Source organism: Eurosta solidaginis, chromosome 2 (genome assembly GCF_040869045.1).
Source record: "Eurosta solidaginis isolate ZX-2024a chromosome 2, ASM4086904v1, whole genome shotgun sequence".
Taxonomy (NCBI): Eukaryota; Metazoa; Arthropoda; class Insecta; order Diptera; family Tephritidae; genus Eurosta; species Eurosta solidaginis.
The window spans coordinates 75,393,122-75,515,017 of record NC_090320.1 but is presented as its reverse complement, the minus strand read 5'-3'; the positions used below and the strand labels follow the sequence as shown (position 1 = coordinate 75,515,017).

The 121,896-nt window shown below is 38.9% G+C and overlaps 4 protein-coding genes and 2 long non-coding RNA genes across 11 annotated transcripts; 2 read left to right on the top strand and 4 right to left on the bottom strand.

Annotated features, from left to right (window-relative positions):
• The first annotated feature begins 2,264 nt into the window (after positions 1 to 2,264).
• Catsup (Catecholamines up) lies at positions 2,265 to 3,806 on the top strand. The gene is made up of 2 exons (XM_067765768.1): positions 2,265 to 2,686; positions 2,745 to 3,806. The coding sequence occupies exons 1-2, from the start codon at positions 2,350 to 2,352 to the stop codon at positions 3,671 to 3,673; spliced, it is 1,266 nt and encodes a 421-aa protein (XP_067621869.1). The 5' UTR covers positions 2,265 to 2,349; the 3' UTR covers positions 3,674 to 3,806.
• A 49-nt stretch (positions 3,807 to 3,855) lies between these two features.
• Ttc19 (tetratricopeptide repeat domain 19) lies at positions 3,856 to 7,475 on the bottom strand. Its single transcript, XM_067765769.1, has 4 exons — positions 6,663 to 7,475; positions 6,410 to 6,573; positions 6,173 to 6,320; positions 3,856 to 4,187 (listed from the first exon to the last, which is right to left on the bottom strand). The coding sequence occupies exons 1-4, from the start codon at positions 7,227 to 7,229 to the stop codon at positions 3,939 to 3,941; spliced, it is 1,128 nt and encodes a 375-aa protein (XP_067621870.1). The 5' UTR covers positions 7,230 to 7,475; the 3' UTR covers positions 3,856 to 3,938.
• A 16,973-nt stretch (positions 7,476 to 24,448) lies between these two features.
• On the bottom strand, positions 24,449 to 89,615 carry mib2 (mind bomb 2). The gene is made up of 9 exons (XM_067765767.1): positions 88,909 to 89,615; positions 78,822 to 78,950; positions 53,888 to 54,055; positions 46,268 to 46,439; positions 44,287 to 44,402; positions 42,418 to 42,603; positions 42,151 to 42,346; positions 41,928 to 42,090; positions 24,449 to 27,221 (listed from the first exon to the last, which is right to left on the bottom strand). Exons 2-9 carry the CDS (start codon positions 78,886 to 78,888, stop codon positions 25,032 to 25,034), a joined length of 3,258 nt encoding a protein of 1,085 aa, XP_067621868.1. The 5' UTR covers positions 78,889 to 78,950; positions 88,909 to 89,615; the 3' UTR covers positions 24,449 to 25,031.
• Positions 89,616 to 90,396: 781 nt separating this feature from the next.
• LOC137239953 (uncharacterized) lies at positions 90,397 to 98,588 on the bottom strand. Its single transcript, XR_010949564.1, has 5 exons — positions 98,266 to 98,588; positions 97,697 to 97,870; positions 97,394 to 97,624; positions 92,126 to 92,306; positions 90,397 to 92,055 (listed from the first exon to the last, which is right to left on the bottom strand). It is a non-coding gene; the product is annotated as an uncharacterized lncRNA (long non-coding RNA).
• A 598-nt stretch (positions 98,589 to 99,186) lies between these two features.
• On the bottom strand, positions 99,187 to 106,436 carry LOC137239951 (uncharacterized). 6 transcript variants are annotated; one of them, XM_067765763.1, is made up of 8 exons: positions 105,507 to 106,431; positions 105,011 to 105,450; positions 104,565 to 104,942; positions 104,335 to 104,494; positions 103,698 to 104,148; positions 102,851 to 103,302; positions 100,890 to 101,254; positions 99,187 to 100,830 (listed from the first exon to the last, which is right to left on the bottom strand). In XM_067765763.1, the coding sequence occupies exons 5-7, from the start codon at positions 103,898 to 103,900 to the stop codon at positions 101,124 to 101,126; spliced, it is 786 nt and encodes a 261-aa protein (XP_067621864.1). In that variant the 5' UTR covers positions 103,901 to 104,148; positions 104,335 to 104,494; positions 104,565 to 104,942; positions 105,011 to 105,450; positions 105,507 to 106,431; the 3' UTR covers positions 99,187 to 100,830; positions 100,890 to 101,123. The 6 variants fall into 6 exon arrangements, 5 of the variants coding, with proteins under 5 accessions (XP_067621864.1, XP_067621863.1, XP_067621865.1 ...); XM_067765764.1 differs by adding an exon at positions 102,580 to 102,781 and having other exon boundaries at positions 99,188 to 100,830; positions 103,698 to 104,494; positions 105,507 to 106,436; XR_010949563.1 differs by adding an exon at positions 102,580 to 102,781 and having other exon boundaries at positions 99,190 to 100,830; positions 104,034 to 104,494; positions 105,507 to 106,427.
• A 6,689-nt stretch (positions 106,437 to 113,125) lies between these two features.
• LOC137242209 (uncharacterized) lies at positions 113,126 to 114,422 on the top strand. The gene is made up of 3 exons (XR_010950126.1): positions 113,126 to 113,192; positions 113,263 to 113,439; positions 113,501 to 114,422. It is a non-coding gene; the product is annotated as an uncharacterized lncRNA (long non-coding RNA).
• The last annotated feature ends 7,474 nt before the right edge of the window (positions 114,423 to 121,896 follow it).

Here is a 121,896-nt window from a genome sequence, read left to right as displayed (position 1 = left end):
TTTGATTTTCAGCGTTAGTAACCGGCCATGTCCGGTTCGGTAATTTTTTTTGTTGCGTTAGACTTTTTTTTGAATATAAATTTTTGAATGTTTAACGGTCTGTCCGTGACATCCGGTTCGGCCGGATGTGGTTTTAGTTTGAATTTATAAGCGTTTTGAGTCGGTCTCTGCGCTTCTGTCAGGGTTTTTGATTTTGGCAGCTTTCAGTTTTGATAGGCATTATAGGAACTTTTTTTCTGTTTATGGCGCAGGAACAGTAAGGTTGGCAAGGACCCGCCCCAGCCGACAATGACTAGCCACTGTGCACCACCACATCATGCCGACCGCCTTCCTTACTGCTTCCACTGTAAATGCGATTCCATAACAAGATACATAATTCTCAACGGAATTTATGTATGCGAGAACAGATTATCCGAAAATGATTATCACGTTTGTTTTGTTATTTTTTAAATTCCGCCATTTTCAAAGCTCCATGCTAAAAGAAAAAAAAAATCGAAAATAATATTAAAAAATACCAAAAGCTGTCGGAATGTATGGGGCGCACTCAAAAAATTGATACGCGAAAAATAATAGTGGTTAGTGGTGATTCATTTTTAAATGTGTTTCCGCATGAGGAAAGCGCTCTTCTGTTGTTTTGTTATTTTCTGAATTTAAATTGAACATTTTGAACTCGAATTCTTATAAAACTATTTATTTTAAACAAATAAGAAACACGTATGCTTTTATCACGTACAAAATCAAAAACGTAATGAAATAAAGTAAATAAAAAGCAAAAAGCATTGTTTCATTTTTGGCGGAATATAACAATGGTCATTTATGATAGTATAACAGTCAAACCTGATATCTACAGTAAACTATCATTTATGACACTTTTTGATAGTTAGAGTGTCAGCACTGATCCAGGAAAAGGAATGAGAGTGAGCAGTACGGCTATATACTTAATAAGTAGGGCATGTTGGTGTATAAGAAGGAGACAAAAACTCACACGTACACAGTTGTTTACATCACATTTGCGCAAGTCCCCTTAAGTTTGTGATAGAAAGTTTGTATGAGGCGCTGATCGTTAGGTTGACATTGCTGACAATCAGATGATAGTCATATGATAGTCAGTGTTCTTGTAGGGTTGTTATAGGTGTTCATGTTCCCTACAAGAAACGCTGATAGTTTTACTAATACACTCACACTTGTAATTGACAATGCTGATCCTGCGATGACGTAAACATTGATACTCAAATCTATGTATGTTCCTTTGTTCGCTCACGCATGTCCGCATGTTCCCAACGACAGCCTATAATCATGAAAAAGGACTCAAACTGGGAAAGCTTCGGACACCTGGTACAGAACAAAAGAACGTACAGCAGATACCATTATGCATGTGAGACAGATACATAATTCTCAACGGAATTTTATGTATGCGAGAACAGTTTATCCGATTTAATCATGTTGTCACTACTGACTGTCATATGACAATCAAATGATTATCACGGTTGTTTTGTTTTTTTTTTTAAATTCCGCCATTTTCAACCTAAGAAAACCATATAAAAAATAAGTTTAAAAAATGCAAAAGAGAGCATTTCAAAGCTCCATGCTAAAAGAAAAAAATCGAAAATAATATTAAAAAACACCAAAAGCTGTCCGAATGTATGGGGCGTACTCGAAAATTTGATACCCGAAAAATAATAGTGGTTAGTGGTGATTCATTTTTAAATGTGTTTCCGCATGAATTTCTGAATTTAAATTGAACATTCTGAACTCGAATTCTTATAAAACTATTTATTTTCAACAAATAAAAAACACGTATGCTTTTATCACGTACAAAATTAAAAACGTAATGAAATAAAGTAAATAAAAAGCAAAAAGCATTGTTTCATTTTTGGCGGAATATAACAATGGTCAGCTATGATAGTATAACAGTCAAACCTGATATCTACAGTAAACTATGATTTATGACACTTTTTGATAGTTAGTGTTAGCACTGATCCAGGAAAAGGAATGAGAGTGAGCAGTACGGCTATATACTTAATCAGTAGGCCATGTTGGTGTACAAGAAGGAGACAAAAACTCACACGTGCACGGTTGTTTACATCACATTTTCGCAAGTCCCCTTAAGTTCGTGATAGAAAGTTTGTATGAGGCGCTGATCGTTAGGTTGACATTGCTGACAATCAGATGACAATCAGTATTCTTGTAGGGTTGGGAATTATACTACTTTTTACAGAAATGTGGCAGCACAATAATAAATGAAATTTGATCGCCCGGCAACTGTTTCAAATTTGTCTGTTTGGTATCGGACGATGTGACGTGGAGTAGAAATATTTTATAAACCAGTATATAGAAATAAATTTAAAGATGGCTACGAAACTCATTGAAAACAAATCGAGGGAAACTCTACAAAAAATTGCACTGTGCGTTTTTTTATTTGGCGTTATACTATCGCTTCCATCCTTATGTGAAAGTCACGGTGAACACCCAAGCTTCAAGTACTCAAGGGAAGCAAATGAAAATTTTGATGCCAAAAAGGTATCACCATCAGCGCACGACCACGGAGATCAACACCATTATCATGCGCATGCTCATGGAGACCATCATGAGCATCATCACGCCGATGGCGAACATCTTCATGATCACCATGACACTGGACCCAAGCACAATCAGCAGCAGCGTAATAAAAAAGCTCCACCCCAAGGCAAGTTATTTTACATTTTCTTGAATTATATGTAGTTTAGTAATGTATTTTATTTTAGATATGACAAGTATTTGGTTACACTCCATTGGGTCTACTCTGCTTATTAGCACAGCTCCATTCTTATTGTTGTACACAATTCGATTAGATAATACTGAAGCAATGAGACCGCGTCTTAAAGTGATCCTGGCATTTGCATCTGGCGGTTTATTAGGGGATGCTTTTTTGCATCTTATTCCACATTCTACTCATCCACATACTCACGATGACAATGGCCATCACATACATGCAGAATCACATAGTCATAGTCATGGCGGACATGAACATGGGCATGATATGAGAGTTGGTCTGTGGGTGTTAGGAGGTATTATAGCGTTTCTTGGCGTTGAAAAACTTGTACGATTATTGAAAGGTGGTGATGGTCATGGGCATAGTCATATTCAATCATCTACTAGTGGCGATAAGCCTAAAAAAGTTGAACAAAAAAAAGACAAAAAGCAAGACGTTAAATCAAGTAAAGTCGTAGAAAATGTAAACGAGGTAAAAATAACAGGTTACTTAAATTTGGCTGCAGATTTCGCTCACAATTTTACTGACGGTTTGGCTATTGGCGCTTCCTATCTAGCGGGAAATAGCATTGGTATTGTTACAACAATTACAATTTTATTACACGAAGTTCCTCATGAAATCGGTGACTATGCCATACTTATAAAATCTGGATGCACAAAGCGTCAAGCAATGATATTGCAATTAGTAACGGCATTCGGTGCAGTAGCTGGTACTGCTTTAGCTTTATTAGGAGCTAGTGGCGATGAAGGTTCAACTGCTTGGATCTTGCCATTTACAGCGGGAGGTTTTATATACATTGCTACTGTAAGTGTTTTGCCAGAATTATTAGAGGAATCCACTAAATTAGGTCAATCCATTAAAGAGATTTTAGCCATGCTTGTTGGCGTGGGTTTGATGATTTTTATTGCTAGGCTAGAATAAGAACAATATATTTAAATGTAAAATAGTAAATATTTACTTTGAAAGTTTGTATAATGAAATACTTTATTTTTAGAGTACAAATTAAAGTGTTTTAAAATTCGTATTAATAAAAAACTTTGTATTTTGCAATATATATATCCACAGTAGATGTTTATTAATCAAATATAAATTAAACAGGCTGATTAGATTATACGTTGTTACATTTATTCACCAAAAAAATATTTACATTGACTAAGTGGTTTTTGTACTACTTTACAGGTAACAGTCACTGCGCAAATGTTTTGATCTCGTTAAGACAATATTCGGCCTGCTCAATAGCGTCTAAATTTTTACTATTCTTACCAATACGCCAAGCGAGAGAACAGGCTTCCTTAGCTTTTACTATTAAACCTTCTCTCAAATATATTAATCCCAAATTGGCTTGCAGAATTCCTTCTTGCGTACTATCCTTCAGCTCCTGAACCAATTCCAAAGCAATCATTAAATATTTTTTTGCCAGCTCATATTCGTCTAACTGTGAAAGGTAAGTTTTTTAAAATAAATTATTTAATATTAGTATTGTTTTATTTATATTTCTGTTTTGTAGCTATAAGCTTTTTAACTAGAAACTATGTATATACTATTAGACTAAGTAAATTTTTAACGATCCCGATCAACCTAATTATTAGAAATACAAAAAAAAAAAAATATATAAACGTTTGATCCGACGGTGTTCAGATATACATACACCGCTAAACATGTTACTATCAGTGAATAGGTCAATTAGCGATCAGGATCCCCTCATTTTTGAATGAACTCTTACACATACCGAACACCCAGAATTATTGTCTCGCTTACGATAAGCCACCTGTTGTTGTATTAACGATAAAGATAAACCACCTCATGGTAGCAACCGCCTTTTCTATTGCTCCCAACAACCTACAACAATGACGACGACATGACCACAAATAGGTTCCGAAAAATTGTAAAAATAAGGCGATCTTTGAATATTTTTTGACTATTCCCAAAAAAATTTATGTTTCCCAAAATTTTGGTATATTAATTTATATTTTTCTCGCCCAAGTCGGAAAGTTAAGAAAATTTTACTTGGGCACACCATTATTAGAGACATACTATTCCCTGAATTTTAATATGTAGAAATCTGATCAATATAACAAAGATTCAACAAAGAATTCATGGGGATCGCATGGGTTGTACGTAATTTTTTTTTGGTGAGCCCTTCATACAATATCAAAGTTCGATTTTTAAAACCGAATAAACATTGAGTTGCGATAATTCGAATAATCTCAATAAATCAACTATTCGAATAGTGAAATTCGATTAATAAACGTACAAAAGTCTGAAATCGAATATTTGATTAATCGAGTTCCTGTTGTTGTTGTTGTATTAACGATAAAGACACTCCCCGAAGACCCCAGCAGATTAGGGGGCTTAGAATATACCGGCGGTAGGAATGCCTGTCGTAAGAGCCGACTTAAATAGCAAATTGATTCAAGGGGTTGACAGCGCAATATATAGCTTCTCCAACCCAATTATCAACCTCGCCTACCCGTGGCGAATCCTGTTTCATTAACAGCCGAGGCTGTAGCGACCCCGAACTCGTGCTGGATCTAGGGGGCGGGAGGGCGTTATGGCCTAGAAGGTTTCATGCGACCATACCAAATCGTTCCTGAGATGGTCGGGCTGGTACCTTCATGGTGATTGTTACCGGAACCTACCTGATCTGCATCCGGCAAAGGACCATCAACATCGATAACACTCCTCAAAGCATTCTGGGAGTGTCCTTATCGCTACAACAACAACCACTATCGATGTTGATGCCCTTTGCCGGATGTAGATCCGGCACGTTTCGGTAACAAGCACTATTATGGTACTAGCCACCCCAGCGGGTTAGGGGATCAGAATATACCCGCGGTAGGTATGCCTGTCGTAAGAGGCGACTAAAATACCAGATTCAAAGGGCTGTGTAGCGCAACCTTTTAGGTTGCCAGCGCAATATATAGCTTCTCCAAACCCAATTGTCAACCTCACCTGTCCGCGGCGAATCCTGTTTCACTAACAAACGAGGCTCTGGCGACCCCAAGCTCCTCATGGAACTTGGGGGTAGGGAGGGAGGGAATGGCCTGAAGGTTTAATGTGGCCACATAAATCGTTCCCGAGATGGTCGGGCTAGCACCTTAATGGTGCTGTGGTACCGGAGCGTACCGGATTTGTATCCGGCAAAGGACCATCACATCGATAACACTCCCCAAAGCCTTCGGGGAGCAACCTTATCGCTACAACAACAACAACAACAACAACATGGTACTAGCCCGACCATCTCGTGAACGATTAATGTGTCACATTTAACAATCTAGGCTTTACCTCCCCACCCGACAGGGGTCCCCTCGCATGATGGGGTCGCGGAAGCTTTAAAGCTATAATATCTAGCGTCAAAATGTTTACCTACGTATATGTGAATAAACAAGAAAACGGCGAACTTAAACTAACACAACTTACATTGACACACGCAACACTTAGATTATTTAGTATAGTTACAGCTTCTTCATTGACTCGCCCATAGACTTCAACAAGACAATCGTAAGCCTCCTGAAAAGACTTTTTAGCGTCAGCATACTTTCCCATCTTCATTTGCAACTGGCCGAACCTGATTATGCGAAGAAATATGTAAGTATGGCCAAAAAAATAAAAAATTATAATTACATAAATTTAAAAAAAAAAATTTGCATATCATACCAATTCTTTGTCAGTCCTAATAATTCTTGTATATCTTTATCATTTGGCATTTTTTTCACATGCTCTTCAATGCGTTTTAACGTCCAAGTAAATCCCTGCATTGCTTTATCTAAGTCACCTTGAAGCTGAGCAATATGGGCTAGTTTGGTGCTGATATGCATTACCTGTAAGGGTAATTTTAATAATTTTCATTAATGTGCTAAAAATACAGCTTAATTAAATATGCAACTCGAGGCGATATGTAGATTATTACCTTTGGACTGTCCTCTGTATAACCGTCACTGAACAGTCGGCTCATAACTTCAGCAAAAAGTTTCTCTGCCTTTTTGTACTGTTCTCTTTCCATTGCGAGATTCGCCATGACATCGTAGATATATGTAATGCCTTCTTTGCTTCGTAAATCTTGTGCCATTCGCAACGCCAAGTGCAACATTCGTTCTGCTTTATCGAATTCTTGCCGTTGTATGCATAATACTGATCTCTTTATGGTGGTAATTAGTTTATCTTCTGGCGATTCCTCTTCACTTTGAGATTTGCCGAAAAATCCGAACGAAAAGGCTCCACTAGTTAGAATTCCAATCTCTGCTGGCGCCAAATAGCCGTACCAGTTGTGTTCCTTGTGTTGTCCTTCATTCTCCTTTGATTCAGAGAATCTATCTATTATATTTTTAAATTTAATCGGATTTTCTTCATTGTCAACAGAACGGATTCGAAAATGAAGTCCATTCAATGTTTGTACTTTGTAGTTTTGATGCAATTTTAACAATTGAAAATTTCGAGCCAAAAATTGAGAAATACTAAAAAAACTTGCCGAATTCATATTAAATAATTTAAAAAGTTTTAATCAGCTGTTTTGAATGAGGTTATAAACGTAACAGCTGTGCAGTCAAACAATATATGACAACCCGGTTTACGTATCATTTTTAAAATACACTCCGAAAAATTTTTTCTTTTTTTGCTGTATGTTATAAATAAGGCCGCCGATGATTTGATCGGGGAAGATGTCAAGTTTCGCTTGGCGAGGAAGTCGCAGATTTGCGGTGAAATAGGGGAGCAGAACGACTTCGACTGTCTTTGCTCCTGGCGAAAGGAGTGATATCGGACGATATGACCACGGTTGCCACAGCCTGTATTCATTTGGGACCAAAATTCGTCGGAAAAAAGGACTAAAATTTGTTTTCATTTAGTGGTATACAAACAATTTAATAATCACCAACTTAAAAAGTACAAAACAACACGACGTTACAAACAAAAAGGGCTTCAATTAAAATTGGTGATAATTATTGATGATGATAATTAAATACATTTTATCACATATGGGCATATTTTTCAGTCTTATACACATATGTATGTATGTGTATATATTTAAAAACTTAAGGCATATATGTTTATAATATATTCTGGGCTACATCGAAAAAACGTACAATAAAAACAGTTTTATATAGTTCATTGTATAACTTTTCTAGGACCAGCCTATGTCTTTCACCGAACAAACGTAATGAGGACCTGGGTTTTGCGTACAAAGTTGTTTGGCTAACATTATGTGGTTGATTGAAATAAACTCCAATTTATTGCGTAATTTTGTTTTAATAAGAAACAATTCAAAAAGTTTTCGCTCTGCGGCCGCCGAACTATGTGGCAGACTCAGTAAATCATATACAAAACCAAGCAATTCTTCAAAGCATTTTTCGTTCATACCATTTCTATAAAAGCTTACCTTTTCCCAAAAAGCTAAAACGTCTATATCAGGCTTAAAATCACAATTTAACAGTCTTAAAAGCTTCCATTGTGTAACTATGGTATCTTGATCGCTCTTTATCAAGTACAAAAAGTTATTTATTAACGGTATTATAGAAGTTTCGGTTACTGCTAATACCTTGTTGGGAGTAATTGTACATACAAATTATACATACATATATCACATCTAGAAAAATTAAAGCGTTTTTGCATTTGCTTTAAGAGTTCAATATATATATATATATATATAATCTAAATTTTTTTTTTTACCGCGAGTCGTCGTACATCTGTAAAGTTATTGCTTTCAAGAAATACTTCAGCTTGACTTCCAACAAAAATATTTTATAATTTTTATTTTATCACTTAAATCAGAATTGCGCATTCCGTTCTTGTCTTTTCGCTCGAGTGGACGTGCAGTGTCATCCTCAACTCAACGTCAATTTTCGGGCTTTTTTGCGTTGAGTGGAAAATATAAAATAGGCCTCAAGGTTGGCTACTTTGTTTCCCTCGGGCGTTTTGGCGGTGTTAGGAGATGCAGTGCCTCCCTGACATGGAGTTAGGGTGGTTTTATGCACTCCTAATAGGAATCAGTGACATTAAAAAATGGCGTGGTGCCAATTAAAAACCTAACCTCAAAATTATACATACATACATACATAAACTAACGGAAAACCTGGCGTGACGCCATAAAAATCAAACGGTTTTATATACGAACGGGACTTTTACCCGAATCAGTGAGATTGGAAAAATGGCGTGGTGCCAAGAAAAAACCTAACCTTAATATTATACATACATACGTACATAAACTGATGGGAAAACCTGGCGTGACGCCATCAAAATCAAATGTGTTTTATATACGAACGGAACTTTTACCCATAACGGGATACTGGATTTATCACGAAAAAGGAGGGATAACCTGGCTGTGTTGGAGCACTGCTCCTTGCCATCTATTTCAAACTCAATAAAAAAAAAAAATCAAAATTGTTGAAGCATGCAATAGGGGAGTGTAGTAGTTTTACACAAAACGCCATAAAATTATACCGCTATGCATTTGCTACGTAATGGCAAATACGCAACATAAAAACACGTAGTTTATTTTTTCAATTTTGAATAGCAAATTAACAACCCTCAAAACAAAACAAAATATGCAAAAAAAATTTAATACGAAAAAAAGTTGTTCAGGATCCGTAGCTTTCATTTGAAATAGCGACGTTTCCAACACCAAATACACAAAATTCTGAACATTGTGAATCAAACTAATACCCCAATTACACGGCTCAAGTATCCTTGTGCCAATTACCAATTTGCACAAGGATTTGCCCGGTGTGTGTACTGCTTGCGCTATTTGTGCAGAGAACTGCGCTAAAATCAAAACGATTTTGATATTTACGCATAAGTGTGATATCTTATCTGTCAACTGCCTGATAGGATGTTCAATATGGCTACTTTTTAGTGTTTTGACAGGGTGTTCAATATGGCGGCGCATAGGGCCGGCTATCTCAGCGGGTGATAGAAAGAGATACAGAATGAGACATCAATAGTCAATTACAAATTAGGTGATCCAATGACTTTGGAATTTTGACGTCTATGCAGAAGATATCACACTTAGTTTGATTCACAATGATTCTGAACTCTCTTAATGTTTTTATGTACTATTATGCATGAAGTTGTTCAAGATAAGCTTGAAGTGTGCTTCAATTTGATGGTATAGGAATGTCAGACGAATCCTTTCTGATTGGAACTCTTTATTTAAGGTATATATAATTTTAAGAATATAGGCGAGAATCAGCATATACGCCTTTATTTCGGGATCTGACATTAAATTTGCTAATTGTATTGCGCTAACGCCACTTACTTCGAGACACGCACAATGTACACGACAAAGCGTTCTATGTAAAACCGGCCAATATTTATCGGCTCTGCTGGTGACAGTTACTGAAAATCGATTGCCATTCACAGGGTGTTCAAACAAGCAAATTTTTTATCAGCGTTGTGTATTGTTATGAAAGTAAAAAAATTCAAATCAAAGTACCAAAATCGTGACGACTCGCCCAAAAAGGACCAGCGGACCAAACGGGGTTGCAGCGGACCAAATTTGGTCCAAAAGGACCCAAAGTGTCAACCGTGGATATGACTGACCTACAACGCTTCCCAAGGCAGCCGGTTCTATGTACCGGAGCGACTCGTACTATGTACCCGACTAAGGGCTGCATTTCAGTGTAACCCCATTTGATTTGTTGCGTCCCTCCCACAAATTGTCACCCTGGGGTTACATAGAACCGGCTACCTTGGGAAGCGTTGTAGGTGAGTCATATCGTCCGATATTTCTTCTTTCGCTAGGAGCAAAGAAAATCGAAGCCGTTCTGCTCCGCTATTTCACCGCAAACCTGCGACCTTCTCGCCTAGCGAAACTTGACATCTTCACCGATCAAAACATCGGCGGCCTTATTTACAACATACGCAGGACAAATGTCGGCCATCTTCAATTGGTCAAAGGGAGCGTGCTTTCCTCAATATCATTGAATCCGCTTCGCCTCGTTTTATTCACGCCAGAAGAGTCCCGAAAAACTGGCCATATTTTCCAACGGAGGCCGCAACTCTAGCGAGAGAACGTGACCATATAAGACAGAATGACCCCGGCGACCCCTAAATAAGGGATATAAACCAACGCATCAGATTGCTTGTGGAAGAACACAAGCGGGCGAAATGGGAGGAGCACTTAAAGAATTTTAACCTCTCTGCCGGTGTAGGTAAGCTATAGTTCACTGTAAAGTCCCTATCGAACCCGACTAAGCGATTTGACAAAATTTCCATCGCCTTTGGCGATAAAGTGCTGTCGGATGCGAAAAAATGTGCGAACGCTTTCTACCGACAATAAGTAATGTATTCTACGGACACACAGACGCGCACACACATAAACACATCGCGTTCCCAATTACCATCACCGCCAAAGAGGTTGAAGATGCCATCGTTCATGCTAAACCATCTAACGCACTAGGCCCAGACGGCATAGCCATGCCGATACTTAAAAAACTAGGCAAAGAGGGATTTAATAATCTAGCGCATGTCCTCAACTTGTCCCTGTCCACCTTCGTCATCCCCGAAAAATGGCCAGGGTGGTTCCTCTATTAAATCCCAGGCTTTAATCAGCTAACATTGGAAAATCTTAGCGTCCAATATCTCTCCTATCGCCAGTAGCCAAGACACTTGAAGCCATTCTGCTTCCCTATTTCACTGCAAATTTGCATCTTGCCAATCATCTGCATGGCTTTCGAAAACTCCATAGCACCACCATCGCACTAAATGCCGTTAGCACTCAGTTAAATTATGGAATAAATCAAAAACCCCACCACAGGATAGTACTCGTTGCGCTGGACCTATCAAAAGCTTTTCATATGGTCAACCACGGCACGTTACTGAAAGTCTTGGAAGGGTCCTCCCTTCCTCCAAGACTCCGCAAATTATCTGTCTGGTCGGCAAGCATGAGCTTTGTAATAAAATAAACAGCTATATGCCTGATCTCTCCAGTTTTTCGCTTTATTTACAACATTGACACGATATTGGACATCAACGTCGATGGCATTACGCTACTGACTGTCTTACACCCAACAAGTTTGGGGGTGACGTTCGATCAGGATCTACATTTTGGAGAGCATGCAACCGCAATTGTACCTAAAATCCAGAGCCGTGATAAAATCCTCAAATCTCTTGCCAGCAGCACTTGGAGTAAAGAAAGAGAAACGCTCCACTTACAAAGCAATTGGCCGGCCAATTGCATGCTACGCGTCCCCGATATGGTCGCCAAGCCTAAAGGTTACTCACTGGAAGCAAATACAGGCCTGCCAAAAGACTGCCCTCAGAACCGCTGCGGGCTGTTTTCTTATGTCCCCAGAACACCACCTACACAATGAGACGAGATCACTCCCCATTAGGGAGTGAAATGAAATGCTGAACAAACAGTTTCTGTTGAATACCAAGAAACCTGGGCAAGACATCTGATTGATCAGGTCATGCTAAACCATCTAAAGCAGTGGGCCCAACCGGCATAGCCATGCCGACGCTTAAAAGCCAGTTTTTTCGCCTCGCGAAACCTGGCATTATCACCGACTAAATCCTCCGCGACCTTATTTACAACATGGACGTCCCAAATTTCGACCATTTTGAACATCCACGTCGATGGCACTACGCTACCGACTGTCATACACCCCAAAATCTTGGGTGTGACGTTTGATCAGGATCTACATTTTGGTGAGCACGCAGCCGCAAGTGTTCCGAAAATCCAGAGCCGTAATAAAATCCTCAAATCCCTTGCTGGCAGTACCTGGGGAAAAGAAAAAGAAACGCTCATTACCACATACGAAGCAATTGGCCAGCCGATTGCATGCTACGCGTCCCCTATATGGTCGTCAAGCCCAAAAACTACCCACTGGAAGAAGCTACAGGCCTGCCAAAATACTGCTCTCAGAATCGCCACAGGCTGTCTTCTTATGTCCCCAGAACACCATCTACATAATGAGGCGAGAATACTCCCCATCAGGGAGAGAAATGAGATGCCAACCAAACAGTTCCTGTTGAATACCCAGATACCTGGGCATCCCAACAGACATCTGATTGATGAGCCGCCTAGGGACTTAAGGAGTCATCTCCGTAAGAATTTTGAGTAATAACGGCACCTGAGAACTCAGCCGTGAGAAGCAAAAAACACAAGCAGGTCCTTGGTGAACTCCACAAGCAGGCGTCGGACCTTTATGCCAGGAAATGATCGGTGAATCCGGTACTCAAAGAACAGTACCCAAAACTTGCGGAAGAGGAACCCATACTCCCCAGGGAAACGCGAGTCACTCTAGCTCAACTTCGTGCTGGATACTGTAACAGGTTAAACTCGTACCTATCCAGAATAAACCCCGACATACAAAATGTATGCCCCGCTTGCAATGTGTCCCCTCATGACACCAACCATCTCTTTAATTGTAATGTGGAACCAACGCATCTAACACCTATTTCATTATGGTTCACCCCTGTTGAAACAGCAAGTTTCCTTGGACTCCCGTTAGAGGATATTGATGACAATTTGTGATCGGTCGCAGCTGTTAAGTGGGGCGAAGCACTGCTACAACAACAACAACAATATTAAGCCGCACCTTCCAGGGGTTTAAGAGGTCATCTCTATAATCATTATGAGGAAATTGGGCACCTGAGAACACAGCCATATGAAGCAAAAAAGCACAAGCAGGTCCTCAGCGATATCCACAAACAGGCGTCGGACCTCTATGCCAGGAATTTTTAAAGACAAATGCCCAGAACTCGCAGAAGAGGAACGCACTCTCCCTAGGAAAACGCGCGTCACTCTAGCTCAACTTTGATCTGGGTACTGTAACAGCTTAAACTCTTACCTATCCAGAATCAACTCCGACATAATAAATGTATGTCCTGCTTGCAATGTGTCCCCACATGACACCAACCATCTCTTCAATTGCAATGTGGAACCAACGCCTCTGTTTCCTCTGGTTGCAGTTGTTAACGCTATGATCTTTGCTACTCGTTCTAATTTTTGAGGTAGGTTGTTTTTTTTGTGTGGCTTTCCACAAAACAAGCACTCCATAGTAAAGAATAGGGTTTACAATCGCTGTAAAAACCAATGAGACAGTGTGATAAACCCCACGTACACCCCAGCATTCTTTTATATGCATAAAGTGTCGTTGAGGCATTTTTCACCCTCTCCTTCATGTTGAGCTTCGATGACAGCTTACTGTCTAGGTTGATTCCTAGATATTTTGTGTAAGCTTTCTCCTGTAGGGTCACTCCTCCTAACTTAGGTCCGGTCCAATTTGGGACCTTGTAATCTGCATGCGATGTGTCCCCACATGACACCAACCATCTTTTCAATTGTAATATGGAACCTATGCCTCTAACACCAATTTGCCTGTGGTCCGCCCCAGTTGAAACTGCCAGTTTTGTTGGACTTCCATTAGAGGACTTTGATGACAATTTCTGAGTGGTCGCGCCCATTGAATGGGGCGAAGCACGGTTAACACAACAACACAACAAATATCTCTAAATATCTCAATTCCTGCTTCATATAGATTCTTAGTTTTACGAACTAATGAAGATGAAGCTCCGTTCAAAGTTTCAGGTATCTGGGCTGTCGGGAAGTTCCGTAAACCTCGAAAGGAAACTTTGCAAATTCGGACGATTTTTTGAATTTTCACGATCCCTAAGCCACCTAGCGAATTTATATTCCGTTATGTTGCATTGTTCTGAAGTATGTTCTTCGTTTCATGAATCTAGCTCTACAGGAAGTTACTCAAATAGCGGACGCAAGATTTCTAAATATCTTGATCCCTGTCCCATCTAGAAAACTTTTTTATTCTGAATATTACAACCTAATAGAGCCCAAAGTTTTGTTCAAAGGTCCAGAGCTCAGGGTTATCGAGAAGTTTCTTAAACTCGAAGTCAAGTTTGCAAGCTCGGACAATTTTCTGTATTTTCACCATCCCTGAATTTCCTGGCGATTTTTTTCCCTTTTGGTAATTTTATCATGCAAGACTGTAGCATACCGTGAAGTCGGTGCCCCCATAAATTCAGAAATACATTTTTTCAGAAAACATTAGTCAGAACCCTTTTTTCAGAAAGACAAAATTCAGAGGTCAAAACTCAGAAGTCTAATTTCATAAGTAAAAATTCAGAAGCCAAATTTCAGAAGGCAAAATTCAGAAGTCAAAAATCAGAAAATAATCAGACGACAGAAAAAACGTTAAATTTTTCTCAAAATTCAGAAAAGTTTATTTATTTGGAAGGAATTATGTATAAAGAAAAAGTAGTACAATCTAAAATTTTAAATTGTGTGCAATAGCAAGCATGTATGTAATTAAATAAATCTCTTTTTGCGCGTTTATCATTTTCAAATGAATTTACAATATTAAAAATACGAAGTCCTTATATTTTATCTTGCGTTTCCGATATGGCTCGCCTCCAGCTGAAAATTGCTGCAGTTTTGTTTCTGTTATTGCCTGTTCGTTTTTAAATGGTTTTATTTAGCTTGACTTGACAGGCTGGCTGGCACGAATTTTGTAATTGAAATTTAAGTAACTTCCCGATAAGCTACAAGCTTGAAAATATATAATAAAAAAAAACTCCGATAGGTGGCGCATGGATCGAAATATTTCAAAAAATCGTAGTTGTGGTCCGACTTGGTTCATATTTGGAACACATAATACATACAAGGAGGGTGGAGCCGTGTGTGGAAGTCCATGAAAGTGGGGAAAGCTTCTGACCGCCATTCACCTGGGAATGGCCAGAGCGATTCTTTTGCATGCGGTTCAAGCAGCTCACTACTGCCGGTCGCTTGCGGCCAAGTATCCTCTGGGTAGCCGCTAAACATCCATTTAGCGGTGAACTAATTTGAGAAGGCGTCAACTTGGCTAGGCCACTCTAACATAATCGGTTTAAGGGCTAGCCGGGGGGAGATCTCATCGGCAGCGTCTGTACACCTCTAGGTGCGGCTGCAAGCGGGCGTCTGTGTTAGAGCAAGCGGCTCGCTATATAAACGTGCAAGTAATATTTTCACCCCCGCTGAGCGGGTTGTGCGCTGGGCTTGGGACCCGCCAAGTAAAGCCATACTCCAATGAAATATAACAACAAGCCTCGGATAAATACACTCTCTATTGATGAAGACCATGGCAAACGTTTGAAGGACAATGAATTCAGGGCATGCACCTGGAACGTCCGCTCCCTGAATGGGATTGGTGTAGATGCCCGGCTGGTTGATGTCCTCGTCAAAGCAAAATCTGACATCACCGCCATCCAAGAAATGCGTTGGACGAAGCAAGGAAGAAAGAAGATCAAAAATTGTGACATCTATTAGAGTGGCCATACGAATAAGCGCGGATTCGTGGTGGGAGAGAGACTTTGTCGCCAAGTTCTGGCGTTCACACCTGTGGACGAGCGTCTCGCCGCTATCCGAATAAAAGCAAAACTTTTTAATATATCATTCATCGGCGCTCATGCGCCGACAGAGGAGAAAGACGATGAGGTGAAAGACTCTTTTTATGAACAATTAGAACGCACATACGACCGCTGCCCCCGTCATGATATAAAAGTCGTGTTTGGCGACTTTAACGCCAGGGTGGGCAAAGAAGGTGTTTTTGGCCCTACAGTCGGAAAGTTCAGCCTACACAATGAAACTTCTCCTAACGGACTGAGGCTGATTGACTTTGCCGGTGCTCGAAACATGGTCATATCCAGCACGAGGTTCATGCATAAAAAGATACATGAAGCTACATGGCTGTCTCCTGATCGAAATACTTGCAATAAGATCGATCACGTTGTGATAGACGGACGGCATGCCTCCAGTGTTTTAGATGTGCGGACGATCCGAGGACCTATCATCGACTCGGACCATTATCTCGTTGCAGCCAAAATACGCACCCGCCTCAGCGCGGCTAAAGCCAAGGAACAAAAAACACAAGGAAAGCTAGACATCGAAAAGCTTCAATCACAGCAGACTGCCAATGATTTCGCAACTCGATTCTCACACCTGTTCTCTGAGAGCACAACTCATCCTGAAGGAATACAGGAGCAGTGGGAGCATATCTCCAAAGCACTTCGTACTGCCGCCGAGGAGAAAATTGGTTATCGGCGGCCACGAAGAAACAACTGGTACGATGAAGAATGCCGCGTTGCAACCGAAAGAAAAAACGCTGCCTACAGGGCTACGTTAAAAGCGAGCGCGACAAGAGGAGTGTGTGAACGCTATCGTGCGTTGAAAAGGCAAGCGGGACGCCTTTTCAGGAAGAAAAAAGCAGAAAGGCGTGAGTGCGAAGAGCTTGAACTGCTAGCCACCAGGAATAACGCACGAATAGTTTACCAAAAAATATGGTGACAGACGGAAGGTTTTAAGACCGGGGCAAACTCCTGTAGGAACGAAAACGGCGACCTTGTAACTGATGTCCACAGAGTGCTTAGATTATGGAGGGAACACTTCTCTGCCCTCCTAAATGGAGGCAGCAATTCACCTCGCAGAGATGAAGAACCCGATCCCGCAATCGATGATGATGGAATATATGTCCCCTCGCCCGATTATGATGAAGTTAGAATAGCAGTAACCAGATTGAAAAACAACAAGGCCGTTGGCGCTGATGGATTGCCTGCGGAGATATTCAAGTACGGCGGCGAGGAGTTGGTAAGGCGCATGCAGCAGCTTCTTAGCAAAATATGGGCGGACGAGTGCATGCCCGACGGTTGGAATCTAAGTGTTCTTTGCCCAGTCCACAAGAAGGGGGATACTGCAAAATGCACCAACTATCGTGGAATCAGCCTTCTTAATATCGCATATAAAGTCCTTCCAAGTGTATTATGCGAAAGATTGACGCCCACCGTGAACCGGCTGATTGGACCTTATCAGTGCGGCTTCAGACCTGGTAAATCTACCATCGATCAGATTTTCACAATGCACCAAATCTTGGGAAAAACCCGTGAAAAGAGAATCGACACACATCACCTCTTCGTCGACTTTAAAGCCGCCTTCGACAGCACGTAAAGGAGCTGCCTATATGCCGCTATGTCTGAATTTAGTTTCCCCGCAAAACTTATACGGCTGTGCAAAATGACGTTGAGCAACACCATCAGCTCAGTCATCAGAATTGGGAAGGACCTCTCCGAGCCGTTTGAAACTAAACGAGGTCTGAAGACAGGGTGACCCCCTATCGTGCTATTTTTTTAATTTGATACTGGAGAAAATTATACTAGCTGCAGAACTTAACCGCACTGGAACAATATTCTATAAAAGCGTGCAATTACTGGCATATGCTGATGACATTGATATCACCGGCTTAAACACCCGCGTTGTTGGTTCTGCTTACTCCAAACTGGAAAAAGAAGTGGTAAAGATGGGTTTGATGTTGAATGAGGACAAAACGAAGTACCTGCTGTCATCGAGCAAAGAGTCAGTGCATATTCGTCTTGGAAACCACGCTACTGTTGGCAGCCATAATTTCGAAATAGTAAAAGACTTCGTTTATTTGGGAACCAGCATCAACACTAGCAACAACATCAGCACTGAAATCCAGCGAAGAATCAATCTTGCCAATAAATGCTACTTTGGACTAGGTAGGCAATTGAAAAGTAAAGTCCTCTCTCGGCGAACGAAAATCATACTCTACAAGTCACTTATCGTACCCGTCCTGCTATATGGGGCAGAAGCATGGACCATGACAACAGCAGATGAAGCGGCTTTGGGAGTGTTCGAGAGAAAAGTTCTTCGAAAGATTTATGGACCTCTACGCGTTGGCGATGCCGAGTACCGAAGAAGATTTAATGATGAGCTGTACGAGCTATACGCAGACATCAACATAGTCCAGCGAATTAAAACGCAGCGGCTGCGCTGGCTAGGCCATGTTATGCGAATGAAAGATGATGCTCCGGCCAAGAAAGTGTTTCTATCGGAACCCGCCTATGGAAGCAGAGGTGGAGGGCGGCCCCCACTCCGTTGGAAGGACCAGGTGAAGAACGATTTAAACTCCCTTGGTGTGACCAATTGGCGCCGGTTGGCGGAGCGAAGGAGCGACTGGCTCGCCTTGTTGGACGGCCATAACCTTTTAGACGGTTAAGCGCCAATTAAGTAAGTAAGTAATACAAACAATAATAGAAAGAGACCTATGAAGAAAAATCGCCGCTAGGTGACACAAGGATCAAGGTATTCAAAAAAATCGTATTTGTGGTCCGATTTGACTCATATTTGGAACAAATATTACATACAGTCCGGTAGAAGTGACATCAACATATTTTGGAGTTCGAGGAGGGACAAGCATACGTGGCGCAGAGTCGGGTCAAGTCGTTGGAAGGATTATGTATTGAGGACTCAGATTGTACCAAATTGTCAGCAAGAATCCATGTAATAATGAGTCACTAAATGAACTAAAAAAATGAAAAATAAGTAATAGGCAACTAAATAAAGATTAAAAACTTGAAAAAAAAATAATTAAAAAAAAAGTTTAAGTTAAACGGTTTTATTTAAAACAATACTTACATTAAGTAATAATAATACTTAAAAAATAAAATAAAAAAAAATAACTTAAATACTTAAAGCTAGAAAATAATTAGGTAGGTCCTAAGTACTAGTCATCACACTCCTCTTCAATCAAGGGCGTTGATCAGAGAATTAAATAAAAGCGTTGGGCGCGTCAAATTTCTATTGATAGTCATAAGTAAGACCAACTGAACCTTAATCAGGTTATGCTACGCCTCACATTATTAGAAACTTCACACACCCAACACTTTTATTTAATTGTCTGATCAACGCCCTAGATTGAAGAGGAGTGTGGTGACTAGTACTTAGGACCTACCTCATTATTTTCTAGTTTTTAGTATTATTATGACTTCATGTAAGTATTGTTTTCAATAAATATGTTTAACTAAAAAATTGTTTTTAAATTATTTTATTTATGAAATTAAATATGTTAGGGTGTGTCCCAAATGCACTTCAAATGACGTTGTGCCACCTTTCTATAGAATTATTTGTACGGACTTCACCCAATTTGGTGATATTATACATATTCCATAATTCGATTGAATATAGCACCTTCTTTGACGTTACTGTGTTCCAGGCTGAAAAAAATTCAGAAGTCAAAATTCGGAAAGTAATCAGACAGCAAAAAAACATTAAATTTTGCGTGTTTGAGTGAGTAACTACTTCTGCTGACGACTACATGTGTGTGCGTGAGTAATCTCTTCGTCGTCCTCTATATATGTGTGTAATTGATTATTAATGTGTTTATGTACCTCTGCCGTGCATCCACTTAACAACAGCTTAGTGATGTTAAAATTCGCCACAATACACATCCAAGTGTTTTATTTAAGGAAACCCGGCCTTGAGCTCAACCAAAAATTTTAGTTATTCTAAATAAATAAAATGTAAGGCGCGATAACCTCCGATGAGGTCTAAGGCCGAGCTTCTCTTCCAATTTGCGTCGTGCTCCTCTTGATTTTCCCTACAAATTGGCCGGACGGGACCTACATGTTTTATGCCGACTCCGAACGGCATCTGCAAGAGAGATGAGTTTTCACTGAGAGCTTTTCATGGCAGAAATACACCCGGAGCGCTTGCCAAACACTGCCGAGGGACGACCCCGCTTAGAAAATTTTTCTTCTAATTGAAAAACCTTATTTCTAAAATTTTGATGTCGCTTTGCCCGGGGTGCGAACCCAGGGCATACGGTGTGATAGGCGGAGCACGCTACCATCACACCACGGTGGCCGCCAGTTATTCTAAATACTAACGGCCAATAACGAGACAAATAATGTAATTTATTGTAGAAAAAATGCGAATAAATATTTTTCTACAGAATTAAATTCTGGTGGATAAACAAATCTTCTAATGGCATTTAGTATCCTTTAGCATGTTTAGTACGTAAGCTAACATTTTCTACCAAATTGAAATTTATAAAGTTTTATTGCCCATAAAAACTAGGGAAACACGAATTTTTTGAGCCTTGAGGCGGGATTCGAAGTGCATATGTGGGGAGTTTGACACCTACAATTTCTCTCTCTGGCTGCTTGCAAAAAGTAAGTGGTATAAGGGCAAATCCCAAAAACTTTTACCGTTTTGGATACTCGGGTTTGTCACACGGGCAAAAAACTTAAGGCCAGAAAAAAGTACAAGGACATTAAGTTTGACCTTTTGACTATCCGATCTGATGATTTTAAAAATCAAGGAAGTTGATAGTAAGTTTTTGTAAAACTTCGAAACATAACAAACGTCGATTTTTACACTTTTTCAAGCGATACCCTTATTTTTTTTTTTGAATTTTTTCTATAAAATTTTGAAGGGTCGCTGAAACGCTATGGAATTTAAACTGAATGTTGTTTTTGAGACGGAGATTCTAAAAGTATGAGCAAAATAAGTGGTATATGGGTAAATCCCAAAAACTTTTACCGTTTTGGATACTCGGGTTTGCCACACGGGCAGAAAACTTAAGGCCAGAAAAAAGTACAAGGACATTAAGTTTGACCCTTTGACTATCCGATCTGATGATTTTAAAAATCAAGGAAGTTGATAGTAAGTTTTTGCAGAACTTCGAAACGTAACAAACGTCAATTTTTACACTTTTTCAAGCGATACCCTTGTTTTTTTTTTTTTGATTTTTTCTATAAAATTTTGAGGCATCGCTGAAACGCTATGGAATTTATACTGAATGTTGTTTTTGAGACGGAGATTCTAAAAGTATGAGCAAAATTAATGTGCCCCTCCAATACTCCAAACTATCATCAATCAAAGTAGCGATACTTTTTTTGTCATTTTCAATATTGACAGTTTTTTGCTTATAGTTTTTTGAGGCAACTGAGTATTGAAATTTGGATTATGCACGATAATAGCCTATCAGGGATGGATTTAAAATATCTGGGGCGTCAAATTCGATGTGCCCCTTTCAGTTTTGAAGGTAGAGGCAGAAAAGTGGAAGAACTTGGTTGCGTAAATTTTTTTCAGGAGCATGTTTTTTTGTGGGCACAGCTACAATTTTACTTTTATCACTTCATACCCGTTTGTTAATTTTTTCTCTACACCACATTAGTATACCATCAATTGCCTCATCTTGGAATATTCACGCAAGGAAAGTTATTGATGTTTGTACATGGGGCAAATATACGAAATTTCCGACAAAAATTGGCAATCGGCAAAAAGTGTAGAAACAATTTTTGGCGGTTATTCGGTTTTGTATTTTTACCGATATCTACAAAACCGGGTCTCGTGTATCAAAAAAATTTCGATATAATCGGTACAGAAGTGTTGAAATAAATGTAGATTTAACATTGGGACCTCAATTTATATATATTTTGCTCGATTTTTTGACTATATCTTTTTGAGGCATCATGTAGGACGAGTAACGGCGATGCACTATAGCTCCAATTTACCCCTCAATGTTCCTAACAAAAAGATATTTGCGTGATACCATATTTCAAAAAAAATTGTTTTCTCCAATAAACCCAAAGTTTGGCGCATTTCCCCATATAAAATATCATATTGTAACGAATTTTCTTGCAAATCCTCCTGCTAAGTTCGAATCACTAAACTGTTGAATAAATAACTCCAATTTGTAGTAATGCAAAATGTCATTTATTAAAGTACTTCACAATAACACTCAAACTGTGCAACGAATAGCTTGCTTAATAACCACACTGATTGATAGCTCAATGAAACTCTACTATTCAAAATAATACTGCTATTGCTCGCTAGATATCGTCTTAATTGCAACTGCTTGACAACTCAAATCAAACTGAATTACTTCTTACTCGCCTGTCCCGCTTTTATAGTTTACGCTGCATACATCTAGGCTCTTCTATTTCCAGAACTTACCAACTATTTCGAGTGTTTATAGTTCTCATATAGTTTCTACTTGTTTGCAATTTTCTACTTTTCAGCGTCTCTCAGATGTATGTGAGTTTGTAGTTTACAGTCTCTCGCACACACATAGGCGTATAAGTAAATGCATCTGTGTGTGAAATCTCTTTCGGCTGCCTTATATATGTGTATACATGATTTGATTATTGACGTAAATACTGCTTGGCATGGCCTTAGCGTCGCCTTAGTGATGTATAGCTTAGTGATGCTAATATCCGTGACAATATTGTAACGAATTTAGGGAAATTCCGCTTATTTTCAAACTTCTGCGTACGTTCGTATCTCTAAACTGTTGAATAATAAAACACTCCAATATTCTGTATTACAAAATGGTCTTTATTAGACTACTTTGAAAGTACTTCGCAATTAAACTTCACTTTGCAACTGATAGCGTGCTTAAATCAAACTGCGTAGCCATGCCTCAGCTTGTGCTGCTTTTATACTCTTCGGTTTCCTCGTTCCCCCATTTCTCCTAAGGTCTAGTAATTTCGTGAACTTGATGCTTGTTTACCAGCTATACACATGTATATTTGTAATTTGTATCCATGTGCGTGTGTATATGTGAGTACTACATCGCTAATAATGCCATGCGTTTGTATCTCGCTGTCGCCTTGTATGTATGTGTGTACATGATGATTGATTTGTTTATGTACATACTGCTTAGTATCGGCTTAGTGATGGTTGTTGTTATTGTTGTAGCAGTGCTTCGCCCCACCTAATAGTTGCGATCGATCACGAATTGTCATCAATATCCTCTAACGGGAGTCCAAGGAAACTTGCTGTTTCAACAGGGGTGGACCATAATGAAAGGGGTGTTAGAGGCGTTGGTTCCACATTACAATTAAAGAGATGGTTGGTGTCATGTTGGGACAAATTGCAAGCGGGGCATACATTTTGTATGTCGGGGTTGATTCTGGATAGGTAAGAGTTTAACCTGTTACAGTATCCAGAACGAAGTTGAGCTAGAGTGACTGGCGTTTCCCTGGGGAGTATGCGTTCCTCTTCCGCAAGTTTTGGGTTCTGACCTTGGGGTCGCCAGAGCCTCGTCTGTTAGTGAAACAGGATTCACCGCGGATAGGTGAGGTTGACAATTGGGTTTGTAGAAGCTATATATTGCGCTGGCAACCTGAAGGGTTGCGCTACACACCCCTTGAATCTGGTATTTTAGTTGGTTCTTATGACAGACATACCTACCGCGGGTAAATTCTGACCCCCTAAACCGCTGGGGTAGTGATAGTAGTATCGCTTAGTGATACTAATATTCGTCACAATATACATATGAAAATCAAGACTATAAGTAAACAAAAATTTTTTTTTTCGCTGCCTTTGAAGAAATAACCGCTCACGAAAAGTGTCTGGCAATATTAGTTTTCAATTTCTTATAATATTATCTACTATATATATATATATATATAAATCACAGAGACTATAAGTAAGTAAAGTTAGCGATATTTGTATGCACCTTCAGCAGCCTGTACCGATAAATTGGCCGATGGAGCAAACTAGCGGGGTGCATACCTGCATAGTACATGAAAGCACAAAGCTTTTCGACACATTTTGTTTGTCAGAAAATAAGTAACGTCTGGCGGCTCTGGGATCTTGGAGTATTCGTAAAAGCCGTTATAATTTAAGTCCCAACGCACCTACATCACATTTGGTATTACTCATTTAACAAACATAATACTCAATAGAAATAGTTTATATGGCAATGAACTTTTGCACAGTCAGTAAATGGTACTATAATTTTCCATTTCCATTTTCCAGGTACTTTTGGGAAAAAAATAATAATAATAAAATAATTTGATTAACACCAAGTCCACCATCCAAAAAAACAAGACTATAATCCAAATTATTGTTAATAAATTAATAAGTTGCGGGCGTTTTTATTCCTATTATTTTTTTTCAACTTTTTTTTTTTTTTTGTAATACATTTAATTTTGGTATGCGTAGACATTGATGTATGTATGTATGTTTGGAAGTAATATTTTTACAATTTTTTTTCTACTTTATAATTTTTTAACGGTTTCTTGGCCTTGCATGGATTTTTGAATGCGTTATTGAATTGTATGAATGAAATCTTTGTTTAAAATTATGCCGAATCGGTATAAGAATGCATCTAGAATCATAATGCAGTTTTATATATATATGTAAGTTAAATTATAATATGAACTAATAATATTAATGCATGTATGCTCTCTTACTTCATTTTTAAATTTATGTATATTAAATGTTCGAAATAATAAGTAATAATCACCAATATAGTTTTTTATAGACATGCAAATAATGGAAATCGTAGTTTTCTAAATTGTCATATTCGTGCAACTATTGGCATGTACCGTTTATTATCATTAACACAATGCTAGACGTTGTTCTCATATACATATTTATGTTCAGCTTTCAAATATTTACAAATAATTACATACAATCTTTCTCTTACTGCACGTATAGCCCCCAGTTTTAAGTGAAGATATTTGTTTCTACTAAATTCTTTTAATATAAATTAATTTTTCTAAGTATTGTTTTACGACACATGTGGCACGTGCGCAAAGTTTCCGCACATCGTGAACATGCCCCATGACCGCACAAAAAGGCAACATCTCGTGTACGCTCCATACATATACCACAATAATGGGATTCTTCATATTCTTGTATTTTATTTTCTAAATATCTTAAACGATCAGCAGAAGGAGCGCGCGTTTGATCTGAATTAACAATTATACGCCCATCAGTGCCTATACGCCGTTCAATTTGCACACCACACCGTAAGCACTTCTTCATACGTAAGCCACATTCTTCACAGGAAATTTGATGCTGACATGGTTCGAATTTGATTAATTGTAATTTTTCATCACAAACTATACATTCCTGAGGGCCATTGATGAAAGGAACAATAATAGATAATGATGATGAAGGTGGTGGTGGAGTCGTTTTTGGGCTTGGTTTAGATCCAGCTGCTATTTCAGGTGAACCACCATCACAACCGGTTACTGGTGGTTTAGGTGCTTTTTTACGAATTCCAGATGATTGCGTAAGACCAGAAGTGGAGGGTACAGGAGTCATATGTACATAATGCGTGTCCAGCACATTTTGTCTATCAGAATTAAGTTTTTTTAGACCAGCAGGTTCTTCAGTTGAACATTCAATATGAGTTGGTGTACTTCTATGAGTTGTAGCCAACTGTGTAAACGTATTTTGTTGCGTTGAATCAGCAGCTATGATATCAGTAGCATTGCTACTTGATGTCGCTACAGGGACTGCAGTTGCACCCACATCATTATCTGTTGTATTTAAATTAAGTGATTGTATGTTACGTTCCACTTCAACTGCGGTACTGAAATTTGTACCATCACTGATTGGTGATGCTGAATGTGGCGCTGCATTTGTTAATAATCTCGATGAACTTTGATATCCCAATATCAATCGTCTCATATCTAGATTTGTGATCCATTCAAATATGTCTGTTCCCTTATTGTTTTGCTCTACACGACAGCCACATGATGACAGATAGCAAAGAATTGTGTACATAAGACGATCATCGAGCATGTGAGAAAGATTATCATAGATTGCTCGTATATTTGGTGAATCTTCTCCGGACGGTTCAGCCGCTTGTTGTAAATTAGTTTTTTTAATTACGCACAAATGCATTGCATTATCCCCATCTTCATCGCGAGCCATAATATCGCAGCCTAATGTAACAAGACGTTCAATTACAGATGAATGCCCCTGCGAAACCGCTAAAAGGAAAGGAGTTTGACGGCGGTTATTTCTTATATCGATCTCAGCCAGCCCTTCCATTATTAGCGTTTCAACAACTCGTGCATGTCCATTTAATGCGGCTAAATGTAGAGCGGCAAACCCATCATCCTTTTTAACATTTACCAGTTGCCTAGCCAATTGCAAAATGCGTTTGGCCGCTACAACGTTACCCTTTAGCGAAGCATGATGCAAAACGTTAAAACCTCTATTATTTTTAATAAGAAAATCCAAATTTGGTGCACTACAGAACAGCTCAACAACTTCGGTGTTCTCTTTACCGATTGCATCATGCAACGCCGTATCACCATACGAATCTTGAATATTTACATCGGCACCATTCTGTAACAATTCGCGTACGCAATGTGGAGTTTTCTTGTGTGCGCAGATATGCAAAGCTGAACAATGACTTGAATTTAGAAAATTTATATCAGCTCCACTTTGCAATAGAACACGCATAGTTTCAGGTTGATTGCCGAAAGCAGCGTAATGAAGAGCAGAATCACCCTCCTTGTCCACCACATTTACATTGGCGCCTTTATTTATAAGATATTTTACTAATTCAACATAACCCTGATGAGCTGCTACTTGTATACATGCTTTTCCGCCACTCATCACATTGACTTGTTCTGGATGTGCATCCAAGTATTGTTTTACAAAGTCTAAATGACCTTGTGCTGCTTCGCGCACTAACTTATCGGCGACTGAAGTGCCAGATAAGCCCGACAATGGTGTCATTACATGATCAGTTCGCCTATGACTTAAGTCCATCATGCTGTTTGATCGCTCTGCTGCTGTTGCCAATGGTGACCGTTCCAAACGTACACATTTTGGATTTAATGTCCATTCGACTCCATCGTCTAGTTGTTGAATACGCAAATCTCCGTCTGAGTAAACTTTTATCACTTTGCAATGCTTTCCCAAAGCCTTAAAATATAAAGATTAAAAAAAGTTAGCACATACATATCATTTAACTTTAATTCACAAAGGCCCTATTCTACAATTTAAAAAGTTAAGAGCAAAAACATTTCACGGAATACAGATTTGGCTTTTTAAAGTGGCATAACTCCGTTGTAATTTAAAGTAACATTTTCAAATTTGTAGTCAAGAAGAAGAAGACTCGAAAGTTTATATTCAGTAGAAGTTTTTTTTTTCAGCTAAGCAAACCCTAAGCAGACCTTTGCTTTTCTAGGGTAGCGAGATTCTCTGGGCGGAAGCAGATATACATGAGTGGTGATTTAGGTTCTGAGGGTCACTGCCAATTGGGAAACCATGCGGTACTTTTCAATGCTAGTACAAAGGAAAATCCTGCTGCAGCTGCATGGAGGAACATTATTCTGATCTATTGTCACCACAAAATTGTCATCAAAGTCCTCTAATAGGAGTCCAAGGTAGCTAGCAGTTTCAACAGGAGTGAACCATACGGTGGTAGAGGCATACATATGTATGTTCCACATTACAATTGAAAAGATGGGTGGTGTCATGTGGACAAGTAAGAGTTTAATCTGTTATAGTATCCAGAACGAAGTTAGGCCATGGTGAATCGTGTTCCCTTGGCAGTGTGCTTTCTTCTTCTGCAAGAGTAGGACAGTGTATTTATATTGACAAGGGGGTTCACCGGGCGCCTCCTGGTATTCAATAATTTGACTTGTGGCGCTGACGAAAAGCAAAATCTAAAATTTTCAAGGCACGACAAACAAAGAATCGTCGCTTTTTTGTCGCTAAAGGCCATGTATGATACAACTCTGACGTGTCACTTGAAATTTAGAGCTTTGAAAGAAAAACGCAAAATGCAATACGGAAATCGTATGCCACAATCAACGCTTTATAATATGCACAATAACTGTATAATTAATCAAGTTAATTTGGTGACCTTTAATCATGTATCTGTGAGTTAAGCTGGCTCGAGGTCGGGTGCAATAAAACACAAGAAGTTCTTGTATAACCGATATATTACATCATGTTGTATTGTTAATAGTTGCCTTGAGGACGATTACCGAAGATAACCGAAATATATCGGTTATACAAGAACTTCTTGTGTTTTATTACACCTGACCTCGAGCCAGCTTAACTCACAGATGTATAATTTAATACAATAGTTTTTTTGAAAAAATGATTACTTTTCCTTTCTAACATCAAACTAGAACCACATAATTAAACCCGCCAGGATTTACAATTAAACATCGATTGCAAGATTTCCAATTTAAAATTAGTTTCCTCAATATCTCGATCCATGCGCCACCTAGCGGAATTTTTTTTGATAAAATATTGCATTGTCACCGGGTTCTGACTTACGGCTCAAGTTTTATATCTCCAGCTTATGGGGAAGTTACTCGAAAATCGATCGCAAGATTCCCCCATTATCTTGACCCAGCGGAACTTTGTTTTCTATTAATTGTATTGTCACCGGGTCTCGAAATATGTGCTAAGTTACAAGTCTCTAGGTAACCAGGAAGTTAGTTAAAAATTGATTGAAAGATTCCCAAATTAAAATTAATTTTCCTAATATCTCGATCCTGTGCCACCTAGCGGAATTTTTTTGATAAAATATTGCATTGTCCCCGGGTTCTGACCCACGGCTCAAATTTGAAGTCTCTAGCTCACCGGCAAGTTACTCAAAAAGCGATCTCAAGATTCCCCTCGTTTTTCAGGAATTTGTAGTTATCTCAATTAGCACGAGGAATTTTGTTTTCTGTAAATGGTATTGTCACCACCTTGAACTGTGTTCCAAGTTTCAAGTCTCTAGGTCACCGGGAAGTTAGTTAAAAATGGATTGAAAGATTCCCAAATCAAAACTAATTTTCTTTTCATGCGCCACCTAGCGAAATTTTTTTGATCAAATATTGCATTGTCACCGGGTTCTGACCCACGGCCCAAGTTTCAAGTCTCTAGCTCAGCGGGAAGTTACTTAAAAAACGGACTCAAGATTCCCTGTGTTTTTTCAGGGATTTTCGTTTATCTCGATTCCTCTGCCACCTGGCGGCATTTTGTTTTCCACGAATTGTAGTGCCATCAACTCGCAAACTATGTGCTTAGTTTCAAAGCTCTGGATCACCGAGAAGTTAGTTAAAAGTCGATCGCAAAATTTCCATTTTAAAATAAATTTTCTGTATATCTCAATCCGTGCGCCATATAGCAGATTTTTTCGCTTGCATTGTAATATCTCACTGATCTGAATGTTCTAAGTATCAAGTGTCTAGCTCAACGGAAAGTTACCGAAAAAGACTTTTCCGTGCGTCAAAAATTCGTATGGAAACGAGGGGACAAACATGAAAGCGACTTAATATAAAGGTAATAAAAACCTATATAATTATTGAACACCTGGAAACTTTGTTTGAGTGTTAGTTTTCGTCATCCACAAAACAAAATTGCTAGTTTTCGTCAGCCATAAAATGAAGTTGCTAGTTTTCGCCAGACACTAAACCTCCGGTGTAAGTTTGCGTATGGCGCGTTATTTAGCATTTTAGCGACATTTAATTCCGCGTAATCCATACAAATTTTGACAGTAAAATACGCCCTATGGGAACTCATTTTAGCATTAGCAATATAAATGTGGAAATCGGCCGAAAAAGTTCACGAAAACAGTGGCAATGCTGGTTATTGTTATTATTATACTCAGCTGAGCAGAGCTCAGAAAGCAACATCAAAGTTTTAGAAATAAGGTTTTTCAATTAGAAGAAAATTTTTCTAAGCGGGGTCGCCCCTCGGCAGTGTTTGGCAAGCGCTCCGGGTGTATTTCTGCCATGAAAAGCTCTCAGTGAAAACTCATCTGCCTTGCAGATGCCGTTCGGAGTCGGCCCCTCGGCAGTGTTTGGGAAGCGCTCCGGGTGTATTTCTGCCATGAAAAGCTCTCAGTGAAAACTCATCTGCCTTGCAGATGCCGTTCGGAGTCGGCATAAAACATGTAGGTACCGTCCGGCCAATTTGTAGGGAAAATCAAGAGGAGCACGACGCAAATTGGAAGAGAAGCTCGGCATTAGATCTCCTCGGAGGTTACCGCGCCTTACATTTTTTTTTTTTTAAAGACGGATAATGTCCAGAGAGTGCTTAGATTATGGAGGGAACACTTCTCTGTTCTCCTAAATGGAGGCAGCAATTCAGCGCGCAGAAATGAAGAACCCGATCCCGCAATCGATGATGATGAAATATATGTCCCCCCGCCCGATTATGACGAAGTTAGAATAGCAATAACCAGATTGAAAAACAACAAGGCCGTGGGCGCTGATGGATTGCCTGCGGAGCTATTCAAGTACGGCGGCGAGGAGTTGGTAAGGCGCATGCAGCAGCTTCTTAGCAAAATATGGGCGGAAGAGTGCATGCCCGACGGTTGGAATCTAAGTGTTCTTTGCCCAGTCCACAAGAAGGGGGATACTGCAAAATGCACCAACTATCGTGGAATCAGCCTTCTCAATATCGCATATAAGGTCCTTTCAAGTGTATTGTGCGAAAGATTGAAGCCCACCGTGATCCGGCTGATTGGACCTTATCAGTGCGGCTTCAGACCTGGTAAATCTACCATCGACCAGATTTTCACAATGTGCCAAATCTTGGAAAAAACCCGTGAAAAAAGAATCGACACACATCACCTCTTCGTCGACTTTAAAGCCGCCTTCGACAGCACGAAAAGGAGCTGCTTATATGCCGCTATGTCTGAATTTGGTTTCCCCGCAAAACTTATACGGCTGTGCAAAATGACGTTGAGCAACACCATCAGCTCAGTCAGAATTGGGAAGGACCTCTCCGAGCCGTTCGAAACTAAACGAGGCTTCAGACAGGGTGACCCCCTATCGTGCGATTTATTTAATTTGATGCTGGAGAAAATTATACTAGCTGCAGAACTTAACCGCACTGAAACAATATACTATAAAAGCGTGCAATTACTGGCATATGCTGATGACATTGATATCATCGGCCTAAACACCCGCGCTGTTAGCTCTGCTTACTCCAAACTGGAAAAAGAAGCGGCAAAGATGTGTTTGATGGTGAATGAGGACAAAACGAAGTACCTGCTGTCATCGAGCAAAGAGTCAGCGCATATGCGCCTTGGCAACCACGCTACTGTTGGCAGCCATAATTTCGAAATAGTAAAAGACTTCGTTTATTTGGGAACCAGCATCAACACTAGCACCAACATCAGAACTGAAATCCAGCGAAGAATCAATCTTGCCAATAAATGCTACTTTGGACTAGGTAGGCAATTGAAAAGTAAAGTCCTCTCTCGGCGAACGAAAATCATACTCTACAAGTCACTTATCGTACCCGTTCTGCTATATGGGGCAGAAGCATGGACCATGACAACAGCAGATGAAGCGGCTTTGGGAGTGTTCGAGAGAAAAGTTCTTCGAAAGATTTATGGACCTCTACGCGTTGGCGATGGCGAGTACCGAAGAAGATTTAATGATGAGCTGTACGAGCTATACGCAGACATCAACATAGTCCAGCGAATTAAAACGCAGCGGCTGCGCTGGCTAGGCCATGTTATGCGAATGAAAGATGATGCTCCGGCCAAGAAAGTGTTTCTATCGGAACCCGCCTATGGAAGCAGAGGTAGAGGGCGGCCCCCACTCCGTTGGAAGGGCCAGGTGGAAAACGATTTAAACTCCTTTGGTGTGACCAATTGGCGCCGGTTGGCGGAGCGAAGGAGCGACTGGCACGCCTTGTTAGAAGGCCATAACCGTTTAGACGGTTAAGCGCCAATTAAGTAAGTAAGTAAAGACGGATACTGCGATGAAACTTGGTAGGTGGGTTGATCTTATGACACAGAATAGAAAATTAGTAAAATTTTGGGTATGGCACCGCCCATTTTTAAAACAAGGTAATTTAAAAGTTTTGCAAGCTGTAATTTGGCAGCTGAGTATGTAATGTTTTCCCCTTCAATGTTGGTCGCCTTGTCGTGGAGAAGGGGCTTAAGTATCATGTTGGAATCTCCTCTGCGGAGGGGTCCCAACACGAGACGAACTAAGAGGAAAGCCCCATATGTCCTACAGCGCGATGGCGTGTTCAGAAGAACGCATCACTTGTCGCTGCAGGAGATGCCGCACCAACAACATCCAAGCCAATGTGTTGAGGTACCCGTGCCGATGGCTGTGTGGTCAGCGGGTGTATATTGAAAGGCTGATCGCGAACGGTCCCCTCCGATGGCCGATAAGGTCGGTTGTATAAGTGCCTTACCCCCGATATGCTGGCTCTGCCGGGGGCTGACTAACCATTCCATGCAAACTCGTGGGAACTGTATCAACAAAGCAAATAAAAATAATAAAAAGGAGGGGGAGAAAGGGAGCGTTCTGGGAACGCTCTCTGAAAACGATCTTCTGCCGATGCGAACAAACTCCTGGGGGAGCTCAACCTGACTGAGCTGGGTGAAGATGGGTCGTCAATCCTCTGTAGGCGAGTCTTAACCTAATGATCAGGGTGGCTCAAATTAACCTGCAGCACTCAAAAGTCGCCTCGGATAAAATGGTAGCACAAACAGTCAAGAAGGAGACGGTCGTGATGGGTTACGACGCCAGCGCAAGGCACGCGGTTTGGGGGAGCAGCGAGATAAATGAATGGGGTGAGTCTCTGTTTGAATTTATATTAGCTAACAACCTTTACGTATGTAACAAGGGCAGCTCTCCCACCTTTAGTTTTCCGAGTACGGCGAACTACCCGGGGTGGGAGGAAGTCCTTGATATAACACTATCATCTGACTCCCGGGAGCTTACGGTTAGAAACTGGGAGGTGTCGTAAAAACTTTCCCTTTTCAACATAGACTGGGAAACATAAATAAGTCAGCCGCACAGGAACCCTAAATGGACGTCCTGGAGCCTATTTGACAAGATAGTCAGACAGACAGTCTTGACGGCCGAGTCTGGTCTCTGGAGAAAAGTTTTCAGGTGGCCTTTAAAGTCGCATGTCCAATTTCGAGGAGCAAAAAGACCTTTCCACCGTGGTGGGACAAAAATCTCAGCGACCCGAGGTCAAAGCTGAGGAGGGTCTTCAACGAATGTCTTTTTAGGAACGATTTCCAGGAGTACAGGACGGCTCTGAGCGAGTATAAGAAAGCCATATGGACAGCAAAATCAAGCTCCTGGCGAGAACACTGCGAGTCGATTGAGTCCACGAAGGACTCAGCCAGGCTGGGAAAGATTCTTGCCTAGAGTCATTCAAACAAGACATTTGTCAAGCGCACCGATGGAACATGGGTAGGATCGGCGGCTGAGACTAAACATTCTTGTAGATGCTCACTTCCCGGATGGATCGGGGGAAAGAGTACGCGATACAGAGACGGCACATCAGAAAGTAGCTATTGGCCTCATAGACAACCTCTTAGCGGAGAAGAAAATTGCATGGGCAATGGGTGAACTTTTGGAGATGACAAAAAGGGGAATATTTACATAAACGCAAGCTTAACAGCATACAAAGCTTTGCTTGCAGCTGCGAAAAAGCACAAAAAAAAAAAACTATAAGTATGTTTGGGTTACTAATAATAAGATTCTTATTAAAAAGGACGATAATGACAGTGTTGTTGTTTTAAGAACTTTTGATGATTTGTTGAAAGTAACTTAATTCAACTTAACTTTTATTTATTATTATCTTATATATATTAATAATTATGAATGTTTATAATCTTCTTGAAACATACAACAACATCAATATTAGCCCCATTAACGATCTCGATATTTTATCTAAGCTTAACAACTCCTTCGTTATCGTACATCAAAATATCCGCAGTCTCCGGCAAAATTTTGATTTACTGCTTTGTAATATCGAATTATTTAAAAGTTATCTAGATATTATTTTTGCGTCTGAAATCTGGATATATGCACACGAAATACAAGATTTCAATATTCCCAATTATAAATTCTGCAGGTGGAGTAGGAGTATTCGTCCGTAGTACGTATGATTTAGAATATTTCTGCTATCACTTGACGAGCGCGGATGTATTGAAGCTGACGTTAAGTATCTCTGGTAAGGTCTTTAGTTTTATATGTGTCTACAGATTACATTCCGTTGCCATTCACTCCTTTATGGAAGAATTTTCACTTCTCCTGGAGAATGAAAGATCGGCTAATCTTGCTATTTTAGGTGATTTTAATTTAGATATTTTGGAGCAGAGCTCTGCAGCTGATAATTATAAAATTCTTTTGGCTAGTAATGGTTTTGTGTCGTACTTGAATGAGCCAACGCGTTATGTCTCTGTTACTTGTCTTGACCATGTATTTTGTCGATCCAATTCTAATACCCATTCATTTAATAGCCTTAACTTTGACCTCAATATTACGGATCACAAAATGAGTGGCTTGATTATTAACAAAGTTTCTGAGGAAGGTGTTTTAAACAAAAAGGCGATTACGAATAAAATTAGAATCAATTTCAGCCTTCTGAAGGAAAGCCTTTTATTTGAGTTCTGGAGAGAAGTTTATAATGATACTAATGTATCCATGGCGTACAGCAACTTTTCAAACATCTTACAAAATCATATCGTAGCCTCAACCTATACGCTTAAGCCCCGTAAATCGGCTACAAGTCTAAAACCGTGGATTAGCGCGTCACTCATTTCTAAGATAAGGCTAAAAAATAAACTTGCGAGAAAGTGTAGTAAGGATGCCCAAAATCACAAATTTCGTAGACGCTATGCTGTCTTGTGTAATACCGTGAAAAAAGAAGTTCGCTTGCAACGTGATAATTTTTATCGCAATAAGTTTATTGCTTCTCAGGGAAATTCAAAGAAAGAATGGGATGTTATTAACAGTATTTTAAACAGGAATAGTAGGACAAAAGACACGTCAATTGCCCTATCAAATTGTGATGAGGTAATTACTAACTCTATGGAAGTAGCAAATCTTTTCAACGAACACTTTTCTTCTATTGAGCAAACTTATGCAATGATATCTTCATGGAAATGCCTTGAGTTGAAGTTTATTGAGTCAAGTACGAACAGTAGTTTTTTCTTCGAACCCTTTACCGGATTAGAAATTTTGAAAACCATTAAGTGCTTGAATAACTCAAGAGCATGTGGCTATGATGATATATTAAACCACATTTTAAAAAATGTGGCTTTTATTTTGATTGATATCCTTGCACACCTTTTCAATTCTAGCGTGTTCTCTGGAACTTTTCCGTCCGACTTGAAATGTGCTATTGTCATTCCACTATTTAAGAAAGGCAACAAAAAAGGCAAAAACAATTATAGGCCTATCGCTTTGTTGTCCTCTATTTCAAAGGTTTTTGAGAAACTGATTCAAAATAGGATTCTTTCGTTCCTGGAAAATACAAACTTTTTTAGCTCAATGCAGTTCTGTTTTAGATCAGGAAGGTCTACTGAAGATGCTTTACTTAACTTTTGTTCATTTATAAATGCCGAATTAGATAACAGAAAGAATTGCGCTGGCCTATTTGTGGATATTTGTGGAACTGATTCAAAATAGGATTCTTTCGTTCCTGGAAAATACAAACTTTTTTAGCTCAATGCAGTTCTGTTTTAGATCAGGAAGGTCTACTGAAGATGCTTTACTTAACTTTTGTTCATTTATAAATGCCGAATTAGATAACAGAAAGAATTGCGCTGGCCTATTTGTGGATATTACCAAGGCTTTTGATATGGTAGATCACAAAATCTTGCTAGATAAATTGCATTGCGCCGGTTTTCGTGGGTTTATTCATAATTGGTTTAGTTCCTACTTAACAGGAACAGTTCAGAGGATAAGAGTCAATGATTATTTAAGTAATTAAGTCTCAATTAACATGGGAGTGCTACAAGGGTCTGTATTAGGCCCAATATTGTTTTTAGTTTACTTGAACTCAATTTTTTCATTACCTTTCTACGGAAAAGTAAATGCCTTCGCGGATGACTTCGCGATTGCATACCGTTCAACGAACTTTTTAGATTTGGTGGCAGGTATCAACCATGATGTGTATTTGCTAAGAGCGTGGTTTGCTAAGCATAAACTTGTTGTAAGTAAAAAAACGCAGATGATGTTTTTTAATCTACATGCGAGAGATATGCCTGACGGAGATATTGTTTTCCATTCTACTAATTGCACGTATTCTTCCCTACATGGCTTATCTTGTCCAATGAGTTCTTTCAATTGCAATGCTCATTGTAGCGATTCCTGCTTTACAATTGAAAAAGTTAAGGAGTTTCAGTATTTGGGTGTGTCTCTTGATCAAAGTCTTAACTGGTCTTCACACATTTCGCGTTTAAAAACCTATATGCGATGTACGATTCGACACTTTTATAATCTTAAGAGCCTATTACGGTATACAACTCAACTTAGTTGAGTTGTAATTAAAACAACTCAACTTTCAGACAACTCAACTCCTGTTTGGTATTACGAATTACAACTTATTTCAGTTGAAGTTGAGTTGGTGCTGCCAAGCTAAGAAAGTAATGATTTGACAGATAAATGAACAGCTGATCAATTTGTGGCAGAAATTTAAGCATTTTCAAATGTGATTTTTTTATTAATATTATATGAAATGTATTTTATAATGGCGAAAATGTTGGTGATTGACATGTCGCGAATACGGAGAACATTAGCGTGATCATTCCAATCCCTTGGAACTACCAAGCACCAAGTAAGAAAATGTTTAAGTGGCAAATAATGACCTTCATATGAAGTTATTTTGCAGATTTGAAAGGAAGCATTTTACTCAGTACTAAACAAAATTAAGGACCATTTCCGCATACGCGTTCGTATTTTAAAATTATGCGCCACACTCCGATTCCTTGCTGACGGCAGCTATCAAATATGCTGTGGAAATGATTTTGGTGTTGGACTGGTTTTAGATATTATTGAGGAGCGTATTTGTGCGAAGTAGATTAAAACCCAAACAGAAAAACTGTATTTTACTCAAATAGGATTCCCAGGAGTAGTGATTAGTATCAATGGGACTTGCATAATTTCACCTGATGCTGCATCCGAACTGCGACCAGCCTCGTACAACTATGGAATGTCGCTACATAAAGTCAAAAAGCTATTCAATGTAATTCGTTTAAACGTTGTTTTTTCTAGAAATGTGTACAAAATTGTTGATTATTGTTTGATTAAAAAGATTTAACTACCGGCTTTAAATTTTTTGTTTTTTTTTTTGGTAACGTTTTATAAGCCCGTGCACCATATAACTCTTATCAAAGGTGGTATCAAAAGACGGGTTTCCATCTCCGTTTTTAGGATTCGAAAGCGGAAATTTAAAATTTTATTTCTTTCGAAAGATATTTACAAAGACCCACAAAATGGCCTGAGAGGGTCCGAAATATGAGGCCCGTTCCACAGTTGTTTTGCATAGAACATCTTTCTGCGTTGGCGGCCTTTGGCCGCGATTCGTAAAAATAATCCTGGTTGGGTCCAACATCTTTCTGCATTGCTGTGTACAAAAAATCTGGCAAAATACAACAACCACATGAAATTAGATTTTATTAGAAATACAATTTTTAATTTTTGTGGTAATTCTTTACGACAGCATGACACTGCTAATACGTGTCCAAAAATATCGAGGGAAGTATTAAACGACGCGTCTTGACATCAGTATTAATAATCCGAAGGCGGAAAAAATTTTAACTCGTTCAAAAGATATTAAACAAAACCCGAAAAAAAAACAACAACATTACAACAACCACATGAAAATCGCCAACTTCAACTGAAAATATCTCCGGACAGAGATAAAATGTTTCTTTTCCGCCTTCGGATTATTGTTTTCGAGATTAATACACGTCTTTTGACACCTATATATACGCGACACCTATTTTTGGACGCGTATTAGCAGTGTCATGCTGTCGCAAAGAATTACAATTTTTGTTTTCGGATTCTTAAGTCGGAGGTCGAAAGGTGTCTTTTGATACCAACTTTGAAAATTTTTGTTAAAAATTAGGTGGTGAACCGTCTTCTAAAACGTAAAATTTTTTCAAAACAACTGCAAAATTGTATGAGACAACTGCTAGCAAGCAGTTGTAAGATTTTGACGTCTTTGACAACTACACCAACACAAGGTTGTAAACGGCAATGCCACAAAAAGTTGTAAGACTAGACAACTCAACCGAAATTTTTTTTGGCAGGTTGAGTTGTAATCTGTTATACCAAATTGCGAAATTTCAACCCAACCAGAGTTGAGTTGTAAACGGTAATAGGGGCATTAGAAACATTTGTACAAATGCAACCCTCAAGGTTCTGTATTATGCGCTAATCCCACTCCAAACTTCAGTATGGAATAAGCTGTTGGGGTGGGGCATCGTTTAATGAAATTCAGCCCCTTCTAGTTAGTCAGAAATTCGTTATCCGAAAAATCTGCAATGTTAACCGATTTCATCACTCCATGGAGCTGTTTACAAAACTTGGAATTCTGCCGATAAGACACATGTATTACTATAAGACATTAAAAATATTTTTCATTCGATGCGGTTATTTACATAGCCTAGCTTGGGATAATTATAATCTGGGGGCAAACACCCACGGCCTAGTTGTCATTCCTGAATATCGTACAACTCATTACAGTAACTTTTTCACAATCGTCTCTTGTAAGCTTTTCAATGCCCTGCCTGCCAATATACGTCTCATAAGAAATTTGCACAAGTTTTTAAAAAATGTAAAATCGTATCTACTCGTGCTATCACAATACGATATCAAAGTTTTGCTGGACCCTAGTATTTAATTTGACTTTGGATCTGTAAATAATATAATATTTATATTATAATCGCATATCTAAGTGCCATTTTCACCCCACACACTAGTTTTGTATTCTATTTATGTATAGCATTCCACACTATTATATTATATTTTACAGAATGCTTTACCTTTTTTTCTTACATATTAATCTAAATGATGTTAATTTTATGTTGAAATGTTACATTGTAAGAAAAGAATGAATGAATAAATCTAATCTAATCTATAGATAGCTTCTCTCCATATAAATCACCGGGGTGGATGGTATTCTACTTATTATGCTACTGAAGACTCAGAAATCTTTGGTTAAGGAACTAAAGGAGATCTTCGAGGCATACATTCGTCTCAATCACATTCCGGTCTTGTGGACGAAAACAAGGGTGGTTTTAATCCCTAAGGCCGGCAGAAGGGGGCATGAAGTAGCGAAAGACTTTCGGCCAATAAGTCCTACATCCTTTGTTCTGAAAACGTTTGAAAGGCTACTAGATATACATATACGGGAGCTTCTAGGCGAGACTCCACTTACCACGGCACAGCATGCGTACCTGAGAGGGAAATCCACAGAAACCGCGCTGCATGAGGTAGTTCGAACGGTGGAAAAGTCTCTTCATCACAAGCAATTCACTCTGGCTGCGTTTGTTGATGTGGAAGGCGCGTTTAACAATGTAAGAACCGAAGCGATTGAGGCTGCCCTAGGTAGGGCAGGGGTTGAAGAGCCACTACGGCTTTGGAATTGAACCCTGCTTCGCAACCGCGAAATAACAGCTGAGCTAGGCGGAGCTAGTGTTGGCGAGCAGGTATGCAGAGGCACACCACAGGGGGGTGGGGGGGGGGGGTGCTTTCACCTCTGCTTTGGTTGATCACCATAAATGAAACCCTAGGAAAACTTAACGCAGAGAGGTTAAGATTGTGGCGTATGCCGACGACGTAACGATCTTGGTCTCTGGTCCTTTCTCCTCCGTAATGAGCGAAATCATGGAAAGGGCCTTGGCTAAACTCAGCAGGTGGGCACAGGGATGTGGCCTTAGTTTGAATCCCGACAAGACGGACCTGCTTCTCTTCACGAGGAAGTACAAGCCACCTGGCTTCAGACTACGATTCTTAAACGGCCAGCAACTAAACCTGTCATCGAGTATCAAGTATCTGGGACTAACAATTGACTGCAAGTTGAATTGGAAAGTATACATCGAAGAGCGGGTACGGAAGGCCTGCATCGCCTTCTATGCCTGCAAATCAATGTTTGGTAAGAAATGGGGACTCAAGTCAAGCATGGTACTTTGGATGTACGAGGCGGTGGTGCGACCGGTGCTTACCTATGGTTCCATAGTCCGGTGGGAAGCTCTAAGTAAGAGATACAATCTCACCAGCCTGCAAAAAGTCCAGCACACTGCGTGCGTTGGTGCCATATGGGCCGGACGCACTTGCCCCACAGCTGCTTTAGACCCCATTTTTCACCTGCTTTCGATCGACTTGCATATACTTTGTACATCGTCACAAACCGCACTGAGACTCGGGGAGTCTGGGTGTTGGAAGGATACTCAGCAAGGGAATAGTAGTATCCTAAAGAAACTTCCGGATAGTACATTTAGCGGCTATGGTTCCTTGGAACCCCGTTTCTAGAAGACCTCAGAGGGTTATCTGTGATGGCAATCCCGAGAATATTCTTAATTTTATCAACTCTGGGTGGTTGTAACACATTGACTGTAGCATCCCGTAGGATTTTAGACGAGTTACATGGCATCAAAACGGCTTTAAATAGCTACTTGGGCGACCAGGGTCGCAGCCATTTCACCTACCTACCTAGCTATGTAATGTTCGGTTACACCCGAACTTAGCCTTCCTTACTTGTTTTCGTTTGTTTTCAGTTTTTCACCTATTGTTGTTTATTTACAAATTCATTGCATTTGCGGTAATTCTATACAAAAGCATGACACTGATAATACATGTCCAGGATCGCGAATCTGAAAGCGGAAGACAAAAATTTTAGGACTATCAAGAGATATTAACGAAAAGCCGAAAAATGACCCCGGAGTGCTCCGAAACCGGAGGTGGGATCCATAGTATTTTTGCACAGAACACCTTTCTGCATCGCAAGAAAAGCAAAGCACGATATACCTCCGAGGAGAATCTACGTCGAGCGTATTTTCCAATTTGCATCGTGCTCGTGCATCGTCCCACAAATTGGCGCGATGAGACCTACATGTTTTACGCCTACTCCGAACGGTATCTGCAAGGCAGATGAGTTTTCACTACGCGTCCCCGACAAGGTGGCCGAGCCTAAGGGTAATCACTGGACAAATTTACAGCCCTGTCAGAACACCGCTTTCAGAATTGCTAAGGGTTGTCTTCTTATGTCCCCAAGACACCATTTAGACAGTACTCCCCATAAGAGAGAGAAATGAAATGCTGAACAAACCCAGAAACCTAACATTTCAATAGGTATCTGATTGAAGAGGCCCCGCCTACTAGGGACTTAATAAGTCATCACCGCAAGCATTATGAGGAAATACGTCACCTGAGAACTCAGCCGCACCAAGAAAAAGAGCACAAAAAGGTCCTCAGAGAAATCCACCAAAACGCGTCGGACCTCTATGCCCGAAATCTCCCGGTAAACCCCTTTCTAAAAGTCAAATATCCTAAACTCGCAGTAGATGGAAGCAACCTCCCCGTCACTGTTGTAGTTGTTGTAGCGATAAGGACACTCCACGAAAGTTTTGGGGCGTTTTATCGACAATAACAACAACAATCGATCGATAAGTAGTATGATTAAAAAGGTAATTTTCCGCTTCTTTCAGCCCAAATATCGCGAATAATAGGACGAATAAAAAATTTCGAAGATCAGATTCGAACTCGACTCAAAAAAGCCTATTAAAATCCACTATATTAATTTGGCCAACAAACAGTTGCTCATATTTTGTTGCCCAGTGTAATTAATATGGTTTAAAGGCATCACTAAATGGCTGTTCTGTATGAAATAAAATGGTATTCTTACATAACGCATGAGGTCAATCCATTCACCATGCCCCTTTTGAAGTTGTTGAACTTTGTTTGCATCATTTATGATTGTTACCAGATCACCCACACGAAATGACATAACCTTCACAAGTGCAGCCGGATGAAAAGTCCAACGATTAGGGCAATTATCGTACTGTACACTATAAATATTTCAAATTTTGTTTACTTAGGCGATTAAGTCATACTGAATGAAAATTTACCGTATATCTCCCTTTTCGGTAATGCGATGAACTGTGCCCAATTTGGATAGCTGTTCGACCATTCGAGGATTCCATCCACCATGACCTTGCTGCAGTTTTATGAGTGATTCAAGCTCAAGACACACTTTAACCCGGTCACCGACTGAGAATGTTGGTTTCACAGTGGCCACAACAGGCTGTTGTTCCTCTGGCTGACCTATTTCATGGTAGAGAGAAATATTTTAGTAACACTTTTGAGTAGCGAAAATGTCTCTCATAGGAGTTTACCTAAGACAGGCATGTGATCTTTGTAATAATAACCTCCTATTGACGGAATAGTACACTTTAAATCGACGTTACCCTTATGACCTAAACGATAGACATTTGTTGAACCGGTGACCCAAGAAACGTTAGCTACGCTTCTACAAGATTCATTGTCCCATCCACGAATTTCCATAACACGTCCCGTTTTACCTAAAAATACATGCACATACATACATACATATACAAATGTAGTGGCAAAAAATATCTTGAATTTATAAGAATTTAATATCTTAAAATTGACTATAGGTAAACAGTTTTGGAGCGATTTCGTTCTGCTAAATGATCGAAAGAACAAGGTCAAAAGAAGTAAAGGTGTCTTAGTTCGGGAGTAGCCGAACATTATATACTCAGCGTGAGCTTCAGTTAACATTTCATTTCAGATAAATTACTTTTCTACATAACACGTAGCACCGCCCGTTTAAAAAAAAAATGTCTCCCCATTTCCTCTTATAATAAAACTTGATAAGTGAAATATTCATTGACTCAAAACTATTTTTTGCTAAGTTATAGCTTATTATTCTAGTATACGACCCTTTTAAACTTGTTTTATATGTAAGTTGCCGTGGTCTTTAACTGATCCCGTCCATTTTTACTAGAAATATTTTCTGCTATAAGGAAAATATATGTACCCAATTTCATTACGATATGTTAATTTTTCTTCGAGTTATGGCTCCCAAACATAGAAAATTGCTTAGTCATAAAAGGGGCGGTGCCACGCTCGTTTTTTTAAATTTGAAGTTTCTCTTTATTTTGTTATAAATCCGCTTGGGAAATGATATACCATTGATCCTTTTTTGCAAAAATATAGCTTATTTTTTTCGTGCACGACCCTTTTAAAAATCTTTTATATAAAAGTGAGCGTGGTCCTTAACCGATTTCGTAAATTTTTTTTTTCAAAGCACTCCTTATAGTAAAGGCAACCTCTCTGCCGAATTTTGTTACGATAGGTTTAACGATTTTGGTTTATGATTAATATATTTGTAAAATTTATTTTATCACAAGTGGCGGTGCCATGCCCATTTTAAATTGTTTTCCAAATTTTTATCAAAAGTCTAATATCAGTACACATGTCAAATTTCAACATTCTAGGTGTATTTTTTATTAAATTATCAGGTTTTTTGTGTATTCTAAAATTTTATATATATAAAAAGTGGGCGTGGTTATCATCCGATTTAGCAAATTTTCAATACCAATCTATTTTGGGTCCAGATAAGCTAGTGTACCAAATTTGGTGAAGATATCTTAATATTTACTCAAGTTATCGTGCTAACGGAGGGACGGACGGACATGGCTCCATGAATTTTTTTTTCGATACTGATGATTTTGATATATAGAAGTCCTTTATACCTGTACAACCAACCGTTATCGAATCAAAGTTAATATACTCTGTGTGCAAATCACGCTGAGTATTAAAAAAAATATTTTAGTATAATTAATTGGGTTTTAAAAGTAGTTAGGATTTTATAAAACGGGCATTGGAATTTAGAAAACGTGAATTAAAATTACTACTTATGCTTTCTTAAACCAATTTTTTGTTGTAAAACCCCATTGACTATTCATGCAAATCGTTTTATGTGAATTCGACTTATTTAACGTTTTATAAACTACAACTGACTTCTGCTAAACTTCAATTGTCCCTTTCTAAAATTCAGCTGGAAATGGCGTATTTGTTCATTTCTTTCGATCTGGTTTTTGCTGTTGCTTATTTTTGCAAGCCAAGAACATAAAAAACAAAGAAGATTCGCCGGCAGGTACAAACCGCTCAGTTCAGTCAAGAGAACTAGTTTTTTCGCGTACTACATAACTTTAATTCTTAAATACATATATATTTACCTTCGCCGCCGTCCTGCTGACCCCATTCCCAATCAGGACCACGAACTACCTTCGCCCCTACGAATATTCCTTTAAGTTGGATTCGTTTTGAATTTTTCCTTGGCGGTAAACGAACTCTAAAATTATTTGGTAAAATTTAATAAGAAAACAGTATAGTAAAATGCCATTTAAATACAGATAGCCCTATTACGACTGTTGATTGGCTCTCTAAGAACTAACAATATCTTTGTAAGTCGTCTTTAAACAGTACACTTGTCGAATTTTCAAAACATGCAATTTAAATAAAAATATGCTCACTGAAATTTCTAGATATCAAGTGAATAGTGGGCGTACTTCAAAGCCCATCTAAAACGTAAGCGGATCGAACCGTGCACATCAAAAGTTAATTTTAAAAAATTAAGTTCAACTCGATGTATTATTTCAATAAAAGACAACATAAACTTCTAATACAAATATGTATTCACGCATAAAGCTTTAATCACATTAAATAGCATTTTCTTTTAGGACAGATAAATGTGCATTTATTTCATATTTTAACTAATTGGTGCCATAAGTTTTGACTGAGTTATGCCAATTTCGCACAGAGGCTTAATGAAATAATTAGTCAAGTTTTTTACATTGAGGCACCCCGCAGGGTGGGGTGCTTTCTCCACTTCTATGGGTTGCCAAACTTAATGAGGTCTTGGTTCTTCTTGAGAAGGACGGATGCAGGTAATCGCATAGGCAGATGACCTCGCGTTGTTAGTTAGCGGGGAGTTTCCGCAGACACTATGCGATATAATGCAAACTAAGCTGAGATTGGTGGAGAACTGGACGAGGAGTAAAGGTCTCACGGTCCATTCAGCCAAAACTGAACTGGTTCTGTTCACTACGAAATATAAGATACCTACGTCGCAGCTGCCGGTGCTAGCGGGTATGACCCAAATACGTAGGAGTAATTTTGGATAGGAAATTATCCTGAAGGTAAAACGCTCAAGAGCGTGTGAGAAAAGCAACGGTGGCACTGTACGACTGTAGTGGAGCTGTTGCGCGAAGATGGGGACTATCACCGGATATTACCCTGTAGCTCTACACTGCTGCGGTTAGACCAGTCTTTCTATACGGGGCATTGGTCTGTTGGACGAGCTTAGATACTAAATCAAACCTAAGGTTATTCAAAAAGGCACAAAGAAGTGCTCTAGTATGTAGATATTGTAACGAATTTAGTGCAATTCCTATTATTTGCAACCTTCTACTAAGGTTCGAATCACTAAACTGTTGAATAATTAACTCCACTATTCAATAATGCAAAATGGCCTTTATTAAAGTATCTCACAATAATACTTCTACTGCTCGACAGATACCGTGCTTAAATCAAACCCATCCCTCGTGCCTCAGCTGCTGCTGCTTTTATACTTTTTGGTTTCCTCGTTGACATATTTCTAGGCGTTTCTGTTTCTAGAATTTGCTACCAGCTATAAAATTACCAGCTATAACATAACTACAGATGCACGTTATAGCTACTCATATGCGCATGTATATGTGAGTGATACTTCCTCAGATAATTGCCTACTTTTGGGAGCATCTCAGATAAGATATATGCATGTGTTTGTGCATCTCTCTCCGCTGCGTGTACATACATATGTGTAGACATAATGATTGATTCGTTTATGTAGATACAAGTGACAGCTTGTTTTATTGTTGTTGTGGCTTTATTTACTTAGTGTCAGATTAGTGATGTGAGTATCACTTAGTGTCACTAATATTCGTCACAACATGTTAAGAAAGAGGGATCTTAAAACCACGTTGTTAATATTTTTTGATAAACTGATATCCTATAGATATCCTATCCTATACGGATATCCTATACAATACTATACATAATGAGTTATGAACGGCATTCCTTGAAAAGAGGATAATCTTTTTCAGCGATTTTCCTTTATAGGAATATAATACAATTCAACAGAAAAGCTTAAAATACTTAATAGTTATTTAAACATACCCCAAAGATGTGGGCGTTGTGTATCGAACAAATGAATGTTCGGTATCATGTAGATCTGCTCCGTAACAATAAGCGCACAGATGGTAGTTGCCGCACTGAGCACATTTAAAAACAATACCAGCTATTCCAGGTTTAGAGCAGCCATCACAAACTACATTTGAATGCCGTACGCCTAAAAGTATAAACAAAACATATGAGAAATGCATTTCAGTCAGGTAAGTAATGATTAAATCAAGAAGGTGGAATATTTGGGTTAGAAACGGTTTTCCGACGGTTTTATCTCACTTTCCGATTAACGTTACCAGTATTCAGCTACACATTTAAAAGCTTTACTTAAATGTATTTCTGTTTATGTTTTATTCCAAGAAAAATCATAACGCGAAGCATAAATTAATTTCAACCAAATGAAAAACACGTCAAAAGAGATTAAATTTAAGTAATTACTATCGTTACATTATCTGTGTTCCAATTGACGGTGATGCAGATCCCGATATAAGCCGAACATGCAAATGCAACAACAATTTGATCATACGAATCATACTGTTGTACCGTTTTCATGTTAAATTTTTATTATGACTGGATCACTGTCCATTGGAACGCAGGGATTATCTACATACATTACCAATTATAAATAGTAAATAAAAAAATAAAAAAAATTTTAAGCATTACATGGATATAATTTAAAAGTTGACCTTGTATGAATTCGTCATTCCGGTAGTTGCAGATTTTTTCAATGAGCCTTTGAAAGAATCTTCCGAGAGCAGTGCGGAAAAAATAATTGGCTCTAAAAGCTCGTAAATCAAAATGTTAAAAGGAGCGAAGGCATCTACTAGGTACATTAAACGATATTATTTTCAGGAGAGCTGGACAGCCAAGAGAGCTAGCAATGATGTTATAAACAAGCATTAGCAACTGGACAACCCTCCTTGTTTCCAGTGATTTCAGATTGAAAACTTTACACCGTGCGAGGTATGAAGGAGTTGGATAACAAAATTGAGAGCGCCTACACCAAAACGGACAAACTTTTTTTGACCTCTTTCTATTCTGGCTGTGTGACAGTTTTATGAAGGATTCCCAATGATATAAACCTACTCTAATTTAGAGCGTACTAAAGAAATATATAAAACGACAATTTTTCTGTAAGTTTAGCAATAGGCCTGTAGTTAGCGACATAATTTTTGTGACCGGATTTGAAAATTTGAGTGATAGAAGATCAATTCCAGGCAAGGCTGATGCAGTTTCCCTGAGAAGCTTTTCATAGCAGAAGTACATTTGGAGTGTTTGTCAAACCACTGCCGAGGGTAGACACCGCTTAAAAAACTTTGATCTAATTGTACAAACTTGTTTCCAAATTTTTGATGTTGCTTTGCCCGGGACTTGAACCCAAGACATTTGGTTTGGTAGGCATAGCACGCTACCACGACACCACGTCTTTTGCGAACGACAAATAAATTAGTCGTACAATTATAATTAAAGTACCTAGGAAGTGATTGGGTCCCAGGGCATATGGGAATATATGGGAATAAAAAAGCAGATGAACTAGCTAAAAAGGGCGCATCCTATGAAGCTTGCTCCGTAGACGTCCCAATTCGATTGGGCGAAATTGAGAGAAGGCGAGACGCGCACATGATCGACCAAGCGGGAAAGGCGTGGATTCAAGCGCGGGGCTGTAAAGTGTCGAAGACTATGTGTAGGTCTTACAACCTAAGACTAACAAAGTTGCTTCTATCATTAAAAAAAGATGACTGTAGACTCATGACTGGTATTCTGACTGGACACAGCCTACTGGCGTCACATGCCTTTAAATTGGCCTTGGTCAGTGATTGCAGATGGATGAAGTGCGGGTTGGAGGAGGAAACGATCGAGCAGGCTCGTGCTCCAGCTATTAAGAGTGATACAGCTGTCAGATCTAGAAGCATCAAGTGGCATAAATCCTAGAAAGCTTGTACTATTTGCCAAAAAACGGAGCTATTTTATAACAGACATATAGTCGGGCGCTATGGAGTTCGGCTAAGCCATCATACAATCGATAAGGTTCCTACCGTAGCGAAAGACTTGAGTAAGCTACTAGTAACCACAGAAGAAGAAATCATGTTTTGACAAATCGAAGTCAACAATATGATGAAATTGTTTATACATTTTATATAGTGTGCACAAATGTATACTACCGGCTGAGAGATGGTGTTCGACCGATTTTATGCGCTAAATCGACTTAGGATAGAAAGCTACTAAAAATCTCGGGTCCTCGTTTTTTCGTACTGTTTATTTAATCTGACTTTTTTTTTCTTCAAATTTTCAACAAATGTAGACTATCCGGCACATAACGGTAAAGCATTGAATCATGTTGTAGTTGTTGTTGTTGTTGTAGCGATAAGAACACTCCCCGAAGGCCTTGGGGAGTGTTATCGATGTTGATAGTCCTTTGCCGTATGCAGATCGGTACGTTCCAGTAACAGGCAACATAAAGCTACTAGCCCGACCATCTCGCGAACGATTTGGCATGACCACATGCAACCTTCTAAGGCATACCGCCCTTCCATCCCCTAGATCCATCAGGAGTTCGGGGTCGCCAGAGCCTTGGCTGTTAATGAAACAGGGTAGGTGAGGTTGAGAATTGGGTTGGAGAAGCTATATATTGCGCTGGCAACCCATTGAGAGGGTTGCGCTACACAACTCCTTGAATCAATTTGGTATTTTAGTCGCCACTTACGACAGGCATACCTACCACGGGTATATTCTAAGCCCCCTAACCCGCTGGGTCAAGCATTGAATTATCACAGAATTATATTTTATTTTGAAATAATATTTAACATATAAAAAGTGGGAGTGACTGCATATCTTTTATTCACGTTTTTAGCAGGGGTCTTAGTCGCGGTCAGAATTTCAACACAATACATTTCTTTGAATGAAAGTTATAGCGAAAAGACATGTAAGAATGACTCCTTTGACGGATAGGCTGACGGAAGGTGATGGATGGATAGCAATACCAATTTTTTTTTACTTATGTAAATCCACTATCGGAAAAAAAAACGCTAGACGCTACCAGTGAGCTGCAATTATTCATGTTTTAAGGTTATTAATGGACTAACCAACAAATTAGTATAGTGCGTACACAAACAAAGAATATCATGCACTTATATCCACTAAAACACATTTACATAGTCATGCTTCGTAAAATGAATAACCGCTCATAAGCCACGAAGCAGTTCAGTACTCAATTGTCTTATTAGCAAGAAAGTCAACTGTGTTATACGAAAACACTAATTTGAATCAGTATGACTAACAGTACAATAAAATGAATACAGTCATATCAGTCTTCTGACGCTAGCAACACAACGATGTACACGAAACTAAACTGAATACAGCGCTAAAGAAAAACCTATAATAAACGAAGTATACAGTGTATAAAGCTGGAGTCATTGGTGCCGTATGTCGTATCGCTGTATCCGTATCCCTAACGTAATCAGCTGTTTATCGTTACGACGGTAAAGCAAAACCCAATTGGTTGGCTACGATACGGTTACGACCTTAGCGGCACCAATAATCGATTGCATTGATTCTCATAAGGTTGGTCGAATCAGCTGTTAAAAGGTTACCGATACGGTTACCGATAAATCACCAATGTCTCCAGCTTTACACACGAAACCTACATGCTACTGAGTTAACGCGACTATGATTTCAGTTTATACTCAACAATGTCATATATGTATGGGACATATGTGTTGCGGGGCACTCGTATGTATTTTCTATTTTATGTGGTAGTCACTCATAGTATTTGTCTGTACTTGACTAAGTACACATTTAGACACAATTTTTTGGCTCATGACTAAGTGCACTAATTTTATTAGTACTCAAAGCAGACCTCTGGACGCTACCACCAATCAAGTCGATAGAGGCTACCGAAAAATCGGACTTTTATCGTGAAGTTCCCCACCAAAATGTATCTTTGGATCCGCCCCTGGATGCTATTGTTAGGCCTAGTTGATGCATGAGCTTCTGCTCTATCAAGCTGCATCAAAATGTAAATTTTAAAATGTTGAGAATGAACAAAACAACCTTTGTATTTTTTTATACTTTTTACAATATTCATTGAAATAAATGTTCTTTCGTTCTAGATATCATAGTACAGGTTTACAAGTATGATATGTATGAGAAGGAAACAATTCCTTTCTCTTTCTAACACACTGCCGTTTGACACTTCGGTCAGTGTCAAACTATTGTGGAACTCAGTGGAAGCTGCGTGGAACATGCGTTTGACACTGAACGAAGTGCTAAAATTACCGGGGTTGCTGTTGTGGAAAGCGACGCAGGGAAACAAAAAAAGGAGCGGAATATCAGATATAGGTTGCTTTGATGGTACATTTTTTTGAACGAATTTAGTATGAAAATGAGGTGCACCTATATGGGTCCTACAGAAAATTATACAAAAGTCTTGAATTGGGGTATCTGAGGACGCGCAGTTATTCCAGTATTAAGAATACAAACACGGCTGCAAAAGTTTTCCGCGAAAAGCAGTTTGAAGCCGAGGTCGACTGCAATAATCCGTTCAAAAATGTGGAAAGAGAAATGAAAATACGCGTTTTGTCCTGTTATCAATAGTTCAAAGGCGAAAAAGTATTCCAATTATTGGAGCGAGGCAAAAACGCGTCTATTAATACCTCCCCCGATAGTCGTGTTTTAGCAATCGTCCCCGGTAATAAAGTATCACAGTTTATTAATTAAAATTGTCCAAAACATATGGATTTTAAAGAGAGATGTAATTAAGTGCTCGTTTGAAAGTAAATAAGGATATTTCTTTCTAATTTTACAATAAAAATTTTACCCAGTTTTCGTTAGCAGCTACTAAACTTTTCTTGGACCTAAGAAATACAACAGTGTCAAATAACATCCACAAAAAAAAAAACGAACAAGAACAAGCATTTTATCAGGTGAGCGTAGCTGTGTATGTGCGTGCTGCTACATATCCTACTTGTAGACCTGTACTATGCTAGATATTTTAATCGACACGTTTCTTATTTACAATAGGTTATGAGCATGATTCAATTACTAGAGCTTTGTTCTTCAATGATGACAGAGCTTTGACACTCCCAAATTTAAAAAATTGGGGGGGTTGCTTTTACTGTGTAAGGAAAAGGGAGAATAGTTATATTCCCTTCAGCGAAAATTGTAGTAGAAAAGTACCTTTAGTAGTATATTCGTAGTGATAATAAATTTGTAAATGCCAAATTGATAGAGTTATGTTGGTTTGTTCATTCATTCGGAATTTGTTTGAAGAATGCCGTACGTCAGAATTTTATTCAAAAATACACTATCTCAAAAATTGCTTCAAAAACTCCATATCTGAGCATAAGTTCAATGCATTTTGACATAAGAGATAGTTAATGAAAATGATATAGGTCGGTTTTGTGACAAGTCCTGAAATAGGAAATTTTTAAAAAATATTTTCTGGCAGCCAACATGGGGTCATGCTCTTCTCAGCAGCTGTAATGAACTGACAAAAGAAAAGAATATGGCGTATTGGCTTAGAACTTTAAGTTCCGGCCTTGACTTTGACAGAAGAGTTAAGCTTTTGTGCGGTCCTGCTACACAAGGAGTGTTCACCTTGTTATTCTTAAATTTCGGAAAGCTCTTTTCCGTTAAGAATTCGTGGAAGTGTTCCGGATAAACAGTTAATTTAGAATGTTCGGAACACGTTAGTTTGATACCACCTCACGAGGTCCGAATATTCCAGATAAGTATATACATAATGGTTCAAATATAAACCGATTCCACAAATTCTTAAATGGAGATGAATGTTCCGAACATACGGAATGAATAAATTAACACACTCAATGAGTACATTTCGTTATAGCATCTCTTTACTTATTTCATTTTTATGTGAATGATTTACTAGTAGAGTTTTTGATGTTGAACGATGAATTTCGAATCGGTTTAGGGTTCGTATGTAAATAGCTTTACGAAAGTGTATGATTCCTTGGTGTCCGTACTTTTCATAAATTAACCTATGTTCGGCCAGTTCATGGCATAGTTATAAATTCATCATGAAATTAAAAAAAATTGTTCTAAGGAATTAGCAGTTCAGTATTAATCGGGTATTTGTACACTACTTACTTCCTATTTCTACTACTAATATTTTTCGAAAAATCGCAAAGAAACAACACAGTAAACGGACGTCAACTCGACTTGGGAGCAAAATGGCTGCAATTGTCAAAAAATGTGTCAGCCGAGGAAGCCTCTTGTGATTGAGTCATGGGTTATGGGCACCTAAGCTTAGTTTTTTTTGTTTTGAAATTGAAGACAAATGTATTTGAACACAGTTTTTTTGTTGCTGCTTTACTAAAAATATTTGAAGATGGCTCCTATTCACCAAATAGAGAACCTTAATGATTCCAACTACGATTCGTGGAATGGACAAATGAAAAGCGTTCCAGTACAATTCGAGCTATGAAAAATTGTAAACGGGAGCTGTATCAAATGAGAATGTACAACCACGGAGGCTATTACGAAATGGGAATCTCAGGACGAAAAAGCTCTAGCGTCAATTCTATTAAGTGTAAATGCATTGCAAATCAACCATATCAAACTTGCGAATTCAGGGGATATAGCGTGGAACGTTTTGAAGGAAATTCATCAGCCACATGAACCAGCCAGAAAAGTGGCATTGTTTAAGGATTTGTTGAATCTCAAAATTATTGGTGATAACATTATCTTACATTCACGGATATTGTGGAAAAACTTAATGAAGTTAATGTCAATATACAAGAAGAGCTTTTAGCAATCATTATGTTATCAAATCTGCCGAAGTCGTATGAATCATTTACAGTCGCGATAGAGACGCCAGAGTTGCTGCCAACTTTGAACACACTGAAGGTGAAGGTGATGGAAGAAAGCAATAGGAAAAGCGGGCTGGAACGTAATGCAGATGATTGCAGTGATCCAGCTTACCTTGTGCGTGGCAAGCGTGATAAAAATACTAGAAAACAAGAAGGTTTTAAAGAATCGGAACGTGAAGTGTTTTAACTGTGGGAAAATTGGCCATTTTTCTGCAAGCTGCAAAGATTCACGAAGAAAAAAATCCAAAAAAACAGAACCGAGAAATGATGAGAGGGCATTTTCTATTTTGGCATCAGCGCAGGATCAAACACTTGGAAAAGGTAATTGGTGTAGCAATAGCGGAGCTACATCGCATATGTATTGCGATCGTAGCATGTTCGTAACATTTGAGGAACATCACGAAAGAATTGCGTTAGGTACTTAGCAGGTTTGCGCTCTGGCCGACGATATATTATGTTAATTTCCAAAACTGTTTTAATTAAAATCAGATTTCTATTATATCTACTTTGTATATCCATAAAGGACCAGAATGGTTTTGACACCTTTTACGCTTTTCACTTTCACTTTATTACAATTGTTTACCGCCTGCGCTGCTTTATAAAACCAAAAAACTTTTGCAACATTTTAAATTCAATAAATTTAAAACATAAAAATGAATTCAAGTTGCGTCTCTTAATTCTAATAAGCCAGCAAAAAACTTAAACAAAAAATACTTAAAAATCATTTCTAAGCAATTCACTTTTACTCTATGAATATGTTCACACATTTTACTACTTCACAACTTACCAACTTGTGCGTTATCAACAATAATTAAATCGTATTGATTTTGGTAGCCAACACGATAATTTGTTCTGTGGCCAGAATCCCAATTAACAACTACAGTATTTTCAGGCGAATGTGTAGATCCAGAGCGTCCAATCTCACATACGGTACCAACGTGACCTTCTCCGTCGTCTATTGAAAGAGAACAGAGTTTTTGTTTGAATTGTTTCGAAATTTCGTGTATGAATAGGTTGCGGGATAAACATGCATATGTGTAGAATTGTATACACATAAATGTATATATATACTCGGAAGGTATTATATACAAGATACTTAATTTGTACATTTGTATATACATACTTCACATACAACGTATTTTTAATTACACGCATTAACTATTTTTAAATATCGCGGTTCTAGCAGATGTTTTGCATCAATGGCGTGTGCTCATAAATAAATATGTATGTGTGTATGGTACACCCAAACAAATATAACTATGTGTAAAACTACATTCTAAAACTGTGGTGGTGTCCCTTAAGTGTTATAAAGGGATTTTCAAGGACAAAATATTAAATTAATTGTCTGATCAACGCCCTAGATTGATGAGGAGTGTGATGACTAGTACCTAGGACCTACCTAATTATTTTCTAGCTTTTAGTATTATTATTACTTCATGTAAGTATTGTTTTCAATAAAACCGTTTAACTTAAACAATTTTTTTTTTAAATTATTTTATTTTCCAGTTTTTAGTCTTTATTTAATTGCCTATTATTTCTCATTCTATTTAGTTCAGTTAGTGACTCATTAGTACACGGACTCTTTCCTAAAAAATTGTTACAATCTATGTCCTTAATACATAATTTTTCCAAAGACTTTACTCGACTATGCGCCAAGTATGCTTGTCCCTCCTAGAGGTTTACGCCGATCACTTTACCGGCGGCGGGGGCGTATGCTCTATTCTATACCGGCGGCGGCGGCGTTGGTGGCGCGCTGGCATACGCCGGTGTTCTTACTTTAAAAAGCTGGATTTTTCTATTTAAAAAAATAGTATTTAGAAAACGGTTTTATTTCTATGTATGTATTTGAGGAAATTAAAGCTTTAGCCATTTCGGAAAGATCCGGAGTTTTTGCCTCAAGAACTCGCAGATCGTTCAAAAATTCTCAGGAGTAGCTCTTTGCGGAGGGATTGTCCCTCGTTCACTTACTCCAGGGAGGCTTCGAACCTAACCCCGGTCTTTGGAATTGGTACTGCTGCGTTTGCTGAAAAGAAATAGAGATACATAAAATGGTCACACTTTTGTCTGTATAACTCGTGCAAAGCGTAGTTTCACCTGGGGTTAACTCCTAATAATTGTCGCGAACACAATTTCTTTAAATCATTTGTGGCTCCTTGGCGGTCACGCACAAAGGCGACTTACGGTTGCTATTAATGGTCTATTAATACTCATGACTCTCGTGGTATAGGACGCATCCAGTTTTTTCGACCTACAATTCCCGATGTGCGAACAGTAGCAATCCCGACCACCAGTCGCTACCACGCCTCCTGACCCTCACACCATATGCCAGCACAGAAGCTACAGGACTGCGACTTCGAACTCATATGTACCTTCGACGACGTCACTTTCCTAGAAGCTCTAGGTGTAGTTCCGAAGCCTTTCTAACGTATGTTTTTGTCGCGCTATGCTGCCGAGCTACACCAGAGAAACACCTTGAAACGTTAGGGAATAACTATTCGGCCAAGGATGCCGCCCTCGAAATCATAAGCAGTCTAAGTGGATATAATTGCGTAAGACATGGATGAAATTCATATAATCCTTGGCGCATCTACATAATTTAAACTTTACAAGGACCCTGGATACAATTTTTAAAATGTAGACCAAAATTTGCAGGTGTTTGTGTTTCAAACATGGATTTGAAGTGATTTTTCAAACACTTCTCATACGTATATATATCCTCAACTTAAGTATGAGGTAAGAATCATTTCAAAGGAGTGTTTATGCCCCTCGAACCTACTAAAGGATTTTGCATCACTGATTTCGCTTATTCTTTCAGCCAATCGCAATTTAAATTTTTTTTTTAAATCGGCACCTTTTTTGGGTAATTTGCTTTTTTTTTAACAACTTCAGGACAATTTGAAAACATGTTCGTCTTGGATCATTTTATTTGAATTCATTGTTCATTATACATTTTTTGAAAAAAATAAGCAAAGTGAACACATAAATTTATTATAAAACTTTTCTTTAAAACTTTAAAAACATTACAAAATTGCCTGATGATGATTACGTTGGCAGTTTTCGAAATGGTTCCATCGCAATATGCCAGTAAATGTTTCTTTCTTTTCAGTTTCTCTTAGAAAACATAATAATTGAAATTCAATTATTATAAGCCGGTGTTAAGCTCATGAATTATTAAATATAAGTATACAATTTTTCTTTTAGTGTTTAGTTTTAATAACTTGGTGAAATGGGTGATGCAAAGTCCGTGTTAAGCTGACATCCAAAGCGCCTGTTTTTTTTTTAATAACTTATGAACAGTTAGAAAGAGTTAAATTTCGCAATTAGTTTCTTATAACTGGTAGTGATGCGCATCCGTTGATACCACTTCCGACAATATCCGATCAGTTTTCGACATGAACAATAAATGGCCTAAACAGTCTTAAATGAGTAGAAAATATAGTCCCTCCTCCAACTCCAAAATATTTTGATGTCACTTCTAATATTTGTTCCAAATATGAGCCAAATCGGACATCATAGGTCGCTTTCTATTCATGTATGTATTATGTGTGCAAATATGAGCCACATCGCACCACAAATACGATTTTTTTTTGAATATCTTGATCCTTGCGTCACCTAGTGGCGATTTCTTATAGGTCGCTTTCTATTCATGTATGTATTATATGTTCCAAATATGAGCCAAATGGGACCACAAATACGATTTTTTTGAATATCTCGATCCTTGCGCCACCTAGCGGCAATTTTTTCACAGGCCGTTTGCTATTAATGTATGTATTATGTGTTCCAAATATGAAAAAAATCGGATCACAAATACGATTTTTTTTTAATATCTCGATCCTTGCGCCACCTATCGGAGTTTTTTTCTTATTATTGCTTTGTCATCGGGTTCTGAAGTGTCAAGCTTGTAGCTTATCGGGAAGTTACTTAAATTTCAATTACAAAATTCGTGCCAGCCAGCCAGCCTGTCAAGTAGAGATATACGCCGCCGATAAACGCCGCCGCCGATTTTCGTCGTTTTTTGCACGCCGCCGCCGAATGTTAAAAATATCGGCGCGTCGGCGGCGTCCGGCGCGGTAATATATTTTCTACTCATTTAAGACTGTCTAGGCCATTTATTGTTCATGTCGAAAATTGGACGGATATGGTCGAAAGGGGTATCAACGTAATTACGTACCCGTTCAAAAGTAATTTAAAACAAGTAAGGAAGGCTAAGTTCGGGTGGAACCGAACATTACATACTCAGTTGAGAGCTATGGAGACAAAATAAGGAAAATCACCATGTAGGAAAATGAACCTAGGGTAACCCTGGAATGTGGTTGTATGACATGTGTATCAAATGGAAGGTATTAAAGAGTATTTTAAGAGAGAGTAGGCCATAGTTCTATGGATGGACGCCATTTAGGGATATCGCCATAAAGGTGGACCAGGGCTGACTCTAGAATTTGTTTGTACGATATGGGTATCAAATGAAAGGTGTTACTGAGCATTTTAAGAGGGAGTGGGCCTTAGGTCTATCGGTGGACGCCTTTTCGAGATATCGCCATTAAGGTGGACCAGGGGTGACTCTAGAATGTGTTTGTACGATATCGGTATCAAATGAAAGATGTTAATGAGTATTTTAAAAGGGAGTAATCCTTAGTTCTATAGGTGGACGCCTTTTCGATATATCGCCATAAAGGTGGACCAAGGGTGACTCTAGAATGTTTGTACGATATGGGTATCAAACGAAAGGTGTTACTGAGCATTTTAAGAGGGAGTGGGCATTAGGTCTATAGGTGGACGCCTTTTCGAGATATCGCCATTAGGGTGGGCCAGGGGTGACTCTAGAATGTTTGTACGATATGGGTATCAAACGAAAGGTGTTACTGAGCATTTTAAGAGGGAGTGGGCATTAGGTCTATAGGTCGACGCCTTTTCGAGATATCGCCATTAGGGTGGGCCAGGGGTGACTCTAGAATGTTTGTACCATATGGGTATCAAACGAAAGGTGTTACTCAGCATTTTAAGAGGGAGTGGACATTAGGTCTATAGGTGGACGCCTTTTCGAGATATCGCCATTAGGGTGGGCCAGGGGTGACTCTAGAATGTTTGTACGATATGGGTATCAAACGAAAGGTGTTACTGAGCATTTTAAGAGGGAGTGGGCATTAGGTTTATAGGTGGACGCCTTTTCGAGATATCGCCATTAGGGTGGGCCAGGGGTGACTCTAGAATGTGTTTGTACGATATGGATATCAAATTAAAGGTATTAATGAGAGTTTTAAAAGCGAGTGGCCCTTAGATGTATATGTGAAGGCGTTCTCGCGATATCGACCCAAATGTGGACCAGGTGATCCAGAAAATCATCTGTCGGGTACTGCTAATTTATTTATATATGTAAAACCACTAACAGTATTCCTGCCAAGATTCCAAGGGCTGTTGATTTCGCCTTGTAGAACTTTTTCATTTTCTTCTACTTAATATGGCAGGTGTCACACCCATTTTACAAAGTTTTTTCCAAAGTTATATTTTGCGTCAATAAACAAATCCAGTTACCATGTTTCATCCCTTTTTTCGTATTTGGTATAGGATAATGGCATTTTTTTTCATTTTTCGTAATTTTCGATATCGATAAAGTGGGCGTGGTTATGGTCACATGTCGGCCATTTTTTATAACAAGATAAAGTGAGTTCAGATAAGTACGTGGGCTAAGTTTAGTAAAGATATATCGGTTTTTTCTCAAGTTATTGTGTTAACGGCCGAGCCGAAGGACAGACGGTGGACTGTGTATAAAAACTGGGCATGGCTTCCACCGATTTCGCCCGTTTTCACAGAGAACAGTTACCGTCATAGAGTCTATGCCCCTACCAAATTTGAGAAGGATTGGTAAATTTTTGTTCGACTTATGGCATTAAAAGTATTCTAGACAAACTAAATGAAAATGGGCGGAGCCACTCCCATTTTGAAATTTTCTTTTATTTTTGTATTTTGTTGCATCATATCATTACTGGAGTTGAATTTTGACTTAATTTACTTATATACAGTAAAGATATTAAATTTTTTGTTAAAATTTGAATTTAAAAAAAATTTTTTTTAAAAAGTGGGCGTGTTCTTCATCCAATTTTGCTAATTTTTATTTAGCACATATATAGTAATAGTAGTAACGTTCCTGCCAAATTTCATCATGATATCTTCAACGACTGCCAAATTACAGCTTGCAAAACTTTTAAATTACCTTCTTGTAAAAGTGGGCGGTGCCACGCCCATTGTCCAAAATCTTACTAATTTTCTATTCTGCGTCATAACGTCAACACATCTACCAAGTTTCATCGCTTTAACCGCCTTTGGCAATGAATTATCGCATTTTTTCGGTTTTTCAAAATTTTCGATATCGAAAAAGTGGGCGTGGTTATAGTCCGATATCGTTCATTTTAAATAGCGATCTGAGATGAGTGCCCAGGAATCTACATACCAAATTATCGTGTTAACGGACAGACGGACGGACGGACGGACGGACGGACGTGGCTCAATCAAATTTTTTTTCGATACTGATGATTTTGATATATGGAAGTCTATATCTATCTCGATTCCTTTATACCTGTACAACCAACCGTTATCCAATCAAAGTTAATATACTCTGTGAGCTCTGCTCAACTGAGTATAAGAACAAGCGCTTTCAATGGCATCTTAACACGGATTTTGCATCACCCAATTCACCAAGTTATTAAAACAAAACACTAAAAGAAAAGTTTTATACTTATACTAATGTATATGCTCACTGCATAATTTAAAAAAAAAATTAAGAAGGGACAATGAATTCAAATAAAATGACCCATGTCGAACATGTTTTCAAATTGTCCTTATGTTGTTAAAAAAGCAAGTTACCCGAAAAAAATGCGATTTTTTCATAAATTCTATATTCCGATTGGCGTAAATAATAAGTGAAATCAGTTATGCAAAATCCTTAAGTAGGTCCCAAGGGTTTAAACTCTCCTTTGAAATGATTCTCACCTCATACTTAAGTTGAAGATAGAAGGGTTTAAAAAATCACTTGGCCTTATATTCAAACATCTGTTGTTTATTTGCGAAACTTTAAAATAGCGTCTGATGTTTGATTTTCACACTTCATCATTCAACACCCAAATATCCCGCTTTGACATTTCCTAAAGTTGGCGGGCCTATCCAAAACTAGTCCCTTGGAGTGAATCACATTGATTATAGCCTATCAACCAAGTTTAAATATCACCTACACGTTTCGGCCGTGTTACATATGTGAATACGTAGGCACGTATATTTACCAGGTGAGGCTTTGTCCTTCGCAAAAACACTAAAAGTGGTGAAGCAAAAGTTTTCACCAGACAGTCGAACAAAAGACCGGGTGTGCTACTACTCTAACGTAGTGGACAGTCGAACTAGTTTGAAAACTGAAGCTACGCGGTTATTCATAATGAATTGTTGTATCAAAAGGTCGGAAAACAACGGTTTGAACTGAGCGTATAACCTTAACATCTTTCAACTTAAAATCGGTCGACTTTCATTCTAAAATATCGTTTTGGTTTAGCGAAGACTATTGAAATCAATGTTTCGAACGTCTGCAAATTTTGGTCTACATTAAAAAAAAAGGTATCCAGGGTCCTTGTAAAATTTAAATTATGTAGTATTATACTATTTTCACCCATGGGTTACGCAATAATATTCACTTGCACTGCTTATGATTTCGAGGGCGGCATCCTTGGCCGAATAGTTACTCCCTAACGTTTCAAGGTGTTTCTCTGGTAGTGCTTGGCAGTATAGCACAACAAAAAAATCCGTTAGAAAGTCTTCGGAGCAATTCCTAGAGCTTCTAGTGACATTCACGAAGGTATGAGTTCAAAGTCGCAGTTCTATACAATCTGTGCTGGCATGTTGTATGAGGGCAGGAGGCGTGGTAGAGACTGGTTGGACAGGATTGCTACTGTTCGCACTTCGGGAATTATAGCTCTTAAAACTAGATGCCCCCTTTGGCGCGATTAACAATAGGCCAGCGTTGGTGCTCATCGTTAAAACTGTGCCATGAGAGTCATGAGTATTAAAAGACCATTAATAGCAACCGTAAGTCGCCTTTGTGCGTGACCAGTAAGGGGTCACAAATAATTTAAAGAAATCGTGTCGATAACGAGTATTAGATGTTAGTCCAGAACATCTCTTCGGTGAAACTACGCTTTGTACGAGACATACAGACAAAAGTGTGACCATTTTAAGTACTTCAATTTTTTGGGCTAGGTTCGAAGCCACCCTGGAGTAAGTGAATGACGGACAGTCCCTCTTCAAGGAGCTGCTCTTAACATTTTTTGAACGATCCGCGAGACTTTGAGGCAAAAACCCCGGATCTTTCCGAAATCGCCAATACGTTGATATATTTACATACAAACAAAACCTTTCCTAAATATTATGTTTTTAAATAGAAAAAAGCTTCTTAAAGCAAGAACACCGGCGTACACCGGCGCGCCGCCCACGCCGCCGCCGCCGGTATATAATAGTGCCTACGCTGCCGCTACCGATATAGTGATCGGAGTAAACCTCTGATGTCAGGTCAAGCTAAATAAAACCGTTTAAAAATCGACCAACTTCTACCACTATTTTAATTTTTCGTCTACCAACATTGTATTTTTAAAAGTCCGCGCACTGCTGGTAACCAAGCATGAGGTACAACTGTTCGCGAAACGACTAGATCTTCGGAGAAATGGGCGAAGGACAAAACCGAGAGTATGAAAGCAGCGCAAGCTGATGAATCAGTAATCAGTTTGATTTAAACAATTTTGTGAAGTATGTTATATTGAAGTATAATTGCACTCCCAAAGTAGACTAAATAAAGACCATATTGCAATAGTAAATATTGGAGTTATTTATTCGACAGTTCAGCGATATGAACGTTAGCAGAAGGTGCATAATAACCAAGATTTCCCTAAATTCGTTACAATTGGTGTCAGAAGAAGAATTGTTGAATAAATTCCAGAGGACAACAAGGACATGACCAAGTTGAATGAATTGAAGATTCAGCAACTAAAAAAGGAGTTGGAAGCCCGTGGACTGAATACTACTGGCAATAAATCCGAACTACAAACACGACTAAGGGGAACTATGGAATTGGAAGGAATCGACGTTGATGAACACACTTTTTATCCTGATGTTGAAGATGCAACGACAAAAATGGAAGAGAACAAGTAAGGAAGGTTAAGTTCGGGTGTAACCGAACATTACATACTCAGTTGAGAGCTATGGTGACAACATAAGGGAAAATAACCATGTAGGAAAATGAACCGGGGGTAATCCTGGAATGTGTTTGTATGGCATGTGTATCAAATGAAAGGTATTAAAGAGTATTTTATGAGGGAGTGGGCCATAGTTCTATAGGTGGACACCATTTAGGAATATCGCCATAAAGGTGGATCAGGGTTGACTCTAGAATTTGTTTGTACGATATGGGTATCAAATGAAAGGTGTTAATGAGTATTTCAAAAGGGCGTGGGGTTTAGTTCTATAGGTGGACGCCTTTTCGAGATATCGCCATTAAGGCGGACCAGGGGTGACTCTAGAATGTGTTTGTACAATATGGGTATCAAATTAAAGGTATTAATGAGGGTTTAAAAGGGGGTGGTGGTAGTTGTATAGGTGGTCGCCTTTTCGAGATATCGCCATTAAGGCGGACCATGGGTGACTCTAGAATGTGTTTGTACGATATGGGTATCAAATTAAAGGTATTAATGGGGGTTTAAAAGGGGGTGGTGGTAGTTGTATAGGTGGTCGCCTTTTCGAGATATCGCCATTAAGGCGGACCAGGGGTGACTCTAGAATGTGTTTGTACGATATGGATATCAAATTAAAGGTATTAATGAGGGTTTTAAAAGGGAGTGGTGGTAGTTGTTTAGGTGGTCGCCTTTTCGAGATATCGGCATAAAGGTGGACCAAGGATTACTCTAAAATTTGTTTGTACGATATGGGTATAAAATGAAAGGTGTTAATGAGTATTTTAAAAGGGAGTGATCCTTAGTTCCATAGATGGACGCCGTTTCAAGATTTCGCCATAAAGGTGGACCAGGGGTGACCCTAGAATTTGTTTGTACGATATGGGTATCAAATGAAAGGGGTTAATGAGCATTTTAAAAGGGAGTGGGCCTTAGTTCTATAGGTGGTCGCCTTTTCGAGATATCGCCATAAAGGTGGACCAGGGGTGACTCTAGACTTTGTTTGTACGACATGGGTATCAAATGAAAGGTGTTAATGAGTCTTTTTAAAAGGGAGTGGGCCCTAGTTCTATAGGTGGACGCCTTTTCGAGATATCGCCATAAAGGTGGACCAGGGGTGACTCTAGAATATGTTTGTACGATATGGGTATCAAATGAAAGGTGTTAATGAGTACTTTTTCATTTCATTCTACTTAATATGGTAAGTGTCACACCCATTTTACAAAGTTTTTTTCTAAAGTTATATTTTTCGTCAATAAACCAATCCAAATACCATATTTCATCCCTTTTTTCGTATTTGATATAGAATTATGGCATTTTTTTCGTTTTTGGTAATTTTCGATATCGAAAAAGTGGGCGTGGTCATAGTCGGATTTCGGCCATTTTTTATACCAATAAAAAGTGAGTTCAGATAAGTACGTGAACTGAGTTTAGGAAAGATATATCGATTTTTGCTCAAGTTGTCGTGTTAACGGGGAGCGGAAGGACAGACGGTCGACTATGTATAAAAACTGGGCGTGGCTTCAACCGATTTCGCCCTTTTTCACAGAAATAATCTAAGCCCCTACAAAATTTCACAAGGATTGGTAAATTTTTGTTCGACGTATGGCATTAAAAGTATCCTAGACAAATTAAATGAAAAAGGGCGGAGCCACGCCCATTTTGAACTTTTCTTTTATTTTTGCATTTTGTTGCACCATATTATTACTGGAGTTGAATGTTGACATAATTTACTTATATACTGTAAAGATATAAAATTTTTTGTTAAAATTTGACTTTAAAAAAAATTTTTTTTTTAAAGTGGGCGTGGTCGTTCTCCGATTTTGCAAATTTTTATTAAGCATACATATAGTAATAGGAGTAACGTTCCTGCCAAATTTCATCATGATATCTTCAACGACTGCCAAATTACAGCTTGCAAGTTTTAAATTACCTTCTTTTAAAAGTGGGCGGTGCCACGCCCATTGTCCAAAATTTTACTAATTTTCTATTCAGCGTCATCAGTTCAACTCATTTACCAAGTTTCATCGCTTTATCCGTCTTTGGTAATGAATTATCGCACTTTTTCAATTTTTCGAAATTTTCGATATCGAAAAAGTCGATGTGATTATAGTCCGATATTGTTCATTTTAAATAGCGATCTGAGATGAGTGCTCAGGACCTATATACCAAATTTCATCAAGATACCTCAAAATTTACTCAAGTTATCGTTTTAACGGACAGACGGACGGACGGACATGGCTCAATCAAATTTTTTTTCGATCCTGATGATTTTGATATATGGAAGTCTATATCTATCTCGATTCTTTTATACCTGTACAACCAACCGTTATCCAATCAAAGTTAATATACTCTGTGAGCTCTGCTCAACTGAGTATAAAAAGGAAACATCGCAGACAGTTACGAGCACAGACTTCAAGATCATATTGGCTGCGATATCTGCACAAACATCGAAGTAACATCCAAGATGGAAGCACAGCAGGTACGCATTTCAGAAATGTCGTCGCAAATGTCATCTCAACTGGAAGAACAAAAGACAAATATAACATCTCAACTGAAGGGACAGAATGCATATATGGCATCAAAATTGGAAGCACAGCAGGAGCGCTTATCATTGCAGGTGGCACAAATGTCTTCGCAGTTAGAAGCACATAAAGCAAGGGTATAATCAAAACTGGAAGCACAGGATGCAAAAATGGCTCAATTTCATACAGAAGTCGATGATTTAAAAGGTCGTATGGAGCAGTTACAACTAAATCGCCCCGCAGTTTCAGCGAGTAATCCAAAGGTAAAAACACCATCCTTTGACGGTTCTGTTCCTTGCCAGGTATTTAAGCTCCATTTTGAGAAGACCACAACAGTGAACTGGAATGCTGAAAATAAAGTTGCTGCACTGTTCGTGGCATTGAAAAGGCCCGCAGCTGAAATCTTACAGACTACTCCAGAGTAGGAACGGAACAGTTATGAAGCATTGATGGACGCTGTCGAGAAACGTTACGCAAGCGAGCGTAGGAAACAGATATACAAAATTGAGTTGCAAAACCGCTACCAAAAATAGCATGATACTTTGCAGGGTTTTGCGTTGGTTGTCGAAAGGGTGGCCCATCTAGCAAATGCGGACGCACCCGTGGTATACACCGAGAGGGAAAAATCCAGAGCTTTATAAATGGCATACGGGACGTGGAAACGAAGCGAGCCACATACGCAAACCCAAAGCCAACATTTGCAGGAACGGTATCACATGCACTGATTCAGAAAACAGCATCGCTTCTGCGTAAGCAAGCTTTCAAAGCACGCCGTGTGGAGGTAGAAAGGCCAAACTGGGTGAACACAATATTGAAGGCACTGAAAGGATTGCAAAAGCGGAGTGATAGAGCAATCAAATGCTTCAAATGCGGGAAGCCAGGTCACATTGCACGTCATAGTGGTCTTGATCAAACAGCATGGGTGGTGTTAAGTACAAAGTTGGAGGAGATGAGCAAGAGCGAGCCAGATGTAAAGATTTGATTTGGTCAACAGGAGAGCAAAGCCATTACCTGGAGCAAGATAGCGTACGGTCGCTGGCGAGTATAACCAAGGAGAAGTGGTATGTGAAGTCTTAAGTGGGAAAGTCTTGGTTCTAAACAAATTCGTTGTGGCAGAGATCGTTGATGAAGTCATATTGGAAGTGGATTTCTTAGTTCACCATGACATCGGGATCGATACGCAGAGAAGGATTATGCAATATAAGAACAAGGATGTACCACTTAACTACAGTTTGGAGAAAGGGTTCAGCAGTAAGCGAGTGCTGGTGGAGGAGAATCGACAAACCACGCAAGTCAAGGGCAATATATCGTGCAAGGATTGATGGAACGAATGGGACAAACAGATCAGAACTGAAGGTACCTGCGAGAAAAACACTGGCATTGACAAAACCAAATGGACGCACTAAAACGAAGGGAAGAATTTCCCGGAAAGAATGAAAGGATGGCTTCAAGCCAGGCGCACTACTGTTGTGAAACGTCAGAACGATACTGATTATCCAAAGCCAATCCGTCAAGCTCAACCTCTTCGAAGTAATCCAGTGGCCAAACAACAGAGTGTAAGGCAACGAAACAGGTTAATGAGCAGTACGATAAACACAGGTACGACGAGAACAACAATTCGGAAGGTTTCTTGGAGGAAGATTTGGTACTGTTATACAATCCTCACCGGCTGAAAGGTGTTCCATCAGTGCAGTTGGAAAGGTTCGTACAAAGTTTTGAGACATACAAACAATTGGGAAACCAGTAAGTGAAGAGATATTTCAGAGACGCACATGTAGTCATCAGCTAAGAGCAGAAGTTTATACTCACACATACACATGCATATGGCTAGTAGAAAAGCACAAGCTACAAATATACATGTATATAGCTGGTAACCAATCATGAGATACAACTGTTCGCGAAACGACTAGATCTTAGGAGAAATGGGCGAACGAGAAAACCGAAGGTATAAAAGCAGCGCAAGCTGAGGAATCAGTAATCAGTTTGATTTAAACACGCTTTTGGGAAGTACGTTATATTGTACTCCCAAAGCAGACTAAATAAAGACAATATTGCAATACTGAATATTGGATATATTTATTCGACAGTTCAGCGATACGAACGTTAGCAGAAGGTGCAGAATAACCAGGATTTCCCTGAATTCGTTACAGTATCTCCTTCGAAAGTTCAGAAAAGGTAATGCAGCGGAGGCAATTTCGACCGCATAGATAGAGGGCGAACTATTAGTGGTTTCGAAGCCACTAGAAGCGCGCCCGTTTTGAGCTAGAGATTTTTCATACACGGTACATACGTTCATAAACTCATGGAAATCACCATCCACAACTATTGGTACTGAATCAATTAAAATTCATAAAGCCGTATCCATACAAAATTTGACGTGGATAAATACATCATTCTTAAAAAATAAATTCTAAAACGTTTTCTTTGGCCGAAGCTGAGTGCGAACTGTGTTTGCCTATCTTGTAAGCACAGCGCCTTACCAATCGGCTAAATCATAGAGTAAAATTTTTGGAAATAATGTCAATTATATGGCGTTCTACAATTATGACAAGATGAATTTTGTGACCTTTTTGTATCCGCTTATAAAAAAGACGCTATCAATAAAAAAAATACATAATTATACTTTTTTATTAAATAAAGGGATTGGCGATGACCGAGTTGACTTTTTATAGGGTACAAATAAAATTTGACAGTATTCTTATTTCGAAAGGATATTGAATGAAATATGTCGGTATCAATAGCGCAGCAGCCAAAGCGTTTATCTCAGTGTATACAATACAGATAAACTAAGTAAGCGCAGACATTTTTTAAATAATTCCAACCAACACCAACAACAATTCTGCTTCAAAGTTTGCATTCTGTTTTATATAGGGTCACTGTATTCCCCCAATTTTAAAAATGTTCCCTAGCTATAAAGAATAAGTTTCACTCTGCATTTCTTATCGCATTGGCACCTTCATAGCACAAGAGAATGTGGTTGCTGCCAACCAAACGTTAAAAATAGAAATGGGCGAGTGTTATAATACAAGCACATTGTTTTTTCAATTTCGATTCGAGGATTCGTTCCTATTGTGAGATTATACAAGTACTAATGTTCATTAGGGTGGCGAAAAAGAAACATGTACGCTAGGGTGGAGTGATACCCGAGCAATGAAAAGTTGTCGTTATAAGAGTTAACCAAAACCACCAAATACTATTTTAGTAGGATGGCGTTTTGAGGTGCCCCCAGCCCCAAGAAGTTGATCGCGACTTTACAAAGCTCATTATTTACATATTTATTTTATTTCTTTTTTAATATACATAACTTTACTAAAATTACATATTATAACTAAAAACGACAAATTTTAAATGGTGTTTTACAATTTTTGTTGATAATAGTATGTTTCTAATCAAGTGTATAAGTAAAAGATTTCCACATCCCAGTTCCGAAAATTGTCATCGTTCTAAATAAGTGTTGCCAATGTGCCATATAACAGGCTTACATGAAAAGGTAATATTCTACATTTGAACGTCCTCAATTGTTGATTAAACAATTGAAAGTTATATAGTATAAAAGTTTAAATATTCTTCCTAGCGGTTTATGGTCAAAAACTGTATCTATACTGGTTTGTGAGTTTGCAAATTGCAATAGCAATATACTATTTTTCTCTATTTTCTAAGAAAAATATTCTTCCAAACAAAATAGTTTGTAACTACAGTCATTTAAAGTAGGTTCTATAGGTAGTTGTAGCTTTTTTGATAGCAAAGAAAATTAACTTTGAATACAAATCTTCTCAAGTAAGATAAGTAGAATCAACCTACAAATGCCATGCAAATAGGCAAAGAGACTAACGGTCCTTCGCAACCACTCGGGTCCTATACTTATATTCCGTCAAACACTGTCAAAACATCAGCTGTAAAAACCTGTAGTCCGATGGAGCCAGTCAATCTCTTTGTGGGGAGGGAAATTAATAACCTCTGAAGAATTTCTCCCAATGAAACATTTTTTTTTTGTGGCACATATGAAGGAAAACTGGGAGGGTGACTCAGGTGAATAGAAAAATCCTGAATCGCTGTAGGACGAAGCCATGCAATTAGATATATATTTATCGCAATTCTCGGAATTATGAAGCTCTAACGAAATCGCCGATAAACCTATGTACTTTGATGTGTTTTAATTTAAATGACTTAAACTCAAGTATCTGTTTTTGTTATATTATCGACAAAAAATAGCCACAATTTACTCTATTTGGTCGATGCACAATGTGTTCATTTACAAAATCCATTTTACTACAATAGCAAAATAAGTAGGACATATAGAACCTTTTTGGCATATAACAAGAAAGCAATAGATTGTCTTTGCGAAGTTTAAGAGAAACTGAAAAGAAAGAAATATTTGCTTGCATATTGCGATGATTTAAGGCAACTGCAGTTTCACCGTGTGATTCGCGGTTCGAATTTCGGTGAAACCTCTGATAACATTCGAAATTGACTGATGATGATTATGTGGCGGTTTTCGACATGTTAAACACGCATGCCAGTAAATGTTTCTTTCTTTTCAAAAATAATGATTGAATATTCAATTATTATAAGCCGTTGTTAAGCTCATGAATTCTTAAATATTAGACTACTTGAATAATTAGAAGGAGCTATTATTTCTATTGATAAATTTTACACCTTTTTTGCACCCAACTCCTAAATTATTTTAACATATCTGATGGCAATGAAAGTATACCAAAAAATAACCTTGGGGAAAAAGTATTTAGTACTGAATGGAAAAAAAGTGTGCATTCATTTCAAGTTTACATTCATTAAAGAATGGTTCCTACATTCACACTCTATATTGAATTATATTTTACCATTCAATAACACACACACTTTAGCTTTGAGTTAAAGTATTTTGAGATTTATAATATTCAACCAAAAAATCACAATTTTTTAAAAGAATGCTGAGAGAATGCACACTCAATTGATTCAATTTTTTTACAGCTCTGGGGTGTTGGCACACTGCAAGTGAAATTATTTTTCCCACTGGCTGGTAAATTTTCTAACATTTTTCGCAATTAAAAACTGCAATATAACAATCGAATACGACACAAAATATGTACCCCAGCGGGTTAGGGGTCAGAATATACCCGCGGTAGGTATGCCTGTCGTAAGAGGCGACTAAAATACCAGATTCAAGGGGCTGTGTAGCGCAACCCTGCAGGTTGCCAGCGCAATATATAGCTTCTCCAAACCCAATTGTCAACCTCAGCTATCCGCGGCGAATCCTGTTTCACTAACAGACGAGGCTCTGGTGACGCTAAGCTCCTTATGGAACTTGGGGTTGGGGAGGGAGGGGATGGCCTGAAGGTTTAATGTGGCCACATAAATCGTTCCCGAGATGGTCGGGCCAGCACCTTAATGGTGCTGTGGTACCGGAGCGTACCGGATCTATATCCGGCAAAGGACCATCAGCAACTACTTATGTCGTTGATGAAAAGAACAAATAGTAGAGGGCCTAGAACGCTTCCTTGCGGGACACCCGGATGAAGCAATGAAAGGTTCTGACGAAGCACCATCGATAGTAACAACACAGCGTCTATTAGAGAGGTATGATTGTATCCATTTCAAAAAGCAGGAATGGAAACCCATATGAGCAAGCTTTCCAAGTAGTACTCTGTGACAAACTTTGTCAAAGGCCTTCGAGAAGTCTGTATATACGCAATCAACCTGGAAACCAGCTGAGAAAGCAGTATGACAGTAATCTACAAATACAGCTAAATTCGTGGCTGTGGATCGCCCAGACACAAACCCATGTTGATTTTGGCAAATAAGAGATTTGGTTGCAAAATACAGTTTGTCTTTTACAATGCACTCAAAAAGCTTAGAAATGGTAGAGAGTTTTGAGATAGGTCTATAATTCCGAACATCGTTTTTCTTACCTGATTTTAAGATTGGGATTATGTGAGCAACTTTCCAATCATTAATGAAGGTTCCTGAAGCAAGAGATTTATTGAAAATAATTTTCAATGGTGCAATTAGAGCAGGGCATTTTTTTAAAAGGAGTGCCGACAGGCCATCAACATCGGTTTGAGAAGACGACATAAGTGTGGCAAGCCCTTTGGCAATGTCTTCTGAAGATAGGGTAAGAGACCCAAAATTAAGGTGTGAGAGATTTGAGGAAAAGCTTGATGAGGGGACATCATTTTCAGTAGTAAAATTAGACTTAAAAAAGTTAGCAAACAGATTAGCTACATCATTGGGCCCATCAGCGAACTGATCATCAAGAAACACTGACTTTGGAATAAAAGAACGTGATCTTTTTGATTTGATAAACGTCCAAAAATATTTCGGATTACTTTTAATACTCCACTCGGCGCCGCGAATGAATTTATTGTACAGATATTTATCTAGGCGATTGAACTCGACAGCAAAGTTTTTATATTTATAATAAAAATATATATTATTAGTGAGCAGAAAACGTTTGTGAAATTTGTTTCTTAGGTTTTTAAGCTTTTTTAATTCTTTTGTGTACCATGGAATACTATGTGGTCGCTTCTTTTTAATGGATATATTATTCATACAGAACTCATGCATAAATGCTGAGAAGCTGGAAAAGCACTCATCGATACTTGAATTTGCTATTAGAGCAGTCCAGTTAACATCCAATAATAAACTATTGAGATTCACAAAATCACAGGTATCATATTTGTAAATGATTTTATCATTAGTATTTAGAAAAGTCGGAAGGTATTCATAAGACTCAACGCTTAGAGTAATGGCCTTATGATGTTTATCACATTGACTCATGGGCGACATGCACTCAGAAATAACGTAGTTAATATTATCAGTCACAAATATGAGATCTAAGATTTTGCCTAGCTCGTTAAAAAATAAATTGATTTGCTTCAAATTAACACTTAAAATACAATCTATAAGATAAGTCTCGTGAGAGGCTGTTACATTAGATGGCATGAGACAAGAGTTACAAGCACTATCAGTCCAGCGGACGTTACTCAAGTTAAAATCACCTAATATACATAAGTTATCATCTAATACATTGTTTTCGATCAGCGATGTGATATTGTCAGCATGCATTTTATAAAGTTCAAAATCGCTACTAGGAGGAATGTATGAAGCTACGATATAGAGCGATCCGGATCTGGAAGAGCCTTTTAGGCAGACACATAGCTGGTCAATCAAAGACTCGTCATTTAATAGAGTTATTAAGCAGGCACGGTACCTGCGTTTCACAGCGATAAGAACGCCTCCACCTCTGCGAGAGCCAGTCTTGGCAGGATCTCGGTCTTTACGGAAGACATCGTAGGCGTTTAAATCGAAGAATTCACCATCGAAAAAATTAGAGTTTAACCACGTCTCGACTATGACAATAATATCAAAGTCCATTTGGGCGCTGAATGAGTTAACAATGTGGGATTTAGTTCTTCAACCGGAAATATTTTGAAAATAGATCTCAAGACCAGAAGAAGCGATAGAGGACGTAGGACGTTGTAAATTAGTAAAATCTCTACCAGCTAAGTTTTCTCTGCTCCCCGCCCTGGCTTTTGGAAAAAAGGCTTGCTCCTGACATGTTTAGGCCATAGTGACTCATTAAGGACCATAGCGACATAATCTGTTGGTACGCCAAGTTTAAAATTGAAAAACTTTCGCTCAGTATTTTCGTGTTCACCTTTTCTAAGAAGTTTGAAACACATTAGCTCCTCCACACTAATGTCAGTTTTCTGAGAGACGTATTTAATAATATCATCCTTAGTAACAGAAGATGCGAAAGAAGATAAATGAAGCCAAGATTTGCGAACAGCAACATTAAGATCATTGTTGTTGTTCGAATCAAATACAACACCTGACTTATTTTGCTTTCGGTTATTCACTGTCTTCTCCTAGAGTACGTTGGTTTGTTGTTGTTGGACCCATCACTTACATTATTCACATTTTCATTAGATATTGAGTTTTTGTTATTTAGCGAGGTAGCGAGTGCAGTATCAATACTTTGTTGATTACGAATAGGAGTAGGCAAAATAGGCGATAAGCCATCAGCAGAGGCTTGATGCTCAGTAGCTTCAGCTAAAGCGACGCCAGCAGTAGCAGAATGATTCTCACTGTCTGTAACAACAAGCATAGGTGCTGCCGCGCTATTGTCAACTGTTTGTAGTTGGTCCGGCTGAGCGCGCTTAGGCTGAGATGATGTGGGAGAGGGTTCATTACCCTTTTTTTGCGAGCGCGTGACGATTGTGTTAGCACACTTTTCAACAATAGAGGGAGTGAGATTTGCACTAACACTATTAACACCCACCAAAACTTTTTTGATTTCTCTTAAAGATGAAAAGAGTTCGTCAAGTTTGGATATGTAGAAAGGTAGAGTTTTGTTAACACAAACGTCACAACTGTACAAAATGTTTGCATTTGATTTTAAAAGTTTTACACAGTTCGAGTTTAATTTTGCACATTTTAAATGCACTTGTTGGCAACAAATATTACAGGAGATACCGGTATCCTCCAAGAGTTTATTGTCACAAATTATGCACTTAGCCATAGCAAAATAATAAGAAAATAAAAAGAGTTCTGCGAGCGAATTGAAACACGTCTGTACGCAACGATGTTTATTTTAACAAAAATATTTTATTATATAATTATTTCTTCAAACTGGCTCTAGGTCAATAAATTAAACAAGTTGTTGTTGTTTTTGTTCCAATATATTTCGATCTCCAACGGAGATCGTCATCAGGGAATGAGTTCAGATGTTAGGTGGGTAGCGTCTGTTCGAGATGCTGTTGTTGAACTGATTTTCGCGAGTCAAGTAAGTGGCGGTAGATGTGTGCACACATTTCAGAGTCTTTCTTGTAGTTCAATCTTTTTTTCTCGTCCGTGTCTATTATGTGGAGCATCTCCAAAGTAAAGCGTTTGTTGTAATGCTGTTCTTGCTGTAGTATGCTCACAGCGTCAAAGTCTGGTTTATGTCCGCTCTCCGCACAGTGGGCCGCAAGTGCTGTTTTATGTGTATTGCTTGATTGTAAACATTTGATGTCAGATCGGTGCCCTGCTATTCTTGTTTTTAACTTATTTTTCGTTGTGCCAACATATTCTATTGTATACAATATTGTATACAAGATACCATGTGCAGGAGACGGAGATAACATTTGTGCGAAAGAATATGTTGGCACAACGAAAAATAAGTTAAAAACAAGAATAGCAGGGCACCGATCTGACATCAAATGTTTACAATCAAGCAATACACATAAAACAGCACTTGCGGCCCACTGTGCGGAGAGCGGACATAAACCAGACTTTGACGCTGTGAGCATACTACAGCAAGAACAGCATTACAACAAACGCTTTATTTTGGAGATGCTCCACATAATAGACACGGACGAGAAAAAAAGATTGAACTACAAGAAAGACTCTGAAATGTGTGCACACATCTACCGCCACTTACTTGACTCGCGAAAATCAGTTCAACAACAGCATCTCGAACAGACGCTGCCCACCTAACATCTGAACTCATTCCCCGATGACGATCTCCGTTGGAGATCGAAATATATTGGAACAAAAACAACAACAACTTGTTTAATTTATTGACCTAGAGCCAGTTTGAAGAAATAATTGTTAAATTTAAAGGTCGCCAAAAATCAAAATTTGTTAATTTATTATATATTATTGGAATTATTATTATATATTATTGGAATGCATAAGCTTGTGTTAAAAGCATCTATATGAAAAATGTCATTGTACCGCGGTCTTTTAACGCATCTATATGAAAAATGTCATTGTGCCGCGGCTTTAACATCGCCATAATCAACCAAGATGTTGCGTTTGTAAATATGAAGGAATTTCAGACTTGGCAATTTAAGTTTATTTCGCCTTGTCCATTTACATACAAAATTTCGCGAAGCACTGGTATAAACATTCTCCCTATACAAGAAAAATACTTGCTAACATATTTTGTGTCGTATTCATTTGTTATATTGCAGTTTTTAATTGCGAAAAATGTTATAAAATTTACCAACGAGTGGGAAAAATTATTTCACTTGCAAAGTGTCCCAAAAGCAAATTTCAAATTCTTCTTATGCCTTCCTTGTAACAAAATTTGGGAGATGGCTACTTTTCAATACCAGATGGCGCCAGTGTCGCTCATTCTACCATTCTCCATAAAAATGCGTGCAATGTACTCATAATGCTTAAGCTTGTGTTAAACAATCTATATGAAAAACTGTATATGTGTCGGGCTTTGCGTCATTTCGGGAATTTGATTTGTATGAGGAAATGCGTTGCGTTTGGAATTTTTCGCTCGAAACGACGCATTTATTGCAGTATAAATGGGATATAAACAGCAGTTAATATATTGTTACGAATATTAGCAAAACTAAGGCGTGCTGGTATCTCTAAGCCGATGCTAAGCAGTGACGTGAATTCACATCAATAATTCAATCATTATATATCTACATAAACGAAACAATAATTGCGTCTGCACATATGTACCATGTACGTATACAAGCAGCGGAGAATCAATGCACAAACACATGCATACATCTGAGATACTCCTGAAAGTATGCAATGAGAGAAGCTATAAAATCGTGGAATTGTAGTTACAGCTGAGAAGTTTGAGAGCTGAGAGAATTTACTAGTTCTGGAAGCGCCTAGAAGATGCGAACGTTGAAATCAGAGAGTATAAAAGGCAGCAATTGTAGCGGCGCTGGAATTCAGTTTGAGTTGAGCTATCAAGCAGTTATTGATTAAGCACGCAATCTGGCGGGCAATAGTAGAGTTTCATTTGAACTATCAATCAGTTTGGTTGTTAAGCAAGCTAGTTGCAAAGTATAAGTGTTATTGTGAAGTACTTTAAAAAGGCCATTTTTCCATTATTCAATATTGGAGTTATTTATTCTACAGTTTAGTGATTTGAACTTTGCAGAAGGGCAAATAAGAGGATTTACAAGTAAAAATCGTTACAATTGGTGTCAGAAGAGGAATTGTTGAATAAATTCTGAAGATTGGGAATACAACTTGACATGGCAAAGTTGAGTGAATTGACGATCCAGCAACTGAAGGAGGAGTTTGAAGTCCGTGGATTGGCTACTTCTGGCGATAAATCCCAGCTACAAAAACAACTAAGTGTAGCTATGGTATTTGAAGGAATCTACAATGCTGAGGAGTATGTCTTTCATTATGATAACGACAAAACAACAACAAGAATTGAAGAAAAAAACGAAACACCGCAGACAGTGACGAGCACAATATCCCCCCAGCGGGTTAGGGGGTCAGAATATACCCGCGGTAGGTATGCCTGTCGTAAGAGGCGACTAAAATACCAGATTCAAGGGGCTGTGTAGAGCAACCCTTCAGGTTGCCAGCGCAATATATAGCTTCTCCAAACCCAATTGTCAACCTCACCTATCCGCGGCGAATCCTGTTTCACTAGCAGACGAGGCTCTGGCGACCCCAAGCTTCTCAAGGAACTTGGGGATGGGGAGGGAGGGATGGCCTGAAGGTTTAACGTGGCCACATAAATCGTTCCCAAGATGGTCGGGCTAGCACTTTAATGATGCTGTGTTACCGGAGCGTACCGGATCTGTATCCGGCAAAGGACCATCACATCGATAACACTCCCCAAAGCCTTCGGGGAGCAACCTTATCGCTACAACAACAACAACAACGAGCACAATATCTGTACAAACATCGACAATGGCATCTCAGATGGAGTCACAGGAGGTACGCATTTCAGAAATGGCGTCGCAAATGTCATCTCAATTGGAAGAACATTACAGGAGTTTGCTTCGGATGTTGAAAGATTGGCTCATCTTGCAAATGCGGACGCACACGTGGAATACACCGAAAGGGTAAAGATTCAGAGCTTTATTAACGGCATACGGGACGTCGAAATGAAGCGAGCCACATACGCGAACCCAAAGCCAACATTTGCTGAAACGGTATCCCATGCACTGACCCAGGAAACAGCGTCACTTTTGAGTAAGCCCGCATACAAAGCTCATCGCGTGGAAGTGGAAAGACCAGATTGGGTAGACACAATTTTGGAAGCACTGAAGGGATTACAACAAAACAATACCGGAGCTGTGAAGTGTTTCAAGTGCGGTAACCCAAGTCACATTGCACGCCATTGCAGCACCGGTCATGGTAGTTCCAACTTGGCTGGTCGTAAACGCAAAGCTGGAGGAGCTAAACAAGAGCGAGTCAAATGTAAAGATCGAGAACTTGCCCCAGCTATTGAATGTCGTGTGATACCTATCTCGCAAACTGGAAGGAAATCGAGCAGTCTTACCGTCAAAGGAAATGTGGATGGCAAGGAGCGTGTACTGACTGTAGATACGGGCGCATCTCATTCCTTGATCCGATCTGATTTGGTCAACAGGAAAGTAAAGCCATTACCTGGAGCAAGATTGCGTACGATTACTGGCGAGTATAACCAAGTCCAGGGAGAAGTGGTATGTGAAGTCTTAATTGGGGAGGTCATGGTTCTACACAAACTTGTTGTGGCAGAGATCGTTGATGAAGTCATATTGGGAGTGGATTTCTTAGTTGACTATGACATCAGAATCGATATGCAGAGAAGGATTATGCAGTATAAGAACCAGGATATACCGCTTAACTTCAAGTTGGAGAAAGGCTTCAGTAGTAATCGAGTAATGGTGGAAAAGACTCGACAAAGGCCACGAAAGTCAAAAGAAAAGGTTGATAGGTCGAATGGGCCAAATGAAGCAAAATCAAAAGTACCTGCGAGAGAAACACTGGCATTGACAAAATCTAAAAGACGCAGGAAAACGGAACAACGAATTTCCGAGAAAGAATGCGAGGGTAGTTTCAAGCCAGTGCGCACTACTGTTGTGAAACGTCCAGACGATAATGATGATGCAAAGTCAATCCGTCAAGTGCAAGCTCTGCGAAGAAGTTCATTGGCCAAACAACAGAGTGCGAGGGAACGATCAAGAATAATGAGTAGTAAGATGAAACGCAGGTACAATGAGAACAAAAATTCGGAAGGTTTCTTGGAGGGAGATTTGGTACTGTTAAACAACCCTCACCGGCGGAAAGATCTTCCAGCCAAATTTCGGTGCAGTTGGGAAGGCCCGTACAAAGTTGTGAAGAAGATCAGTGATACCATCTACCGCGTACAAACCACTGGGAAACCACGGATTTGAAGAGTGGTACATTTGGCGATGCTAGCAGCGTTTAGATCGGGAGATCTGTCTAATCGGGACGATCAGACTTAGGTGGAGGGAAGTGTTACGAATATTAGCAAAACTAAGGGGTGCTGCTATCTCTAAGCCGATGCTAAGCAGTGACGTGAATTCACATCAATAATTCAATCATTATGTATCTACATAAACGAAACAATAATTGCGCCTGCACATATGTACCATGTACGTATACGAGCAGCGGAGAATCAATGCACAAACACATGCATACAACTGAGATACTTCTGAAAGTATGCAATGAGAGAAGCTATAAAATCGTGGAATTGTAGTTACAGCTGAGAAGTTTGAGAGCTGATGTCAACTAGTAGATTCTGGAAGCGCCTAGAAGATGCGAACGTTGAAATCAGAGAGTATAAAAGGCAGCAAATGTAGAGGCGCTGGAATTCAGTTTGAGTTGAGCTATCAAGCAGTTATTGATTAAGCACGCAATCTGGCGGACAATAGTAGAGTTTCATTTGAACTATCAATCAGTTTGGTTGTTAAGCAAGCTAGTTGCAAAGTATGTGTTATTGTGAAGTAATTTAATAAAGGCCATTTTTCCATTATTCAATATTGGAGTTATTTATTCAACAGTTTAGTGATTCGAACTTAGCAGAAGGGCAAATAAGAGGATTTACAAGTAAAAATCGTTACAATATTATAACATACGGGCATGTGCTGAAATTCACTTTCGAGTGAAATTCATTGTAGAGCCTATTTAAATTTGTCGAGTACAGCAAGCGAATTAGAGTGAAAATTAAATGTAGCACATGGCTGGTAATAAGACTTTTTTCAACAATAAAATTTTACTTTTTTTAAATTACCTTGACTTTGCCATATCCAGTTAGGTCCACGTACTACACGAATGCCAGGCTGGATAGCTGGGCGCATTTCAATCCAACGTACTAATTTAAAGATATGAAAATTCTGGTTTCTCTATCGCTTTAATCGAACTAAAAATAGAATGAAGTTATATGATGCTATTAGATTTTATTTCTCTGTTATTGACTACTTCGCATGGTTTTTAAGTGGAAATTTCTCGAAAAATTTCTTTTTTAGCTAATGAAATTATATCACTAGTTAACCGTAGGCATGGTATTCATGCACCACCCAGTTAAACCTAACCTACCCGTAGACGTTGAAAACAAAAAGTACATTTTTGGTGTTTTTTTAATTCCATTATATAAGTCTCGTCTGATGTTTTTCCGCCAATTGGATATTCTTCCAATCCATTTTTGATTAAGTCCACGGAGAGCTAGAGTCATGAATCCTGCAACACACATTGGAACCCGATGAAAATTTAACATGAGGGAAAAGAACTTTGACAAGTCAAGGGATCGTGAAAACTCTAAAAAAACGTCCGGGCTTGGAAATTTTGCATTCGAGTTTTAAACAACGTCCCGATAACCCAGAGTCCTGAAACTTTGAACGAAACTCAGAATTGTTCAGTCCTGCGATCGATTTTTAAGTTACTACTTTTTGAACTAGGAACATGAAAAACTCACACATAGTTCATGTCACCTTGACAATGCAGCAAAAGGAGAGAATAAAAAGAAGGTAAAAAGTGTTTAAGTACTTCCTTTATATGAATGGGCCAGAAGAAACAAAAAAAAAACCTATTTAAGCAAAGACATAATCTTGTTGAAATTCCATATTTCGATTTTAGACAAATGTTAACATGACCACTGTAAACGTTTTTATGAGGAACAAAAAAATAAAGGTGGAGTTCAATAAATAGACTTTTGATATAATCCTTACCTAAATACGGCAAGTAGGGAAATGTCTTTATCGCAACATATACAACAACAGAAAAACACTAGACGAGATAAGGCATATCGTAATGGATGGAGTACAATTGGAGCCTGTCGACAACACCATATCAAATGTCACAAGAGCAATAATGTACAGGCGCATTGCAGGAACACCCTGGGGATGCTGCCCAAGATTCTGAGATGGATGCACACGATGATAGTGAGACCCATAATAGTGTTGTTGTTGTTGTTGTAGCAGTGCTTCGCCCCACCTAATAGTTGCGACCCATCACAAATTGTCATCAATATCCTCTAACGGGAGTCCAAGGAAACTTGCTGCTTCAATAGGGGTAGACCATAATGAAAGGGGTGTTAGAGGCGTTGGTTCCACATTACAATTAAAGAGATGGTTGGTGTCATGTGGGGACACATTGCAAGCGGGGCATACATTTTGTATGTCGGGGTTGATTCTGGATAGGTAAGAGTTTAACCTGTTACAGTATCCAGAACGAAGTTGAGCAAGAGTGACACGCGTTTCCCTGGGGAGTATGCGTTCCTCTTCTGCGAGTTCTGGATATTTTTCTTCAAGTACTGGATTCACCGGGCAATTCCCGACATAAAGGTCCGACGCCTGTCTATGGAGTTCACCAAGGACCTGCTTGTGTTTTTCCGCTTCATACGGCTGGGTTCTCAGGTGCCGTATTTCCTCAAAATGCTCACGGAGATGACTCCTTAGGCCCCTAGGCGGTGCTGGTTCGTCAATCAGATGTCTGTTGGGATGCCCAGGTTTCTGGGTATTCAACAGAAACTGTTTGGTCAGCATCTCATTTCTCTCCCTGATGGGGAGTATTCTTGCCTCATTATGCAGATGGTGTTCTGGGGACATAAGAAGACAGCCCGTGGCGATTCTGAGAGCAGTATTTTGGCAGGCCTGTAGTTTCTTCCAGTGGGTGGTTTTTAGGCTTGGCGACCATATGGGTGACGCGTAGCACGTAATCGGCTGGCTAATTGCTTTGTATGTGGTCAAGAGCGTTTTTTTATCTTTTCCCCAGGTACTGCCAGCAAGGTATTTGAGGATTTTATTACGGCTCTGAATTCTTGGAACAATTGCGGTTGCGTGCGCACCAAAATGTAGATCCTGATCAAACGTCACACCCAAGATTTTGGGGTGTAGGACAGTCGGTAGCGTAGTGCCATCGACGTGGATGTTCAATATGGTCGACATTTGGGGCGTCCATGTTGTAAATAAGGTCGCGGAAGATTTAGTCGGTGACAATGCCAGGTTTCGCGAGGCGAAAAAACTGGAGAGATCAGGGAGATAGTCGTTTATTTTATTGCATAGCTCATCGATCTCTGGGCCTGGGCCTGTGGCCATTATTGTGCAGTCATCGGCGTAGGAAACGATTGTGACTCCTTCCGGTGGTGAAGGTAGCTTAGATATGTAGAAATTAAACAAAAGCGGGGATAGGACACCACCCTGTGGCACCCCTTGTTTAATTCTCCTTTGTTTTGATGTTCGTTTCTGAATTGCACCGATGCCTGCCGACCACCCAGATAATTTGCGGTCCACCTTTTAAGACATGGGGAAGGGTAGACCCTTCCAGGTCTTGCAGTAACGAGCCATGGTTGACCGTATCAAAAGCTTTTGATAGGTCTAACGCTACGAGTACTGTTCTATGGTGGGGATATTGATTCAAACCGCAATTTATCTGGATGCTAATGACATTTAGCGCGGAGGTAGTGCTATGGAGTTTTCTGAAGCCATGCTGATGAGGGGCTAGCTGCAAATGTGCTTGGAAATAAGGGAGCAAAATGGCTTTAAGCGTCTTTGCCACTGGCGATAGGAGAGATATCGGACGATATGACTCACCTACGTTAGCTGGTTTCCCAGGCTTTAGTAGCGGGACCACCTTGGCCATTTTCCATTTCTCGGGTATGACAAAGGTGGAAAGAGACAGGTTGAAGACATGCGCTAAATATTTGAAACCCTCTTTCCCTAGGTTTTTAAGCATCGGCATGGCTATGCCGTCTGGGCCCACTGCTTTGGATGGTTTAGCGCGACCAATGGCGTACTCAACCTCTCTAGCGGTGATGGCAATTGGTGACGCGCTGAGTTTGTGTTTATGTGCGTGTCTATTGGCTCTCCGTCTATCTTTGTCGACCGTAGGATGCATTATATATTGTCGGCAGAAAGCGGTCGCGCATTTTTTCGCATCCGACAGTATGTAGGTGGTGTTCCGGGGTCATAAAGAGACATCCGGTGGCAGTTCTGAATGCAGCACTTTGACAGGTCTGCAGCTTTTTCCAGTGTGTCTTTTTAAGACCAGGCGAACAAACTGGTGACGCGTAGCCCATGAGCGGCCGACCAATTGCTTTGTACGTGATTAGCAACGTTTCTTTATCTTTTCCCCATGTCCTGCCTGTAAGCGATTAGAGGATTTTGTTGCGGCTTTGTACTTTAGAAACAATCTCGGTGGCATGAGCCTTGAAGGTTAGTGTATTATCGAACGTTACCCCTAATATCTTTGGGTCTGTTGTTATTGTTGTTGTAAGGTTTCTCCCCGAAGGCTTTGGGGAGTGTTATCGATGTGATGGTCCTTTGCCGGAGACAGATCCGGTACGCTCCGGTAACACAGCGCCATATAGGTGCTAGTCCGACCATCTCGGGAACGATTTATATGGTCAAATTAAACCTTCAGGCCATCCCTCCTTCCCCACTCCCCAACGTCTCGGGAACGATTTAGTATGACCACATTAAATCATTTAGGACATCCCGCCCTCTCACCTCCTGGATCCTTGAGGAACTTAGGGTTGCCAGAGCATCAGCTGCTAAAGAAACAGGATTCGCCACCGGTAGGTGAGCAACCTCACAATTGGGTAAAAGATGTGATTTGCGCTGGTAACCCCCTGAAAGGATTGCGCTACAAAAACCCTTGATTCAATTTGGTATTTTAGTTGTTGTTGTTGTTGTTGTTGTAGCAGTGAGTATTGCTATTTTAGTCGCCTCTTACGACAGGCATACCTGCCGCGGGTGTATTGTAAACCAACCCCAAGGGGCTGTTGTTGTTGTAGCGATAAGGTTGCTCCCCGAAGGCTTTGGGGAGTGTTATCGATTTGATGGTCCTTTGCCGGATATACATAGATCCCGTACGCTCCGGTACCATAACACCATTAAGGCGCTAGACCGACCATCTCGGGAACGATTTATGTGGCCACATTGAACCTTCAGGCCATTCCCTCCCTCCACACCACCAAGTTCCATGAGGAGCTTGGGGTCGCCAGAGCCTCGTCTGTTAGTGAAACAGGATTCGCCGCGGATAGGTGAGGTTGACAATTGGGTTTGGAGAAGCTATATATTGCGCTGGCAACCTGAAGGGTTGCGCTACACATCCCCTTGAATCTGGTATTTTAGTCGCCCCTTACGACAGGCATACCCAAGGGGTCGTTGTTGTTGTTGTACCAGTGCTTCGCCCCACCTAACAGCTGCGACCGATCACAAATTGTCATCAATATCCTCTAACGGGAGCCCAAGGAAACTTGCTGTTTCAACAGGGGTGGACCATAATGAAAGGGGTGCTAGAGGCGTTAGTTCCACATTACAGTTAAAGAGATGGTTGGTGTCATGTGGGGACACATTGCAAGCGGGGCATGCATTTTGTATGTCGGGGTTAATTCTGGATAGGTAAGAGTTTAACCTGTTACAACGCCTCTAACACCCCTTTCATTATGGTCCACCCCTGTTGAAACAGCAAATTTCCTTGGACTCCCGTTGGAGGATATTGATGACAATTTGTGATCGGTCGCAGCTATTAGGTGGGGCGAAGTATTGCTACAACAACAACAACAACATGGAAGGAGTAGTCTGCGGTGTACTGCCCAGATCCGGAAATACAAAAAGGTTTACATGCTGCCAGATCACGGCAGTTTTTCACACGGAATATGAGCCGTGACTAAAGCTGTAGAAGCACTGGAGAAAAACTGTTAACACAACAACAGGAAAAGAACTTAAGCTGCACGCTTCCCAAGGCAGTCGGTTCTATGTACCGGAGCGACTCGGGATTTTTCCCGACCAAGGACTGTCATTTCAGTGTAACCCCATTTAATTTGTTTCGTCCCTCCCACAAATTGTCATCCTCCCAGCAGCTCCTTGCAGCAGGACTGCTCCATATTCTCTTGCTCCGGGAAGGTATCGAATCCAATCCGGGTCCGTCTCCTGACCTCGGTCCTGAGAAATCGTTTTGCTGCATCTGCCGGAAAAGAATCTTTTTAGGACGGTCATACTCTGTTCAGTGTGTCTCGTGTAAGGGATGGTTGCATCGGACAGGTTGTTCTGGGCTTGATCCCAAAACCCGACGTCCACGTAACTTTTATAAATCTTTTGTGGCTCCTTGCTGTTCACGCCCAAGGGCGTCCCGTAGTCTACGTCTAAGCGCCCCCCCATTACCTTCCAGCAGCCCCGCTGCTCAGCAAGCCACAACAAGTACCCGCTGCTGCTCGCGCCTTACGGCGCCAACAACTCAAACAGCTGCTACCACTCATAACTACAATCTTCGTAGTAGAGTCGGAAGCAATGCTAAGCAACAGCCCCTGCCCCCGTCTTCTCCCCCCCTCTTTTCCGGCAGCAATCGTGTAGGTCAGGGAAACAGACTCTTAGTCCCTACCTCCGTTTGCACCGTTTGCCAGCACAGAATATATATGTTTGCGACATCCGCCCAATGCAGCTCCTGCCTCGGGTGGTGCCACTTTCCTAGATGTTCTGGTCTACGCGACGGCAACCCCTCGGCGGGTTTCATCGCGCCATGTTGCCAGGTCGCAAACCCAAATCATCCGGGTACCCCAATGCTTGCCCAAGGACGCCCAGTCCCAGGGCCACAACAGCAATTGCGTCCTGGCCTTCCTGAACCCAGGCGTAGTCACCCGTCACTTACCCCCAGAGTGGCGACGTCTCCCCTCATGCACTTCAGAATTCTGCAGTTAAACTGTAATGGACTAACTGGGAAGATTACGGAGATAGTCAATTTCATGAAGCGGCACAACATCCGCATTGCTGCGATTCAAGAGACTAAACTCACAGCACGATCTGCATTGCAGTCCTGCTCTGGGTATAATGTCCACAGAAAAGATCGCGAGAGCGGAAATGGAGGCGGCCTCGCGTTTATAATACACCACTCTGTGCAATATCACATATTTGATCCTGGCATCGACCGCAGGGACAACGTCTTAGAACGTCAAGGCCTATCTGTCCGGTCAGGCGATGCAAACCTAGAAATCATCAACATCTACATCCCCCCTGCCACCTGTTGCCCCGGTGGATACCACCCTAATATTAGAGCCTTACTCACTGGAAACAATCGCATTATTTTAGGCGACTTCAATGCCCATCATGATCTATGGCATTCAAATTTGCGGGCGGACAGTAGGGGCGAGATGTTGGCGGATCAAATAGAAGAAACGACGTTCTGCACAATAAACGGAGACGCCCCCACACGTATGGTAGGAAGCTGTCACAGTTCGCCAGATATCTCAATCGTGAGCGCAGAACTCGTAAACTGCGTCAACTGGCAGCCGATGGTATCATTGGCATCCGACCACCTGCCTATACTTGTTTCGCTCGAGCGTACCGCCGACTTCATCGTCACCGAAAAACGCACTTTCATAAACTTTAAAAAAGGAAAGTGGGGAGAATATAAATCCTTTACAGACAACCTCTTTGCTGCCCTCCCTATCCCGACTGATGCCCGCCAAGGGGAGCGTGCCTTTCGCAAGGTCATTGAATCCGCCTCGGCACGTTTCATTCCCGCCGGGAGAATTCCCGAAATCCGGCCCCACTTCCCGGCGGAGGCCGCAAACTTAGCGAGAGAACGTGACCTTATAAGGCAGCTTGATCCAGGCGACCCCCAAATAAGGGATATAAACCAACGCATCAGATTGCTTGTGGATGAACACAAGCGGGCGAAATGGGAGGAGCACCTAAGAGGTTGTAACCTCTCTACCGGTGTGGGTAAACTTTGGTCCACCGTAAAGTCCCTATCGAATCCGACTAAGCACAAAGACAAAGTTTCCATCGCCTGTGGCGACAAAGTGCTGTCGGATGCGAAAAAATGCGCGAGCGCTTTCTGCCGACAATATATAATGCATTCTACGGTCGACAAAGTTAGACGGAGGGCCAACAGACACGCGCATAAACACAAATTCAGCGCGTCACCAATCACCATCACCGCTAAAGAGGTTGAGGACGCCATTGGTCGCGCTAAACCATCCAAAGCAGTGGGCCCAGACGGCATAGCCATGCCGATGCTTAAAAGCCTAGGGAAAGAGGGTTTCAAATATTTAGCGCAGGTCTTCAACCTGTCTCTTTCCACCTTTGTCATACCCGAGAAATGGAGAATGGCCAAGGTGGTCCCGCTACTAAAGCCTGGTAAACCAGCTAACATAGGAGAGTCGTATCGTCCGATATCTCTCCTATCGCCAGTAGCAAAGACGCTCGAAGCCATTTTGCTCCCTTATTTCCAAGCAAATTTGCAACTAGCCTCCCATCAGCATGGCTTCAGAAAACTCCATAGCACTACCTCCGCGCTAAATGCCATTAGTACCCAGATAAATTGCGGTTTAAATCAAAACCCCCACCAAAGAACAGTACTCGTAGCGCTAGACCTATCAAAAGCTTTTGATACGGTCAACCACGGCTCGTTACTGCAAGACCTGGAAGGGTCTACCCTTCCCCCATGTCTTAAAAGGTGGACCGCAAATTATCTGGGTGGTCGGCAGGCATCGGTGCTATTTAGAAACGAAACATCAAAGCCAAGGAGAATTAAACAAGGGGTGCCACAGGGTGGTGTCCTATCCCCACTTTTGTTTAATTTCTACATATCTAAACTACCTTCACCACCGGAAGGAGTCACAATCGTTTCCTACGCCGATGACTGCACAGTAATGGCCACAGGCCCAGGCCCACAGATCGATGAGCTATGCAATAAAATAAACGGCTACCTCCCTGATCTCTCCAGTTTTTTCGCCTCGCGAAACCTGGCATTATCACCGACTAAATCTTCCGCGACCTTATTTACAACATGGACGTCCCAAATGTCGACCATTTTGAACATCCACGTCGATGGCTCTACGCTACCGACTGTCCTACACCCCAAAATCTTGGGTGTGACGTTTGATCAGGATCTACATTTTGGTGAGCACGCAGCCGCAATTGTTCCGAGAATTCAGAGCCGTAACAAAATCCTCAAATCCCTTGCTGGCAGTACCTGGGGAAAAGATAAAGAAACGCTCATGACTACATACAAAGCAATTAGCCAGCCGATTACGTGCTACGCGTCACCCATATGGTCGCCAAGCCTAAAAATTACCCACTGGAAGAAGCTACAGGCCTGCCAAAATACTGCTCTCAGAATTGCCACGGGCTGTCTTCTTATGTCCCCAGAACACCATCTACATAATGAGGCGAGAATACTCCCCATCAGGGAAAGAAACGAGATGCTGACCAAACAGTTCCTGTTGAATACCCAGAAACCTGGGCATCCCAAAAGACATCTGATTGACGAGCCAGCACCGCCTAGGGTCTTAAGGAGTCATCTCCGTAAGCATTTTGAGGAAATACGGCATCTGAAAACACAGCCGTATGAAGCGAAAAAACACAAGCAGGTCCTTGGTGAACTCCACAAACAGGCGTCGGACCTTTATGCCGGGAATTGCCCGGTGAACCCAGTACTCAAAGTAAAGTATCCAAAACTTGCGGAAGAGGAACGCATACTCCCCAGGGAAACGCGTGTCACTCTGGCTCAACTTCGTTCTGGATACTGTAACAGGTTAAACTCTTACCTATCCAGAATCAACCCCGACATACAAAATGTATGCCCCGCTTGCAATGTGTCCCCACATGACACCAACCATCTCTTTAATTGTAATGTGGAACCAACGCCTCTAACACCCCTTTCCCTATGGTCCACCCCTGTTGAAACAGCAAGTTTCCTTGGACTCCCGTTAGAGGATATTGATGACAGTTTGTGATCGGTCGCGTCTGTTAGGTGGGGCGAAGCACTGCTACAACAACAACAACTTAAGCTGCAGATGCATCAATTTTACATTGACAGCCAAGAAGCAATTAACGCAATAATCCCCCCTATTGCGAGTGTCGATTGCAGTAGATAGTCGACCGCTGAGCGATAATCGATTATCTTTATAATGTATACAAATTATGTTATATACATCGAAAAGTTGAAAAAATAGCAAAATCTCTCTTGTATAAAATAATTGTTTATAATGGTCCAAAGATTTGGCGATTAATTTGTATAGTAATAATATTAAATGCAAAAAATGGAATCGACAAATTGTCGATTCTATTCCGATCGACACTCGCAATAGGGGGGAATGTCTCATAGCACATCTCTCAAAGGCAGTGTAAGTAATCCATTTGAAAGAATCGGGATAGATAGATATATACCTGTATATTGGGTCCTTTGGCATATGGGAATATGTATATAGAAATGAAAAAGCGGTTGAGCTAGCTCCAAGCTTGTACTGTAGATGTTCCAATCAGATTGGGCTATATTAAAGAAGGTGAGAGCTGTACATGATCGATCAAGCGCGAAAGACGCGGAACCAAGCGCGGGGCTATAAAGTGTCAAAGATCATGTACATTATCATTGGAAAGAGTGTACTGGTATTTTGACTGGCACTGCCTTCTGGCGTCACATTCCCTTAAATTAGGCTTGGTCAGTGATAGCAGATATAAGAAGTGTGGGTTGGATGAGGACACTATCGAGCCCGTTTTGTGCTCATGGCCTGCGTTAGCCAGGCTGACTCCAGCTGTTAGGAGTAATACAGCTGTCAGTTATAGAAGCAGCAAGTTGCAAAAATCATAGAAAACTTCTAGTATTTGCAAGGAAGAAGTAGTTCTTTTATAACAAAGATCTTGATTTTTTATAGGTTTTTTAGTTTGTTCGTTAAACAAACTTCTGGTTACCTTGCAAGTATAAGGAGTTAGGAACGATATTTTTGGACACGTATTAGCAGTCGATCGCTGTTCCAGATTTTTTAGCTAGCCATGTCTACAAATCATAGAAAAACTGATACTTATTTAGCAACAAAAAATATGCTGAATGTATTAAAACATTAAGTTCAGTAAAAGAAAAAAGGCGCTATTACTTACATTTTTAGGAGATGTGTAGGTCCACACGTGCCACACAGGTACTGTCGTAGGTTAAGAAGATATACCAATTTAGTGTACTTGAGAGGAAAATGCATGTATCTACATATATGTATGTAGCTATTTTTTGTGTATAATTTCAATTAAAACCTTCCTTCAGCATTTAACTATTCCAATTACAATTTTCAGATGTTGCGTGAATGCAGCCACATTTATGTTAAGTATACGAATGTGTAAAAGTATAACTTCGCTTTTTTTTATTTATGGTCAATTTCGGTATAATTTTGTTCGTTTCTTCTTCTTCTGTGGGTGAATCAGATATTGCGTGAATATAGAAAACCCTTAGGCCTGTTTCCGCCTGTATTCTTTTTAATATAATTATTACAATATTATTTAATGGAAATCGTTTTAATTCCCGTTAAAAATGTTTCGAAGTCTAATCACGCACTACAACTTTGTAGAATCCACTACCAATTTTGTTGCATTTATTTATTTATTTTTCGCTTAACAAGTACCAACCACTAATAACTATAATATCGGGTCCAAAAATACATTGTACAATTTTTTTTTAAGTTGTTTTATATTTTGGCTTGTCAAAATTAGTTGATTTATCGCAAATATAAATGAAAGCAAATAGGTCTGCGAAAATCGTTGGAAACTGGAAACATCAAAGTGAAAAAAAATGCATTGTACATGTACACTTTGGGTGGCAACGTGAAAATGTCAGATTGGTGTCAAAGTGACAATTCATATATCAAAACTGTCCTCTAAGACTTGCGTCCATAGTGTACCTATACCAAGTGTGTTCACTAAGCGATAAACGTCAAAACTACAAACAGCCTCGCTCACCTGATGGAAATCTCAGGTCTAGAGTCGCATTTTTAGTCTCAACGACAACATTTTTGACTACCAATCGTATGGACTTTTTCAATTTTTCAATCATTCGGAGCATTCGGTAATGGTATCCATTTTGAATTCGCTGTCATTCCGAATCCAGCGAGTGCCTGTCAGAATGCTTGACAGATAAGTCAACACACTTGTTCTTGTACACTATGCTTGCGTCTCATGCCTCATTCAAATGGTATTGTACGGAAACTAGCACTATTAAGGGAGAATTATTGTTGACTTATAACAATAAAGCCATAACCACCCTACAAGTACACCGTTCCCTAATCGATTACTTAATCGTCATCAATAACTTGTTCACCAATTATCGTCTTAATGACTTTTACATTGCTGTCGTGAAAAAGGTAACGCATGTGCTCTCTCAAAATAGTGTACGTGTGACTCTCTTTCTCGCTCTTACCTATTGTGTTTTCGACATTCCTTCTCGCTCGATGTTATTTACATTTTTAAGTTACTTCATCAGTTATGTTTTCGTTATCGCTAACCAAAACATATGCAACAACAACAATACGGGTAACTGGTCTATCGGTTACCCGTATCGGTTACCTTCTGTCAAATCGCTTTTTCTATGAATGAAACGCGTCCTTTATGTTCAGATAATATTTAATTATAAATTATTCATATATACAATGTTTTTTTAGAATTTAAATTATTGCCTTATTACTCTAGCGAACTTTACATATGTGAATTTTTATATTTATAAACTATATAAATACATTAACGTCTATTCATAGTCGTGCCCTTTCCGAAACCTTGTTTTGAAGTTCTTATTTTTCCTGCGCTGGTAGTGTTGCTCATCAGTTTGCAGTCATATTAGTTTGGTAGGTATAGTAACATCAGACGTAGGGAAATTAGGAAGCATGTCAGGAGTATCACCAGAATCCAAAGAAGCATGGTGATTCGTCACCTCCGTTTTCTTCCATATCCGGATTCATTCCATACTAGTAATTATAAATATTTTGTAGATGCCACATAGGTGTAACCATACCCTCAAGATATTTCCGTTCAAATCTTGTGGTGTACACGTAAACTTGTATTTGTTCTAAATTATTCACCACATTCTAAACATAGAAAAGATGTATTAAGTGTTTGCGTAAATACCATTGTGATTACAATATGGACAAACATTCAATTCTAAACTTTTCGTTGTTACATCAATTGTTTCAGCGTGTTGTACACGTAAATAAAAATTCATACTTGAATGTATTTTCGTCTTCCAATCGCATAATTTACATTTTAAATAATGACTATTAGGCATATGAGAAATCTCATGGTACAATAATTTGTTGAAGCTTGGTGTAGCTGCTTGAATAACACAAAATTTACATTTTGCACCACGTTCGTTATATTTAAATTGTAAATGTTCTGGTTTCTCTACACGATGCATAAAGTTTAGATGCTTTTTCCAACAATGTGCTGAATTTAATTGAAATACATACATTGGGCATTGTCTCATGATAAATTTTCCATAAATATACTGAGCCTCTTTATGTAGGCTCTTTTCTTAACATCTAATTCTGGCCGTACAGGATATGACAGTTTTGCTTCAGGTTATAATCCACACTCATACTATTTTCAGATTCTGTTTCATAATTTTCATCATTTTCAACATTGGACTTTGCATCAACATCATTATCATCATCGTCATTTTTTGATAACTCTGTTTTAAGCTTCATATTTATCAAAGGTTCATCTTCCTTAGTATTAGAATTAGAAACATTGTCATCTTCGGTTAAGTTTTTATCAAGTTTAGCTTTTTTCCTAGGTTTAAATTCTTTACTATCCGTACTAGAATTAATACCATCATCAACATTTTTCGTGGTCTGTTTGAGTTTTTAAATTTGCCAATGGTTCGCCTTTATCAGTATTAGAATCAGAATGGCCTTGGCCATCTTCACCGTGTTGCAAAGTAGGCGACACATGTTGGTGTTGATGTTTGCGCATATTGCGGATATGTTGGTGGTTCACTAGTCATTAATTGTTTAGAAGTTTCAACTTGTTGCGTTTGTTGTTGTTGTTGCTGGCTGATGATGTGGTGTTAACGTTTGTTGTACAATTTATTCGGGTGATTGCACATATTGTTGGTGTGTTATAGTGCTGGAAATCCTTCCGATATTGAAAGTCCTTGATTAGTGTAATCCCCACGTAGTGAACTACTCCTGTGACCGCGTCCGCGGTAACTATTACATCTGAAGGCGCTTAAGTTACAGGCATAGCTGACATCGCTTATATAACAGGTTGACTCTAAAGTAAAAACCAAAACAAAATATTAGAATCAGTGTTTATGAATAACATATTTAAAATAAGCTCTTACAACAACGTGATCGGTGGCTACATCCCCGTGAAAGTAGTGTGGTGTTCCTCCTTGTATAAACGTAGATACTGGATGTGCTCAACCGTGCAGTTTTCTTCTAATTTGAGCAAATGTATGTTCTTACAGCCACAGCTGGAATATTTGCGATATTTCTATCCTCACATCGTCAAAATCAAATTACCTAGAATGAAAAAGAAACTCATATCAGTAAGAATAGATTAAAAGTTTTTAATATAAGCCGAAAAGTGTTCCATAAATAGGGCTCCACACATAGCTCTTTTCCAAAGGCACAAGAGAAATTTCAGATAACTAGAATCAGGACCTGGTAAAGTAACTTCAAAGGCGATTTAGTCGCCACTACTTCGTATGCGGATTTCTCTACACTCCCTTTCGGCATGCATCATCAATTTCGTCATTACTATAAAGGCCATCTTGCTCACAGCAATCCAACAATCTATTTGTCCGCAAATTCGTGGAACTAAATTCCTAATGGAAGGTTCCTCTCCAAAAACTCTGTTTACAGACAGTCTTTCGCCGTGAAAACGAGGGCAGTGAAATATTACATGTTCTGCGCCTTCCAATTCGGACGGACAGCTTGGACAGAAAGGATCCTCCTCTATCCCACGCTTATGTAGATATTCCTTCAAGCCACCGTGCCCGCTCAATATCTGTGTGAGATGGTAATTTAGTTTGCCGTGTTTTCGCTCGTACCATTCCGCTATATTCCGGACTAGCATGAAGGTTCAGCGCTCTTTTCTCGAATCTTCCCGCCGTTCTTGCCACCTAACTATTGTTCGTGACCTTGCGGTTTTCTTAGCATCTTCAGATGGTCGGCTGAATCCAATGCCATACAGATCGGCCATTTCACCTGAGAGTAGATCTACTGGGATTTTCCTGGATAAAACATGGATCGCGTCGTCGGAACAGCACATGCTATTCGTATAGCAGTAATGCGGTAGGCTGCTAGTATATCTTTTTGGTGGACCATTTTAGATCTGTGCCATACTGGTGCTGCATATAATATTATAGAGCTGGTTACGTTGGATAATCGCTGACGGGTAGCTTCGCTTGGGCCGCCGATGTTGGGCATTATTCGCGTTAGGGTTCCACTAACTCTAGAAACTTTGTCCCCCACCGCCCTGAAGTGCTCCCTAAAAGTTAGTTTTGAGTCAATGATTACTCCTAGATATTTCAAGGAGGGCTTTGAATTTATTTGAAAATCTCCTATGGTTAGGACCAACTCATCCACAGTCCGCTTTGAGCTCATCAGAACCACTTCTGTCTTATTGCTAGCCATCTCAAGCCCCGTGTTCGTCAACCATTCCTCTATTCTTCCCATGGCGTCATTACATAATGCTTGGAGCAGATCAAGTTTCTTGGCCACTGCTACTACGACAATATCATCTGCATAGCCGACAATTTCCGTGCCTCCGGGAAGGTGGTTTTGTAGCACCCCGCCATACACCGCATTCCAAAGAGTTGGACCTAGAACAGATCCCTATCTAATCTATCTATCTATCAAATTATTCGGAGCAGGTACGGAACTTGTCTTGGGACACCCATAGTGCACCCACGCTTCTCATGGCTCCAGCGGGATAGCGGCTTCCTAGAACTTAAGCCACTTGCTGCTTCTAGATCTGACATCTGTCAGCTGGAGTCTTAGCCCGGCAAGCGCAGGGCACGAGCACAGAATGAAATCGATCGTTTCCTCCTCCAACTCGCACTTCCTACATCTGCTATCACTGACCAAGCCTAATTTAAAGGCATGTGACGCCAGAAGGCAGTATCCAGTAAGAATACCCGTCATGAGTCTAGTCTACAGTTTAATGATAATAAAAATATAAGAATCAGTGTTTATGAATAACATATTTAAATTAATCTCTTACAACAACCTGATCGGTGGCTACATCGCCATGTAGGTAGTGTGGTGTTCCACCTTGTATAAACGTAGGTACTGTATGTGCTCAACCGTGCAAATTGACATTAGCAGTAACATTATTTACATAAACATAGCTTGGTATTTGTGAAGGCCTCAATATAGCATACATTGGTCCAGTTCGGTGTGCACCAGCCACTGGCACAAACACTTTTGAATGCATAGCTTTCATATAGGATGGATGTCCAGCAGTGCTCCGGTTGTGCCAATATGTAATGGGCTGCTCCGTCTCTTGGTACGGCTGTATAGGTATAGGCGGGTGCAATGTATTACTAGGCTCAAGATCGGAAGGTACATAGATGGCTCGAAGACGCCAGAGGGGATTGGAGCCAGAGTTTTCGGACCCAGAACCAAAATATCAGTAACTCTAAAAGCACATCCGAGCATTTTCGAGCGGAAGTATTCGCCATAAGTTAGTGCGCTAAGCTGAACCTTCAGCGCTGATACCCCAAAGAAACAATTGCCATACTCAGTCAGGCAGTCAGGTTCCACTAAAGGCACTTGCGGCGTTCGAAATAAAGTCAGCACTTGTCCTTCAGTGCGTAGAAAAGCTGAATCAATTAAGAGCACACAACGTAGTACTGTTGGCCTGGGTCCTAGGCCACAGGGGAGTGGAGGGCAATGAGCAGGCGGACTCCATGTTTAATTTGTTGCGTCTCTCCCACAAATTGTCAACCCCCCAGCAGATCCTTGCAGCGGGTCTGCGCCATACTCTCCTCTTCCGGGAAGGTATCGACCCCAATCCGGGTCCTTCTCATGACCCCAGTACTGAGAAATGGGTTTGCTGCGTTTGCCGGAAAAGAATCTTTTTAGGACGGTCATATATATAAGGGCCTGAAATATTTCAATGAACTTCCTAATCACATAAAAAGTAGTAATAACTTCAATACTTTTAAAAAAAAGTTTATTGGAGCATTGTAAAACCCTTCCAATAAGATAGTTTTTTTTCTTTTATTTTTTTACATGATATACCGATACTGGAGCGCGAAAAGGGAATGGTAATAATGGTAGCAGCAAAATACAATGCATCAGGCCCTAAGGAAAAGAAAATCGGTCGCCACCTGTAACTCCAGACAGTTCCAACAACTAATTTCGCTGGAATTCGGTATTTCCAGCTGGTATTTACTGTTGCTGATCGGAATCATTCGCATTCCGACAGCATAAATATAACAATAAAATTATATAATGTGTAACAAAAATAACGAAAATAAGGCCAAATAAAAGTTGGAGCAAGGGGGATTGGAAACACGTCCTTTTCAACCTTCCTTTAATGAGTGGCTCCCAGACTCGTCCCTCTGTCACGCTAGTAAATATGCTGATCGGAATGGATACACTTATTTTCAATTTCCAACATCCAAAGACATGTTTAGCTTCATTGATCGGAGACTAATACATTCCGAAAGCTTAAAATACACATATAATTGAAAAATATAAGTTCCAAATTTTGTTGCCTTAAGTTGGGAGCACTGGAGGATTGGAAACGCGTCCTTTCCAACCTTCCTTTAATGAGTGGCTCCCAGACTCGTCCCTCTGTCACGCTAGTAAATATGCTGATCGGAATCACATGGCATTCCAACAGCATATTCAATAGAAATAAGTGATTATAACAATGAATTGTACTTAGTAGTTTAAGTTTTGGGCCTAAACAGCCGTAATAATAAATAAATTAAATTAAAAAAATAAATACTATTGTCAGTGTTTCACGTGCAAGGGATGGTTGCATCGGACAGGTTGCTCTGGGCAAGATTCCAAAATCCAGCGTCCTCGTAACTTTTATAAATCTTTTGTGGCTCTTGTTGTTCACGGCCTCATTACATTATGAGGAAATACGGCACCTGAGAACACAGCCGTTTGAAGCTAAAAAACACAAGCATGTCTTCAGTGATTTCCACAAACAGGCGTCGGACCTCTATGCCGGTGATTCCTGTACTCAAAGAACAAAACTAGCAGAGGAGGAACGCACTCTCCCTAGGGAAACGAGAGTAGTCACTCTAGCCCAACTTCGAGCTGGATAACGTAACAGGTTAAACTCTTACCTATCCACAATCAACCCCGACATACAAAACATTGTCCTGCTTGTAATGTGTCCCCACATGTCACCAACCATCTCTTTAACTGTATTGTGCAACCAACGCCTCTAACACTCCTCTCATTATGGCCCACCCCTGTTGAAACAGAAAGTTTCTTTGGACTCCCGTTAGAGGACATTGATGACAATTTGTGATCGGTCGCACCTATTGGATGGGGCGAAGCACTGCTACTACAACAACAACAGGCGGACAACACGGTAAGAGAGGCAGCAACTGCATGACCCATCGATCCCGAGCCGTTCCTGCCAGTTGGCCCACAGGGGCATCTATTAGTAGAAGAAAGGGAAATAGGGAAGAACACTGGCGCAATATGCCAGGCCTGAGTCAATCTAAGTTACTGTTAGGGGGTTACAGGACAACTCGATATAGGGCATTAATAGGCCTCTCAAAAAGATAACCTAAGAACCCCAACGGCTATTCTTACAAGACACTGTAGACTGAACAGTCACATGCAAAAGCTGGGTATAGTATCGAACAACACATACCGATTTTGTGATGGATCAGCAGACGGTGGACCATATCCTTCTAGATTGCGGCGCAATTTCAAGACGTAGGGCTAAGTTTATGGGCTCACCATGGCCAGAGCATTCCCACATTTAATCCCTCAAGCAAAGAACACTGCTGGGGTTCATCAAGGAAGTCGGCTAGGATGAGGTGCTGTGAAGGAGATGTGCAAGTCACTGTGCAATCCTCAATAAATGATCTATCTATCTACGTTCGGGTAACAAGCACCATTGTGGTACTAGCCCCACCATCTCGGGAACTATTGATATGACTACATTAAACCTTCTAGGGATTGAATATTAATAATGCCGGCAATGCGAAAGTCTGCTAAAATGCACCATTCTCCATGGAATGCTCGATATATAACTTTCCACGTTTTGAAACAGTGATGAAAAGAGCAAAATTTACAATAATTTTAACTGGCTGTGGGTAGTAAGGTGTTGATGTCCTCTCTTAACGCAATGTAATGACAACTGCGATGCAGGGGAAATGACAAAAATCTTGCAAATCTACTGATAATAATTCATTTTTCCTCCCCTTCTATGCAGTTCTATGCATACATACATATGTATTTTTCTCTCCAAATGCTAATTAAAAAAATTAATTGGTTTTCACATGAACTTCGAACTCTGTCGTATTTGCATTCTTCAGTTGATTATCAACAAAAGCATGACAAATTATCACTAAAAAATTCATACATGTTGCTTATATATTTAATATGGTAGCCAATTTACTTACCCTTTCTGGTGCGATGATTCCTGGACAATCGGGCCTGACTAGACGCGATTTTTTTTGCCTTAAGAGAGCGTGCTTAACGCGAACCCTATCATGTTATGGCACAACTTTGGTGATGCAAAAAATCAAAGACATTTCTGCTTCTAATGCTTCTAGGATAGCAGCAGCAGCTCCCGGTGGCACCACATAAATAACAGTTGCAGGCCGATCAGTTGCCTTTTTTGCTCCGGCTACCTATTCAATTTTAATTCACATTACATTATCTACTATTGCAATTTTTAATCACTACAAATCAATATAAATTACCGAAGCAAATACTGGCAAACCAAGATGCGTAGTTCCAGCCTTTTTTAGGGAAATACATCCAACCAGTTTGGTACCGTATTCCAAAGCATGTTGCTTGTAAAGTACCTTGTTTTTGTAGATTTCCTTTGATTTTGGCATATTCTGAGCTGAATCGCAACCCGGCGGAGATGCTATCTATTAGAATAATATAACATTTTTTTTATTATTTAAAAATGCACATACGTATGAATGAAAATGAGAAAGTAAATAATGTTGTTGTTGTTGTAGCTATAAGGACACTCCCCGTTATGGACTTTGGTGGTCCTTTGCCGGATGCAGATCGGGTACGTTCCGGGAACCATTAAGGTACTAGCCCGACCATATCGGGAGCGATTTAGTTGACATAAAACCTTGTAGGCCATCCCGTCGATTCTATACAACTTAATATGGTAACGATTTAAAAGACGGTGCACCACCCAATTTTTATCAAAAATTATCAAACGTGGAATCAAAAGGCGCGCTTCGAGCTCCGTTTTTATTATTATTTGATATTTTTAAATTAGGTGCTGTACCGTCTTGTAAAACTTTACCCTTAATATTATTTTGGGCGAAGGCCGCCAACGCAAAAAGATGGTCTCTGCAGCAATATTCTTAATTTCCGTCACATGTCACAACTCAAATTAACTTAATGTTATTTTGGGCGAAGGTCGCCAACGCAAAAAGGTGTTCTCTGCAACAAAATTTTTAATTTCCGTCACATGTCACAACTAAAAGCACAAGATATTTTTCGTTGTAAACAATTTATATTTTTTTTGCGTTTCAATTTTTCCGGAATAATTAATGAACTGTCATTTCGATGACAGCATGAAACGTCGATGTGTTAGTGGAGAGCGAAAAAAGCTTTGAATGTGTGGGTGAACTGGTTACCTCCGTCTTGTAGGGCAGATAAAACAGCTGATCGAACCTACCTTATGGAAATCAATGTAATCGATTAATGGTGCCATACCATAACGCTAACTCGATTACATTGATTTGCATTAGGTAGGTGTGATCAGCTGTTTTATCTGGTTATGGCTTTATGGTTATAAGTCACCCTTAATTCCATTCTTATGCTTGGTTATTTCGTACGAGTTCAGGGACAATTACCCTGCAAAAACGCTCCACGTCATTTTACTAGTCATTTTACGGTCATTGTGACTTTCTGCAGCGGTTATATTCATAGTCACGTTTGCATGGGCGTGATGAACTTTTGTGACCAAATTTTCCGTTTCGTTCCTATTAATGTGATCGTGCATTCCGCTCCCACTTATAGGATGTGAGCATAGCACTGTGCTGCTCACACACGTCACAATGCTCGTCAAATGGCGGTCATTTTTCCGTCATTTCACTCTACATTTTCGAGCCATTTGACAATCAATTTTACTGCGGTTTTACCATTTATATAACCGCCATATAACGTGAATTTTACCTGCAGATTTACTTTACCTGGAGCAGCCATATGAATAAAATATGAACCAAAAAAATTGAATTTTCAATATTTATTATTTTCAATATTATTATATATGTACATACATGAAATTGGAACTTATATTAATCCAGTTCATATAAAACAGAAGAACTTTAATAATAAATAAACTCGCTTAATTGGTTTTTGTTTTCCAATCTCTTCTAAGCGAGCAAAAAAATAATATTAAACTTTAGAAAAAACTTCAATTATTTGAATAATCTACAACTTAAAGCTTAGTAGAAATTCAGATCAAGAATATTCAAAGGTGTCGTGGATCCTATTGCTGTCGTAATTGAAGAACTTAAAAATGTACGACTATTAATTGAGTCAGACTTATTATTGTTCTAAATCTAATCATTCAAGCAATAATTCTGCAAACCTTAGCAGGAGTATTGATTGGTTTCAAATCTAATTCCAACAGCAATCGTATCACGACATCCCTTATTATATATGAACATGAAATTTTAACTTAAATTAATACCGTTCATATAAAGAAAAGTAAGTATTTTAATAATAAATAAACTCGCTTAATTGGTTTTCGTTTTCCAATTGAAATCTTTTCCAAGCGAACAGAAAATAATTTTAAGCTTTAGAAAAAACTCCAATTATTTGAATCAATTTAAATCTACAACTTAAAGCTAATTAGAAATTCAGATTAGATTTACTCTTTTTTTTCAGATAAAGAATATTCAAAGGTGTCGTGGAATCCGATTGCTGTCGTAATTGATGAACTTAAAAATGTACGACTAGTAATTGAGTCAGACTCGTTATTGTTCTAAATCTAATCATTCAAGCAATAATTCTGCAAACCTTAGCAGGAGTATTGATTGGTTTCAAATCTAATTCCAACAGCAATCGTATCACGGCATCCCTTATTATATATGAACATGAAATTTTAACTTAAATTAATACAGTTCATTTAAAGAAAAGTAAGTATTTTAATAATAAATAAACTCGCTTAATTGGTTTTCGTTTTCCAATTGAAATCTTTTCCAAGCGAACAGAAAATAATTTTAAGCTTTAGAAAAAACTCCAATTATTTGAATCAATTTAAATCTACAACTTAAAGCTAATTAGAAATTCAGATTAGATTTACTCTTTTTTTTCAGATAAAGAATATTCAAAGGTGTCGTGGAATCCGATTGCTGTCGTAATTGATGAACTTAAAAATGTACGACTAGTAATTGAGTCAGACTCGTTATTGTTCTAAATCTAATCATTCAAGCAATAATTCTGCAAACCTTAGCAGGAGTATTGATTGGTTTCAAATCTAATTCCGACAGCAATCGTATCACATCCCTTATTATATATGTACGTGATATTGCAACTTAAATTAATACTGTTGATATAAAGAAAAGTAAATACTTTAATAATAAATAAAGTCTCTTAATTGGTTTTTGTTTTCCAATTGAAATCTTTTCCTGTGCAAGCACATCGCTAACCTGTGTTGGCAAAACATATGATTATACTGTCTTCGATAGATAGTCGGACGAGGCGTTACTCGGCGAAGTAGAGATGACCGTTGTGTCGGTGGCAGCTGTTACAACAGCAGTTTCTAACTTTGCACCATCCGTACAGTGTGATGAATGCTTCACTGCCTTTTCCAATTGCTTGGCGCCAGCAATTTTTGCTGTTTGTAAAGCTTTAGCTGTAATGCAAATATATAGATGGGTTAAAGTGGTTTTCGTATGTTATTCAGCAACTCACCCTATACCATCATCACAGCCCCCTCATCGATTTTGAATATGTGTACTGTTTCAGTATTCAGACCCAGTTCGTTTGATGCAATATTTTCGATTTGATGAATATGTATACTATCCGTTAGGCAGACAATTAGGTGCGTTCGATTCATTCATATACTGTGGCTATTTGAGCCGTAGACGCAATTGATATATTGTAACATTTGTAAACAGTTGGGTTTCTCTGCTGTCACCATCACCACTAGAGAGCTATTGAAGAAACGCTCGACCAAGATATGTTGCGATTTACGCGCATAGATTTTTTCCACCTTGTCACAGTTATTGATGGAGAAAATGCGAAAGCCATATTTACCATCCAATACGGAAATGGAACTGTGGAGGAAGAAACATTTTATAAAATTTAATAAAATCAATAAATGATAGTTGTGTTAAAATGGGGTAAAGTATCGTATGTTAAAGTATAGCGAAGTTTGAATAGGTCTCATTCTTCATTCTTAGAAACATGTACGAAGGTACCTCGTAAGATATTAAAAATCCTCAACGCTTTTTTGCAATAACTTAAAAAAAACTCATATTCATCAAATTTCTGTTTAACTTCTACATATCAATAGCTACCTTTACCACCAGAATGAGTCACTATTGCTTCTACACCTATGCTTTTGTTTCCTACACCGATGAGCTTTGTAATAAAATAAACAGCTATCTCCCCAATCTCTCCAGTTTTGTCGCCTCGCGAAACCTGATATTGTAACCAACCAAATCAGCGGTGATCTTATTTAAAACATGGCCGCGCCAAATGTCGATCATATGACATTACCCTACCGACTGTCTTACACCTTAAAATTTTGGGTGTGACTTTCATCAGGATCTAAATTTTGGTGAGCACGCAGCCGCAATTGTTCCGAGAATTCAGAGCCGTACCAAAATCCTTAAATCCCTCGCTGGCAGTACCTGGGGAAAGGATGAAGAAACGCTCATGACTACACACAAAGCAATTAGCCAGCCGATTAAGTGCTATGCGTCACCCATAGGTCGCCAAGTCTAAAAATTACCTACTGGAAGAAGCTACAGGCCTGCCAAAATACTGCTCTCAGAATTGCCACGGGCTGTCTTCTTACGTCCCCAGAACACCATCTGCATAATGAGGCGAGAATACTCCCCATTAGGGAGAGAAATGAGATGCTGACCAAACAGTTCCTGTTGAATACCCAGAAACCTGAGCATCCCAACAGACATCTGATTGGTCAACCAGCACCGCCTAGGGGCCTAAGGAGTCATCTCCGTAAGCATTTTGAGGAAATACGGCTCCTGAGAACTCAGCCGTATGAAGCGAAAAAACACAAGCAGGTCCTTGGTGAACTCCATAAACAAGCGTCGGACCTTTATGCTAGGAATTGCCCGGTGAATCCAGTACTCAAAGAAAAGTATCCAAACCTCACGGAAGAGGAACGCATACTCCCCAGAGAAAAGCGAGTCACTCTAGCTCAACTTCGTTCTGGATACTGTAACAGGTTAAACTCTTACCTATCCAGAATCAACCCCGACATACAAAATGTATGCCCCTCTTGCAATGTGTCCCCACATGACACCAACTTTTGAAAGCTTGTGTGTGATGATGCATCATCACCACCCAAAGAACTATTAGACTGATCTTCGCAATTTTCCTCTAGTATAGTAGATGGTCTGAAAAGTCTCACCATTTTCAAAGGTGAAGTTTGTAAAGTGGTATCGCCCACTATTGTGGAGTCCCACATTTTAGATGGCGCTTCAATATCTTCTAGGAGTGTTACTCAATACTTTTTAAAGGAGTTTCATTATCCAATTGATGCTGCTCCTGTACGCATAAGTCATGCAATAGACGTTGCAGTGATTGTGCTTCTTCATCTATTTCTTGTAGTTCTAAGATTATATTATTAAATTTATACCACGCAATCTTATCAATTTTCAATATGTTGTATATTCACTTACCTTGTTTACAAGGGATTTTAAAATAGTTTCCATCGGCGCTGCGCTTTTTAGCATCTTCTTTAACCATATCCTTGTTCTCGCTATGTATGTACTTAAATAGTGTGCTGTCAGGATCGGATGCTGTTTTATCACAAATTTTTTCCAAAGCCATAAAACTTTCATCAGACGTACGTTGCTGTTGGCATTCGAATATAGTTTCGTTACAAGATGCCTTAGTTGAAAAATTATAAGGAATCCTCTTTTTAGTGTTTGCATTGTTGGATTTATTTTCATCCTCCATTTCAAATATTTTGTTCATTGCATTTCCGCTAACAGCAACGTTACTTTCGTGTTGATCCACATTCGCTACACGAGGAGCTGCGCGTGCTTCTAGCAAAGTTTGTAGATCCTCCTCTAAATCCAAGCTAAAGCGTTGGCAAGATACCGGCTCTTTAGCAGGCGTTGTAGCCTTTCTAAATGTGTTCGTGAATCGAGAAAAAAATGTTGAAGATATTGTTTGTATTAATTTTTAATAATAGGTATATATTACCATGCTAAAGTGATTTATCTTTTTAAAAGTAAAGTAATAAAGTTCTACAAGCTAGTAGCTACTTTTGAGTCAAAGATTTGGAAAAATTTCAAATTCTTATATAGTAAGCCAATTTACTCTACAGTATTTAAAACATCCATCTCCATGCTCACTCGAATGGCTCATCATAAACAAGCATACAATTTTAATGATATATTTATAAGCATTTACCGTTGCATGACAAGTAATTTCTTGACTTTTGCACGCCAAGCTTTATTTGCTTGAAATTTTTCCAATCCAGACATTTGTATTCAGGAAAATTGGAAAAGAGCAACAAACATCCAAGTTATATTTTGTTGAACCACAGCAGACAAGGCGCGGTAATCTTCCAGGGTTTTCGTCACGAAATATCTTTTCCAGATAAGCTTATACCACTTGAGCACGCTACGTTGTGTTATTATTTTATCCAATAGTTTATTAATGGTTGCCCCATCATTTGAAATTGTGGCCTTACCACTGGAATCAACAATATGCTTGTCCATATTACGTGAACCCAATGTAGTGCGTACAGTGTCCACAATTGAATGCGAGGTATTGATGTTGGATATGATGAATATTTTTTACATAAAAACTCATGTACCCAATACAAGTTCAGGCATACCGCCGATAACACACCTTTTAAACGACGTTGTGTGTCCAAATCACTTAGCGGTTTTTCTTCTATGATTTGTAGCAATTCTTCAACAAACGTTGGGTCATGTATGGGATGCGACCAAAGTGGACCGCCCATCTATATTTGGGAATATAAGAAACAATTTGGTGTGAACAATTGGTGCCAGTTAACCCTCTGAAAAAGCGACTGACGCGCCTTTTTGAACGGACATAACCGTTTAAACGGTTAAGCACCAATTAAGTAAGAAGGAAATAATTTGATTTATTCGAGTTTAAATACTTAAGTGGGATAGTTGAAACTTACATGATGTTTATCACCGCAATGCGCACAATTTGTATTAACAGTTGGTATACCGAATTATACTTCCCCATTGCCTTTATCTGAGATCTTGCTTTTTACAATACCCATAGGCTGTAGCGTATAGGTATCACAACCAGTGCATTGAAATACCATTCATTGTTTGCTGTGTTCATAATATAAAGATATGGTAAGTAATTGGATTGTGGTAAAAGGCCAAAATGCTGTATACCAACCTCATGCTATATTTACACTTCGCTTGACTACTATGCATACGCACAAATACGCGTATATAAAAATTGGCAGAAATGCTCAAAAGTGGCTCAATATATTTTCCATAACGATTAGAGTGCGTTTCAATGCAATGCAATAGTATACGCAATCCCATATCATGGCAGCATTTCATACGCAAAGGCACAGAACTATTTTTGGCATTGCAGGCTTCAGGCGTATTGCCTGCCAGCACAGCCATACCATTCGCAGTTACAAGTAATGAACCCCCACTCGTCAGTGATTGTATAGCGCCATCCAGAAAGCGATTCGGACAACCATAAGGATTTAGGTCTATAACATCGAAACGCTTCTCATATGAAGTTGAAAGGTACATGAGAGTCCTATTGCGAATTTTTTTATTGATTATTACAGTTAAATCACTAGCTATTGATTCGTATATCAAACCTACATTGCATCCCCTTCCTTGGCACAATTAAATGTTCCACTCCATTGTGTCGCATATTTACGCTAATGGAATCTACTGCCACCTTAGATAGATCATTTGCAACAATTTCACGCACGCCTGCTACTTATTTTGCATAACTTATGCTACGTAAACCTGTTGCAGCAAGCGCTTCCAATATTCGCAGTCCATCGTCGTATTTTACACCACCAGCCGTGTATGGTTTCTTGTCATTAGCATTGCTTGCTTTCCTTTGTATTTTGTGGATTTTTATGCGCCGCCGCTTCCCGCTCTCTTATCAACCGCTTTGAGTATACATTAAGTACTGAAATACTTAAATCACGATTAAATTCTTGTACTGGATTGTAGGATACGGCCCTGCCGGCAATAATTTCTGTAGTGCTTTCTTTGATCACACGTTCGGGTGCTTTGTCGTTCGTAGCGATCTGTTAATTCATAAAATTTAGGGCGATTTTGTTAATAACGCGAAACATATATTTACCTTATTTTCAGATATTTCCTCAACTTCCATTTTAGCTTTAAACTGCTGTGCATCCAAGTTTTTGTTATCAGCTGTTCGGTGGTGGCATACGCTGGCTGCTGCTTTCGTTGAACAGTGAAACGTGGAAACTGTTTCAACAGAGGAAATATTTAAGCATTAAAGATGCACAACACTGTTTTTTTATAAATCAACGATGATAGCCAGCCTTGGGAGGTTGTTGGTGCTGCTATCGTGGCCTTGCATTACCCGGTTGCTCTTGTGGTATATACCTTGGTATAACTGGATGTGGCGTCATTGAATCACCTGGTCCAGTTGATGCGGACCACGAACAACAACCACCACGACCTACACTGTTTGGGTTCACTTTGCTGCTGCAAACACACCTCCGTCACAATAATTAATGGAGACCATGGATGGGTATCTCAACAAGAGAGGCTATTTTATTGCACACATAGCCATTTTTTACACCGTATTTTCTAATCTTTTTTTTTCAATTTTGGATAATAAATCTTAATGGTAACAAGAATTTTTTTCTTGTATGTATGTGGAAATCAAAATTTATTATTCTGCATTAGAATTGCTCACGATTATTTATACTATGCAATTACATATTTCACTTTCTTTCTTTATAAACATGCACACATTGATATGAGTTTTTTTGCTAAAACACACTTTAGTAGACCAAAAAATATTAAAGATTGCGTATATTAATTTCTGCAAAATGTAAATCACACAAATTGAAAAAATTTTCAACTTTTCTGCAGAATTAGAAATGGCGATTTTTTTTGCACGCAAAAATGACGTATTTTGCTATCCCTATGAAAATAATAGGTGCGAGAGAGCACGATACATTGTGGGAAAGCAAAATTTGTCAGCATGCTATTTCATTTGCACAATTTTTCATTCCAAATCGTCACCCCTGTCAAAAATTCGTGTGGCTGTGTGCGTTTTTGGTCACACGATTTTTGCAGGGTAATGGTTACTTATAACCATTGTGAATGATGACTAAGTGTGATATCTTCTGCATAAACGTCAAAATTCCAAAGTGATTCGATCACCTGATTTGTATTTGACTATCGCTGTCTCATTCTGTCTCACTTTCTATCACCCGCTGAAGATAGGCGCCGCCATAATGAACATCTGTCAAAACGCTGAAAAGTAGCCATATTGAACAGCCTGCCAGGTAGTTCACAGATAAGATAACACACTTAGTCATCATTCACAATGCTTATAACCATAAAGCCATAACCAGATAAAACAGCTGATCCAACCTACCTTATGGAAATCAATGTAATCGATTAATGGTACCATACCATAACGCTAACGCCATAACCATACCATAGCCAACCAATTGGTTTTTGGTTTCTTGCCATATCCATAACCTAAAAATATTTGAGTTGGTAAATTTAATAATTTTGCGCAGAAGGTTGTACTACGCAGAAGGACATCACCGTGGCGGGATTCAAGGGGTTGTGTAGCGCACTATATAGCTTCTCCAACCCAATTGTCAACCTCACCTTCGAGCGGCGAATCCCGTTTCACTAACAGACGAGGCTCTGGCGACCCCAAGCTCCTCATGGAACTTGGGGGTGGGGAGGGAGGGATGGCCTGAAGGTTCAATGTGGCCATATAAATCGTTCCCGAGATGGTCGGGCCAGCACCTTAATGGTGCTGTGTTACCGGAGCGTATCGGATCTGTATCCGACAAAGGACCATCACATCGATAACACTCCCCAAAGCCTTCGGGGAGTAACCTAATCGCTACAACAACAACAACAACAACAACATCACCGTGGCGGTAGCCACGGTTATACCACATACCCGGATTTGGCATGGCGTAGCCCACCCTGCAAAAATTGTTGGACTACGTGTTCCACTTTATTCATGTTGGAGTACTCTAACAATACTCCTTTGCAATGCGTTTGCGGTCCACCATCAGCCGATAATTGCTCGTTTTTTAACGACAGTGATCACGACACGATGACGATCGAACAGAGTTGCCAAAAGTAAAATATTGCATGCAAATAACTAATAATAAAATTTTACTTTGGCATCTCTGATACAATGCAAGAGCGCACTGGTTTTATGTATACATATTATATTGGTTTCTTTATTCACGTGTGCGTATGCGTATTATATTAGTTTCGTTATTCAGGCAAATGCCAAATAACATAAGAATATTCGTAGTATAAAATATAGAAGTTGTATTGCCCCTCTTCATTTACTTTCATTTTAAATTAAATTCACTTCGATAATTCTTTCCGAAACAATTCCTCTTTAGTACTTTGGCATATGATCCTCTGTGGGTGCTCCATGGAGTACTACAGTGAAAGTACTTTGGAATACTCATAAACAAAGCGAGCGTGGGATCACCTACTCCTCTCCTAGGACATCGCAATGTTAATTGGAGCACATTTTTTGTATTAATACAGATTAGATTTGGAGCAGTCCTATACTCCCAAAGGAGTATTCCTTACATTATTTATAGAATACTCGCGTTTTTTGGAGGGCAGGGTTATTTTTTATAAGCGCGGCCGAAGGCCGCCTATGCAGAAAGGTGTTCCACGCAGAATTTCTGTGCATGGCGCAGCCGGTGTTGGATCGGCTAAGGCAAGGTGCACACGAGGCTACGCGTCATAGACACTGCAGGCGAAATTTGTACGCTTTGATGCCGAACACATGTATTTGAATGGAGAGCTGCATACGAGGCGTCAGCTGCATGAAAGCGACAAAGCATGAAATTTTCGTGTAGCTAAGCGTACAGCAATGTTGGTCGCTGAGCGTACGTACGCTTGAAAAAAAGGAAGAACAAGATGTTTGTTTACATTTTTTTGTATGCAAATTTGTGTAATTAGTTAAAAAATGTTACTTTAGTTAATAAAAGTGCGTGAAAGGTACATTACCAAAGCGAAAAAGACTATTAAACACCACAACAGCTTGGTTAGACATTGCTGAAGCGTTTAAAAGGCTAAAAAGTGTTGGAAACTAGAAATCACCTTTTCTCTAGTCCGCGGTGGTTTAAAATTGCCTTTCATAATTTACAAAGGCACGGGGATGCAAACAACGTTGAATACCTATATTCCTTTGGTTTCGGGGACGGATATAGCTGAAGAAATTAAATTTTTTATTTTTTTCAATGATTGTTTGCTTTTTGTAGCGACGCTCGTGTGCAGATCTTGAGGCGTAGAGAAGTTGTAGCTATATGAAATATCTTGTACGCGTCTATGACGCGTAGCCTCGTGTGCACCTTGCCTAACATAACAATAAACATAAGAGGTATAAGGTAATATCAGCTCGCTCACAATGCAAAATTCTAAATAGTTTACCTTTGACGTATATTTTAGCAATAAAAAATTAGCTATGTTATACAATATGTATTTTTGCAATTAATTAATACAATGCACAAACCCATACATATATAAATAACATCATATATATACCTACATCGATAAAAATTATTTGACTCATATGACACCTTCTTTGTTTTTCGCCTCTAAATAATCAAGTTATACCTTCTAATATAAAGATATATATACCAAATTAAAGCTAATGAAATTATCTTCAACACGATAGTATTAAAGTATTTTGTCAATAACACATTTTTTCGACTTGTTATTCGATTTATTATAAGTTAGCAATCATTTTCCCATATAAACATAATTTTATTATAGAAATTTCTTCTAAGTATAGATGTTGTATGTATCAAACAAAACCTTGTTTTATTACCTATCTAAAGACATTACAATTTTCAAGATTGACTCAATAGTTTTAAAGATATTTTGTTTAAAAAAAATATAAAATTTACCTTTTGACGCGGAATTACCCCTATAGTTATTATTTGCACCAAAAAAATTATACGGTTGAACTCACCATAAACACCACTGCCGATTCTGTATTTTGTATTTGCCGATACTCATATCATTTTTTTTAATTTGACAAATGTATGTATTCTGCACTTAAGCCAACATTTTTTTTATTATTTAAATATGCACATACGTATGAATGAAAAGCAGAAAGTAAATATTGTTGTTGTTGTTCTACCGATGACACTCCCCGTTATGGACTTTGTTGGTCCTTTGCCTGATGTAGATCGGGTACGTTCCGGGAACAAGCACCATTAAAGTACTAGCCCGACCATCTCGGGAGCGATTTAGTATGACCACATGAAACCTTATAGGCCATCCCGTTGATTCTACGCAACTTAATATTATTTTGGGCGAAAGCCGCCAACGCAGAAAGGTGTTCTGTGGAACAAAATTTTTAATTTCCGCTTTCGGATTCTAAAAACGGCGCTCGACACGCGTCTTTTGATACCACCTTTGTTTAGTTTAGGTACCTTTTTTTGGTTTTGGACATCGAATCTTCCAATTCCAATTGGTGGCAAGAGGAGTTGGTTGCCTCTAGTTAAAGCGCCAGGTTAACATATAAGGGTAATATACTTACAACATTTAGAAGTGCCTAAACAGCTAACACATGTCACAACTAAAAGCACAAGAATTTTTCCTTTTTACATACCAGGTTAAGCGAGAGGCTGTAAGAGTTTTATTAACATCTCAACAATTATATTTTTTCTTCGTTTTAATGTTTTCCGGAATAATTAATGAACTGTCATTTCGATGACAGCATGAAACGTCGATGTGTTAGTGGAGAGCGGAAAAAGCTTTGAATGTGTGGGTGAAGTGGTGACTACTGGCTTGTAGGGATTGTGGATAAGACAAGTGTGATAATTTCTGCATAGACGTCAAAAGGTAACGTTTTATAAGACGGTGCACCACCTAATCAAAAGACCGTCTCGACCTCCGTTTTTAGAATCCGAAATTTTTATTTCTGTCAAAAGATATAAGCAAAAAATCGTTTGAAATTTTCATGTGGTTGTTGTTTTTTGGCAGATTTGTTGTACACACATACGCAACCTAATGCATAAAGGTGCTCTGCGCGCATTTAGTTTTGACCCACCCAAGGTAATTTTTTATAAGCGCGGCCAAAGGCCGCCAATGCATAAAGGTGTTCTATGCAAAAAAAAAACTATGGATCGGGCCCCATATTTCGGACCCTCTAGGGGAATTTTACGGTTTTTTGTAAATTTTGATTTCCGCTTTCGGATTCTTAAAATGGAGGTCAAGACGCGTCTTTTGATACCACCTTTGATAATTTTCGATAAAAATTAGGTGGTGCACCGTCTTATAAAACGTTAAGCCGGAGTCATTGTTGCCGTATGTCGTATCGCTGTATCCGTATCCATAACGTAATCATCTGTTTATCGTTACGACGGTAAAGGGCGAATTAATGGTGACTTATAACCATAAAGCTATAACCAGATAAATCAGCTGATCGAACCTACCTTATGGAAAGGAATGTAATCGATTAATGGTGCCATACCATAACGCTAACGCCATATCCAATCAATTGGTTTTTGGTTTCTCGCCATATCCATAACCTAAATATATTTGAGTTGGTGAATTTAATGACTTTTTTTTAGTTTTTCTTCATTGTTTTGGATACGGTATGACTAAGAGACTTATTTTTTGTGGATTATGTTTGTAATTTCTTGCGTTTTCTTCATTTTTATGAAATTTTCACGATTGTTAGGTTAAGGCACCATTAATCGATCACATTGAGATGGTTATGGATATGGGTATGGTTACGACTATGGCGTTAGGGTTAAGGAAGTTTAATTTGGCTTTAAACCAAACTCCAATTGGTTGGCTACGATACGGTTACGACCTTAGCGGCACCAATAATCGATTGCATTGATTCTCATAAGATTGGTCGAATCAGCTGTTATAAGGTTACCGATACGGTTACCGATAAAGCACCAATGTCTCCAGCTTTATCCGTCCAAATTACAAATATAATGGATCACCTGATTTTCAGAATGACTATCGTGCTCTCATCCTGTATGTCTTTCTATCACTCGCTGAAGATAGGCCACCGTATGCGCTGCCATATTAAAAATCCTGTGAAAACGCTGCCAAAATGCCAAAAGGAAGCCATCTACAATCCAGTCAGGCAGTTGTTGGATAAGATATCACACTTGTTTTATTCACAATGTATTAAATTGCTACCAGCGCAATGATTTCACTCTTACTAACACAGCCACAGTTTCAGTTTTGGTGACCACTGATTTAAATGGTGAATAAAGGAATAACAACAAAAAAGGTAACACTTATAGCGTTTTCTTTTCTGAAATAAATTGTTGCCTAAGTAAATGGTAAAGCCTTAATAGTTTTACTCCTACCACAGAAAATTGTCCACATTTATAGTGCATACAAAGAACATTTCATCTCACCATATTCAGTAATATCACAAATCACACAAGGAGATTGCGCATTGCGCATGTAAACATTGGATCATCTCTTTTTATGGGCAATTCTTACGTCATTTTCCTTTAGTTCTTGTTTTTTCTCTCTTTCTTTCATTAGCTCAAACAGTCAACTGTGACGTAGCTGCGCAGAACGAAGCAATTTTGAACTCGTGAATGTGCAATCTGGTAGGTGATCTGTGCACTCATATTAACAGAGTATATGTGGAACCAAAGAGGGTAAATACAATAAGAGCCGCCACTCGTTATTTTTTTGGCATTTACTCGATGTATACTGAGAGGTAGTCGCTACTTTTTTTTTGGGCGAGATGTTTATAAATGTCTACTATACATTTTCGTGGGGTATTTGTGTTTATTTTTCGACTGTATTTAATTAATTTATTTAATTCTCTTTCCAAAAATCACAGTTGCACAAGGGGCCTACACGGCATGGATAAATGCGAGACAATTAAAAATGTCCCTCTCAGAAAACATTCGGCATCAATTTTTTCAATTTCCAGCGAGATACTCGCCACAAAATAACGAGTGACGGCTCTTATTGTATTTATCCTCTTTGGTGGAACTCAAGAGCGAATTGAGAGTTTCACAGAGTTGCACTGCCACACCGTAATTTTATACAGGGTAAAAGTGTAACGCTTTTGCGTTGCGAGCAGGCAACAATTTTCACAAAAGAACGAAATACCCCGTAAAGGCGTTGCCTGTTTTTTAGAATAGAACAACAACCCTTGCGCGGCGTACAAAAAGCGTAACACTATAGCCAGAAAAGAAAACCCCATTTGAGACCATTTGCAAAGCGAGCAGCGGGGTATTCATATGGCTGAGTGCCTTACAATCGTATAAAGTATGAATGTTGGAGTTTTGGAGTTTAATACTCAGCTCCCGAGAAGCTATCTGATGAAGAAATAAAATTCAGAAACAGTTTCTGGTAATCATCGCCATTTGTAAACTTTGTAATTTTTCTCTAATATCAATAGTTGTGATCCCCCGATCCTAAAAAACACCACCCTACGCACAGGAGGCTTATAGTTTGATCACTATTTAATATTAAATATAGTGCTACCGGACATCAAAATATGTATAAATTAAAAACTACTCAAACGCGCAATTTTTTATTCCAAATTTCTATTTTTCTATGAAATGAACGAAATTTATTTAAAAAAAAAGCGCAGCATTTTTTCGTGAAATATATGGCCCCTATTATGAGCATCTCCGATCTTCGTTGGTTATCGAACATCGAAAATCCAATTTTAAGTTGGTATTATGACACCTCATCTCTGTCGAAATTTTCGTTGTGTACCGAATTTTGTAGCGAATAGAAATTTGTTATCTACGCTGTATCGAATAGAAAAAGAATGGTTTAAAATGTAATTTTTTTTGTTCTACTTTTTTACTACCTAGTAGTAATTTTAAACTATTTGAATTAATTTTATATAGGTCCAGGGTGTGAGTACAAAACAACAGCTTGAAAGGCTGGTTTCAATTATGGAAGAAAATCCTCATATAGCAAAAGGAACTTGCACAAAGGTTCAGGCAACAAAAAAGTGGGATGATATAACAGTGGAGCTGAACTGTTTAGGACCACCAGTAAGAACGACGAAAAAGTGGATTAAGGTGAACTAAAGAACCATAGAAGTCAGTTCTGTATAATACAACTTTATTTTTGTCGTCTCAGGTGTGGGCTGACATGAAGTCAAAAACAAAAAGAAAAATGTCGGAGAACATAGTGGAATACCGTGCAACTGGTGGTGGACCAAACAGGTTAAATATCTTTACGCATTCAGAAGAGGGTTTGTTAAGTCTTCAGACCAGTGTAGATCCACCTGGACAAGAGCATGGCCTTAGTACTAATGCGAATGAAGAATGTGAATATGATTGTGGAGCGATTATATAGTGATAACTTAGAATCGGATGAGAATTTGGAAGTAAGTGGACAAAGTGGTGCACCTGATGAGGAGAGGCCACAAAAAGCAAATCGAAAAAGGTGCAGCAAAAACGATAGGCTCACACTATTGCAAGAGCCGACAGCAAATCAAAAAAATTTTCAAGAATAGATGCTGAAAACATTGGAATAGATCAAAAAAAGTGCTCTTGAGACAGAAAAGTATGCGAAGAGTATGTATAGTTTGAAGTATTATTATAAACGCGAATTTTTGAAATTGAAAAAGGAAAAGCTGGAGTTGTATAAAAGCCAAATGAAAAAATAAGACCAACACATATTTAAGCTTTAAGTGCTGAACAATACCTGCATTTTCTTTTTTTTTTTTAAACATACATATGAAGTGATATTTTTTATAACAAATTTATAATAGAATAAAAAATTTATGTCGGCTTTGAAATCACATTTGGAACAGGAAAGAGCCCTTCACTACACACCAGAAAAAGCAATACAAATTATAAGCGTGTATGCGGCTTTGCACAATACAAATTTCTGTAGAAGAGTTATCTAATGAAGGGGACATGAAATATAATCGACTGGATTATGAAAACTGAAAATCTTTAGCTTTTAAGAATCATAATGAATTTACCAAATATTTTTTTATATATATACATGTATATGAATTTTTTATTTCAATAAAATGAAGTATCTACAAAACTCGCAACATTTGGTTTCTGATTTCTTCTGCTTCCGAGTTAGTTGTGGACTCAATTTCATGGGATATCATGTCGTCCCCTTCATTAGATAACTCTTCTACAGAAATTTGTATTGTGCAAAGCCGCATACACGCTTATAATTTGTATTGCTTTTTCTGGTGTGTAGTGAAGGGCTCTTTCCTGTTCCAAATGTGATTTCAAAGCCGACATATTGAACACAAAATAATCATGTGCTGCTCCCGGATATTTTGCATTTATATGTATATCGTATAGTCATAGAATGGTCACAAACCTAAAAAATATTTGTATAAGGATGTATACTTATGTATTTACAACCTGAAACTAATATCAAAATGGTATACTTACAATCATAGCATTAATGCTGTAGAATCCTTTTCTGTTGTAATATAATGCTGTAATTCTTTTTTGGGAGCAACAATTTTAATGTGCGTGCCATCAACACAGCCAATAATCCTTGGAATTCTGCTAACATTATAGAAATGCAACTTTGATTGATGTAGCTCAGCCTCTTCGTAATTGAGTTTTATCCATCTTTCACAAATAAAATTTTCCGAGACATTCAACACCTCTGATAGAACCACAGACACAGTCGGCTAGGCAAGTACAAGTGCACTTTCGTTTCCAATGCTCAGTTGGTAGGATCCCCGGAGAACTGTTGCCTATTTTAGAATATTAGGAATAGACTTGGCTCTTGTGCATTGCTGAAGCAGTTCATCTGTACTGGACAACAAGTCTATGAACGCTTCTTTGGACAGTCTGAAGTTTGGAATAAATCTATAAAAAAAACTTATAATTTCAACAATTTAACAACTTATTTAGAAGGCTATACTTACGTGGTGGAATTCATTTTCAAAGGATTTGAAGCATCCCTCACGCGTTTTCTACTTCTGGCTAACTCCAGTAAGCTTTTCTCTTCATCTGACGAATCATCAAACCAAAATTTCGTCGTAGTCATACTTTTATTTTCAATATTTGCATTTAATAACTAGTTCTGCTATTGTTTATTTATTTTATTTTATTTGACAGCTGATGGAAATGTGCTAGCTTGCCTTCATCGAACGTGCGTCATAATACCGAATGAAAATTCGTTCGATCAGCTCTTTCGACAACAGTCGAAGATCGAAAGATGCTCATAATAGGGGCCTATATAAGTGGAATGAAAAGGATCCGTTTTCCTTTTTCATTCGTTGGTGCTATTTAAAACATCTGGTACCACCAAGGAAGCTGTGAATTAGATAAAATGGCTGCATGCATGTGTTCGCGAAAAGTAAACACATAAAATATACACATTGAAGATTGTAGTTATGCGTTTCCTAAAGTAGCCGGTTCTATGTATCGGAGCGACTCGGGAATTTTCCCGACCTAGGACTGCCATTTCAGTGTAACCCCATTTAATTTGTTGCGCCCCTCCCAAAAATTGTAGTTATGCATACAATTCTTGTGAAAATGCTCGTGTGTAGATAAAAAGAGATAGTTATACCGTTGTACCTTAGTAACTTTAACAACAAATTACTAATTAATTGTTAATAACAATTAAAAATCATTCTCGGTGGGAAAGTCCCTTAGAACCTATATGGAAAATTTCAAAGATCAAACCTCTTTGGTTTTCGAATAAAACCAAATGTATAGACAATCCGAGAAGTTTTCCGGGACTCGATGCCCTAGCAAATATCGTGTGGTGTATCAAATCCTTATTACTATTCTTGTAGGGAATATCTCGGACTACAGGTGACAATCACAAATCACATACACAAGATTGCGCATTCACGAGTTCAAAATTGCTTCGTTCTGCGCAGCTACATCATACTTGACTGCTTGAGCGAATGAAAGAAACAGAGAAAAAAACAAGAGCTAAAGGAAAATGACGTAAAAATTGCCCATAAAAAACAGCTGATCTTTTACATGCGCAATGCCCAATCTTGTGTTCGTGATTTGTGGGTGATAATTGAGGCATCGACAAATTCCTATCGCCCAGAGCTGATGAAGAGTGAAATCATTGGCCCGTAATCATAGTCGAAATAAAATAGAGTTTTATTGGTTTAAACATGGTTATAAATTAAATATCATTTTAAGTCTGTTATAGTCCACTTAAACACTATTTTATCTCTAAAAAAGTATTTTAAATTTAAAATGACATGAGCGCGATTTTAGTTTTTTAAAATAGATTTTAAGTTGTCGGTCTGCTGTCAAAAATTGCGAGAAATTAAACAATTTGCTATTTAAACGCGATGAACTTAAAGGGAAGTGAAAAAAGGCTTCCCCGACAAGCAAATATACGTCAGGAACTAATTTGTTATCGCTTGAATTCGTATTATTATATTTCTGACGAAAATTACACAATTTGTGCGATGGTTACTTGGCTCCACATATGCGAGATATTTAATTAAGAGTATTCCGCATTCATAGCTATTTGTGAGTTTTTATATTTTAGTATATTTTGAGGAAAAAGTAGCAGTAGTCCTATATTGATTTTGGCATTAAATATAGAGTATTGAATGGAAGGAATTATTTACCACAGGCGTCGATTTTTAATATATGTCCAAAAATTTCAGATGACGTGTTTTAATTTCGGAAGCAATAATCCGAAGGCAACAAAGTAATGCTTTTATTCTGTCAAGAGATTTTTACAAAAAAAAAAAGTTTAAAATTTCCATGTGGTTGGTGTAATTTTGGCAGGCATGCTTAACCAACGAACCGATATCATTTCGTTACGATAATTAACGTTAATAAACGAAGCGAAATGACTTTGTTTCGTTTATTAACGTTGATTATCGTAACGAAATGATATCGGTTCGTTGGTTAAGCATGCCTGAATTTTGGTGATATTGTTGTACACAGAAAGGAATTAACAGATACAATTTTCACCAGTACTACTAAAAGAACAATTTCTGATGATTGAATTATTACAAAAGAATTCTTGAATTCTGCTTGGATTTCCTTTTGTGTCTTACATTTCCCTTTAAATTTGCCAATTCCTCTTAAAAGAAAACGTGAAATAAAACACGGAATACAACAAGAACTAACAACAAAAAATTTTAAGATCTGCTTGGTACGGGCGCTGTTATACTACTTCCCTCCTTTTTCACCCCTTCTATGTCATGACCGACTTGACTTCAATTATTTTATAATGAAAGGGACTTACACTTTGCAGGTCCATGTACAATGGCTATACTATACTATACTAAACTCGCTTTATTTATGCTGATTTTGCGAAGACAAACCAAAATTTGATTTAACTTGATTATCATTGAATGTCCTGCATACTTATTAGCAGGCATGCTTAACCAACGAAACGATATCATTTCGTTACGATAATCAACGTTAATAAACGAAACGAAGTCATTTCGTTTCGTTTATTAACGTTAAGATCGTCAAATTAACGAAATGATTTCGTTTCGTTTTCTGCCATATCAAAACGAAATCAAATCGTTTATGTTGATTATTAATTTCAAACTATGCTGGCAAAGCTGATTGATGGCGGAGTCATTAAAGGTGAAAGCATTATCCAAGCTGATTGCAACTTTTCTCATGAATTTTGACAGTATGAACATTTCTCAGAGTATTTTTGACATTACCACCAACGAATTACACAAACAAATTACATAGAGTTTGTGTGTGTATGTGCGCTCGTTGTTGCCACCTTACGGCTTCACCATGGCTATAGCATTGCCAGCACAATTCAAACATAAAGTATCACGTTTTCGTTAACGTTTTTAACGTTAACGAAAGCTTTTCGTTTCGGTTAAAAACGAGATACAATTTATCTTGATAATTTCTTTATCGATAATATTTCGAAGTGTTTCAACGGAAACGGTGGAAATTTTTTGATAAACGATAAGCTTAACGTTAAGGTGCATCCCTGCTTATTAGTATCGAGGTTAGAGATATCCCTATTCGGTTTCGGGTCTATTAAATTAAACGGCTTTAACGGTTAGGACCACCTAACATTTAAGATTTGCATCATTTTGGCCGTCACATCTGTCTTAATGAAAACAACTTTTCTTTACAACATTCTTACAAACTATATAAACTATTCAACATGAGGTATTAGTGTATGAGTGGATAGCCTGTTGTTGTTGTTGTTGTTGTAGCGATAAGGTTGCTCCCCGAAGGCTTTGGGGAGTGTTATCGATGTGATGGTCCTTTGCCGGATACAGATCCGGTACGCTCCGGTACCACAGCACCATTAAGGTGCTGGCCCGACCATCTCGGGAACGATTTATGTGGCCACATTAAACCTTCAGGCCATCCCCTCCCTCCCCAACCCCAAGTTCCATAAGGAGCTTAGGGTCGCCAGAGCCTCGTCTGTTAGTGAAACAGGATTCGCCACGGATAGGTGAGGTTGACAATTGGGTTTGGAGAAGCTATATGTTGCGCTGGCAACCTGCAGGGTTGCGCTACACAGCCCCTTGAATCTGGTATTTTAGTCGCCTCTTACGACAGGCATACCTACCGCGGGTATATTCTGACCCCCCCTAACCCGCTGGGGGGATTGGATAGCCTTGTTGCTTCCTTTGCTTTAAGGAGCCCAAATCCGCTTTAACTACTTAATCGTTTATGGTGCGAGATTTAAATAATTTTTTAAGAACGATATTAAATAAATTTTCTTTAAATAAGTATTTTCATGTTCAATTAAAAGACAGCGAATTTTTACAAAACGTTTGCTAACAACTTTTAAATACAATTGAATGATAATTATCCGCCACCAGGTTATGATCAAAACGCATTTTCAGATACTCCTTTTACAATTTTTGTGGTATTGTAAGAGTTTTTGTCACGTAAAAAATTACCATATTTTATACGTGGAGTCAAGTAACCACGGTTGTAAGGAACAGGGTGAACTTTTAAAACTTCTAAAAAAATTCTTCATAGCGCCAATCAATGCCTTTTTTTCATGCGGTTACCCGGTCCATGCTTATTTTAGCTGAAACTGTGTTTAATATGTCTATGACAGACCAAAATTTCAAATCCAATTTTTAATTTAGGCAAGATTTTAACTAAAGAGTATTTTAGTAAGCGACTATGATTACGGGCCATTTGCTTTATGAAATTAGAGCTTTTCGACAATCAGTATTTCACAATTTTTTCTCCATACGAGAATTATGCTTTTATTTTTTTAATTCTACAATCATGCAGAGAAATAAGAATATCATTCAGCACCGCATGCAATTGAAAAGAATGCAAAATCAGACTGCAGAAATAAATGTACTGAAATCATTGAGTGCACTCAGGTGATTTCACATTTTTGGTGTGTAAATTCATGCATTCAATACCAATCACTTGCTACAAAAATGCGTAAATAGTACACCTAAAATAGTACGAAAAAATTTTAAGTTCCATTTTATGAAAGCTTAGTTTTAAAAATTGGTTGAAAAAGTTGTTATGGAGATAATTAGCGTGAGAAGAGTTAAAACAACTTGCTCAAGAGCATTAAGCATGAAAATTTTATAAATGTCGAGTTGTATTGAAAAAAAGTATCATTCCGGCAAGTTGAACATTCCTGTCTTTCATATTAAATTTTTTTTGGAGTTGCTGATATAGTGATTTTTTTACTTGGGCATATTGAATTAACCCTCGGAGCATATTTCGTGATTCATTTTGTTAGGTTTTTTAACAAATTTTGCTAGCTTTCTTCGAAGGAGCCCTTGAAATTCGCCCCCACAGTTTTAAAAAAATAAAGCTAAATGGAAAATAAATGCTTATCAATTTTTTTTTTTTTGGAAATTATCATAGACAAAGTGCAAAACCACCCAAATAACACAAATCGCAAACGTAAGATTTTACAGCTCTGAACCCCAGACACCCCGCTCTATACATAAATATCATAAATTTTTTATTTGAACCTTAATTTTGCAAAATAACGGTTGAATAAAATGTTGCTTTCACAAATGCTATAGACTGTTTTAGTAAGCAGAAGCATTTTTTAATTTAGGAAAATTTTTACTTACCTCCCTACAAGAAACGCTGATAGTTTTACTAATACACTCACACTTGTAATTGACAATGCTGATCCTGCGATGACGTAAACATTGATACTCAAATTTATGTATGTTCCTTTGTTCGCTCACACATGTCCGCATGTTCCCAACGACAGCCTATAATCATGAAAAAGGACTGAAACTGGGAAGGCTTCGGACACCTGGTACAGAACAAAAGAACATACAGCAGATACCATAATGCATGTGAGACAGATACATAATTCTCAACGGAATTTTATGTATGCGAGAACAGATTATCCGATTTAATCATGTTGTCACTACTGACTGTCATATGACAATCAAATGATTATCACGGTTGTTTTGTTATTTTTTAAATTCCGCCATTTTCAACCGACGAAAACCATATAAAAAATAAGTTTAAAAAATGAAAAAGAGAGCATTTCAAAGCTCCATGCTAAAAGAAAAAAAAAAATCGAAAATAATATTAAAAAATACCAAAAGCTGGCGGAATGTATGGGGCGCACTCAAAAAATTGATACGCGAAAAATAATAGTGGTTAGTGGTGATTCATTTTTAAATGTGTTTCCGCATGAAGAAAGCGCTCTTCTGTTGTTTTGTTATTTTCTGAATTTAAATTGAACATTTTGAACTCTAATTCTTATAAAACTATTTATTTTAAACAAATAAGAAACACGTATGCTTTTATCACGTACAAAATTAAAAACGTAATGAAATAAAGTAAATAAAAAGCAAAAAGCATTGTTTCATTTTTGGCGGAATATAACAATGGTCATTTATGATAGTATAGCAGTCAAACCTGATATCTACAGTAAACAATCATTTATGACACTTTTTGATAGTTAGAGTGTCAGCACTGATCCAGGAAAAGGAATGAGAGTGAGCAGTACGGCTATATACTTAATCAATAGGCCATGTTGGTGTATAAGAAGGAGACAAAAACTCACACGTACACAGTTGTTTACATCACATTTGCGCAAGCCCCCTTAAGTTTGTGATAGAAAGTTTGTATGAGGCGCTGATCGTTAGGTTGACATTGCTGACAATCAGATGATAGTCATATGATAGTCAGTGTTCTTGTAGGGCTTCTAATGGTAAAAATTGGAAAAGAAAAAGTTGTCTACAATAAGTTTTCTACCCAACTGTAAAGTTTGCATCATCGGTTGCAATCAATTTCTTTTTTCCCCGTGATCATTTTGATACATTTTATATCGATTAGGTTATGCCATTACGATGCAGAGTGACAGATGAAACCAATAACCTTATTATCTTGGGTAGAATAAAATACAATGGATATATCCGAAATTTCACATCACTTGCGCACCATACAACAACATATGGCACATTTATATAAAAATCTGTGAAAATCGGCATGATATCGAGCAATCTCTTTAAGTTGGTGTAAACTATTTACTTTACTGCAAACTTCCTAAACTGTACCTACTTGCTAAGAACCATGGATCTTACTGATCTTGGTATTCTTTATTTATGTAGTTTT

What these genes read in the sequence shown, in the direction of transcription:
- Catsup (XM_067765768.1), top strand. Translation starts at nt 2,350, where the DNA reads ATGGCTACGAAACTCATTGAAAACAAATCGAGGGAAACTCTACAAAAA. An exon ending in TAAAAAAGCTCCACCCCAAG is followed by an intron (nt 2,687 to 2,744) that starts GCAAGTTATTTT and finishes ATTTTATTTTAG; the next exon opens with ATATGACAAGTATTTGGTTA.
- LOC137239951 (XM_067765762.1), bottom strand. Translation starts at nt 103,900, where the DNA reads ATGGACAAGCATATTGTTGATTCCAGTGGTAAGGCCACAATTTCAAAT. An exon ending in CAACAAAATATAACTTGGAT is followed by an intron (nt 103,303 to 103,697) that starts GTTTGTTGCTCT and finishes GAACACATTTAG; the next exon opens with AAAGGCTACAACGCCTGCTA. An exon ending in TAAAATCCCTTGTAAACAAG is followed by an intron (nt 101,255 to 102,850) that starts GTAAGTGAATAT and finishes CTTCCTCCACAG; the next exon opens with TTCCATTTCCGTATTGGATG.
- Ttc19 (XM_067765769.1), bottom strand. Translation starts at nt 7,229, where the DNA reads ATGAATTCGGCAAGTTTTTTTAGTATTTCTCAATTTTTGGCTCGAAAT. An exon ending in TTAGGACTGACAAAGAATTG is followed by an intron (nt 6,321 to 6,409) that starts GTATGATATGCA and finishes TCGCATAATCAG; the next exon opens with GTTCGGCCAGTTGCAAATGA. An exon ending in TAAGTGTTGCGTGTGTCAAT is followed by an intron (nt 4,188 to 6,172) that starts GTAAGTTGTGTT and finishes TACCTTTCACAG; the next exon opens with TTAGACGAATATGAGCTGGC.
- mib2 (XM_067765767.1), bottom strand. Translation starts at nt 78,888, where the DNA reads ATGCGCCCAGCTATCCAGCCTGGCATTCGTGTAGTACGTGGACCTAAC. An exon ending in AGATCACATGCCTGTCTTAG is followed by an intron (nt 42,347 to 42,417) that starts GTAAACTCCTAT and finishes ACCATGAAATAG; the next exon opens with GTCAGCCAGAGGAACAACAG. An exon ending in ACCGAAAAGGGAGATATACG is followed by an intron (nt 42,091 to 42,150) that starts GTAAATTTTCAT and finishes AAATATTTATAG; the next exon opens with TGTACAGTACGATAATTGCC.